Raw genomic sequence first — 144,179 nt, forward strand, 5'->3', positions numbered from 1 at the left:
TTGTTTAAGCACACCAATAGTAACTTTGGCCTCATTGCCATTGAGACCCAGGGAGGCGGAGCTTGCCATTCCCGAGTGAGGAAGCTAAGTGCGGGTGCTCCTCCGCCTGATCAGCCTCTTACAGCAAAATGAGCCAAAATACCATGTCCAGACAGACCAGGAAGACACAAGATCAATATATTCTACTAAAACCCAGTCATCAGACATTAACTAAACACCTAAAGAGGAACGAAGCCACGCAGACCCCAGCCAAGATGGTCAATGCCACGCCATCTTTCAGCAGGGCCACGATGGGGAATGAAGCTAAAGCCACCACTACAGCCAGATCCCTCAATGAGACCTGAGGCTACCTACATAACCTCCCCACTAAAGAAGACCTATAAGAGCTTGCAGACTGCATGAGCTCCAAGGTATACATTCAGAGATAGCAGACCATGGTGGGAGACTGGCTGCACTAGAGGCAGACTCGGCAGCCATGAAAACAAATACACAACGACTGCAGTCTCAACACAAGCAACAGGTGGCCATGAACGCACTGCTAAGGTCAGGGCTGGAAGACTTACAAAACCGCAGCTGGCGGGGGAAAATGTGGCCACTTATGTCTTAGTTATGTAACCTTAGTGTATTATCTTGGCTCTGATATTCAAAATGAGCTAATTTCTCTCATGGCTGAGAAACTCTGTCTGACAATCTTTGAAAGCCAGATACCACAAAAATACTATTCGATTATTCTGGACTGCACATCAGGTCAAAGCGGCACAAAGCACTGTTTTATGTTTCTTTGCACCGGAGACTCAGTCTGTTCAGATTTGTGAACATTTTGGTGGATTTTTGAACATCTCAAATATTTTACTTTTACAATACTATTACTTTTACAAGACTTTGTAAAACTGTTTTTTTCTACTTAAAACTTTGCGCTGTCTCACAGTCCACGTCCTTTTACCGTCCTCAGGGGACTAGGATTGTACCATGATGTGAAAGAAGAAAGGAGGGCAGATGCTCCAAAGACAGCGAGTGTTGGTACAGGCCAGGTACACAGAGCGGCAGGATGAGGAGCCAGAAATAAATGCAAGCACATTGTGAAGAAAAAAGAGAAGTGAAAAATGAGTGAAAGCCGAAAAACAATCAGCATCTGGCTGCATTTAGGTGATATTGAAGACTGCAAAGCTAAGCGCAGAATTTGTAATATGGAAATATCCGTTAGAGCACCAACAAACCTGCACAGAGATACAAGAACCGCCCACCCATCTGTGCAACTGGAGGAGAGCATGGCCTCTCTCCTGCCATCCACTGACCCTGAGAAATAGCCAAGTACTTCTGCTGCAGCATCTACTGTCTAACCGAAAACTGCAGGTATAACACAATCTTCAGTTAAAACCAATATAAGCACATTCATGCCAAAACAAATGCCAGACAAAAAACTTAAAGGGGCAGTATTGCAAAAAATTGTAAAATGTAAAATATGTGCAAACAAACAAATAAGAAGTATGTTTTTTTCCAGAGTAAAATGAGCCATAAATTACTTTTCTCCTATGTTGCTGTCACTTACAGTAGGTAGTAGAAATCTGACATAAAGATATTCCCTACAAAGGATTTATACAATGATGCTGGCCAGCTTCCCTGCTCGCTACACAGTGTTTTGGCAGTTGGACAGAGCAACAGCCATTCACTAAGTGCTTTTGAAAATAAATAAATCCCTGAGAATCCCCCCATGAAGAGATGGACTAGTCCAAAACCTGTCGCTTCTGTCATATTTCTACTACCTACTGTAAGTGACAGCAACATAGGAGAAAAGTGATGGCTCATTTTACTCTGGAAAAAATGTACTTCTTATTTGTATATGTTTGCACATATTTTACATTTTACAGTTTTTCGCTGTAGTGCCCCTTTAAGTGTCGATGAGGAGCTGGTGAAAATGATAGCTAGCGGTTTTCAAACATTTTCCATTGTGGTGGACAGAGGATTTACAACTTTTGTACAGGCCTTAAACCCCATGTATGTTCTCCCTTGCAGCAGAACTTTGTCCCAAACAATTATTCCACAACTATATAACAAGGAGCGTGCATTATGGCAAGACAGAGTCAAAAAAGCTTCAGCAGTTTGCCTTACAACTGATTGCTGGACATCCAGATCGACATGCTCATACATGTCTGTCACTTTATTGAAAACTTTAAGATGACATACAGCCATCTTGACTGTTTTGAGTTTGCTGAGAGACACAGTACAGAAAACCTCGTAGGAGGCGGAGCTACTAAGAGTGGCAAGAGAATGGCAAATGACAAAGTGGAGTGCTGTGTTACTGATAATGCAGCAAACATAACAAAAGCCATAAAACATTTGCAGTGGACTCACAACCCATGCCTTGCATACACAATAAACCTGATAGTTAAAGAGACACTGAAGCGAAAAAAAATATAGGATATAATGAATTGGTTGTATACTATGAATAATTATTAGAAGATTAGCAGCAAAGAAAATATTCTCATATTTTTATTTTCAGGTATATGGTGTTTTTTCTAACATTGCATTATTCTATAATATGTGCAGATTACACAACACTCAGCATTCAAAATGATTCTTTCAAAGCAGTCTGTGAACTAATGACCTCTCCTCTGCCAGAGGAAAAGTAAACAGTTGAGATAATAAAAGTCAGATAACAGCCCTCTCCATGACTTTTGAAAGTCATAGAAATGAATGGCTTTTTTGCATAGAGATAACAACTGGAGTTTCTTAACTCTTCCTGTACTGGAAACAATTAGACTGATGTATCTGATCTTAAGGTTTTATTTCTTAGCTGTACTACACATACAAATCATAATATCATAATTTTTTTTTCGCTTCAGTGTCTCTTTAAAGATGCGCTGAAGATGGGAAAGGCTACTGTAGAGTTTTCCATAAAAGCACAATTGCCACAGAGAAGCTGACGACGATACAATGCCAGATGGGGATGCCAAAGCTAAGGGCCAAACAAGAGTGTGCTACAAGATGGAACTCAACGTTTTATATGCTGAAACGCAAAATATGCCATCATCTCCACCCTGGCTGTAATCAACACTCCTACTGAAAGAGCAACTGTCGCAAAAATCTTAAAATTTAAAACACATACAAATTAAAAAGTACATTTCCTCCAGTGTAAAATGAGCCATAAATGACTTTTCTCCTATGTTGCTGTCACTTACAGTAAGTAGTAGAAACGTGACATTAGCGACAGGTTTTGGGCTAGTTCATCTCTCCATGGGGGATTCTCAGCATGGCCTTTATTCTTTATAAAGACATTCCCTGAAAAAGATTTATACAAAGATGCTGGCCAGCTTCCCTGCTCGCTGCACACTATTTTGACAGTTGGTCGGAGCAACTGCCATTCACTAAGTGCATTTTAAAAAAAAGAAAACCCTGAGAAACCCCCCCCCCCCCCAAGACAAGATGGGCTAGTCCAAAATCTGTTGGTGGTGACAGATTTCTACTACCTACTGTAAGTGACAGCAACATAGGAGAAAAGTAATTTATGGCTCATTTTACACTGGAGGAAATGTACTTTTTAATTTGTATGTGTTTTAAATTTTAAGATTTTTGCGACAGTTCCTCCTGAAACTTTAAGTCAAGAGAAATGGGAAATAGTGAAAGAGTTCTGCACCATTCTTGGGCCCTTTGTGGAAGTGACTGTGGAAATAAGTACAGAAAGGTGCCTTGAACAATTTAGTTTTTACTTTACTATACAGTTAAAGGAATACTATCGAAGTTGACCAAATTCCAACAGCAGTATGAATCAATATACCAATAAAGGTTAGAGTGAACACAGCATATGATTTTGCTGCGCTGTGTGTCTTTTTTTTTTATCTACCTTTCTGACGGCGTCGGATTTTGGAGCAGGTCATTATGCTAGAGGTGATTCTTCTAGCTGTGTACAATGTGAAATGACCCATTGTGATGTTCCCCCACAGCAGAATGAGTGGTGCAGCGCGCGACCCGCATCTACAAGTTAGGAGCGAGAGGAGAGACAACCGCTCTCGTTCCTAGTCTTTTCAGCCACTCTGAAATAAGTCCTCCTCTTCGGCTCCTGTAACTTCGGAGCAATGACGCTCGCTCCTCCGCCTTATTAGCTTGCCGTCGCGTAGCAACAATCAATGACGCAGCGGCAGCGCTGGAACACGGAAGTCTGCCTCGGAGGCAGGGCAGCCCGGCAGACCAATCAGAGTGGCTGAAAAGACTAGGAACGAGAGCGGTTGTCTCTCCTCTCGCTCCTAACTTGTAGATGCGGGTCGCGCGCTGCACCACTCAATCTGCTGTGGGGGAACATCACAATGGGTCATTCCACATTGTACACAGCTAGAAGAATCACCTCTAGCATAATGACCTGCTCCAAAATCCGACGCCGTCAGTTTGCACAGGGGACGCCGTCAGAAAGCTAGATAAAAAAAAAAGACACACAGCGCAGCAAAATCATATGCTGTATTCACTCTAACCTAACCTTTATTGGTATATTGATTCATACTGCTGTTAGAATTTGGTCATCTTCGATAGTATTCCTTTAAAGATGACAGTAAATAGCAAAATACCATGTATTGCAGACAAATGATGTATTCATTGTAAAAAAAAAAAGCAATGTATATTGCAAAATCTTATTCTCACATTATCTTTTTTTCTCTTTTCCAGCTATGTCACAGCCTTCAAAATGCTTCCTCTCTGCAAGAGTGGGCAGCGGGTAACAGCCCACCACCAATGGAGTGTAACAGTGGGTATCGTAAAGGAGCTGTCCACCGCACTTTCTTCATCCATGGGCAGAACATTTCTGAGGATGGAGTACAATACTGTGCTTTCAGAAACCACTGCTCTGGCCCCCGGTGTACACAGGTAGCATTTAATGACAACAGAGCTGTGGATGAGGGCTTTCAAAGAATAAGTGCAGCAGCAGCAGCAATATGCAACCCTAACAGCCTGTCTGCTCCTCCATCAGAGAGAAAGAAATTGGGGCAGGGGCATGTTAAACAGGAACCTCAAGCTTCTGCTGTGTGAAGGATCTTTGATGAAGAAACAGGAGAAATCACACAGCTGATGCTATGCTGGAGTTCAGGTCCTATCTTGAGAAGCCGATAATCCAAAGAGCTGAAGACCCACTTAGCTGGTGGGAGGCCAAGGCTGCAGTCTACCCACACCTGGTTAAGGTAATAGCAGGAAGACTTTGCATTGTCACTCCATCAGTCCCCTCAGAAAGAGTTTTCTCAAAAACAGGACAAATGATCACGGAGAGGAGAAATCGCATCAGCCCATCTAAGCTGAGGTACCTAGCATTGCTGAATGCCAACCTGGCCTAAAAACTTTTATTCCAAGAGTCATAGTGTTGCGTTGTTGTTGAGTTTGGCCTTTATTTAATTTGTTTGCTGTGGTTTTGTGTTAAGTTGTTCATTTAAACCTTTTATTAAAAATTTTTTGTAATGAAAAAATGCTTAAAAATATGTAATGTCTATAAACAATGAATAAGCAATTGCACAATTGACACAAACCATTCATAATTGCTTAATTAGGCTTTAAAGAGAACCAGAGATGAAGCACCCTCTTGTATTTTACCTTATAAATCAGTGGGAACATGACAGTAAACACCTAATCTGTTCTTAGTTTCATTTTTCTCTGTGTAATCTGACTGTTATCACCTCTGATAAGAATCCCCGACTGAGCATTCAGTCTAGCTTTGCTACGGAAAGATTATAGCTGAGTCTGTCTTTTCTGGTGTCTTTTCAAGCCCAAGCCTGCCCCCTTGTGGCTCTGCTATAATGACTCAGCTATAATTATTCCCTGCAAAGCCAGACGGAATGCTCAGTTGGGGATTCTTATCACAGCTGATAACAGACAATTTTAGCAGTGAGGATGAAACAGAGAGCATGGTGTTTTCTCTAATGTTCTTACTGATATATATGGTAAAATACACAAGGGTGCTTCGTCTCTGGTTCCCTTTAATATAAGCCTCCAAGTGATACTAAGCGAAGAGACATTTGGGAGCCGTCTCTTTAAAGGGAACTGATCCAGAAGAGCCGAAGCTTTGAAAAGAGCCAGAGTTCCCCATCACTACAAGAAACATTGGCAACTTGACTATGAGGGCTGTGACAGTGTGATTGAAAGCTTAGCAGAACGCCTTTAAGTTCAGTTTTTCACTATGCTTATTGACACAGTTATCACATCCTTGGATGAATGTTTTAGGACCTGTTTCCACTTGCACACAGCATGCGTCTTGCGAGACGCGATGCCGGAACAGCTGCTGGTGTCTCGCAGCCGAATCCCTCTAGCTGCACTATGCATGGCTATGGGATTCGGACAAGTTGCGCGATATTACGCTGCAGGGCCTCAGATTTTTCCTCGGCCACGAATTCGGATGCTCTGCATAGACTTCTATAGGCTGCCAAATTCCATCCGAATTTGTGGCCGAGGAATCATCCCGTTTTTTTTCGCACAAGTGGAAACGTAGCCTGAGGGTTATTGCAGAATATTCTGAAAAGTTTGAGGCCGGTTTCAGACTGTGCATTGGCGGCAACGGTGCAGTGTGGCCCAGTGGCCGTACCGCCAAAAACAGGCCTTCAGGAATTTAACATGCGGTGATCCCCTTCTGGCTGACAGCCAAACAGGAAGTGACGGAAGTGACACTCGCTTGCGCTCACTTCCTGTTTGGGAAATACGGAAGCACATTGTAAAAACATGCTTCTGCGCATGCACACCGCAACACTCCCACGTACAGTTTTTAAAAACCCTGCGTTGCCATAGACTTACATGACCTCCGGTCCGCCACATGTCACCGCAGAACCGCACGGTAATGTAGATATGTCCTTGCGTCGGGGATTGTAACGATTGTGGAATTCTCTCCGTGATCAGCGCACAAGACGTGCGCTGACACTGCGGAAATCCTCCACAAGCGTATAATTTGAGGGAACCCAGCAAAAGGTGCAACGCACCTGTAGAGGGAAATTCCTGTCGGCAGATGGAGCTGTGGAGTGCAGAGGAACAGCTCCTCTGCACAGCGACAGATGCCAGATAGGAATTGTACGAAGGGAAGCAATGCAGGGCAAGATAGCCCTGAAAGAGAGAGAGCAAAGCGACAGAGAGTATGTGTGTCCACCAATCTAGTCGCCACCCAGCGACGATGGACACACAACCATGAAGATCAGGTGAGAAGGCAATCGCAGGAGATGGGAACCTTAACTGAGAGGGATATGGATGTTTCCTTTTAACCACTTGCCGACCGCGCACTCATAACGCGCGTCGGCAAAGTGGCAGCTGCAGGACTAGCGACGCAGGACCAGCGACGCCGGCTGCAGGCTAATTAATCAGGAAACAGCCGCTCGCCCCCACCTTTAATACCTTCAAACCAGCTCTCAAGACTCACCTCTTCACGCTCGCATACCCCCCTACACCAGTATCATAATATGTTCTGTTAGACCCCCTCTCAAAAGACGCACCTATTGTCTCCACCCCACCCTTTAGATTGTAAGCCTCTGGCAGGGCCCTCCTCCCTAATGTACCCAGCTTGATTATGCAATCTTACTCACAACCACCCCTCTTGTAGACTCGAACAGTCTCTATTTTGACCTATGACACTGTATTGTTATCAAATCATTTGCATGATCTTGTTTTGTTGTGAGTTTCCGTATGTTCTACCTGTATGTTAACCCATTTATCTATTGTGCAGCGCTGCGTAATATGTTGGCGCTTTATAAATACAATAAATAATAATAATTTAATAGCTTATTTCATAGCTTGTTCTTTTGGTCTAGGAAAGGTCACAAATTATGTGCTGCTTCGGACCACAAAAACCTTAGCAGCACCCTTGACAGCATATAATAAACGTTCTCAAACACTACTAAAGTAATTAGTAAAAATACACCTATAAATGTTATGTTCAACTTTCAGACATCATAATCTATAAATCCCTTAGTGAATCATAGGAAAATTATTTCCACTTTTCCAGCACCCTTCTTGGTATGCTGGTAGGGAACAATAGTTAAAGTGAACCAGAGACAAAGCACCCTTATGTATTTTACCATATATATCAGTGGGAACATTAGAGAAAACACCTACCCTGCTCTCTGTTTCATTCTTCACTGCTCTGCCTGCTTGTTATCAGCGCTGATAAAATCCCCAACTGAGCATTCAGTCTGGCTTTGCAGGGAATAATTATAGCTGAGTCATTATAGCAGAGCCACAAGGGGCAGACTTGGGCTTGAAAAGACACCAGAGAAGACAGACTCAGCTATAATCATTCCTTAGCAAAGCCAGACTGAGTGCTCAGTCGGGGATTCTTATCAGAGGTGATAACAGGCAGATTATACAGAGAACAATGAAACAAAGAGCAGATTAGGTGTTTACTGTCATGTTCCCACTGATTTTTTAAGGTAAAATACAAGAGGGTGCTTCATCTCTGGTTCTCTTTAATTGCGTGCCTTGTCCGCATCAACCAAATATATTTTTTTAAATATAGGAAATACATTTCCCACTTTACTACAAAGAATATAATTAACAATTAGGAGTATGCAGTTTGCATAGTGGGAGTACTAGCAAAACCACTTGCATGAAACATACTAGGTTTTAAAGGCGTTCCAAGTTAAAACAAAAAAAAAGAATCTTTACTCACCTGGAGCTTTTTCCAGATTCTAGAAGTCTGTGTGGTCCCTCGCTGTGCTCCCGATCCCCTCCAAGGCCCCTTAGTCACTTTCGTAGGGCCCTCAACCCTGATCGGGGTCGTGAGCTTCTGCGAACGTGCAAACTCTCCTGGCGTCATGAGCGCAATTGCAGCGGGCCCGCACGTGTGCAGAAGCTCACAACCCGGGCAAGGAATGACAGCCTTCCGAAAAGGACAGTGGGATCATGGTGAGGATTGGGAGGACAGCATGGGGGCTCATGACTTCTATTGGCTGGAAGAAGATTCTTGGTCTGGCTCTAGATTCTGTATCAGTCCCCAGCAGCAAGAATCCATACCAAAAACACTGTCTCCTCCACATTTAGTCGGTCTTGAGGTACGCGCCAGGGCTGCCCCGTCTCCATACCTGTTCACGTTGGCAGCTGAGCCACTTGCTACGGGGATCCAGGCGGAGAAGGACATCAGAGGTCTGAAACTAGGTGAACTAGAGGAAAAAATTGCCCTCTTTGCTGACGACCTCCTTCTCTTTCTGCAGGATGCGGAAGGGTCTCTGCAGGCTACACTTTCTATTTTAGCTTTATTTGGGATGGTTTGGGGGTTAAAAGTTAATTGGGGGAAAGTTATCCATCTTAGTTATAGTTAGAGATGCTGCTAATACAGCTGTTGCTTCTCCGCTTCAGTGGTAGACCAGGCTCAGGTATCTGGGTATAATAGTGGAGCTTCCTTTGTAGACCTCTCTCCTGTGGTTGACTCACCGAAAAGACGGTGTGGTGTTTGGGGATACACTTCCACTCTCTCTAATTGGAAGAGCCAATTTAATTAAAATGCTATATCTACCGCTCTTTCTCAATATTTTCATGCAAACTTCGGGGCATATAGCACAGTTTACCATGCAGTCTCACATCCTCTGATGAGTCACAGACTGTGACAAAACAAGTAGGGAGAAGCCTGACGCAGAAGGGGAAACAATTACACCTGCGGAAGTTTTGAGCAGGCAGCAGTGTGTGGGAAGTACAGGGGAATGCAACGCGATGGTCAGACCGGGAGAATGTGGGGGGTAGAGCCCACTCCAAAACACTCTCAATGCTCTTTAACCTTCCTGGCGGTAAGCCTGAGCTGAGCTTGGGCTATGCCGCGCAGGAGGATTTCTCAGGCCCCGCTGGGCCGATTTGCACAATTTTTTTGTGCCCTCCGATCGCCTCGCCCCCCCCTCCCCAGACCCTGTGCACTGCATGGCCAATCAGTGCCAGGCAGCGCTGAGGGGTGGATCGGGACTCCCAATGACGTCATCCCGCCTGTCGCCATGGCGACGGGGGAAGCCCTCCAGGAAATCCCGTTCTTTGAACGGAATTTCCTGATCAAAGATCGCCGGAGGCGATCGGAGTGGGTGGGGGGATGCCGCTGCACAGCGGCTAACATGTAGCGAGCCCTGGACTCGCTACATGATTTAAAAAAAAAATATAACAAAAAAACTGCTGCACTGCCCCCTGGCGGTTTTTAATAGACCGCCAGGAGGGTTAAAACCTAAACTGAATCAGTAAGTGCAATTTTATAATAAAGGTTTGATTTTAATTACGGTAAGTAAAGTTTTGATTGTCACCAAGGTTAATATTCTTGAATGAAAGCCCCTGGATGGGTACAGATCCAACATCCAATAGAGAGGAAGCCAGAGAAGGCAAGGGGAGCCTACTTACAGTAATGCCCCAACTGCACATTAGAGTACTGTGATTCGTAGCCCAACTTATGTGGTGAGATCGTGATCCTAATCGTGTGTACTGGTGGAGGAATTGTTGGATCGACTCGCTTACTGCACTGCTACTGTGTAACTTGCTCAGAATCACCACAATATATTTACCGGGCCAATAGAAGATAACAGACTACCTCAGTCAAATAATTACAGTGTTCTCCCTAGAATTTTTTGCAGCTGGGCGGCATGAAAAAGTAGCCGGGTGGGTGCGAGGGAGGAATGCTGGGCTGAAGCAACTCTACTTACAGAATAGGAGGAGGTGAGCCAATGACAGCCGGGTGCTGCTCACCGAAAGAGCCTGGGGAGAACACAGAATTATAAGCAACAAGTGGTCTCTCAGCCAGGATGTCTTCCACTCAAATTAGAGTGCAGGAATTAGATTTTATGGCAACACATTTTAACAACAAGTACAAGAGGTTTATTTTCAGGTACCAGACTTAATTGGGAGAGGGGACGGATGCACTAAGAATGGCTTGGAGTTTTAGGCTGGCCTATGTTCTCATTTCCAGAATACATCTTAGACTGACCAGGGAGTACCGGTAAGTATCTCTGATAGCAGTCATCCCATTTTGGCTAAAAAGTCCTTAGTCCTTAGTGTACCCTGCTCTGGCACCTGAAAGTTCATGTTCACCTTCCAACCATTCTAAATCCACTGTCACTGGAACCAATACTCCAACCCACCATGCCAAACTAGAAGTTCCAGTTTGGAAATTGAGAAGAAGAATCTAGAAGCCCTTGGGTGCTCACAGAAGGTCATACAAATTATCCTACAGGCAAGGAAACCTTCCACAAACACCGCTTATCAGAGAATCTGAGAAAGTTTCATAACATTTTCTGAAGACCTTTAGTTTGACTCTCTAGGGCACATTTATCAAGAGTGTTTGAGACAAAATATTAGTAAGTTTTTAGAAATCCATGCAGAATTGTCCCAGACAGCCTAAGAAATCATTAGATTCCTTCTAAAACGGTTGTAAAATAGAAGGAGCTAGGAAGATCTCTCAGACAGTGCAGTGTGTGAGGGGAACTGCTGTTGCTGAGGTAACCAATACACCTGATGTATTGATAGCAGCAGGCTCTGAGGAGGAATTCAGCAGGGGGAGGAGCACATCACAAATCCTGTCTAGCCTGCACTCTGCAATCATGTCTAGCCTGCAGTTCTACATCTGTAGAACTGCTATCAAGCATTTCTTAATCTGCGCCAGTTTAGGGATGGATTTGCCCTTTTCTTAACTGTAGTGCAGCTCTAGAAATTCATGCTAAATTGCCACTATTACCTAGGATTTAAGAAGGTTCTTATTATCATGCAGAACTGTTCTCCCTGCTGGTTAGAACAGATTAAGAAGAAAAAACTGTTGGTAATGCGTTGATAAATCCCCCCCTCTGAAACCAGACATTAACCACATTGTGCAGTTCCTTCAAACTGGTCTTCACAAAGGTCTCCGATATCATTAAGGTGCAGATCTCTGTACTGTCTGCTTTATCAAAGATGGTCCCATTCACCCTTTGGTTATCCAATTCATCAGTTTTGGAGATCAGCGTAGCTCACAGAGCCTTCAGCCAGCAGCAGGAGGATGCAGTACAGAGTAGGAGATTCCTATTTCACCCTTATGTTTAGGGAGTGAAAAATACTGGCCAGAAGAATCGCTGCTACAGTTAATAAGGTGTCAGTAATTTAGCTGGCAATGAGACTCTCACTCTTTGCTGTAAATCATGTCAGTGTACAAATTAGCTCTGATCAGCCAATTTAACTATGTTAAAGCTTGCTCATCTTGCACAATCCATTTATTACATTTACTGAAAAATACTGAATTTGCAATAGTGCCTCGTTAACAGTTTATTGGTGCAGACAGAGGGACGTATTTCACCAAGACGTTGTGTATTAGACAGTGAATGCGGGGAGTAGGGGACATCAGTGGATGAAACTTTAACCAGTGATTGAACTTCATCCCAATCAGTAGCAGATTCCCTTTCCCACGAGAATTTTACATTTTCTCTAATAGATCATCAGGGGGGTGTGTTTGGCTGATATTGTGGTGAAAACCCCTCCCACAGTGTGATGTCACGACCAAGGTCCTGACAGTTTCCTGTCTGGGAACCACTGTAAATTATTGAAAATGTCCTTCTGTTTTAAGAAGGCAACTTTCACCAAGTATTGCTTTTTAGTAGGAGGGCATTTTTATCCCCCTATACATTCCTAGTGGTTTGGGTCACCCTGAGCTGCTTGGTTACTCTGTCGTACTGGTCCAGGCCCCTATCCCATACAGCCATATCAATCCCTGCCATGTACTGATGAGGACCAAAAGCCCCAAACAGGCTGTCTACATGTGGGGTTGGTGTGGCTGTGTAATATTTAAAGCTATAGGCTTGCAATACACCAGCGGTTCTGGATTCTTGCCTGGCGTACAAGGGTGAAAAGAGATAATTTGCATTTTCAGTAGTGGTGCATTGTGGGTAACCACAAATGTTCACTTATAGCTGAATAATTGCAAATTTCCTTCTGTTTTAAGAAGGCAAATTCCACCAAGCATTGCTTGTTAGTAGGAGGGCTTGTTGGTCCCTTTTATCCCCCTATACGTTCCTAGTGGTTTGGGTCACCCTGAGCTGCTTGGTTACTCCGCTGTCTGTGAATCTCATTGCATCAAACAAGCAATACCTCCCTCTGTGCTTAGAACTCTAAGGGCCCGTTTCCACTATCGCGGTTTCCGCTGCGATTCTGCAGTTTCCCCGCACATGAATCGCACGGGGAAACTCTGCCATAGGGGATGACTGGGCCGCGGCGGAATAGCTTGCGGGTGCGATTCGGCCGGAACCCCCCGCAGAATTTGCGGCGGAGGCTGCGAATCCCATAGCCGTGCATGGCACGGCTCATGGGATTCGCCTGCGATCCCGCCCACCCGCTCAGTGCCGGCGTGCATCTGCGAGACGCACGCCGCACTAGTGGAGACGAGCCCTTAGTAACGAACATTCCACACAGATCACCTGGCAGAACTAAAGATGTCACCACCAGTGATAAATTAGGAATATAAATCAGGGAAAGATTTCACAATGGGCAAACACTGACTAAATAATCTATAAATTAATATTGTAAAAAATAAGCTGTTTTATTCATTGCTATTTTCCCTACAGTTCCGCTTTAAGCCTAGTGGTGGCAGTCACGCTGGTTCCTCCACCGTTGTCTGCATGGTCTCTTCACCTTGGTTGTTAGTCTGTTGTATCAATGATCTGCACCGTAATACTGTTTTGTTTTACTTGAGATGTTTGCCAGTTTGAAGGATGTTATCCGTTTGAACAACCTAATCATCTCAGCCAAGAGCACTACTATAGGAATTCGTATCACATTGCGATGTGGTGATATTGTCTGTTGCGATGGAACGTAAAGGGCGTGGTGTAAAAGGACCTTTAGAATTGCCGATCTTTTAACAGTGCCTGCGGAGCTCCAATTAGGCACCATGCCAGTAGGGGGGAGGATGACAATGATGAGGAGGAGGCAACACACATCCAGCCTGTTGAGCTACCACCAGATGCCGACCTAGAGACCCACAATCTTCATGCCAAACACAAGGCAAATGGTTGAGAACATAATCACGGGTTCATATAAATTTTGGCATTGTAATCTATATCTTCTCTCGATCAAGGCATTTTTTTTTTGCCAACTATCAAGTCAACCCTTAGGGCTCGTTTCCACTTGTACAATACGGGAAGGAGACAGACTGGCACCAGATGTGGGTAGATGGTCCCTGGGTTCACCGTGTTACGTACTCCATACTAAAACATGCTCTCAGAACCACACGATTACGATCAGGAAAGGAGAGAGGCAGAGGCACTGTTATAGCAAAGTGAGGTACCTTTAATCCACGGTGTAATGACACGCGGGGTTACAGTGGGGGTGAGGGGATACCTGACAGCTGTTTCGCTAAAAAAGCTTCTTCAGAGGTAAAATTTAAACTTTGCCTCTGCAGAGGCATGGACAAAGCTGGTGACCTGGCCTGCTTCTGGCGCTACGGAGGGGATCCCTGAAGAGTGGCTGAAGGAGTCACTGCGGCGAGGGACACAGAGGCTTCTAGGAGCTGGAGGAAGCCCCAGGTAATTAAATCTGCTATAATTATTTTCACCTCATGTACAGCCGCTGTCAATCCAGCCTGTGCAGTATGCCAGTCAACGTGTGCTGGATTGACAGCGGCGCTTCACGCAGGCGCAGTGGGGACCTCGGGCTGGCGGCTGCTAATGGAGCGTGGGACAGCTAGCTGCGAGGGGCTGGAGAAAACCCCAGGTAAGTAAATCAGATATATGTTATCATTGCCTTATGATTTATTGTATTTATAAAGCGCCAACATATTACGCAGCGCTGGACATTAGTTTAGGTTACAGACAATATTTAGGGGTGACATACAGCAATATGACAATACACGAATTGTAGGAGGAGGAGGACCCTGCCCGAAGGCTTACAATCTAAATTCCTTTAAAGAGGAACTCCAGTGAAAATAACGTAATGAACAAAAAGTGCTTCATTTTTACAATAATGATGTATAAATGATTTAGTCAGTGTTTGCCCATTGTAATATCTTTTAAAGGGAACCAGAGACGTTGGGGGAAGCTTTTATACATACCTGGGGCTTCCTCCAGCCCCATACGCTCCCACGCCGCCGTCCTCCGCTGCCTGGATCCGCCGGTACTGGGTCCCGTCATGGCCGCCAGACGCTGCCAAATGTCCGCATCACACGGGGCTCCCTCCATATACATACGCATGAGGCTGCCTACTGCACAGCCTCATGCGCATGGGTATGGAGGGAGCCCCTGTGATGCGGACAATTGGCCACGTCTGCCGGAAGTGACGGGACCCGCTACCGGCGATCCAGGAAGCGGAGGATGGCGGCGTGGGAGCGATCCAGGCTTATGGGGCTGGAAGAAGCCCCAGGTATGTATAAAAGCTTGTTCTATTTTTTCTTAACGTTCCTCTCTGGTTCCCTTTAAACCCCTGATTTACATTCTGACATTTATCACATGGCGACATTTTTACTGTTGGCAGGTGATGTAGCTGCTGCTTGCTGTTTTGGCATTTGGAAGCCGCTATATCCCACAATGCAACAAGGTTCACAGACAGGAGACTGCCTGGACCATGGTCCTCAGAGTTTCTTGTGGGAGGGGTTTCACCACAATACCATAAAACCCTACAGCGCCCCCTGATGATCCGTTTGTGAAAAGGATTCTCATGGGAAAGGGGGTATCAGCTACTGATTGAGATGAAGTTCAATTCTTGGTCACGGTTTCTCTTTAACATTTATGTTCTATTTTTTTTCTTGCCATAGGCTGGCATCACACACAGAGCCGGGACAAGGTCCTCCAGCACCCAAGGCTGAGACACCAAAGTGCGCCCCTCCATCCCTCCCACTCCAGCTACCACACACTGATTGCTATTGGACAAAGAGGTGCCCCAGGGCCCCTAACCACCGTAATCTCTAGTTATCTGGCTTGAGTTCACTACCATGGCCTCGATTCACAAAAGTGCTGTCGGTAAGGTAAATCCGAGCGGGGAAACACCGCTGTCGGTATTTCAGCCTTCTGGGTGGTCATTCATAAAAATGTTTCTAGTTGTGACAGGCGTGCGGAGATATTCCGCTGTAGGCAGGCGTTAGGCTATCGGTAGGCATGCGGAAACAGGAGAAGCTGGCCGAGTCCCTCCGTGCCGTGTTCTCTGCTGCTGCTTGGGAGGTCTGTCCCATTCACTGCAATGTATTCCGCACGCTTCTCGCCACATCAGAGGTAGCGGTAATCCCCGTCTGCATACCGCTTCCTCTAATCTTTATGAATTGACATTTGTTACTTTTGTTAAGATAATCACCACGCAAGGCGGTGATTTATTGTTCTTCTCAGGAATGTCGGCTTTTCATGAGGTAAAAGGCTTTATGAATACAGATTTTGCTGTGTGGTCGGTAAAGTGAGCTGTTTTTAGCATTTCCGCATGCGGGAATGCTTTATGAATCGAGGCCCATGTCTTAATTTTAAAAAAAACCGATTCAGACCCAAAGGTCTGGTACAATAAGCTGCACAAAGTATATGACCCTATTGGCTAGTATACAACAACTAAACTCAAGAAATTTTTATTCAGGATTTTTTTTTTGCACATGTACCATATTGACAGTTTTTGTAAACCTTGATCACAAAACTATTTTCTGCACTTTTTTTTGCACAATATTGGACTTTGTAGCCTGCTGTGTATGCTTACATGATTGACATTTGATGATACAGCATTTATTTTATGTGCCTGGAATACCAATGCCTATTGCTTTGAATTGGGAGATTTTAATGTGTTTTTATCATGTTTTGTTGGATTGTTGAATAAAATATACTTTTGATTTGTTGCACCACATGTGTGAGAAGTTCTGATTACTTGATATACCTATTTTGAGCTAAATTGGCTCCTTTTCTTGCAGTCACTACCATGTATCCTCTTTTCTTATTTCTCTCTTCTTCAAACAAATCAAATCAAATCTAGCTTTATTGGCATGACCAAGATTCATTACAGGTATTGCCAAAGCAAGGGGAAATAGGGGACATGGGAGGGGGTGGGGTAGGGGAACAATGGCTAAGCAGTCTGTGGACATTTTTTAGGTTTACAGTTCCGTTATGCAAACACAATAGGGAAATGATGGCTGAGTGACTTGTGCGCCCCCTCCTACACTGCACCCTAAGGCTGGAGCCTCTCTCGCCTCTGCCTAGCCCTGCGCCCCCTCCTACACTGCGCCCTAAGGCTGGAGCCTCTCTCGCCTCTGCCTAGCCCTGCACCCCCTCCTACACTGCGCCCTAAGGCTGGAGCCTCTCTCGCCACTACCCTGCGCCCTCTCCTACACTGCGCCCTAAGGCTGGAGCCTCTGCCTCGGCCCCGCGCCCCCTCCTACACTGCACCCTAAGGCTGGAGCCTCTCTCGTCTCTGCCTAGCCCTGCACCCCCTCCTACACTGCGCCCTAAGGCTGGAGCCTCTCTCGCCACTACCCTGCGCCCTAAGGCTGGAGCCTCTGCCTCGGCCCTGCGCCCCCTCCTACACTGCGCCCTGAGGCTGGAGCCTCTCTCGCCTCTGCCCTGCGCCCCCTCCTACACTGCACCCTGAGGATGGAGCCTCTCTCCTCTACCTAGCCCTGCGCCCCCTCCTACACTGCACCCTAAGGCTGGAGCCTCTGCCTCGGCCCTGCGTCCTCTCCTACACTGAGCCCTGAGCCTCTCTCACCTCTGCCCTGCGCCCCCTCCTACACTGCTCCCTAAGGCTGGAGCCTCTGCCTTGGCCCTGCACCCTCTCCTACACTGCGCCGAGGTGTGAGCCTCTCTTGCCTCTGCCCTGTGCCCTCTCCTACACTGCGCCCGAAGCTGGAGCCTCTCTCGCCTCTGCCCTGCACCCCCTCCTACTCTGCACGCTGAGGCTGGAGCCTCTCTCGCCTCTACCTAGCCCTGCGCCCCCTCCTACACTGCACCCTAAGGCTGGAGCCTCTCTCGCCACTGCCCTGCTCCCTCTCCTACACTGCGCCCTGAGGCTGGAGCCTCTCTCACCTCTACCTAGCCCTGCGCCCCCTCCTACACTGCGCCCTAAGGCTGAAGCCTCTGCCTCGGCCCTGTGTCCTCTCCTACACTGAGCCCTGAGCCTCTCTCGCCTCCTACACTGCGCCCTAAGGCTGGAACCTCTCTCGCCTCTGCCCTGTGCCCTCTCCTACACTGTGCCCTAAGGCCGGAGCCTCTGCCTCGCGTCCTCTCCTACACTGAGCCCTGAGCCTCTCTCGCCTCTGCCTAGCCCTGCGCCCCCTCCTACACTGCGCCCTAAGGCTGGAACCTCTCTCGCCTCTGCCCTGCGCCCGCTCCAACACTGCGCCGTAAGGCCGGAGCCTCAGCCCTGCGTCTTCTCCTACACTGAGCCCTGAGCCTCTCTCGACTCTGCCTAGCCCTGCGCCCCCTCCTACACTGCGCCCTAAGGCTGGAGCCTCTGCCCTGTGCCCTCTCCTACACTGCGCCCTGAGGCTGGAGCCTCTCTCACCCCTGCCCTGCGCCCCCTCCTACACTGCGCCCTGAGGCTGGAGCCTCTCTCGCCTCTGCCTAGCCCTGCGCCCCTTCCTACACTGCGCCCTAAGGCTGGAACCTCTCTCGCCTCTGCCCTGCGCCCGCTCCTACACTGCGCCGTAAGGCCGGAGCCTCAGCCCTGCGTCCTCTCCTACACTGAGCCCTGAGCCTCTCTCGCCTCTGCCTAGCCCTGCGCCCCCTCCTACACTGCGCCCTAAGGCTGGAACCTCTCTCGCCTCTGCCCTGCGCCCCCTCCTACACTGCTCCCTAAGGCTGGAGCCTCTGCCCTGTGCCCTCTCCTACACTGCGCCCTGAGGCTGGAGCCTCTCTCACCCCTGCCCTGCGCCCCCTCCTACACTGCGCCCTGAGGCTGGAGCCTCTCTTGCCTCTGCCCTGCGCCCGAAGCTGGAGCCTCTGTCACCTCGGCCCTGATCACACACACCCCTGTGCCATGCCTGCATATACAGCCCCTATGCTCTCCTATATGCGCATCCCACTACACCAGGCATGGGCAAACTTGGCCCTCCAGCTGTTACGGAACTACAAGTCCCACAATGCATTTGCCTATATGAGTCGTGGCTGTAAGACTCCTACATTGCATTGTGAGACTTGTAGTTTCTTAACAGCTGGAGACCTAAGTTTGCCCATGGCTGCTCTAGACTCTCCGAGCATCCCTGCCTGCTGTGATGCCCCCCATCCTCTGCCATAAGCCAATCTGCTTCCCATACACAGAGGGCATCCAGGCGGGCTGAGGAGCCTCATACCCGCATAGAGATCCGCAGCATCACCCATCACACCTCTCTGCACTAACATGGCGCTATCTCTTAGTGTTGTCCGGATCATGAACGATTCGGATCTTTGATCCGAATCTATTTTATGAGTCGATCATCCGAATCATCAAAATGAGTGATTCGGATCGCAAAAGGGGCGGGGTCAGAAGCGACACGCCCCTCTCAGCGGGCAGCGGGATCTTGGAAGCACAGCAGAGATGGATCGCTCTGTTGGATGGGAGGCAGCCTTGCAGGGACAGCAGGTAGATGAGAGAGAGGGGACATGGGTGCCACTGCCAGATATGTGTAGAGCACACATACTGGCTGCAAGGTGCTGCTCATTACAGGCTGGCTGTTCCGTAGTTGTGCACAGTGAACACATTGGAAGCTTTTGGCTCAGCTCAGCTCAGTAACTTTGCAGACAGTGTGATTGAAAGGCAATATAATCCTCCTGCACTCGGCACTAAACAGCTGCACTTCACTTCTGGGAATGCTTTCTTTCACTGTGCGACCTTTTCTTTCAGAGTGTACAGATGAACATATAGGTGAAATATATGTAAAGCATATGATTGCAGCATGTGGGTATTACGTGCAAACATTTCTGCTCTCTGCTCGTCCCTCCTCCCTTCTCTGCCCACTCCCTGCCCTCTGTCCATCTTCTCCCCTTCTCTGTGTGTCCACTCCCTCCCCTTCTCCTGTCCACAGACCTGTCCTGCTGTTCATTATACCCCCGAATGTTTCCGGTAGTAAAATGATCCGAGATTCGGATCAAAGATCCGGATCTCTTCAATGATCCGATTCGAATCATCCGGATCATTGAAAAGATCCGAACTTCCCATCTCTACTATCTCTCTCTCCTTCCTTCCCTCCCGCCAAACCCTGAGCGAAAGGGGGCGTGGCCTGGCCAGCACAGGGGGCGGGGCGGCGCATGCGCACGACTCTCCCGTTACCCGGAGACGGCGCCGGACGGTTTCCCGTGCCGCGGTTGCCGTGCGACTGAGGAGGGGGGGCGAGGCGCGTGCAGACCGGGTGGCAGAGCGATGCCCCGGAGGAAGGTGAGTGGCGTCTGTGGAGGAGGTGGGGGGATGCGGCGGACTCGTGAGGGAAGGCAGCCCGGCTGCGCTCGCCGCTGACCCCGGGCATGCTCGCATGGAGCTCCCCGCTGCATGGCCGTGCAGCTACCGGGCGCCGGGTCACGCACAGCCGCTGCGGGCGGTACAAGCGCAGCCAAAACAGGGCCTGTGTCGGGTCAGCGTGCGGCGGGTTCCGATTGGCTGCGGCCTGGCTGTGCAGCGCGGTGATTGGCTGACGGGCTAGTCACTGCGCCTGTGATTGGCTGAGCCGCACGTCACTCACATGTGGCGCCTCGCGTGTGGCTGGGGTTCTCATTGATACGCGCTGAGGCGGGCTTTCCCTCTCCTCTCACCTGATTGGCTGCTTCGCTCGCTTCGTCGTTTTCATTGGGCGATGTTCTGCACAGGGCATGGAGCGGGGATTTGATTGGCTGTGGGTGGTGTCAGCTTGGTGCAGGAGCCTATAGGAGACTGAGAGGGCGTGGCAATAACAAACATGGTGTAAGAGATCACATGGGCTGGAGAGGAAGCAAGCAGAGGGGAGTTGATGAGCAGAATGTTTTTTAGAATGTAAATGGCTGCTGTTGGCTTTAAAGCGGATCCGAGATGAAAAACTAACTATAACAAGTATCTTGTCTATATATCTTCTCTAAATTTTAGATAGTTTACACTGCAAATCTGGCTGCAAACAGCTGCAGCAGAATATGATTATTTATTCCTGTGATCCAATGAGGGCAGCCATGTTCTGTTTGTCACATTGTCACAGGCTGAGGGCTGGAGATGCTATCAGTTTGCCTGTGTGTAAATTCAGTCCCCTCTCCTCCTCCCCTCTGCCTCTGAAATATCTGGCTAGTATTCTCCTCCTGCCCAGACTGAGCTTCCATAAGGGCTCTTCCACACCAGAGCCCTTTACTGCGTTGTAACCCAAAGGCAGTTCTTTGCGTTAACCAAGGTAAAATGAAAGTCTATAGACTTTCATTCTACCTTTCACACACAACGCTGCGTTTTGGGACGTTGCAGTTCCGACGTATCTGGAGTGTTGAACCGCCGGGAGCTGGTGTTTTCCTGTCGGGATAATTTCTACCACCACTGATTGTGTCGCACTGCAGATACCTGATGACACGCCGCAGGCTATCAACGCGTGCAGGAGAACGGCTCCTGCACTCGTCTGGTGTGAAAGGAGCATAAAGCGGATCCGAGATGAAAAACTAACTATAACAAGTAACTTGTCTATATATCTTATCTAAAGTTTAGTTTACACAGCACATCTAGCTGCATACAGCTTCACCAGTTTATGATTATTTCTTCCTGTGATACAATGACAGCAGCCATGTTGTTTGTAAACATTACTTAGAGGCAGGCTTATCTGTATCTTGAGCCATCAGCCTAATCCCCCCTCCTCCTCCCTCCTCCCCTCTGCCTCTGAAATCAATGGCTAGTAACACCTCCCCATCCTCCTGCCCAGACTGAGCTCCCATAAGTCCTTGCTACTGCCTTGGCTCTCTGAACCTGTGGGCGTGGCTTTTTTAGTCTATAGGGAATGAGGGCCCTTTTCCACTAGCCGTCACAAATGCCAGTGATTGTGATTTTTCATTAATTTAGTTATGTGATTGCAATTTTTCATTTGCTTTGCATTATCCCTCCTAACATTGCTCCAGAAAGCGATTGCAATTTGCAAATCGAATCACTATAGTGGAAAATACTTCTCATGATTTTTATGATAAAGTAGCAACTCTAGCGATTTAAAACTCGCTAGTGATTTGTGATTCAGCTGTGTAGTGGGAAAGGGCCCTTAGAGCATTAAAACAAAATAAAAACAAGTATTTGGCTTGAGGAATGCCCTATAAACTATATGAAAGGAACACAATGATGCAATGAGTGAAAGTTTATCTCGGATTCACTTTAAGCTGATGCGTAATTAACCAGCGTCTGGCTTTGGTTGACTTGTACTTTTTCCTTGTACAGTGGAGATTTGCAGGGCAGGACATGTTTGTTGCTAGTCATTGGTAAAACTATGGGACACGATTATGCCATGGTGGTAGATTGCCCAGCAAGCTTATGGTGAACTAGAAGTCCTGGGAGTGTGTAAGGAGGTAAAAAGGACAAAATGTTCTCTTATTAAAAATGCTATTAAAAAAACAGACGTTTGCCTTCTTAAAACAGACGGTATTTGTGGTTATTCAGGCGGAGTGAGCGTATATGTTGTGCCTAAAACCCAATCGCCTCTCCAGAACTGCTGGAATGCAATGATGTGTAAGCTTGTTAATCGTATAGACTATAGACACACTAATCCAACATGCATACAGACTGTTTTGGACTAGTTGCTCCTCCTCAGTGCATGGCATGGATTAATATGACTCTGTGTGGTAGGACTTGAAACACCTAGAGTTGGGTTCCCTACACATGAGCAACTGACAGGCGTTGAATTCACTACCTGTCAGCTGCTCTCTTGCAGCGGTTGTTAGGACCTGGTACTGGCGCTGGACAGGCAGCGGACGTTCTGCCGACAGTACCATGTGTGTACGTGCTGTCGGCAGACAGATAAGGCTATTTCTGAACGGTCCGCTCAGCCTTATCAGTCCGCCGACAGCGCGTACACACGTGTTACTGTCGGCAGAACGTCCGCCCAGCGGACCCGTCGTTTGCGGAAGTATGGCGAGAGCACGCGCCTTTATAATTGCTAATACATTTTTCTGTAGGCTAGATTTAGGTTATTGTGAGTGAATATAGTGGCTCCTGTAGATCTGCTGATGCCTAAAGGTCCGTACACACGCCAGACTGGAGGCAACGACGGGTCCGTCGTTGCCTCCAGTCCGGCGTGTGTACGGACCTTCAGTTGTAGTGGTGGTTTTCTATGAATGTTTTGACTCTACTGTTGCTCGATGAGGTGAATAAAAGCCAAGTAAGTGAACAATTTGAACGTTGGTTATTCATCCAACAGCGGTGGGTTTGTATTGCTTAGCGCCCCCTGCTGTTTTACTGGATGGGGGTCACATTCACTTCATTATGATTGCTATGTATGGCAGTGGCTGTCCTAACCTCAGCGTGTTCCATAGAGGAATGCTGGAAGCAGTTCAGACGGGACAGAAGATTCAGATTTCTCTACAGACATGGAGCACACAGACAGTTCTGAAAGTGACGGAAATTCTCGAGGACCAGCACGCATCACGCGATCTACGGCACGGCTCAGCCAGAGCTCGCAAGGTAACATCCCACATCCCCTCCTGTCACACACTGAACATTTTATGCCTACACTTTAAATTAGTGCAGTTTGATTGTCTACTTTTTGTATATGAACATACATAGACCCATTCAGAGCTATAATAGAAAAGACAAATACCCAGTATGGGAAGTTGCTAGTCTGACTGTGTAGGCAGCCACGTCGAGCTTCGAGACTATTAAAGGGCAGCTCCGTGAACTGGAGTGGAGTGAGTATGCTGTGTAAGGTACACATCTTCTAAACATGTTTTTTGTTTTCTGTATCCACTTTAGCATTGGCTAGTGAAGCACAGGTGTTTAACCCTTTTTAATTTAAAGTAAAGCATTAAGCAAGATTTGTTTAACGCATCAGTTGGGGTTTCTGCGCATGGGTGGGAGGTCCACTCATGCGCAGAAGACCCCTACTGACCCGGCTAAGTCGGTTACCGGCAGGGCTGTGAAGTCAGTACAAAAATCATCCGACGCCTCAGTTTATGAAACTACCGACTCCAGTAACCCAAAATGGCTCCGACTCCTCGACTCCAACACCTTAGTCTAATACTTACCAGGGCTGTCGATTTGGTACAAAAATCATCCGACGCCTCAGTTTATGAAACTACCGACTCCAGTAACCCAAAATGGCTCAGACTCCTCGACTCCGACTCCTTAGTCTAATACTTACCAGGGCTGTCGATTTGGTACAAAAATCATCCGACTCCTCAGCTTATGAAATCTTCGACTCCAGGTACCCAAAATTGCTCCGACTCAATATAGGAGTAGAGCGTTACCCGGTGGACGGAGGGAGAATTGCAGCACTGGATCCAGGGGAGGTGAGCAATGTGCTGGCTGTTGCAGATCTCTCTAGGGGTATTGTTTTTTTTCTAGACCCTTAAAGAGAACCCTGAAGTGGGTTTGTGAAATCCTATTAGGACACAGATGCATGTTCTGTATACAATCGCCAGCCTCTGTGTCCTTTCAGTGTGCCTCCAGCCCCCCCGGCTCTGCTGTCCCCCATTATAAAAAGCGCTAGGCTAGCGGCACCTAGATTGTCGCTGGCCTGTTATTTACCTCATGCTGCCACTCACTGCTGCTCCCCCACCTCCTCTATAGCGTGGCTCCCCGCCTGTGTCCCTTCCCTCCCCACTTCTGTAAGCTTCCTCCAAACGGATTACAGAGGCGGGGAGGGAAGGGATACAGGCGGGGAGTCGCTCTATACAGGAGGCGGGGGAGCGGCAGTGACTGACAGGCTAAGGTAAATGGCAGGCTAGTGACAATCTGTGTGTCGCTAGCCTGGCGCTTTTTATATTGGGGGGGTAGGAGGCACACTGAAAGGACACAGAGGCTGGTGATTGTATTCACAACTTGCCTCTGTGTCCTAATAGGATTTCACAAACCCACCTCAGGTTCTCTTTAAATCCAGAAATAATCATACTGCCAGGGGGGTTAAAGGGGCACTATGGTGAAAAATTTAAAATACGTGCAAACCTATACAAATAAAAAGTATTTTTTTTTCCAGAGTAAAATGAGCCATAAATTACTTTTCTCCTATGTTGCTGTCACTTACAGTAGGTAGTAGAAATCTGACAGAAGTGACAGGTTTTGGACTAGTCCATCTCTTCATGAGGGGATTCTCAGGGATTTATTTTCAAAAGCACTTAGTGAATGGCAGTTGCTCTGTCCAACTGACAAAAAACTGTGTGGCAAGCAAGGAAGCATCATTGTTTAAAGGGAACCTTAACTGAGGATATGGATTTTTCCTTTCAACATAATACCAGTTGCCTGACTCTCCTGCTGATCCTGTGTTGCCAATACTTTTAGCCACAGCCCCTGAACAAGCATGCAGATCAGGTGCTCTGACTGAAGTCGGACTGGATTAGCTGCATGCTTGTTTCAGCTGTGTGATTCAGCCCTACTTCAGCCAAAGGGATCAGGACTGCCAGGCAACTGGTATTGATTAAAAGGAAACATCCATATCCCTGTCAGTTAAGGTTCCCTTTAAATCCTTTCTAGGGAATATCTTTATAAAGAATAAAAGCCTTGCTGAGAATCCCCTATGAAGATATGGGCTAGTCCAAAACCTGTCACTTCAGATTTCTATTACCTACTGTAAGTGACAGCAACATAGGAGAAAAGTCATTTATGGTTCATTTTATTCTGGAAAAAACATACTTATTTGTCTATGTTTGCACATATTTTACATTTCTACAATTTTTCGCCATAGTGCCCCTTTAAGGAGGTATTAGCCTTTAGCACTTGTAGTTTCCCTACAATGCAAAGGTTCTTAGAAGAGCGACCATCCGGTTCTTGAAGGCCCTGGGGAACTGAGCGGGGACGGTTAATTCCCATAGGCTCATACGGTGGTTGCAAGCCCAATTTAGTATCTCTTACCCACAATTCTGTCACCTATCAAATAACCTATTGCTACTGCACCATTTGGCTCCTGGTTTTTCCCTTAAAGAGAACCCGAGGTGGGTTTGAAGAATATTATCTGGATACAGAGGCCGGATCTGCCTATACAGCCCAGCCTCTGTTGCTATCCCAAACCCCCCTAAGTTCCCCCTGCACTCTGCAATACCTCATAAATCACAGCCACGCTGCTGACAAACAACTTGTCAGAGCTGGCTGTGTTTATCTCTATAGTGTCAGTCTGCTGCTCTCCCCGCCTCCTGCAGAACTACAGTCCCCACCTGCATCCCTTCCCTCCCTGCTGATTGGAGGGAAGGGACGGGGGCAGGGACTGGAGCTCTGCAGGAGGCGGGGGAGCAGCTGAGACTGACACTACAGATGTAAACACAGCCTCACAGCGTGGCTGTGATTTATGAGGGATTGCAGAGTGCAGGGGGACCTTAGGGGGGTTTGGGATAGCAACAGAGGCTGGGCTGTATAGGCAGATCCAGCCTCTGTATGCAGATAACATTCTTTAAACACACCTCGGGTTCTCTTTAATCTATGAGTAACCAGTGTTTCACTGACTAGAGAACCCCAGGAACCTACTACCACATTCCTTTGCAGTCTGGCCGTGGATGGGTGCCAATTGCTAAATGAATGGCAACACATCCACCATCTGGGAAAATGTGCTTGGTTGCATTGTACTGCAGCGCATAAGACAAGAAACATAACATTTATATCACCTTTTTCTCCTGGCGGACTCAAGGCGCTTAAGGGCTGCAGCCACTTAAAGGACCTTTGTCGCAAAATGTTTCTTCCAGAGTAAAATGAGCCATAAACGACTATGTTGCTGTCACTTACAGTAGGTAGTAGAAATCTGACCTTACTGACAGATTTTGGACTAGCCCATCTTCTCATAGGGGGTTCTTGGGGTTTTCTTTATTTTAAAAGCATGTAGTGAATGGCAGTTGCTCTGTCCAACTGCCAAAAATGTGTAGCGAGCAGGGAAGCTGGCCAGCATCATTGTTTAAATCCTTTTTAGGGAATATTTTTATTAAGAATAAAAGCCTTGCTGAGAATCCCCCATGAAGAGATGGACTAGCCCAAAACCTGTCACTTCTGTCCGATTTCTACTACCTACTGTAAGTGACAGCAACATAGGAGAAAAGTCATTTAAGGCTCATTTTACTCTGGGGGGGGGAGTACTTGTCTGTCTGCACATATTTTAAATTTTAAAATGTTTCACCATAGTGCCTATTTAACCTCCCTGGCAGTATGATTTCATCTGGATTTAAAGAGAACCTGAAGTGGGTTTGTGAAATCCTATTAGGACACAGAGGCACGTTCTGTGTACAATCGCCTGCCTCTGTGTCCTTTCAGTGTGCCTGACAGTTCCTCTTTAAAGGGGAACTTCAGCCTAAACAAACATACTGCCATTAAGTTACATTAGTTATGTTAATTAGAATATATAGGTAATATAATCTCTTACCCACCCTGTTTTAAAAGAACAGGCAAATGTTTGTGATTCAAGGGGGCTGCCATCTTTTTGGTTGAAAGGAGGTGACAGGGAACATGAGACACAGTTCCAACTGTCCTGTGTCCTGATTACCCCTCCCAGCTGCACACGCTAGACTTCAAATGTCAAATTCAAAATGTAAAAAAAAATAAAAATTGCACCAAAACAGCAGAACGAGAACAACAACATCAAAAATCCCATCATGATTTGCACAGCATTAGGGGGAAAAAAGCCCGGGCAGTTTTCTTCTGTGCAGCTAAAAATGAGGCTTGTATAAGAGAAACAAAGTTCTGATGCTGTGAAACTGTTAAAGAAACACCAGGCCTTTTCAGTGCTGCTGAGTAGATTTTTAGTCCGGAGATTCACTTTAAGGAAGCCATACATCTAGCAACGATGGGCAGATTCAAGACAAATCTCTCTCTGGTTGAATATGATTAGAGAAAAATCTGTTGATGTCCATACACCGTGGGTGCTGAAATCGATCAGGGATCGACCTTGTGATGCCGCTTCCCCGGCCTGACTCTGTCCCCCCCTAATACTCCCTTTTCATCCTATTGGATAATTATCAAATCCAATGGTCTTTTGGCTGCCAAGCAGGTAGATTTATGACCACCTTTTATGCTGGGAATACACGGTTCGTTTCTGCTGTCCATCGTTTTTGCCGCCCGATTCTGCAGTCAATTCTCTTCCGCTCGTTTTTCTTATCTTTTTCCATTCACTTCTATCAGAAATCGAGCAGCGGAAGAATGGAAGGGAGGTCGAACATGTCGGAAATTCTCTACCAGCTAAAAAACGAACCGTCTATTCCCAGGATTAGGGGGTGCTTTATGGACAACCAGGGTCATCAGGGAGCCTTGCCCATAAGGCGTACGAGAGGAATCGGCGCAGGATACAGCCGGTATATGGCTGATCCTGCTGCTGCACAAGTTCCCGGCGGTGTTAAATACTATTCCCCCTCCAGGCCGCCATGGATGGTGGGAAATGATATAATTCGTCTTCCAGAAATTGCTGGAGGCCGAATTATTGTGTTTTGTGAGTAACTTCAGCTCCGTCTTCTGACGGCGCCGAAGTTACTCACTGCTGCGTCCAAGTCTCCTGCGCTGGAATGAAAGTGTTCGGCCCATAAGACCACAATAGACCTGAAAGGGTCCAAGCGAATCATGGATGGGTTGCACCCTCCTGGTGGCCATTGCGTTACAAGACAGGGCAGTGTGTGCAGTCTGACTCTGGCTCTGACCTCATTATATAACGCTGTACATTATTTCCAGCTAGTTTTCTGTGTCTGAACTCGGGAATGGCTGCCTACACAGCTCCACACTACACCTTTTCCCTTAGATTACCCATGAGCATTTCAGGCAGCAAGCAATATATCATCAGCTGATTAGAGCTTTTTAATTTTAGCTAACATAATGTGCTTTAGAATGAATTGCTTTAGCTTACAGAGTGCGTTTGCTCATATTTTAGTTTTGGCTGAATATGTATTGCACTCATCTGGGGATTCGCCTTGTCGAGCTGCTGTTCATTAGCAAATTAGCAAAGTAGCAGTCTTTTTTTTTTCTTGCCATCCGAAACTGTACCTGGATGAAGCAATTAATTTTAATTAGCGCTTGTGCTTCATCCTGTCAGCTTGTGTGCGGAGCAGCTCTTTAACCTTAAGAAACGCTACAGTCTGTTTTCTTCTGAACTTTCAGCTGTTCTTTTTAACTTTTTCATTTTGCTGGCTCACCGTAATTCTTTTGTGTTCTTTGCAGCTGCTTTGTTTGTTTTTCATGTGAGGAAATTCAGGGCCAGCTATTCAGAGGCCAGTCTTGTGTTTGTGGCAGAGATTGTGGCCTTCTCTCCATAGCCTGGCTGTAGGTTTGCTAGAATAGACCTGTTACCCCATGTGACCCAAATTATGCCATTTTTATTACTACGCGGTTTGACTTTCACTTCTCCCCCCAAAAAAAATTGGTCCTCTTCAACGACCTGTCAAGCTGCCACCTCACTTTCTTCCTTACACAATCAGTCTAGACCACTCCCCCTTTAGTCATGTGGTAGGAAGGATACAGCCAAAACAGTTAATTTGCAGTGTATAAATTGGGCACTGGCTACGTAGCCAAGCTCTTAGCTGATCAAGCTGGTAATTTGGGTGCTGGGGAAGTTTGGGCATCACCATAGATGCCCAAGTTAATAGCTGCGATTAGTCACTATAACTGGAAATACCGGGTATCTCCAAATTTCCAGTTACAGACTCTAATCGCAGCTATTTGGCAATGCCAAAACGTAACCATCGGCTATTAAGGGTCAGATCGGCACATATTGCAGGGAGGGGGGTGTAAGGTTAGGCATCAATTAGGGGGGGTGGTCTGTTAGGGTTAGGCAATTAGCGTCAGAAAGATCGATCAGGGTAAAGCATCAGTAGAGGAGGGGTCATATGATACTAGGTTAAGGTTAGTGGTAAGTATCGGCTAATCTTGCAGCAGGGCAGTCGGTTAGGGTTAGGCATTTTTGAACAGATTGCATTCTGCAGTTGGTCTGGCGTATTTATAAGTGTAATTCTTGGCATGGATGGAGTATAGAATGCATTAGCTGTCTACACTGGAGATAGACCAGCACAATGGGTATTTTGCAGGTGTCTTGTGATTGTGTTAGGAGATGCTATCTTGAAGGGTTCCGTTCTGTATAGTACATGAGTAGCCCATGTATGTCCACCTTCACACTAGAATGTTGGGCTTCCACCAGCACCCTATTCTGTTCTGAGATGTTGGAGAGAAGACAGAATCGCTGAGCTTTGTATTAGCGGAACTGCTTGTGGCTGCCACTAAAGGTCTTGACGTCCTTGGAGGTGACAGACCACTTAAAGGCTTGGCAGTCATGACTGCTCTTTGGCCGTATGAAGCGATAGGTTATGAATTTGTGAAGAGACACTTTTGCACGAGAGCTGCCATGTTTTTTGGCAGAAAATAGAAGACTATGATTTGCTGTAATGGGCAGTGCAGACACTTAGAATGTATGCTTGAGTGACTAGGGGGGCTATCATTGCTTAGTTGCTCGTAGAACTATTATTTTCTGGCAGCGTCGCTGATCTTAAAGGATGCTCGAAGTGACATGAGATAGACATGGGTTTGTACAGTGCCTAGCACACAAATAACTAGGCTGTGTTCCTTTTTTTTCTTTCTTTGCATAAGTGAGTTAAATATCAGGTATGTAAGTGACTGACTCAGTCCTGATTCAGACAGGACGTGACTACAGTGTGACCCTCACTGATGAGAAATAGCCATTTTTATCTTTCTTGCTCTCAGAAGCCATTTTCTGCAAGGAATGTGTTTTTATAGTTGGAATTTCTTATCAGAGAGGGTCACACTGTAGTCACTTCCTGTCTGAGTCAGGACTGAGTCAGCCACTTAAATACCTGATATTTAAGGTTTGAATAAGGACAACAACTTTCTATATTGGTATGAGATTGATGATATATGAACTGTCTCAGCCACTCTAGCTGAACTTGTGAACTAAGAATTTACGATACCTCTGGGTCAATCCTAATACCAGGTCTGTGAGCAATGGAGTAAACAAGGATCCTTATCTTACCCCATTTAGATGGTCTGTTTGTATTAAGGCATCTTAATGACGTATTTATGCTTGAAAAAAATATCTGTTTTCCCTTTTGATGTTGCATGTATATCAGCTGTCTGTACCACCAGCTTGCAAACTAACAGGATGTAACCCTGACGAAGGCTGCAAGGCCGAAAGCTTGTTTATTCTTATTCATTTGTAGTTAGCCAATAAATGGTATCATCCTGATTTAAAACTTCTTGCTTTAACTCTCTCAGACAGAGAAAGAAAAAAAAGGAACACAGCCTAGTTATTTGTGTGCTCGGCACTGTACATACCCATGTCTATCTCATCATGTCACATGTCACTTCAGGTATCCTTTAAGAACTTACTTTGAGTCACTGAGCAGCTTAGATGTTCTTGCTCCATTGGCTACATGCTTGTTCCACATATGATTGGTCTATCAGATACCCCAGTAGTTCTGGCCATTGTCCAGCTGCTTATGCTATCTTGCTACCTCCTTCTCCTCTCTAGGTAACTGAAATATGTAGTATTTAGCCTTGTGCAGATACTGCAGTACTCTCACTCTGCTTTGCATGTTTCTGGCTTTGCTTGTTTCTGCTTCTGCCCTTCATCCTAGTACAGTAAGGATGCGAGTATAAAGATCAGGTAATGTGTTTAGTGTTCTCAGATGACCACACATGCTTCAAATTTCCATTTATGTTCATTCTGCCCTTACGGCTCAGACAGTGGACCTGGTTTACTGCATGTTCTTCCATGCTGGACATCACTGAACAACTGAACTGAACTCTCAGACCTGGCCTGGAAGTTATATGCAGGTTCTCACCCCAGGCACAGGTGTGACTGAATGAAATGAAACAAGTGCCCACTCCCTGACTTTCCAGGACCCTGACTGTTATCCAGTAGGTAGGGAAACTGGAAAGGTTTTTTTTTATTTTGCCGCCTAAATAAATTTCCATTATGTCTGGGTCACGTTTGCTAGAGAACGTTTTGGAATTGGCAGAATTGTAGTAAATCAGACCTGTTACAGAGTTTATGACAACACCCCTCCCCCCCTCTCAAACACTTAGGGCTGGTGCACACCAGAGCGGTTCTGAAGCGTTTTTTTAAATGCTTGCAGAGGGAAAACCGCTTGGCTAATGAAAGTGAATGGGATGGTGCGCACCAGAGCGAGTCGTTTTTTCCCACAAACGCAAACTCGGGGGCTGCAGCATTTTTTAGATTTCTGAGGCGTCTCTGCCTCAATGTTAAAGTATAGGAAAGTGGAAAACCGCTCTGAAAAACGCTAGATCAGAGCGGTTTTCCAGGCGTTTTTGTTACAGAAGCTGTTCAGTAACAGCTTTACTGTAACTATTTGTAATCTGCTACACAAAGCACTGCAAAAAACACGCTAGGCATGTTTAGAAAATCTCTCTGCACATGCCTAGAATCGCTCTGAAATCTGCTACAAAAACCGCTAGCGTTTTGCGGATCTGCTGGAGGTTTCTGGTGTGCACTGGGCCTTATACCACACAGAACTGAATATTGGCTCAGTTCTGTGAAGTTTCTGAGAGAGTGATAAGCTATTTAAAACTGGCCTCAAGCCACATTTCAGCTATGCTTTAATGAACAAATGTGTGTGAAGCTGGATGGGAAGGGGTCTTTTAAAGGGTTGTAAATTTAAAGGGGCACTATGGCGAAAAATTTAAAATATGTGCAAGCATAGAAAAATAAGAAGTATGTTTTTTCCAGAGTAAAATGAGCCATAAATTACTCTTCTCCTATGTTGCTGTCACTTACAGTAGGTAGTAGAATTCTGACAGAAGCGACAGGTTTTGGACTAGTCCATCTCTTCATGGGGGGATTCTCATGGGGTTTATTTATTTTCAAAAGCACTAAGTGAATGGCAGTTGCTCCTTTCATCTGCCAAAACACTGTGTAGCGAGCAGGGAAGATGGCCAGCATCATTGTTTAAATCCTTTTTAGGGAATCTCTTTATAAAGAATAAAAGCCTTGCTGAGAATCCCCTATGGAGAGATGGACTAGTCCAAAACCTGTCGGTAATGTCAGATTTCTACTGCCTACTGTAAGTGACAGCAACATAGGAGAAAAGTAATTTATGGCTCATTTTACGCTGGAAAAAACGTACTTCTTATTTGTCTATGTTTGCACATGTTATATTTTTCGCCATAGTGCCCCATTAAACATAGGAGAAACGCCTACATGCAACAGTATCACTAGTAGTACCAACCCATGCAGTGGCCACACATCCGGAAGTGCCTGGTGACTGAGGCCCCTTTCACACTTGCGCGTTTTCGTTGCGTTACCCGTTTTTAAAGGAATTAGTCTGTGGGATACATATTTCATACCTGACGCGGTGCATGCGGTGGAAGTATCGCATCTTAAGCGAACAGCGCTTTACTGGGCAACATTCACGTTGACCGGAAGTCATGTAAGTCAATGGCAATACACATTTTAAAAATGTTCACCGGGTGCATGCACACAAGCGTATGTTTCCAGTACACTTCCATGCAATTCTTATTTCGGCCCCAGAAAGTGAGCGCTAGAAAACCTCAATTATAGTTTTGTACTGATGAAATAACGTCGTATTAACGTCTGGTGTATTGGATAAATCTTATAATAAGAATATACTCCTTGAGGTAGTGGTCGTGGCTCCTGAAAAATCCGTATCACAAGACTTGCGAAGCGAAACCCCACAAAGTAGGGTATAAGTGTAAGGTATACTAAACTGATGCAGGAGGCGCCCCAAAAGATGCTGATAGGATGTTAAATTTGTATAAAAATAACTCAAAGGAGTCAGAATTGGTAAAAAAAAATATTTCTCATTTATTTGAAACTAAGACATAGTGCACGGTGACAACGCGTTTCTCGGCGTAAGCCGCTTCTTCAGGTCAAGTATGTGCCGGCCTGAATGGGGCAAACCGTCACATATATAAGTAGATAAATACTTGATCTACTTACATAACACATGTATTGTACTGGCCACGTTTTGATTTCAGTGAATTTTATATAGTAAATGAAGAGAATTCTGTTCGTAGTGGGAACCATGTCTTTTGCCCATAGCTGAGGCTAAATGCTGATGTCATTTCTGCCCTTTACTTTTCTTTTCTCCTCCAATCACTGAGTCACCTCAGCCTTGCTTGTAAACACAAGTGAAAAGAGGATCGGGCTTCTGATAAGCAGCTAGGCAGGGAAATAAATGGAAGGGGAGGAATATATTATAGATAAAAAGAATTCCCAGCATGCAACTGTTTGGCAATGGCACTTAAAGGTCCAGTGCTCCTAAGATATATAACTCCAAACCATAACAGCAGAAACAGTTTTGAACGCAGGATTAGCATCTTTATCACTTAATACACTCAGACCAGTTGTAGTTGAAATTGAAATTTTGATGGTGACAATACCGCTTTAAGGTGACCGATAACGACCGCCTCTGCTAATAATCTGGTGTGTGTACAGCAGCTCCCTAGGCCGCCTAGCCAACGGTCCACTAAGAAGATCAATTCGGCAGCACGATGGCTGATAGCTTAGTTCTACCCGCCCGTCATGTGACATTACATCTGCACTGCTCTGTTGCCCCTCCGCTCCGAAGCATTCCAACAGAACATGTTGTCAGCCTGCAGGCTTACTTCCTGTCTGTACAGCCTCAACCCATCCCTTCAGGCGACATCCATCTAGCTTGTGTGCGGGCCTTAGGAAAACAATAGGTATGTGTTCATCCATTTAGCACCATTTTGACACAGGTTCGCTTTAATAGTAGGTTGTTTCACATTCTGCATCCATCTCTAGCTATTTAACCACTTAAGTCTATCTGGACAGACACATCCGTTCAGATAGACTCTGCTGCTGCCACTGTGCCGTGCACACGAGTGCGCGTGCTCCCGCCGCCTGCCGTTAGCCCGAGATCAATGAATGGGAATATAGTTCCCATTCATTGATCTAAGTCCCCCGCAAAAAAAATGACGGCCTCTTATCAGAGGCCGCGGTCTTTCTGCGGGGAAAAAAGTTTCCCGTCCTCCTAATGCTTCCTGGAAGCGAGATTGGTCGCTTCCAGGGCTTCTTGATCTAGTAAAACTACACCCACATACATTTTTTATTAAATAAATATATTATATTACATTTAAAAATAGCTGTTTACCTCCCACACCAAAAATTACCCAAATAAAATGTGTAAAAAAAATTACAATTAAAAAAACAAAACAAAAAACAACATAAATAGTTACCTAAGGGTCTGAACTTTTTGAATATGCATGTCAAGAGAGTATATTAATATATATTTTTTTTAAATTATAAGCTTGTAAATAGTAATGGACGCAAATTGAAAAAATGCACTTTTATTTCCAAATAAAATATTGGCGCCATAAATTGTGATAGGGACACAATTTAAACAGTGTAATGACCAGGACAAATGGGCACTAAAATGAGTTTTAATTACAGTAACCTGTATTAATTTCAAACTCTAATGGCCAAAAACTGAGAAATAATGAATTTTTTCCATTTCTTTCTTAATCTTTTTGTTAAAATTGATTTAGAATAAAATAATTATTAGCAAAATGTACCACCCAAAGAAAGCATAAATGGTGACGGGAAAAACAAGATCTAGATCAATTCATTGTGATAAAGTTATTGGCGAATGAATGGGAGGTGAAAGTTGCTCGGATGCATAAGGTGAACAACACTGTAGGCTGAAGTGGTTAAACAGTTTTTCACACATTTGTTCATTAACAAGGACCTCAACCCAGAAAAGGACATGCTCTGTTGTTGTGTTTCTACTTATGAATTCTGTAGGTGACAAGGAGATGAGCATTACGTTCACATCCAGTGGTGGCTTCATGCTTTGGTATTGTGGAGTGTTTCTGGTCTGCTGTGCTATTTGTACTTGCAGACTCCTCCCATCACTTGCCTAACCCTAAACTTAACTTCACAAGTAGATGTGGGATCGCACACCATTAGCGAGGTCCTGGGCCCAGTAGTGCCGCACACTCCAGGAATCAAATTCCAGACTTTTATTCAGCCAGTGTGACACAATTTCATTCCATTACACCGAGTCGTTTCGGGGCCCCGTGGGGTCCCCTTTGTCAAGGCAATACATTCTGTCTGTATTGCCTTGACAAAGGGGACCCCACGGGGCCCCGGAACGACTCGTTGGTGTAATGGAAGGGGATTGTGTCACATTGGCTGAATAAAAGTCTGGAATTTGATTCCTGGAGTGTGTGGACCTTTTTGGATTTTTGCTAAACTTAACTTCCTCCATTCATGAACACTCCCTTTTTTGATGATCTCCATCTGGAGGCCTGACCTTAATTTCCCCCTTCCACGAACACCTGCTTCCTGACATTTAACTTTAACCTTCTCAGCTTACCGGTAACTAACAAAACGAACTGCTCATTATGCTATTCCCCGAATTCTCCTAATAGACTCATCATCCCAACATACCTGGTGGTATCCTTTATTGTCTTTGTCCACCACCCTTCCACATTCCTGGTGCCGCCTACATAACTTAAGTAGTTTTGGAACTGGCACCAAGCACTTAAAGGGAACCTTAACTGAACGGGGGGTAAAGTTTCAATAACCTGGGGCTATTACCAGCCCCCTGCAGCAGTCCTGTGCCCTCAGAGCCGCTCTGGAACCCCCCCCGGTCCCCCGCTGTCACTTAGTTTCGTTTTTGACGACTCACCAGTCGGCCGTCCGCCATGCGTATTATTGGACGCATTCCCTACTGCAATTAGCGCTGTTGCGGACCGCAACGCATACAAAAATACACGTTGCCGCATATCTACGCGTGCGAAATGCGGCAATGCGTATTTTTGTACGCATTGGGGTCCGCAACAGCGCTTATTGCAGTAGGGAATGCGTCCAATAATACGCATGGTGGCCGGCCGACTGGTGAGTCGTCAAAAACGAAACTAAGTGACAGCGGGCGACCGGGGGATTCCAGAGCGGCTCCGAGGGCACAGGACTGCTGCAGGGGGCTGGTAATAGCCCCAGGTAAGTGAAACTCTTTACCCCTGTTCAGTTAGGGTTCCCTTTAACCATTACTTCTCAATTGAAGATCTGGTCTAGGCCAGTGGTGCCCAACCTTATTTTGCCCGAGGGCCGCACTTCATATCAAGATAAACTTCGCGGGCTGGAACACATACATAGAAAATTTAAATATAAATCTTTAACATTTTTCCAGTAACAGTTAACATGGTGTTGGAATAGGAAAGAGAACGGCAAACCAAGAATTGTTGTACTAACCATTTGATGCCCATTTTCTGGGGTACCTGGGTGTATGTGCAGAGGCTTTCTGGGTGATTTCCCCGCCCAGTACAAGTGCTCTGTGAGCTGAGGGTAGATGAGGCCTACTATTCAACAGAAGCGGGGGTCTCAATCAGTTGTTTTTTTTTTTCAGCTTCACCGGCTGGTCGGGTGTGATGTCACACTGTCCGCTGAGATGAGAGGCCGGAGCAGTGTCAAATCATCAGGGAAAGGAGTCAGAGCACGTGAGGAGAGCCGAAGCAGGAATCCGTGCCGTAGAGGATCGGGGATTGCGTCATAGGTTTACACAGCGTACTCGTGCTCTCTGCAGTAGCACTGTGATAGTTAGACTCTTGCATATTGGTTGCTGGAGGAACCTCCCTCCAATAGGAATAAGGCTGATTCCTATTGTAGGGTGGTTCCTGCAGCAACCAATGGATGAGGGTCTCTAACTATCACAGCGCTACTGCAGAGAATGTGACTACGCTGTGTAAACCTATGACATAGTATGACACAATCCCCGATCCTCCTCCTCCTCAGGACACTTCCACGGGCCACAAAAGTTGGCTGTGGCCTGTGGGCCTTAGGTTGGGCATAGCTGGTCTAGGCAAACCCCTTTCTTAAAAGTGGGGTGGTGGTGCTAGGGAGGGGCTGGGCTGCCTTGCCAGGGCTCAGGAAAAAAGTATATTTTATATAATGTCCAATGTATCAGCGCACCAATTTTTGAAAGTGGCTAAAGCACGCTCTTTTATTGAGCCATATGTTCCACATGGAATAAGCCGACAATTGTTTCGGGTTCCGCACAGGGTCCCCTTCCTCAAGGCTTGCGGTATATTTTATCTAGGCTTCACCATACCATGAAAGACCAGCCTTACCTTTACTTTTGTTTTTGATTGTCAGAGCTCAGGTCTGGTTTAAACCTTTGTCCGCCACATTTTATTATTCTTTTGAGGCATAAGGCCTCTTAATGATAGCTGGAATGTCTTGCGTGTGTGGTCATCTGGTACCTCCAACATAACATTATGGCAAATTTCAGGAATTCTGTTCAAAAGGCATAGGGTTAGAATATGCTAGCACTGTTCCCAGGTTCAGGTGTGCAGTGTAGCGTACTTAGGTTGCACTGTCCTGTATTGACTCTTATGCCAAACCTATGTAATGGCTCTAGCACCTAGTAAAGATAGATGTTGCTTCTAGGACCTAGCCACATCCACCCGTCAGTTCCACTGATGTAGAAGTCTCTCGACTATTTTGGGTCTACAGTACAGCTGCTGTGTTAGGATGAATGGAAGGTTGTACCAGCTTGCTCTCTCTACCGTGTTGAGGTGAGAGAATTTGTAAACCTCCCAGTCTTGCTATGTGCAGTTGGGCACACAGTCCTAAGAGTAACATCATCTTCCACCATGTGCCGTGGCTGTCTCAGGTGTTTGAGCATACGCAGTTTAGGGATAGTATCACAGAAGTAAAGTTCTTTTTCCAAGCCCAGGTACATGCGACATTCCAGCTGACCATCAGCATCTCTTATTAAAGGATACCCGAAGTGACATGATGAGATAGACATGTGTATGTACAGTGCCTAGCACACATATAACTGGGCTGTGTTCCTTTTTTCTTTTTCTGCCTGAAAGAGTTAAATATCAGGTATGTAAGTGGCTGACTCAGTCCTGACTCAGACAGGAAGTGACTGCAGTGTGACCCTCCCTGATAAGAAATTCCCCTTTTTATCTCTTTCTTGCTCTCAGAAGCCATTTTCTGCTAGGAAAGTGTTTTATAGTTGGAATTTCTTATCAGTGAGGGTCACACTGTAGTCACTTCCTGTCGGAGTCAGGACTGAGTCAGCCACTTACATACATGATACTTAACTTTTTCAGGCAGAGAAAGAAAAAAGGAACACAGCCTAGTTATTTGTGTGCTAGGCACAGTACATACCCATGTCTATCTCATCATGTCACCTACGGGTATACTTTAAGTTTTGTAAACCCTAAATGGTTTGCCTGTCCCTGGGCTGGACTCTTCCAGTATTCAGCTAATAGGTGGTATTTCTGCAGTTAGCAGTGGAACACAAGGCAGGGCACGATAAGTTTGGCCTTGTCGGCAAGTGAAATTGTGGTTTGTATTGAACTAGATTCCAGCCCGGTTAGCAATCTGCAATCGTTTGGTGCAGAGGAGCCGGCCTACTCCACTCGGAGGGTGACCCGCAGCCAACAGCAGCCGCCCACCCCCGTGACTCCGAAAAAATACCCGCTCCGACAGACCCGCTCATCGGGATCGGAAACCGAGCAAGCGGTGGACTTTTGTGACAGAGGTACGGGGGTGCAGCCGAGCTGTAAGCACTGCCGGAGGCGCTCTCTCTCTCTCGCTCTTGTCAAAGTAGATGCACGCTGGCTGTCTGTTTAGCTGTGGCCCAGTAGACTAGCTTTCTCTGTGTGCTTCTTTTCCTGGTGTGTTCATCAGCAAACGTTAACCTTCCATTCTGTCTGCCGCAGATGCTAAAAATACCGGGGATCACGACGAATCCCCGCCTCGTACTCCCACTGGAAACGCTCCATCATCGGAGTCTGATATAGACATTTCAAGCCCCAATGCCTCTCACGATGAAAGCATCGCTAAGGACTTGTCCATGAAGGATTCTGGGAGTGACCTCTCTCACAGACCCAAGAGAAGACGATTTCACGAAAGCTACAACTTCAATATGAAATGCCCCACTCCTGGCTGTAACTCATTAGGTAAGACCATTATTCTGTCGTTTGGAATATTAGTAACACGAAATTGGATTTGACGTTGCACATGATTGTACAAAGTATACTTAAAGAATTTATGAGTAACCTAAGGCAGAGGTTACCAACCCTGTCCTCAAGGCCCACCAACAGTGCATGTTTTGTGGAAATCCACAGAGGTAGATAATCAGCTCTGCTGAGACACTAATTACCCCACCTGTGCATGTTTGTGGTTTTCTGCAAAACATGTACTGTTGGTGGGCCTTGAGGACAGGGTTGGGGAACTGTGACCTAAGGTATATGGGAAATGTTACACTTGTAACAGCTATCATTTATCGTAAAGGAGCAGATTGAACTTGCAGATGTGTGTGATGTACGGTATGTTTTACGTCTGACTGATGCTTCCTCATCCTCCCTGATTAGGAATTACAACCATAAAACGCTTTCCTTGCAGAGATCCAACTTCTGAGGGAAGGGGATGGATAAAAAAAAAGTCAATAGTTCATAGATTTGAGCTCTGGCCTACTTCAAAGACTGTGTCATTGAGCAGAGACAATGAAACATTAAAAAATGAAATAGGAAACACAGAGAGCCCAATATAGTGTAGTGTGTATTGGAAACCGTGGATAAATGTAAGTGTGTGATGAATATACTCACAAACATGGGTTACCTCTTAGGCAACCACTGTAGATGCAGGTGAGGAGATGACTCAAAATACTGTCTGAATTAAACAAATTTATTATTGGTACCCCAAAAGATGTTTTGGGGTACCAATAATACATTTGTTTAATTCAGACAGTATTTTGAGTCTGCTTTCTGGAGGTAAGTCCACCACTGCCACCCAGCAAATTTTAAAATTTGTATTACCTTTTATCCTGCTGGCACCTCTGTTTTCTTACGATATTAAAAGATTAAAGTAGATGTATGCATAAAATTGTCAGATTTTTTTTTTTTTTTTTTTTTTTTTAGGATTAGACATGTAGATAAAATAGCTTTCTTTTTCACCTCGGCATTCCTTTAATTTTAGTAGGTACCGTAGCCCTTTTAATTGTGAAGTAATAGCTCGCTCTTGAAACACAATGGCGTGTTTCTGGGCATTTCCCATAAAAACGAGCAGTGGCTGGATGGTGTAATGGTTAAGGGCTCTGGCTCTGACACAGGAGATCAGGGTTCGAATCTCGGCTCTGCCTGTTCAGTAAGCCAGCACCTATTCAGTAGGAGACCTTAGGCAAGTCTCCCTAACACTGCTGCTGCCTATAGAGCGCATCCTAGTGGCTGCAGCTCTGGCCTAACACTGCTACTGCCTATAGAGCAGGTCCAAGTGGCTGCAGCTCTGGCGCTTTGAGTCCGCCAGGAGAAAAGCGCAATATAAATGTTCTGTGTTTGTTGTTTGTTGTGTGTAACCTATTTTCTTTATTCCTTAGGGCACCTTACTGGGAAACACGAGAGGCATTTCTCGATCTCTGGCTGCCCGTTATACCACAACCTGTCCGCTGACGAGTGCAAGGTAACTGTCTGCTTTATTCAGCACCCCATTAGTCACAGCACTGAGTGCAAGGTGAAGGGGTTCATCGTCTTATACTTTGTGCATGTTCCTCAAGAAGGCTGGCCTGACCCATCCATGATTGCTTACATTTACAGAATTGTGATGAATTTCAGGTAAGAGCACAGAGTCGTGACAAACAAGTGGAAGAGCGGATGCTGTCCCACAGGCAAGACGACAATAACCGCCACGCCACGCGCCACCAAGTGAGTTCCACCTCACTTCAGTCTGCTGCTTTCTGAAGCTAGAATACAAGTCGGGGAAAGGAGGCAGAGCAACATTATAGCAAAGTTACTGTGATAATAGTTGGAGGAGTCTTGCATTCCAAATGACGTTTCCTCATCCGTATGTGTGTTGAGTTTTAACTTCCTATTCTCCAATAGAACGGGGGGGGGGGGGGGGCAGGAAGTAAACACTACTTTGGTAGTAGGTGACTGATTAAGTCAGGTAAATGGAATATAACCAAGCTGAAAGTACTAGTTTCAGGTATTTAGTCAGTTTCTTCATCCACTAAAATCCTGTGCCTTTTGACTATTTTCCACAACTTAGTCATCCCAAGGATTTATTAGACACAGGTGAAATCTGAACTAGGGCTTTTATAATGTACAGCCCTCTAGGTGGGGTATTTGTCCTTTAAAAACAAAGAAACAGAGTTTAAAAGTTAGAGTAAACCAGAGACCTCGGAAACTAAAGATTTGATACTTACCTGCGGCTGCCACCCTCCCCATATGCTTGTCTGAGTCCCACGCCTTCCTCCCGCGGTCTGCCATTCAGACGCAATCAGTCCCGGTAACTGGCTCAGTTGGGACCAGTCTGGTGGGGGGGGGATTTATCAACGCATTACCAACAGTTTTTTCTTCCTTATCTGTTCTAACCAGCAGGGAGAACAGTTCTGCAAGATAAGAACCTTAGCATGAATTTCTAGAGCTGCACTACATTTAAAGAGGATCTGTAACATAAAAAGATCCCCTGGGGGGTACTCACCTCGGGTGGGGGAAGCCTCCGGATCCTAATGAGGCTTCCCACGCCGTCCTCCATCCGTCAGGGGTCTCGCTGCAGCCCTCCGTGGAGTCCGGGCAGCGGTGACGTCATTATTTACCTTCCTGGCTCCAGCGCAGGCGCTCTGACGGCTGTCGGCTCCGAACTACACGGAAATACCCGATCGCCGTCGGGTCTGCTCTACTGCGCAGGCGCAAGTTTCCGGCGCCTGCGCAGTAGAGCGGACCCGACTGAGATCGGGTATTTCCGTGTAGTTCGGAACGGAAAGCCTCCACAGCGCCCCCCGCTGGAGCCAGCAAAGGTAAATATTAAACTAACAGTCGGCACAGTCGCCGGCTGTTCGGAGGGCTGCGGAGAGACCCCCGTGGGACAGAGGACGGCGTGGGAAGCCTCATTAGGATCCGGAGGCTTCCCCCACCCGAGGTGAGTACCCCCCAGGGGATCTTTTTAATGTTACAGAGTCTCTTTAAGAAAAGGGCAAATCCATCCCTAAACTAGCGCAGATTAAGAAGTGCTTGATAGCCGTTCTACAGATGCAGATCTGCAGGCTAGACCTGATTTGTGAGGTGCTCCTCCCCCATGCTGAATTTCTCCTCAGAGCCTGCTGCTATCAATACAGCAGGTGTGTTGGTTACCTCAGCAACAGCAATTCCCCCTCACACACTGCACTGTCTGAGAGACCTTCCTAGCTCCTCCTATTTTACAACCGTTTTAGAAGGAATCTGCACTATCTAATGATTTCTTAAGATGCCTGAGCCAGTTCTGCATGGATTTCTAAAAACCTACCAATATTTTGTCTCAGACGCTCTTGATAAATCTGGCCCAGGGTCTTTTGCGGGAGGGCCACACATGCACAGTAGACCTGGACTGCCATGACTGAGCCTGTTATCGGGGTTGAACAGGAGACTGGGGGAGGACTGAGTGGGACGGGATGATGCCCCAGGTAACTAGCTATCAAATCTTTAGTTTCCGAGGTCTCTGGTTTACTCTAAAGCACCCGTCTTCTCGGTTGCCGCCGCAGGCAACACATGTATAGTTCACCTCCATCACAGGCATTAGATTGCCACTTAAATTCTGACCACAGGCAGAAGTGAGGAAGCAGTGTTGGGTGGCCGATGGCCAGATAGAAGTGAAGCCGGTTTTTGTCATTTCTAGGCTCCCACAGAAAGGCAGCTGCGCTACAAAGAGAAAGTCACAGAAATGAGGAAAAAGAGGAACTCCGGCTTAACCAAAGAACAGAAGGAAAAGTATATGGTAAGCTCGCTGGTTTGCAGGTACCTGTTGTAATCTGGGTGTGCCTATTGATGGTGCGCACATTTGCATTGCAAAGCCGCCACCACCACGATGAAATGGCTCGGGTTTCATATCTATATTCCAGTTCGTTAAAGAAAACCTGTAACGAGGAAAAGTTTCCCTGGGGGGTACTCCCCTCGGGTGGGGGAAGCCTCCGGATCCTATCGAGGCTTCCCCCGTTCTCCTGTGTCCCACGGCGGCGGCAAAAAAGCTCCCAGAATGGCGGGGATGTAAATATTTACCTTCCCGGCTCCAGTGCAGGCACAGTTTCTGCTCTCTACCCTAGCCAGTAGTAGCCAATCGCAAGTCTCCTGTGCCTGCGGAGTAGAGCGGACCCGACGGAGATCGTCTATTTCAGCCTATCTCTGTGCTGAGAGCTGCAACAGCACCCCCGCTGGAGCCAGGGAAGGTAAATAAATGTATCCTGGATTGGTGGAGACTTCGGGGGAGCCAGCGCTGGACTGCCTGCAGCTACAGGGATGGGGGAAGCCTCACTCCCGAGGTGAGTACCCCCCAGGGGAACTTTTTTTTGTTACAGAGTCTCTTTAACCCGAGTGAAGTTTGGACAGATTTGAAAGTAGCTAAGCTGTGAGGACAGAGCTTGGCTCCATACGGCAGTATGGCTTACAGCACACCATGGCCTTTCTTTACAGGAACATAGACAGACCTATGGCAACACCAGAGAGCCGCTACTGGAGAACCTGACCAGCGAGTACGATCTGGAACTCTTCCGAAGGGCCCAGGCCAGAGCCTCTGAAGACTTGGTAAGGAACCACAATGTTAAGGGTTATATTCACTTACTAAGGCTAAGTTCACAGTAGCCAATTGCAAAACGCACACGTAATGAAGACCGGTTAAAACAAAGCCTGCATGCAGCGAGTTAAAATTACGTGATCAGTTACAACGCAGTGCTGTGAACAGGCCCATAGCATTGTATGAGCAGCGAGTTGACATGCAGAATTATTCTGCAACGCAACTGACCACTGTGAACTCGGCCTCACAAAAACAAATAGCCCTCACCAGATAACTTATGATACATAACAGATTTAATTGCTGTGATTACGGTGTAATGTACTGCAGCGATCACAAAATGTTGTAAGATTTAAAGGAACACTGTAGGGGTGTCGGGGGAAAAGGAGTTGAACTTACCCGGGGCTTCTAATGGTCCCCCCACAGATGTCCTGTGCCCGCCCAGCCACTCCCCAATGCTCCGGCCCCGCCTCTGGTTCACTTCTGGAATTTCAGACTTTAAAGTCTGAAAACCACTGCGCCTGTGTTGCCGTGTCCTCGCTCCTGCTGATGTCACCAGGAGTGTATAGCAGAAGCTTAGTATGGTCTGTCCCTGCGCAGTACGCTCCTGGTGACGTCAGGGGGAGCGAGGACGCGGCAATGCAGGCGCAATGGTTTTCAGACTTTAAATTCCAGAAGTTAACCGGAGGGGGGCCGGAGCATCGGTGAGCGGCTGCGCGGGCACCGGACATCTGCGGGGGACCATTAGAAGCCTCTGGTAAGTTCGACTCATTTCCCCCCGACCCCCTACAGTATTCCTTTAAAATAAGTGTATGCATATGTATAGAATATGAAAAATACAAACAATAGCGCAGATATGGATAATGTCTGTTGCTGGAGATAGGGCTGGCTTAAAGCCCCATCTACACGATACGATTGTGCGATTCGATTACGATTCGATTACGATTCTATTTACGATCCGATTAAATCCAACATGTCCGATCGGGATTCAATTTGCCATTGTTTTGTTATGGCAAATCTAATTGAATTGAATCCCGATTGGACATGTTGGATTTAATCGGATCGTAAATAGAATCATAATCGAATCGCACAAAGAATCTTATCGTGTAGATGGGGCTTAAAAGAAAGGATTGCAATTGCTGTACCTCAGCGCAAAATAACCACTTGCAGCTACTTTAGCAGCAAGGCTCCATTCTGCGAGCTGTAGGCAAAACACCAACTGCCTGGACTCCCCGATCAGGTGATCTCTCCAACTTCCTGCTTCTGCCCGTTGTGAGTTCCACGGTGGTTTCTTCCTCTCTGTTAAAGCAGACCCAAACCAAACATTTTTTTGATTCAAATTTATTTAGTTGCACCACTCTGACACATACAAAGATAAACACTCCTTCAAGCCTATGAGCATTTCAGCGCATGCTTTTCACCCTTCTCTTTTCATAACTAGGGTTATACAGGTGGCAGCCATTACTTCTGAGCTTAGTAGGAGGTTTTAGATCATGGGTGTGTTTGTCATCAGCTACCCTCCCTCACAGGGGCGTCGTCTATGTGAAATCTCACACAAGCTGAGATCACCTCCCCTGTGACATCATCAGTAGCAGCCTGTGTTTTGTTTTTTATCTCCTCCACCAGTCTGCCGGATTCTGTCCCGGCAATATGAAAGGAAGGGAGGGGTTTCTCCAATAAATGTAAAATATTTTATATTTGTCAACATGCAGCTAAAAAAAAGGCTGCTATTTATTATTATAAGTTAGAAAATAGATTTTATTTCTGAAATCTTGTACTTTTAATTTGGGTCCACTTTTAATGGGACTCCGAGCTCAAAATAAAAACGAAATCGGTACTCACCTGGGGCTTTCTGCAGCCCAGTGTAGGTAAAGAGGTCCCTCGGCGTCCATCTGGCTCCTCTCCCAGGGCCTGGCCAGAAATGGCTCCCCGGCGTCTCCCGGCGACACTGGGCCCGTGTGTCGGGCTCCTTCTTCCTGAAACGTCACGTCTGTCGTCACCATGCCGGCTGCCTGGCGTCATCACTGCAGCCGGCGTTACAGTACTGCAACACTCGGGCCCAGTGTCGCCGGGAGCCGCCGGGCAGTAATTTCTGGCCAGGCCCTGGGAGAAGAGCCAGATGGACGCCGTGGGACCTCCCGACCTACACTGGGCTACAGAAAGCCCCAGGTGAGTACCGATTTCGTTTTTATTTTGAGCTCCGGGGCCCTTTAAACCAGTGAAAGCCCGGCTGTTGCTTCCTGGCTGGAGGAGATAAAATGGGACAATAGTGCACTCTGCTGGAAGAAAGGGGCTGCACACGCGTATCCACTTACTAGAAAACTTCTTGTTTATTTGCACATAACAAAAGTAACAAGGAAGTGAAGGCTACTTTAGTTATGTGCAAATAAACAAGAACTGCATACATTTGCTTAAGTGGCTGACTCATACAGGAAGTGACTACAGTGTGACCCTCACTGATAAGAAATTCCCCTTTTTACCTCTTTCTTGCACTCAGAAGCCATTTTCTGCTAGGAAAGTGTTTTATAGTTGGAATTTCTTATCAGTGAGGGGTCACCCTGTAGTCACTTCCTGTCTGAGTCAGCCACTTACATACCTGATATTTAACTCTTTCAGGCAGAGAAAAAAAAAAGGAACACCGCATAGTTATTTGTGTGCAGCTAGGCACTGTACATACACATGTCTATCTCCTCATGTCACTTTGGGTATCCTTTAAAGCCAGCTTGATAGAGCAACACACAGATGCTTCTTTGAGGTTTACGAGTTCTGTACTCAACAGTAGTAGTTGTTATACTTTGAGTTTCTCTGATTCTTATTATAAAGCCCAGCTCCAGTCAGGTTTGTAATTTTGGGTGGATCATGAGAATTTAGAACCAGGGCTGTGGAGTCGGTACAAAAATCCACAGACTCCGACTCATCAGGTTAGGATTCCACCGACTCCGACTCCTCGACTCCGACTCCTCTAATTTGCATATTGCAATCTTGTTGATTTGAAAGTATGTAACATGAAATGCATCTCTTAAAGGGACTCCGAGCAGTGCAGAAACTATGGAAAGATGCACATCATTTTAAAGCTCTCTTTCTCCTCTTTCCAATGATATATAAACTGCCACCCTACGCCTTTTAGTTTTCGCTATTTTCGCGATTGAAATTGCTGCGGCCGCGATTTCGATCGCGAAAATAGAGAAAACTAAAAGGCGTAGGGCAACGATGTAGGTGTCGTCAGAAAGAGGAGAAAGAGAGCTTTAAAATGATATCCATCAAGCCATAGTTATATTGTATTACACAGGGCGACTTTTTGTCAAAGTCAGCAGCTGCATTCAGCAGAATGGAGCTGCTGACACTGGGGAAAGTGTCGTCCTGTGTAATACAATATAACTATGGCTTGATGGATATCATTTTAAAGCTCTCTTTCTCCTCTTTCTGACGACACCTAAATCGTTGCCCTACACCTTTTAGTTTTCTCTATTTTCGCGATCGAAATCGCGGTCGCGGCAATTTCAATCGCGAAAATAGCGAAAACTAAAAGACGTAGGGTGGTGGTTTATATATCATTGGAAAGAGGAGAAAGAGAGCTTTAAAATTATATGCATCTTTCCATAGTTTCTGCACTGCTCGGAGTCCCTTTAACTGCCAATGCTTAGGAATTTTACAAGACAACTGAAGTGAGAAGGATATATAGGCTGCCATATTTATTCCCTTTTAAACAGTACCAGTTACCTGGCTAACCGGCTGATCTTCTGCCTCTAGACTAAAACTAGTCCTTGGTAAGAGTACTTGTAGAAGACAGGAACAAAGAACATCTATCAGGCCCCAGGCAATGTAACTGTGGGTACATGTAAGAGTGATGTGCAGGTACTCTGCAGGGGAATGAGGAGATTCTTCCTCTATTACGCATTCTTCATGCACAATCTGAACAAGGTTTATGGGTGACAGACAACACCTCTGTGTTCAATGTGCACAGCATTCTCAGTGGATTCCCTGCAGCTCTGTGGGGAGTGCATATGTAGAGTATAGTACTACTGTGTAACAAAGTAAACCTGAGACAGATGAAATTAAAGTTTTATACATACCTGGGGCTTCCTCCAGCCCCCTTCAGGCTAATCAGTCCCTCGCTGTCCTCCTACGCCACCTGGATCTTCTGCTATGAGTCCAGGTACTTGAGCCAGTCTGGCGTAGTGCGCATGCACACACTCCGCCGCCGGGAGCATACTACACCTGTGCAGCACTATTGCGCAGGTGCAGAATGTTCCTGGCTGTGGGAGCGGCACGTGGCTGGACAGCGCTGACTGGCTGAATTACCAGGACCCATAGCAGAAGATCTAGGTGGCGGAGGACAGCGAGGGACTGATTAGCCTGAAGGGGGCTGGAAGAAGCCCCAGGTATGTATAAAACTTTTCTTTTCATCCTTCTCAGGTACCCTTTAATTTGTAGTCACCAAACCAAATTTTAACAACATATCAAATTTGATTTCATCAGCAAAGGGAGTGCATACATTTTGCAAAAATCTGAATCAACACAGAATTATTTCCATCTCATTGACCATCTCTATTAGTGACACGGCTACACATCAGGCTTTATACTTACAGCATAGATGTTATTTAGTATATATAAGAGATTCCTGTGTACACATCATATATACAGTCACAATCAGATATGTATATCTGACTTCAAAAATTCGGGGACTGCTTTATTGAAGCAGCACGAGTAACTAATTTTGATTGGTTTATTTCATTTTTGAGGACTAAGCACAGCTATTACTGTATATATAAATTATTTATGATGACTATTATCTGAGAAATAGAACATTTTCATATTTTCTATTTTAATTGCAGTTTAAATTCATTAGGAGTCGGAGTTGGTGTATTTTCTCCCGACTCCGACTCCAGGCACCCAAAAATTACTGCGACTCCACAGCCCTGATTAGAACATTCATCTCAGTCACTGCAGCAGTGTAGGAGTACTGTGTGGTCGGGTCACAGACAGAGATAGAAGCAGTGGGCCAGATTTATCAAGAGTGTCTGAGACAAAATATTGGTAGGTTTTTAGAAATCCGTGCAGAACTGTCTCAGACATCTTAAGAAATCATTAGACAGTGCAGATTCCTTCTAAGACTGTTGTAAAATAGGAGGAGTTAGGAAAGTCTCTCAGGCAGTGCAGTGTGTGAGGGGAATTGCTGTTGCTGAGGCAACCAACACACTTGCTGTATTGATAGCAGCAGGCTTTGAGGAGGAATTCAGCAGGGGGAGGAGCACATCACAAGTCATGTCTAGCCTGCACTCTGCAATCATATCTAGCCTGCAGTTCTACATCTGTAGAACTGCTATCAAGCACTTCTTATTCTGCGCCAGTTTAGGGGTGGATTTGCAATTTTCTTAACTGTAGTGCAGCTCTAGAAATCCATGCTAAATTGCCACTATTACCTAGGATTTAGGAAGGTTCTTATTATCATGCACAACTGTTCTCCTTGCTGGTTAGAACAGATTAAGAAGAAAAAACTGTCGGTAGTGCGTTGATAAATCTCCCCCTATGTTTATAGTGTTGAAAAGTGTTACAATGTTTGTCAGCATTCTTGTTCTGTTTCTATAAGCAGACTGGTTACCAGCAGATAAAATGGAGATGTGTTCTGTGAGAAATCGCCCTCTACCGTAATGTTGTATAATGTGATTGCTGTGTTCTGTCTTATCAGGAAAAGCTGCGCTTGCAAGGTCAGATCACGGAAGGGAGTAACATGATTAAGACAATCATATTTGGCCGGTATGAGCTGGACACGTGGTATCACTCTCCTTATCCTGAGGAGTACGCTCGCCTGGGGAGGCTCTACATGTGTGAGTTCTGTCTGAAGTACATGAAGAGTCAGACCATCCTGCGACGGCACATGGTGAGCTGCAACGCTATGGACTCGAATCATAAAGCATTCCCGCATGCAGAATGCAGAAAATAGCTGACTATACCGAGCACTTAGCAAAATGTCAATTCATAAAAGCTTATACTGCATGAAAAGCTGACATTCCCGAGCAGTGAGGTAAATTACCAACTTGTGCGGTAATTACCTCAACACGTCAGTAAATGTCAATTCATAAAGATCAGAGCAGGCAGGTAATGGCAGGAGAATACCGCCCGCTATGAAGAGGTGAGAAGACAGCAATAAGTGCAGGTATTAATGGAGACTCAGCAGAAGCAGTGAGACACAGGCAGCAGCAGAACGATCGGAAGAAATGAGGCTTCCCTGAATACCCTAGGCTGTGCTTTTAACCTCTTGGGTACCTTTTTTTCAGATGTATATTTGCTGGAGGTGAATATCAAGCCTGGCATGTGTAAAGTTTCTTGACGTTCTTCTGCGCTATGGCAACTAAGGAGTGTTTAGAAAGCCTAATGGACAGATACAGAGCAGATTCAGGGCAAGCAGAGGCAGTATAACTAAACATGCACATGTAAAGGGAAGTTGGGGATGCCTCTTTGCACGGAGAACAAGAATGTAACAACTCAGCCAGCTACATCCCTCATGTTTCGGACAGCTATACTTCGGGAAAATACCGCATTTCTATCGCAGCTGTGAATATGTTTATGAATTAGCACACACAAGTCTAAAATACCGAATGCGGTATTTTCCCTCCCAGATTTTTCTTACCGCAAAGCCTTTTATGAATCAAGGCCCATGCCTCTCTCAGCAGGCTCTCGGGTTATGGGGAAAATGTAACCGATCCATATTGAAAAGCTGCTTCTGGTCATTGTAGAAGACTTGTTATCACCTCCTGTGGGGGGGGGGGGGGGGGGGGGGGGGGGAAGAAAGTAGGTTTGATCTACAGCTGTGGAAAGTGCACTTTTCATTGGTTCCCTCCTCCAGATAAGCAGTTTGAAAGTGCTTACTCATAAACAATGATCAAGTAAGGAATGTTAAAGCAGTATAAAACCCTGACATAATATTCAATAACATGTTTTCCTACTTTTTATATGCCATACGGTTATCATATTTGCTTTTGTGCATAAGTATTATTATTCATTTAGAAATTATACGTTCCCAAAAGTACAGTTTTTTTTTTGCTTTGAGAGCTGCCTTTGCATTTTATCCATAACTGGTTTTATTCATCTTGTATTGAAGGCAGAAATGCTTTGACTCTGTCTGTTGAGCAGCTTCTGCACAGTCAGAGATTGTGTCACATTCCTCACTTGATACATTTAAGTAAACACAAGATAACATTATCTCCACTTCGGATGCGTCCAGATTTCTCTGCACTGAACTTTCCTGTGTGTAAACCTTTGAATGCTGTTCTAGTAAAAAAAAAATGCTGGTTGTATATAATATGCTGTAAATAATTTTTTTTAGAGCAAAGAAGAAATGCTGGATTTCATTCCGCGGTGGCTCCCCCAGGACCACCTAGCGCCGATCGGCATACAGTCCTGGGGGAGTGTTTAGCAGGAGCATCTCCGCTTGGAGCTCCGCCTTCAGTCTCCCCGATCGCCGCTCGGAGACTTACCACCGTCTACTTACTTAGTACAACGCTGCGATCTATGGCAGCGCTTTACTGGGGACAGCCGTGTGACAAGGCTGCCCCCCTGGCAGGCTCAGGGGTAATCCGCTGTCATAGGCTGAAGCCTATGACAGCCGATCACAGTGATTCGCTGGCAGAGGGAGGGAGAGAGGGAAAATTAAAAAAACAAACAAAAAAAAAAATCCTGGAGCGATCCTTGCCTTCCAACAGAGAGCTCTGTTACATAGTTGCATAGTTATTTGGGTTGAAAAGACATACGTCCATCGAGTTCAACCAGAGAACAAAGTACAACACCAGCCCGTCCCCCACATATCCGTGTTGATCCAGAGGGAGGCGAAAAACCCTTACAAGGCATGGTCCAATTAGCCCCAAAAGGGAAAAAAATCCTTCCCAACTCCAGATGGCAATTGGATAAAATCCCTGGATCAACATCACTGGGCATTACCTAGTAATTGAAGCCATGGATGTCTTTTAACGCAAGGAAAGCATCTAAGCCCCCTTTAAATGCAGGTATAGAGTTTGCCAAAACGACTTCTTGTGGCAATGCATTCCACATCTTAATCACTCTTACTGTAAAGAACCCTTTCCTAAATAAATGGCTAAAACGTTTTTCCTCCATGCGCAGATCATGTCATCTAGTCCTTTGAGAAGGCCTAGGGACAAAAAGCTTATCCGCCAAGCTATTATATTGCCCTCTGATGTATTTATACATGTTAATTAGATCCCCTCTAAGGCGTCTTTTCTCTAGACTAAATAAACCCAGTTTATCTAAGCTTCCTTGGTAAGCGAGACCTTCCATCCCACGTATCAATTTTGTAGCTCATCTCTGCACCTGCTCTAAAACTGCAATATCTTTCCTGTAATGTGATGCCCAGAACTGAATGGGGGGGGGGGGGGGTAAACAGTTGTGCTGAGTTGTGCAGCCCTGCAGCGAGGCCTTGAAGCTGCAGTGGCCCAATTTGTGAAAAATGGCCCAGTCTTTAGGGGGGTTTAAGCCTGTGGTCCTTAAGTGGTTAAAATGAAGCACCTCATACCTCCAGAGGATCTTCCAGCTGTAGTTCATGCCTTCATCACATCACAGCTAGCCAATTGTAATTCACTCTATGTAGGCCTCCCAAATAAAGACCTGCAGCCAGTACAGAATGCTGCCGCTAGTCTGTCAACAAACCGACCTGGCCAGTACCACATAACGCTGATTCTCACTCCACTGCTTACCCATAAAATGGAAATTCCAACATTAATATACTAACAGTCAACTCCTTGCATGTTTTAGGCCCTGGGTACCACAAAGGATATGTTGTAATGGCATCACACCTCCCACGTCATGCTGCTCCTACCCTCTGGAACGCTCTACCACACTCAAAACCGCTCTAAAAATGGAGGTGTTTAAATCCAAACTAAACAGCCACCTGCTTAGTCTGGCATTCATGGACACACATCTTTTTCCTCTATAGCACAACCGCAACTATGCATTAATCTGAGAACCACTGTATCTACAGTAGAATCCCTTTATAGTAAACTTCAAGGGGACCTGGCCAAATAGTTTACTATACCAGATGTTTACTGTTTCAGAGTTTGTCATGCATTGTATAGGACTACAGATGCATTTGCTGGGACCTGGGAAAGAGTCTACTATAGCTAGAGGTTTACTATATCAACGCTAACTAAAACGAGGTGCTACCCATATATGCTTTGAGCACAGTTGGAGATGTACTTTGTAAACATCACTAGGTATTCAGCTATCCCTTCAAAGACCTCTGTCATGAAAATCTTAAAATTTAAAATACATGTTAACATATACAAATGTTTTTTTCAGAGTAAAATGAGCCATAAATTACTTTTCTCCTATGTTGCTGTCACTTACAGTAGGTAGTAGAAAGCTGACATTACCGACAGATTTTGGACTAGCTCATCTTCTCATAGGGGGTTCTTAGGGTTTTCTTTATTTTTAAAAGCACTTAGTGAATGGCAGTTGCTCCGTTCAACTGCCAAAATAGTGTGCAGTGTGCAGGGAGGCTGGCCAGCATCTTTGTATAAATCCTTTTCAGGGAATGTCTTTATAAAGGATAGAGGCCATGCTGAGAATCCCCCATGAAGAGATGGACTAGTCCAAAACCTGTCACTTCTGTCAGATTTCTACTACCTACTGTAAGTGACAGCAACATAGGAGAAAAGTCATTTATGGCTCATTTTACTCTGGGAAAAATGTACTTATTTGTATGTTTTACATTTTAATATTTTCACCACAGTTCCTCTTTAAGTATCGGACGCTAGGGCTATGACTCGACCCCAGGGTGCACAGGCGCATGCGTGCGCCCGGCCGCACTCCACGCCGCGTCCAACAACGGCCACCCGCTCCCTGGCCCTGTCCTCCTGTCCCAACGGCGATACAAGCGCAGTAGCCAAAACACACGGACAGGAGGATGACGCAGGGACACGTGGGTGGGGTTTTATTATATAGGATAGGATTGTAGAACCAACACACATCCCTTTGCTTACTGCTGCTTGTTTAGAAGTTTGTGACTTTTTGTATTTGTTTGGTTTATATTTGTCTGCTGGGCTTTGCAAGTACGGTAGCAAGACAAGGCACTCATAAAAGCTGCAGTCATACTGTGTCTGTACTGTTTTATATGTTGCATAAATGTTTCCTATTAATTGATGTTCTCCTAGTTGTTAAAGTCAGACTAATGCCTCCTGCGTATAACTCTTCCCTTTCTTCAGGCAAAGTGTGTGTGGAAGCACCCTCCTGGGGACGAGATTTATCGCAAGGGATCCATCTCTGTTTTTGAAGTAGATGGGAAGAAGAACAAGGTTAGCATTGCAATTTATAGGCTTTCTGTCTTCCTGAGCCCTCATTAAGCATTGCTTGTCATTAACGCAGCATTGTACAGAAAAGCTCATTAGCACTAAATGATTAAACGTTGTTATCCTTCTGCTTTTTAGATTTATTGCCAAAACCTGTGCCTTCTCGCAAAGCTTTTCCTGGACCACAAAACACTGTACTACGACGTGGAGCCATTCCTATTCTACGTCATGACCGAGGCAGACAACACCGGCTGCCATCTTATAGGCTACTTCTCAAAGGTAGGTCATGCATCCAGATTGACGGCCTGGAGTTGGACGAGATGGCTGAAGAGGTGTAGACCTGCTTGTCCCCTCCGCCAACCATAGAAAAAAAATAATTGCCACCTGGATGTAAAGTGGGTCCGAGATAAACGTTTACTTATTGCACAATTGTGTTCCTTTCATATAGTTTATAGGGCATTCCTCAAGCCAAATACTTGTTTTGTTTTAATACTCTAATTCCCTATAAACTAAACAAGCCTCACCCACAGCTTTTCAGAGAGCCTTGGCATTTTCAGACAGTAGCAAGGGCTCATGGGAGCTCAGTCTGGGCAGGAGGAGGGGGAGGTGTTACTAGCCAGAGATTTCATAGGCAGAGGGGAGGAGAGAGGACGAATTAGGTTTTCACAGGCTGAGGGCTGGAGATGCACATCAGCTTGCCTGTGTGTGATGTTTACCAACAACTTGGCAGCCCTCATTGTATCAGAGGAATAAATAATCATATTCCGTTGAAGCTGTTTGCAGCTAGATTTGCTGTGTAAACTATCTAAATTTTAGATAAGCTATATAGACAAGTTACTTGTTATAGTTAGTTTTTTTATCTCGGATCCTCTTTAACAAGGCAAATGGGCTGGGGTTGCTTGAAGTTGGTCAGGTCTAGGTTCAGCAACGTTATATATCCAAAGAATAAGGTCAGCCAAATACCCAGGTTATTCCATGAGTACATTTGGGGAGCGTGCGGAATGGTATTTGAAATTTACGGCCTGGCAGGCATAACAGGTCTCAAGAAGAAAGCTTATAAAACGGAGACAGGCAGCAGTAAAGAGGGAATTCAGGAGGTTCTAATTCTTTCCTGCTGTAGTCTTGACTGAGGTGACATTTACCTCAGTGTTATACATACATTCATTCACAGGATTTATACTGGATGGATTTTGCAGGAATTATGTGCATGGGAGGAGGGTGCTAAATGATTATTGATCAGCATGATTGCTTTAAAGATCAGTTTTTACTTTACTTTTTTTTTTGTTTTTGTTTTTTGTTGTTTTTTTTGTTTTGTTTTCACTTTTGTTGGACTGTAGAAGCGTTGTTGTAAAATGTAATCAAGCCTCTTCTTCCAAAGCAGATGTTTGCTTCAGAATGGCAGTAAACTCCGTATGGGATGCCCATGCCAAGTACTGGCCGATAAGTCACATGCTCACCCTCCTGATTACTGCTTGAGAAAATGTTATAACCGGTTCTCTTTTACTTGCAGGAGAAAAACTCCTTCCTAAACTACAACGTGTCGTGTATCCTGACAATGCCGCAGTATATGAGACAGGGCTTTGGCAAGATGCTCATAGATTTCAGTAAGTCCTTTGCTTTTGTTTTCATACATTGCATGATATTTTATTTTCGCTTAATGTGAAGTTTCTGTCTCCTAGAGAGAAAAAAACCTGAATGCGCCCTTTAGTCTCCTCTGATTAGATTCTCCTAAAAAATGAGTAAACCTCCCTGACGTTCTGGGTAATGCATACATAAGAACGCATTACCCTTTTTGTTAAATAATTTTTTTCCCGCTTGCTGTTTCCGTGACTTCCTATCGTCGCTTCTCCCGTCGCCATGGTGATGATCGGTCATGACATCATGGGGAGCTCCGATCCTTCCCAATGCGCAGCCTGGCGGTGAAGTCGTTTCGGGGGAGGACACCGCCCCTTTAGCAGCGCATCGCGGCGGATCGGCGGGTTGCGGCAGCGATTTAACAGAACATATAGCTAGCAAAGTGGTAGCTACATGTTCTGAGAAAAAAAAAAGTAAGTAAAAAGACTCTCCAGGGGCTGAGCAATCCTCCTTGGCGTACATGGACGAGCTGAGCCAAGGGGATTAAAATAGCGCTGCATAATATGTTGGCGCTTTATAAATACAATAAATAAATAAATAAAAGTTTTAAAGAGTAACTTAGTGGGACTTCGAGGAGTGCCCAAATTGAAAAGAATACATTTAACTGGGGCTACTTCCAGCTCAGGGTAGGCGGCGAGGTTCCACGGCGTCCTCTTGGCTCGTCTCCTTCAGCCTCCACCGGCCCTCGGTTTTCAGCGACACCCGGGCCTGGTGTTGGCCGGCTCTTCCTGATGACGCAATGCGTCATCACGCCGGCTGCTTTACGTCATCACGGCGGCCAGCGTGACAGGTCTGCGCATGCGTGGGTTTTCTGTGCATGCGCAGACTTGTCACGCCGGCCGGCGTGATGACGCTTTGCGTCGTTAATCAGGAAGAGTTGGCCGACAACAGGCCCGGGTGTCCCGGAAACCGAGGGCCGGTGGAGGCTGAAGGAGATAAGCCAGGAGGACGCCGCGGGACCTCGCCACCTACCCTGAGCTGGAAGAAGCCCCAGGTAAGTGTATTCTTTTCAATTTGGGCACTCCTCGGAGTCCCTTTAAGCGAAAACGGGGGAAAAAAAATAAATCGATGCATTGCAAAGTGAGGGAACAGAAGAGAGATCAAGAAATGATTGATATTCTCCATGTAATTTCTTCATGTTTTTTTTGACTTGCAATTAGCCTGCACATCATCCTCTTTACTGCTGACAGACATGAAAAAAGACAGCACCAACTGCCATTATTTATAACCACACACACTACCAATGCAATAGGTTAAAAAAATTGTGTTTTTATAGATATACATATGCACTGGTTGCTTGGCAGTTGGAAATAGCCATTATTTCCCACAATGCAACAAGGCTCACAGACAGGAAACTGTCAGGACCTAGGTCCTGACATCACACTGTGGGAGGGGTTTGATCGCAATATCAGCCATACAAACTCCCTGACTGTTTGAAAAAAGGTAAAGATTTCTCATGGGAAATTCGGTTTTGGTTATTAATTCAGATAAAGTTCAATCCTTCGTTACAGTTCCTCTTTAAGACCGGAAAAGGTATAGCAAGTTCTTAATTTATTGTTGTACATGGCAGCATACGACTTGTCTTTTTTCAGTTTGCTCCTATTTCCTCACTTTGATGTAAATAACGTAATTTTAAACACAACTTATATTTTTTACAATATTCATTTTGAAATGAATTAGCAAGTGTTTACTCGTTGTAAAATCTTACCTTGCCCTGATTTACATTCCTAAATGCATCACAGGAGCTGACATATTTACTCCTGGCAAGGTTTATAACTGCTAATTGTTATTCCCCCCTCTTCCCCCCCATTTGTTGGGCAGAAGAAACAGTTTATTTCCCAGAGTCCTCTGGGATGAAGGGCAAATTACATCACTATCATGGCAAAACATCACCAGTATCTCGTATTTAAGTAAAAGAAGCATTTTTCATCCTGAAACTGGGATGACCAAGGTACAAATCTGTATCCTGAATAATTTAGTACGATCTGCTATAAGTTATCAATGTTTTCCTTTAACCACTTAAGCCAATCTGGACGGATATATTTGTCCAAAAATCGCCACTCAAAGGCAATCTGGACGAAAATATCCGTCCAGCAGTGTTGCTGCCCTTGTGCACGCGTATCTGCATGCAGGCGGCTCCTTCCCTGACACTATTACAGGGGATCGATTGCTGAAGAGGAACCAGTGTTCCCCGAAGCAAACTATTCCCTGCAAATGAATCAAGATGCCTCCAATCAGGAGGTATTTGATTCATGAACCAAAATGTTAAATAAAGATCTAGCACTCCCTATCTTCCAGGAGATTGCTTAGTGGCCAAAAAGTAAAATTAAAGTAGAAATGGAAAAAAATTACACACTAAATAAAAACTGATCGACTCCCCACCCTGCCCATTAACAAAAAAAATAAACACACGTTTAAAAAATAATTAAATAAAAAAAGTGTTTAAAAAAAAAATACATAAGTAGTTACCTTAGAGACTAAACTTTTTAATATGTATGTTGTGAAGGTATATCACTATATACCTTATTACCTTTAGCCTATATGGGCTTGTAATTAGTGATGGACGCAAAACTGAAAAAATGCTCCTTTGGGCCCTTTTCCACTAGCGGCGTTTGCGATGCTGAATCGCAAAAACGCAAACCGCTAGCGATTTTACAATCGCTACGGTTTGCTTTTTAACATGGGAATCGCGGTAGGTCATTTCCACTACCGCGATTCGTTTTTGCGGGGAACGCGAACGCGCGGCGGAGCGATAATTGCCGCGATTTTGCTATGCAGTGCATAGCATAGCAAAATCGCGGCCGCAAACGTCGGGGGAATCGCCGGTTTTGCGATTCAGCAATCGCTAGCGTTCAGCGTGAACGCTAGCGATTGCAGGTGGAAAAGGGCCCTTTATGTCTGAATAAAATATTTGCGCCATTCATTGTACTAGGGAAATATTTTGAACGTTGCAATAACCGGGACAAATGGGCAAATAAAACGTGTGGATTTTATCTACAGCAGAACGTTTTATTTTAAAACAACAATTGCGAAAACTGAGAAATAATAATTTAACTTTTTTTTTTTTTTTACTTATTATTGCTGGTAAAATGCATTAAGAATAAAATAATTCTTTGCAAAATGTACCACCCAAAGAAAGCCTAATTGGTGGCAAAATAACAAGATCATATATGGTGTGATAAGTAGTGATAAAATGATTGGAGAATGAATGGGAGGAGCGCTAACAGGGGAAAATTGCCTTCATCCTGAAGGTGAAAACACCTGCGGGCTGAAGTGGTTAATGTACAACTGAGATGTTTTTGCATCGGTGTACAGTAGAAGGGGTACAGCCCCAGCCTTTTACTGCCCTCTGGTGATGGAGACGATTTAGAAGAGGAAGCTCACCGATGACGTCTACAAGGAAACCTAATGTGGGTTTCCCAGTGGCAGACAACTAAGGAGGACCGAACCAGACAACAATCCACAGTGCCAGTCTGGCCCGATAGCTCTGATTCTTGGTTAATTTCTACTGAATTGGGGTAACAGTTGCATCTTGACTTTCATTGAACAGACACACAGCATATTTCTTTTGGCTTTGTGCAGGTTATTTACTTTCCAAGGTGGAGGAGAAGGTGGGCTCCCCGGAGCGTCCTCTCTCTGACCTGGGCCTCATAAGCTATCGGAGTTACTGGAAGGAAGTCTTGTTACGCTATCTTCACACCTTCCAGGGCAAAGAGATCTCCATCAAAGGTACAGATTGGCCTCAAAATGTGAAACTTTTCGGTTGAAAAACCTGCCTCTTCTACTAAGCTAAGCAGGAGTTGGTGCTCCAATATACACTGTTCTCTGGATTAATGTTCATGCAAGCCTTACATCTGTTGCTGAAAGTCCAAAGGTGTAGAATTTAAAGAAAACCTGTAACGAGAAAACGTTCCCCTGGGGGGTACTCGCCTCAGGTGGGGGAAGCCTCCGGATCCTATTGAGGCTTCCCCCGCCCTCCTCGGTCCCACGGCAGCGGCCAAAAAGCTCCTGGAACGGCCGGGATGTAAATATTTACCTTCCCGGCTCCAGTGCAGGCGCAGTATCGGCTCTCCGCTCGGAGATGGGCGGAAATAGCCGATCGCTGTCGGGCCGCTTTACTGCGCAGGCGCAAGTCTCCTGTACCTACGCAGTAGAGGGGACCCGACGGAGATCGGCTATTTTCGCTTATCTCCGTGCTGACAGCTGCAACAGCGCCCCCCCAGGGAAGGTAAATAAGTGTAGCTTGTCAGGCTTGTGGAGCCAGGATTGCCGGACACTTCGGGGGAGCCAGAGCTGGATTGCCTGCAGCTACAGCGGAGGGGGAAGCATCATTGGGACCCTGAGGTTTCCCCCTAGCGAGGTAAGTACCACCCAGGGGAGGTTTTTTTTTTGTTACAGGTTCTCTTTAAGGCTGGGCCTCTTGTGTCTTCTCTGTGGCTGTCTAGTTACAGGGTGTCTTGTACAGGATGTTGGAGCGGATTGTAGTGTTTAGTGAGTCAGGAGTGGCTCTGTGGCCACAAAGAAGCCATATGGAATCTAACTTCTATAAACTGAAGTGTCCAAAACTCCAGGCTTTAGCCCCATCTTAGTCTTGCCTTGACCGATAGTAGGTGCAGATTACAGGCAGACTGCTGAATGTTTAGGAGGCCAGTGCAACACCTGTCGCTACCTTTTTGTTCTCTTTGAGTGGGGGCAAAGCCTATGCTACCACGCTTTGCTTTCTGTCCTGCTCTTCTCATTCTGAGCAGAGCTAGAATGGACTGCCATATACCTTCCCTCCTGTAGTGGATTTAGTCAGTGGGCTATTACTGACCCTTCCTCCACTCTTGGTCTGTGGAGGGAGGTGGTGGCCTTGGGAGGAGCATCCAGACTCGCGGGAAGTGCAGATGGGTACCTGGCAGTCCTCTTGGAGGTCTTCTCATACACGTTCTTCAGACCTCAAGGTAGGGTTACAGCAGGGGTTGTTTTTTTGTATCCATTGCGGACGAACACTGCTATTCCAGTGCAGGAGATTTGGGCGCAGCCGGCGCCACCATAGGCCGTAATAGGAATTACCGCTATAGCGGTGTACAGGGAGTAACTCCAGCGCCATCAGAAGACGGAGCTGAAATTACTTTTAAAATGCTGTAATTCGGCCGCCAGCAATAGCTGGAAGCCGAATTATGTCATTCCCCACCATCCATGGCGGCCTGGAGGGGGAATAGTATTTAACGCTGCCGGGAACTTGTGCAGCAGCAGGATCAGCCATATACCGGCTGTATCCTGCGCCCAAGTCTCCTGGGGCTGATTCCTCTGGTACGCGGTTGCACAGGCATACAGACACCATCCTAATACTGTGAGGAGAAAAGTGCTAATGAAGCAAAGAGAAGACTAAACACTTCCAATATTCTGACATGAGCTGCTGTGACTAGTGAGAGCATTTCTACCTTGTGTAGAATTCCTAACTTGCCTAATTGTGTGTTCTGTGTTACAGAAATCAGCCAGGAGACGGCGGTGAATCCTGTGGACATCGTCAGCACTCTGCAGGCTTTACAGATGCTCAAGTATTGGAAGGGGAAACATCTCGTACTAAAGAGACAGGTAATGACTGTGTGCAGATGCTACATCATCGTGTCTCCATGGCTATCTGTTCTGTGACTGTATAGAATACCAGTAGTAAGCCTGGCCATTTAAAAACCGCGACCCCACCCCCCTCTCCCCCCTGCAATGGCCGCACCCTCTCCGACGCGCACACGCCTGCCTCCCTGCTCTCGGAATCCTGCTGTCCGCATGCACGCTAGGCTAAGCGCAGGGACACATCAGTTTTATTATATAGGATTATTAAGCTTTGGCTTTACAGAATAACTTTTGTTTTAAAGGAGTTGTCAGGGCAATTTTAATAAAATAAACGCTACTTACCGGGGGCTTCCTCCAGCCCCAAGCTCCCAGGACCTCCCTCACCGCAGCTCTCCTATCAGCCGTTAGCCGCAGCTCTGTCCCGCTCCCCAGCGATGACGTCAGGGCGACCTCCAGACCGATCCGGGCCACATGGCGGTGATTGACCGCGCCGATCGCGCAGGAGCAGTACAGAGCGACCTCCAGGTCGCTCTGACGTCATCGCCGGGGCCCGGGTCGGAGCTCCGGCAAACAGCTGTGGGCAGAGCTGCGGCGAGGGAGGTCCTGGGAGCTTGGGGCTGGAGGAAGCCCCCGGTAAGTACCACTCATTTTACTATATTTCCCCTGACAACTCCTTTAAGTAGGAGCTAAACTGAAGACCCATCTAAGGGGCTAAAGTGACCATCCCTCCAAATGCTCTGTCCTGTCCTCACTACCACGTGTACCCCTGGGGCGTGTATGGAGCTTAGCAGGCAGATAAACACCCTCCTACTACTCAATAAATTGAGACCAGGTATGATCTGTAGCTTTAATGAGCTGAAGTAAGTTGGTGTGAAACTGTGAACAAATAACAGAAATGATGCAATAAGTACATGAACTGCATATAAACATATCACATATCAGCATACAGTAGATAGACTAGTGCACACAGCAACATGGCTGCATGGATAGCTGACTAGGCCTCACTATACAGTTGAACTACTAACTAGCTGCCTACACAGAAATAACACACAATACATGTCTACAGCTAGTACTAGTCATGCAGATTCATAGAAAACAGTAAGAAAGAATGCCTTACCGGCTATGCAGCCTTTAGTGGAAGCACGGAGAAGATTCCTCAGCAGAGAGCATGTGAAAATGGCAGCTTCTAGAAGGCTACTCCCTTCTTGTCTGGTGCATGAGGTCACAGAGGAGGAGGAGTAACAGAAAGGCTGAACTTAACTGAGAACAATGTAATGCAGTGGTCAATAGGTGGCGCTGTCCTACCTCATTCTAACACAGGATAAATCCTGTATGGATTAGCACCCATTTTAATGAAAGATGTCTGCAAGACATGACACTCCCCGTCTGGTATCAACAGATACCACCATCATTCAGTAGGGGATAATAGGAGAATGAGTTCACACACTGGTCTGAGAAACAACTTGGTCTCTTGCTGTCTGCAGACCTTTACTTCTACTTTGCGGACATTTCCGTCCTCACTTGGAAACGTCTTGGTGACAAGTCCTAGAGGCCACTCATTTCTCTGCAATTGGCAGTCCTTTAGAAGTACAACATCTCCGGGTTTCAGGTTGGGCCTTGCAGTCTGCCACTTGTTCCGTGGTTGCAAAGTAGAGATGTATTGTTTCTTCCATCTGTCCCAGAATGTGTCAGCAAGGCACTGCACTTGTTTCCATTGACGTTTGTACATGTCTTTAGTGCTGAACTCACCAGGAGGAGGACTCACTTTCCCAGTCTTTTGGGTAAGGAGGGTTGCAGGAGTGAGAAGAAATGGTTCTTCTGGATCACTAAGAACTGGAGTCAGAGGTCTAGCATTGATGATAGCTGTGACTTCAGCCATGAAGGTTACCAGGCTCTCGTGAGTGAGTCTTGCAGTTCCTGCTTGTAGAAAGATGGAATCCAAGATTCTTCGGGCTATGCCGATCATCCTTTCCCAAGCTCCACCCATGTGAGAGGAGTGAGGTGGGTTGAAAGTCCAAGTGCAGTCCTGATCACTCAGGTATCTTTCCACAGCCTTGGCATCAATATTGGAAGAGATCTGTAGTTCTTTAGCAGCTCCAATGAAATTGGTGCCTCTGTCAGATCGAATGTGCTTCACAGGACCTCTGATTGCAATAAAACGTCTAAGGGCGTTGATAAAGCTTGAAGTATCCATAGATTCAATGACTTCAATGTGAACAGCTCTGATGGTCATACAGGTGAATATGACTGCCCAGCGTTTACTGTTTGCTTGACCGCCTCTAGTTTGACGTGCTGTGACGGACCAAGGCCCAAATACGTCAAGTCCAACATTGGTGAAAGGAGGATCCATACTGAGTCTATCAGCAGGCAGATTAGCCATCTTCTGTGTTTGTAGCATACCACGAAGTTTACGGCATGTGATGCAACTGAAGATGATGCTACTCACACATCTCTTTGCCCCAACTATCCACAATCCAGCAGTATGTAAAGCTCCTTCTGTAAACAGTCTTCCTTGGTGCTTGACTTGGATGTGGTAGTGTTGTACAATCAATCTTGTAACATGATGATGACCGGGAATTATCAGAGGATTCCTTTCATCAGGCTCTAGACTTGCTTGCTTAAGACGACCTCCTACTCTCAGGAGACCGTATTTGTCAAGGAATGGGTCAAGTTTCTTTAAAGAGCTGTCTTTAGGGATAGACTTGCTGTTAGTGATACAGGTAATCTCTTTGGTGTAGATTTCCTGCTGTACAGTGCGAATGATGAAGTTCTTGGAGTGTTGGAGTTCTGCTATGGTGTATACCTCTTGACAGTGGTGCCAACCTTTACACTTCTTAGCATCATTCGAATTGGTTCTTTGAAAAGATCGGGCTATGTGAGCTAGACAGGTAATGGCTCTAACAAGTGATTTCCAGGTAGAGAATCTCTTGAAGCGATGAGATTCAAAGGACTTGAAGAGTGTCACTGTGTGAAGTGCAGACACTTGTGGACGGATCTCAGTGTCTGAGTCTTCATCCACTAGTTCAAACATGTTGTTCTGGTGAACTGCTGGAGTGGAATTACACAAGAATGCAGGACCTGTGAACCAAGTTGTATTTTTGAGATGACTTGCTGCAACAGCTCTTGTAGCGTGGTCCGCAGGATTGTTGTCAGTGGACACATAATGCCACTGTTCTGGACTGGTGGATTTCCTAATCCGCAGCACCCTGTTGTTGACATAAACATAGAATCGTCTGGACTCGTTGTTGATGTAGCCTAAGACTACTTTGCTGTCTGTGTAGAATTCAGCCTTTTTAAGGTCAATGTCAATCTCAGATGTGATTAGCTCAGCCATTTCAACAGCTAGGACTGCTGCACAAAGTTCAAGTCTGGGTATCGTGTGCTCAGGCTGTGGTGCAAGTTTTGCTTTGCCCATAACAAAGCCAATGTGGCATTGTCCTTTAATGTCTATGGTTCTAAGATAAGCGACAGCAGATATGGCTTTAACTGAAGCATCAGAAAAGACACAAAGTGTATGATCTTGGACATCTGTAGATGGCACAGGAGCATATGTGCGTGCAACTTTAAGGCTAGACAGAGCTGCTAGAGAGTTTCTCCATTCCACCCACAGATTCTTCTTGTCAGGAGGCAATGGAACATCCCAGTCAGTAGTTTCACGGGTTAAATCTCTGAGCAAGGCCTTACCCTGGATAGTGACAGGAGCCGCAAATCCCAAAGGGTCATATAGGCTGTTGATTGCAGATAGGACACCTCTGCGAGTAAAAGGTTTTTCTTCCTTGCTAACTTGAAAGGTGAAGGTGTCAGATTTTAAGTCCCAGAGAAGTCCAAGGCTACGTTGGACTGGTAAAGTTTCTGACCCCAGATCCAAGTCCCTTAGGTCATTAGAATGATCTTCAGAAGGGAAGGCTTCCATAACTTCTTTGCTGTTTGAAGCAATCTTGTGAAGTCTCAAGTTGGAGCAGGCAAGCATGTCTTGGGCTCTTTTGAGGAGACTGATTGCAGAGTCATTAGAAGGTAATGATTTCAAACAGTCATCTACATAGAAGTCTCTTTCTACAAACTGTCTTGTGTCCAACCCATATTCTCTCTCTCCTTCTTGAGCAGAACGTCTGAGTCCATATATAGCAACTGCAGGTGAGGGGCTGTTCCCAAAGATGTGCACTCTCATGCGATACTCTATGATGTCCTTTGAAGGATCATTGTCTTTAAACCAGAGGAATCTGAGGAAGTTTCTATCCTTCTCCTTAACAAGGAAGCAATGAAACATCTGTTGGATGTCGGCAATCAGAGCGACAGTGTCCTTGCGGAAACGGAGAAGTACCCCCAGTAGCTTGTTATTCAGGTCAGGGCCTGTCAGCAGCACATCGTTTAGGGAGATGCCTTCAAATTTGGCGCTAGAGTCAAACACTACTCTGATCTGACCTGGCTTCTTTGGATGATATACTCCAAAAATTGGCAGGTACCAGCATTCTTCAGGACCTTTAAGGGGTGGGGCAATCTCTGCATGATTGTTCTCAAATATTTTCTGCATGAAAGAAAAGAAGGGTTCTCTCATTTCTGGCTTTCTTTGGAAGTTACGTCTGAGAGAAGAGAAACGTTTAAGCACTTGTACTTTGTTGTTAGGTAGGCGTCTTCTCTGAGTTCTGAAAGGAAGGGGTGCAACCCAACTGTTAGTGCTGTCCTTCACAAAGTCTTGTTCCATTATTTCAAAACACAGAACCTGACTGGCTAATAATACACAAAAAATATCCCTAACTTGGGACTAAAATGTAACTTTTAATAATTCTCATAAAATTGGTATTTATAAACCAAATAAAAAGAGACCAGATGTCTGAATAAAGAATTGCTAAGGAGACCAATATAATGAAGTAGGCAAGAGAGCTCAAAATTATGAGGCCTCAAAAGTCTCCCTAGCAAATCTAAAGTACATATAAAACACTACCCCCACCAAAAACCCGACATGTTTCACTTCCCGAGGGAAGCTTTTTCAAGGGAACTATACATAAGTGCTGAGTGCAAAACGTGCTAAGGTGCAAATATATACAATCATAACATTTCAGTACATCAAAAATAGCAGCATGGCTATATGATAGCAGCCAAACGAACAACTCCTCAGACTGGTCCTTTTATACCATCACTAGGACCTAAGGGAGGAGCTAAGTCACCTGACATACCTGCCTACCTTTAAAAGAATACCTATTGGTCCACTTTACCATCAATCATTCAACTCGCCAATGAGAAGCCATTACTATACCTAACATGTAAAGGTTTTCTCCTTTAGACATACCTTTTTCCACTTCAGAAAGACCATTAAACCTAAGCGCACAATAACACCATTTAGGCTATCCCATTCGCGCTATAGCCAGCTCACCAGAAAGTACATTACAGCCAAGATCGTATTTTAGCCCTTCTGATTGGTCTAAACTGGGTCACATGGGTAGACACTCCCTAGTGACCAGAGGGGAGTAAACAGGATGATATCACATGGAGAAAACTCGTGGATCCATTGGTTAGAAAAGTAACAGGAAGTCCAGTCGCATCCCCATTCGCACTGCGCCCGGTGAGGGGCGTGAACGGAGCGCCATGACAACGTAGGCACAGAGTAAACATACGGAAGTCCTCCGCACAGCATGCCCACAACGCCCACTGTTGATACGTTACTAGGCAACCCCGCCGAGCCACCATAATTATATACAACAAAAGAATGCGCTGTTCATAATTTAAGCCTAGGCTTTCCCAACAATAAGAAACTTTGGTAATGCGCATATAATCCAATAGAGGCAGGTGTAAATCATAACTATATCTATTAATGTATACCCGCATTTTTGTACAGGGGAGAGCATACTACATAGGTATATAAGTCTAGACAAACACTGCTTATATCAAGCAACTTGCTTGATATAAGCAGTGTTTGTCTAGACTTATATACCTATGTAGTATGCTCTCCCCTGTACAAAAATGCGGGTATACATTAATAGATATAGTTATGATTTACACCTGCCTCTATTGGATTATATGCGCATTACCAAAGTTTCTTATTGTTGGGAAAGCCTAGGCTTAAATTATGAACAGCGCATTCTTTTGTTGTATATAATTATGGTGGCTCGGCGGGGTTGCCTAGTAACGTATCAACAGTGGGCGTTGTGGGCATGCTGTGCGGAGGACTTCCGTATGTTTACTCTGTGCCTACGTTGTCATGGCGCTCCGTTCACGCCCCTCACCGGGCGCAGTGCGAATGGGGATGCGACTGGACTTCCTGTTACTTTTCTAACCAATGGATCCACGAGTTTTCTCCATGTGATATCATCCTGTTTACTCCCCTCTGGTCACTAGGGAGTGTCTACCCATGTGACCCAGTTTAGACCAATCAGAAGGGCTAAAATACGATCTTGGCTGTAATGTACTTTCTGGTGAGCTGGCTATAGCGCGAATGGGATAGCCTAAATGGTGTTATTGTGCGCTTAGGTTTAATGGTCTTTCTGAAGTGGAAAAAGGTATGTCTAAAGGAGAAAACCTTTACATGTTAGGTATAGTAATGGCTTCTCATTGGCGAGTTGAATGATTGATGGTAAAGTGGACCAATAGGTATTCTTTTAAAGGTAGGCAGGTATGTCAGGTGACTTAGCTCCTCCCTTAGGTCCTAGTGATGGTATAAAAGGACCAGTCTGAGGAGTTGTTCGTTTGGCTGCTATCATATAGCCATGCTGCTATTTTTGATGTACTGAAATGTTATGATTGTATATATTTGCACCTTAGCACGTTTTGCACTCAGCACTTATGTATAGTTCCCTTGAAAAAGCTTCCCTCGGGAAGTGAAACATGTCGGGTTTTTGGTGGGGGTAGTGTTTTATATGTACTTTAGATTTGCTAGGGAGACTTTTGAGGCCTCATAATTTTGAGCTCTCTTGCCTACTTCATTATATTGGTCTCCTTAGCAATTCTTTATTCAGACATCTGGTCTCTTTTTTTTTGGTTTATAAATACCAATTTTATGAGAATTATTAAAAGTTACATTTTAGTCCCAAGTTAGGGATATTTTTTGTGTATTATTAGCCAGTCAGGTTCTGTGTTTTGCTCTATTGTGTATTAATATTGGCGTTTTTCCCTGACGCCTATATCCCTTGTGTTGGGACTTCTTTATAGTCACCCATATTGTCAATTATGGCAGGCTTTCTGGACTCTATACCAGATATTAATAGCCTTTTGGCTGAGGCAAAGGAGGTTTTTTCATGTGAAGAGACTGTTCCACCAATCACCCTAAATGTTGTACCAGAACATTCAGAAATAAATGAGGCTTTTAAAAAGATTTTTGAAACATACAAGGAACATAATAAAAGTTGGTGGGAAATCTCCAGTTTCAATACTTACCTTAAAGAGAAAATTACTGTACGGGGATTGAGAAATCTTGTGATTCCACATAAACACACAGAGAATAACGATTTTATGTCTGGTTGGAATAAATTGAAAACAAAACAATCCTTAGAATTGATGGCTTACCTGAGGGATTTCGAGTTGAAGATTATGGAGGGAATTAACCAGAAACTCTCAGATGAACATAAAAAAGTCATGTCTTTCAAGACACACCCAGCATTCAGGGACTTGGAAGACAAACTTCAAAAAAAGGTCCAAAATCATAAAGAAACAATTAAGATAAAAAAACATAAAAAGTATACCCGTGATGTTAGAGATTTTAAAACTGGAAAAATTTATGACTGGAAAAAACCACCAAAAAATAATAACCCACCCTCTGATAATGTGACAACTGAAACTGAAACTGAAACTGGTACTGAATCTGAGGGTGACACTCCGTCTAAGTCAGGGGAGGATACAAGACCAAACAGACCCAAAGAACGTCCCAAAAAACCCCCTCCCCAAGGTCCGGGAAATCCTCGCAAACTGAGGAACCGAGAAAAATGGGGATACAAACCCCATTACAAGAAGCAGAGGGAGGAGGATTGGTAGAGATAGATAATTCTATTGAGTGTATGAAGGTCATAAATCTTACTGAATACACTCTGAATAGAAATGAAATCTCAGTTCTATCTAAAGGTCTTTCGTTTGTTCCTACCCCTGATTTTGATTTATTTGAAACCATAAAAGAACCTTTTTGCGAGGAAGCTGGCCATTCACAAATACATGAGCACTCCCAGTGTTTTGGGTAGACGAGAAGAGGCAAGGGATGAGGAGGCATTAACAACCTTAAATTGTTTATTGGAGGAAAATATTACAGGTATAATACAGACAGGTGCGCCTATTAGTAATCTCTGCACCAAGAGTAAGTTCTGTCCACCTATCAGTGCGTATCCATCTATACAATGTTTTGTGGATGTTGTAACAAGAGATTTAGAGGATTTGGCTAAAAATACCAGAAAGGAAACCTTGAGAACGGAAACTAATCTTACCAAAGATGAACACTGTGCCCTAATAGGTCTAATGAAAAATGACAATTTAGTCATTAAGAAATCTGACAAGGGGGGCAATATTGTAGTCATGTCTAGGGAAAATTACATTATCATGTGTAAGAGACTCCTGGAGGACAAATGTATATATAGAAAACTACCTAACAATCCGACTGTGGTTTTTTATGGTGAATTGGAAGCCCTCCTCAATAATGCACGTGCTAAAAATATCTTGGATAAAAAGGATTACGATTGTATACTCCAAAAACACCCTACCACCCCTACTTTCTATGCGTTACCAAAGATACACAAAAATATCACCCAACCACCAGGACGCCCCATAGTTTCTGGCAACAACTGTTTATCTGAAGGTGCAAGTAAATATATTGATTATTTTTTAAGACCCTTTGTGGAGAGTCTCCCTTCATATCTGCGTGACACTATGGACCTGCTTAACAGAATACAGGACGTCAAGGTGACTAAGAACGTCATTATGGCTAGCCTTGATGTTGAGGCCCTATATAATAATATACGTCATGATTTGGGCCTAAAGGCAGTTGACTATTTTTTAAGAACTCGCAGCACACATGTAAGAGGACACTCGGAGTTCCTGCTACAATTACTTGAATTCATCCTGACTAGAAATTATTTTCTGTTCCAGAATCAGTATTATCTACAACTTAAAGGCTGTGCCATGGGGACAGCTTGTGCGCCCTCTTTCGCCAACCTTTTTTTGGGGTGGTGGGAGGATACGGTGGTTTTTGGTGAGGAGTTGGTGGTATATGCCTCTCACATCCTTTTCTGGGGCCGCTTCATAGATGATATCTTCATACTGTGGGACGGCCCCAGGGAACTCTTTGAGGATTTTGTGGACCGGTTGAATCACAATGAGATAGGTATGATGTTTACTGTTGAAATTGGCCAAGATTCTTTGAACTTCCTTGATGTTCATATAGAGAAAAATAGTGAGGGTGGGCTTGACACCAAGATATATAGAAAACCAACGGCAACAAATTCCTTGTTAAGCTGGGAAAGTTACCATCCTGAACCCCTAAAAAGGGGTATCCCAAAAGGTCAATTTTTAAGAGCAAGGAGAAACTGCTCTAACCCAATGGAATTTGAAAAGGAGTGCCGTATTTTGGAAAAAAGGTTTTTAGTAAGAGGCTACCCCCAAAAAATTATTGATCAGGCCAAACACAAGGCCGAATCAACTCAAAGAACTGACTTGCTGAAACCTAAGATCAGGGAAAGGAATATGAATATGGCCAAAACTCGAGTGATAAATACCTTCACGAACCAATCAAACAGAATAAGACAGATCTTGAAACGACACTGGGGGATTTTACAGCTTGACCCGCAGTTAAGAGACCACCTCCCAACGACCCCAGGACTTACTTATCGCAGAGGAAAAAATCTGGGTGATACATTAACACATTCCTACCTTCCAGTGAAGAGCAGTGGATCAGGGGGCTTTAGGAAAACCTGGTTAGATTCTAATCTTAAAGGCATGCACAGATGTGCTAGATGTAAGGCCTGTACACATGTTGAAAAATGTAAAAACTTTGTATCACCCAAAAATGGTAGGATTTATGACCTTTTTGATTTTTTTAACTGTGAGACAGAGGGTGTGATTTATGCCATCAAATGTTCTTGTCCATTGCTATATATTGGAGAAACCACACGTGCTGTTAAAACACGAATTATGGAACACTTAGGTGACATTAAGCACAAAAGGAATACGTCAGTGGCCAGGCATTTTCTGGAAAAACATGAGGGGGACCCTTCCACTCTGCGTTTCTGGGTTATACAACAGTGGGTGATGGGCCCACGAGGGGGTAATCTTGATCTTAAACTGCGACAACTGGAAGCCCAGTGGATCTATAGACTGGGTACTCTTAATCCAGAAGGTCTAAATGAGGGTTTTACCTATGCCCCCTTTGTCTGATTGGGATGTTGCTGTCCTGGGAGATTTCTAGAGCTGGGTCTACCGTCCTCATTGATATTTGATTTGCAGGGGCGTTCCCCTTTAATTTGCTCTGTATATATGTTTTTGGTACTAAATGTCCTGATGTTAATGTTCTGTTTTTGTTCAAGTGAATCTGCCCCATTGTATTTTCAATGGTGACATTGTCCTGCTGATACCTACCTTTTACCTTGATGGTCCACCTGCCGGAGGGGGACCTCAGTATTATCCTTCTAGACATCTGTTGTACCTGGATCTTATAGATGTATGACTTGCTTGATATAAGCAGTGTTTGTCTAGACTTATATACCTATGTAGTATGCTCTCCCCTGTACAAAAATGCGGGTATACATTAATAGATATAGTTATGATTTACACCTGCCTCTATTGGATTATATGCGCATTACCAAAGTTTCTTATTGTTGGGAAAGCCTAGGCTTAAATTATGAACAGCGCATTCTTTTGTTGTATATAATTATGGTGGCTCGGCGGGGTTGCCTAGTAACGTATCAACAGTGGGCGTTGTGGGCATGCTGTGCGGAGGACTTCCGTATGTTTACTCTGTGCCTACGTTGTCATGGCGCTCCGTTCACGCCCCTCACCGGGCGCAGTGCGAATGGGGATGCGACTGGACTTCCTGTTACTTTTCTAACCAATGGATCCACGAGTTTTCTCCATGTGATCTCATCCTGTTTACTCCCCTCTGGTCACTAGGGAGTGTCTACCCATGTGACCCAGTTTAGACCAATCAGAAGGGCTAAAATACGATCTTGGCTGTAATGTACTTTCTGGTGAGCTGGCTATAGCGCGAATGGGATAGCCTAAATGGTGTTATTGTGCGCTTAGGTTTAATGGTCTTTCTGAAGTGGAAAAAGGTATGTCTAAAGGAGAAAACCTTTACATGTTAGGTATAGTAATGGCTTCTCATTGGCGAGTTGAATGATTGATGGTAAAGTGGACCAATAGGTATTCTTTTAAAGGTAGGCAGGTATGTCAGGTGACTTAGCTCCTCCCTTAGGTCCTAGTGATGGTATAAAAGGACCAGTCTGAGGAGTTGTTCGTTTGGCTGCTATCATATAGCCATGCTGCTATTTTTGATGTACTGAAATGTTATGATTGTATATATTTGCACCTTAGCACGTTTTGCACTCAGCACTTATGTATAGTTCCCTTGAAAAAGCTTCCCTCGGGAAGTGAAACATGTCGGGTTTTTGGTGGGGGTAGTGTTTTATATGTACTTTAGATTTGCTAGGGAGACTTTTGAGGCCTCATAATTTTGAGCTCTCTTGCCTACTTCATTATATTGGTCTCCTTAGCAATTCTTTATTCAGACATCTGGTCTCTTTTTATTTGGTTTATAAATACCAATTTTATGAGAATTATTAAAAGTTACATTTTAGTCCCAAGTTAGGGATATTTTTTGTGTATTATTGTTCCATTATTTCCAAGAACTGCTTGTCTTCAATAGATAATGCTACCCGATTATCATCTTTTGACCTCTGGAAGACTGTGCACCCTAAGTGGTCTTGGTCACTGTCACAGGCATCATTGTCACTAGAGACATCTGTGAAGGGACAAGGTAGATGGGAGGCACATGGTAGCTCCTTTATGAGAAAGTTGTTGACACATGGTTGGAAAAGTGAGGGGCGCCCACTTGCTAGTGTGCTTGTGAACATACTATGAACTGTATCTGGCTTGTGCACACGCCCTAGGCAGACCTCACCTATTATGACCCATCCTAGGTCTAGCTTCTGAGCATAAGGAGCATCATGGGAACCATCTATTTGTTTTCTCACTTTATGGATTCGTAGGATATCCCTCCCGAGTAGCAAGATTATCTTAGCCTGTGGATCAAGTTCTGGGATCAGGTGGGCTATACGCTTCAAGTGTGCATGATGTAATGCGACATCTGGAGTAGGAATTTCAGATCTATGATCAGGAATCTGGTTGCACTCTATTAGAGTTGGTAAGGGCAAGCAGATGCTTCCATCTATAGCTTCGATCTGGAAGCCAGATGCTCTTCTCCCCGCCGTCTCCACAATTCCTGCACAAGTCCTTAGTGAGTATGGAGAGCTGGGGCCTTTAACATTGAACATATCAAAGAAGGTTGGGTGGGCTAGAGACCCATTGCTTTGATCGTCTAGGATGGCATACATTTTTACTGCTTTGTCCCTTTGTTCTGCTGGGTAGACTCGGACTAGACACATTTTGGAGCAGGATCTTCCACCTGTGGTTCCTTTGCAGACCTCTGTGCACTGTGGAGTGACCTCTAATGTAACTGTAGGAGTGTCACCCTCCTCCCCGCCATGCTCGGTTGTGCTGTGAGTATGTTGTAAAGTCCATGGAGCTGGTCCAGGATGTAGTGCTGTGTTGTGATCTGTGCTATCACATTCTTTACAATTTTCACTAACCTTGCAGTTCTTGGCAAAGTGAGTGGTGGATGAGCAGCACTTGTAACAGATGCTATTCTCTTTAAGAAAGGCTTTACGTTCCTCAATGGGTTTCTCTCTAAAGCCTCTACATTTCAGCAGAGAATGTGGCCTTCGGTGTATAGGACACTGCTTACCAGGGTCTCTAACTTTATTTGCTGCATGAGGGGAGGCAGCAAACCTGTGGGGAGAGTCTGGGGAAGACAGTTCAGTCTTGTGAACTGCCACTAAAGCTTTGTGTGAAGGCAGACCTGGAACAGAAGTACATGTTAGTGCAAAATCAAAACTAGGATCATTTCTTATCTTAGCCTGATCATGTATAAAGTCTACAAACACAGAAAATGGAGGAAATGAAACATGGTATTTTTTCTTATAGTTAGAACCACATTTAACCCACTCATTTTGTAAGCCAGGGGTTAACTTTTGTACTATGAGGTTAACACCTCTGGCAGTGTCAAAATATGCAAGGCCTGACAGATCACCTTCAGATTTGGCTACCTGAAGTTCCATTAACAAGTCACTAAGTTCCCTGAGTTTCTGCAAGCCTTTGGAAGCTATTTTAGGGAAATCTTCTATCCTTTTAAACAAAGAGTTTTCTATAGCCTCCACTGAACCATAACATTCATCAAGTCTGTCCCAAACCATTTTTAGTCCAGCTGCTGGGTTTCTTATGTTAATGGACCTGATTCTTTTTACATGCTCAGCAGATGCAGTCCCTAGCCACTTAGCTAAGAGGTCCATCTCCTCACTAGGGGACAGTTCAACATCTTTAATTGTGTTCTTAAAGGAGGACCGCCAGGCCCTATAACTCTCAGGGTGATCATCAAACTTCACAAGTCCCTTGGCAACCAGCTCACGCCGTGTGAGGAACTTAACAATGTCCATGCTGGTTTGAGCAGGAGCAGGGAAAGATGGTGGTGTGTTGCCATAGTGAGAAAGTGGTGTGTAATCATACCTGTCAGTAGTCTCTCGTTTTGGTCGAAATGTCTCATACCTATTTGGCGTGTAAGGAGAAGTTCCTGGAACGTTATGTGCCGGTTGAAGTTCCGGACGTGGTGGCAGGTGCTCTGAAATCAGTTCATTTTCTATATTGACTTCTGGCTTGCTGGCTGGAGGCTTATTCTGGTTTTCTGTCTGGGCTGTGAATTGAGTTTGATGAGATCTGTCGATGAGGTCCCGTTGAGCATCTTCCATTGACAGGAAAGAGTCGATCATTCTGGAATGTCGATGGACATAATCTGAAGTGCGCTGCAGGGGATCCTGATGGGCGAGATCAAGGCTGGCTGGCCTGCTGTGTCTTTCGTCGTCTGGGTGGATGAGTGCTTCTAAGGCTTCTGCTTTGGCAATAGCTGCAGCAGCTTCCCTCTGTGCTGAGAGCTTCTCTAGTGCTGCTTGCTGTTTTGCCCTTTCAGTTTCAAGTGTCGCTTGTTGCAGCTTTAGCTGCATCTCTTGCTCTGCGAAGGCAGCACGTGCTTTTGCAGCTTCAGCTTCTGCGCGAGCAATGGCGGCCGCATTGCTGACTGATGAGGATCTTGTAGAGCGACTGACTTTAGACCTTGTCTTGTAAGAAGAAGTTTGGCTTTCTGACATGATGCTGCTGTGAAGGATCTTGACTGTGTAGAGACTGCTGCGTACTGATATGCACGTAGCTGCGTGGTAGTATAGCTGTCTCTGTAGTCAGTATCTTATTTTCCACTCACTGGGTAGCAGCGTTTCACTGGCTGGGAAGCTAGCCGGTCTGGTTCCACTCGCGGGTAGCAGCCGTTTCACTGTCCTGTCCTCACTACCACGTGTACCCCTGGGGCGTGTATGGAGCTTAGCAGGCAGATAAACACCCTCCTACTACTCAATAAATTGAGACCAGGTATGATCTGTAGCTTTAATGAGCTGAAGTAAGTTGGTGTGAAACTGTGAACAAATAACAGAAATGATGCAATAAGTACATGAACTGCATATAAACATATCACATATCAGCATACAGTAGATAGACTAGTGCACACAGCAACATGGCTGCATGGATAGCTGACTAGGCCTCACTATACAGTTGAACTACTAACTAGCTGCCTACACAGAAATAACACACAATACATGTCTACAGCTAGTACTAGTCATGCAGATTCATAGAAAACAGTAAGAAAGAATGCCTTACCGGCTATGCAGCCTTTAGTGGAAGCACGGAGAAGATTCCTCAGCAGAGAGCATGTGAAAATGGCAGCTTCTAGAAGGCTACTCCCTTCTTGTCTGATGCATGAGGTCACAGAGGAGCAGGAGTAACAGAAAGGCTGAACTTAACTGAGAACAATGTAATGCAGTGGTCAATAGGTGGCGCTGTCCTACCTCATTCTAACACAGGATAAATCCTGTATGGATTAGCACCCATTTTAATGAAAGATGTCTGCAAGACATGACATGCTCCTTCCTATCGCCACCCCTTCACCACCACTTCCTGTATTAAAGAGAACCTGAGCTGGGTTTTAAGAATGCCAATAGGGCACAGAGGCTGGTTGTGCATACTATCACCAGCCTCTGTTACTATACCGTGCCCCCCTGCACTCTGCTGTGCCCCCCCCCCCCCCCCAAAAAAAACCCCACCATGCTGGTGAAATGCATCGTGTTGCTAGCAGGCTGTTTACATCCAGGCTGTCATTTACCGCTGCTCCCCCGCCTCCTCTATATCGCCACTCTCCACCTGCGTCCCTTCCCTCCAAACAGTATGTAATAGAGTAAGTGCCTCAACCTTCAGCAAGAAGTCGTAGCGCTCTGCCCCCAGGGCCGGTCCAAGCAAGAAGGGGCCGGTCCAAGCAAGAAGTAGCGCCCTGCCCCCAGGGGCGGTCCTACACTTGGCGCCGAGCTGGAGGGGGTAGCTGGCAGGAAGAGGGTATTGGGCACAGCGGCAGGGAGGGGGGTGGACCCCCCCCCCTCACCTGGGTCCCCCATCTGCGCTCCCCCTCTAACTTCAGTTAAGCAGCAGCCACCGCCACCATTAGTAAGAGGCATCGGGCGGGGATGACTCGCCTCTTCCGCGTTCCAGCGTGCGTTCCACTGTCATCACTTCCTGCAATGCCGCCCACTGTATTGTAAGTGGACGGCATTGCAGGAAGTGACGACAGTGGAACGCACGCTGGAACGCGGAAGAGGTGAGTCATCCCCGCCCGCTGACTTTTACTAATAGCAGCGGCTGCTGCTGAGCTTAAGCTAGAGGGGGAGCGCAGAAGGGGGACCCAGGTGAGAGGGGGGGGGGGGGGGCGACCCTCCCCGCCGCTGTGGAAATGTGGGAATGCATTGCCACAGGAAGTAGTTATGGCAAATTCTATATTTAAAGGGGGCTTAGATACTTTCCTTGCATTGAAAGAACCTCCATGGCTACAATTACTAGGTAATGCCCAATGATGTTGATCCAGGGATTTTATCTGATTGCCATCTGGAGTCCGGAAGGATTTGTTTCCCTTTTGGGGCTAATTGGAACATGCCTTGTAAGGGTTTTTCGCCTTTCTCTGGATCAGCAGGGATATGTGAGGGAGCAGGCTGGTGTTGTACTTTGTTCTCTGGTTGAACTCGATGGACGTATGTCTTTTTTTCAACCCAAATAACTATGCAACTATGTCTTCGTTCTTTCAAGAAGTTTGCTTTAACTTTTGGAATAGAACTTTATAAACAAGCAGTTGGTAGGAATCCTGGCAGCCTGGAAATGATCTGCGACTGTACTAGACATGAGTTTAGCTGAGGTTTGCTGGAATAATGCAGAGAAAGGGTTATTTAGGGCTTTTTATTCAGGTTCTGTTGAAGCTTTTAAAGTGTTAGATGTCCTACTGAGTTTTTGTTTGTTTATGATTTGCAGGATCTTATTGATGAATGGGCAGCTAAAGAAGCAAAGAGAAGTAACAGCAATAAGATAATGGACCCCACCTGCCTAAAATGGACACCACCTAAAGGGACATGAGCATTGGCTCTCCCGGCCAAATTGTCTGCAGTCTCCTGTCCATGTTCTTCTAGCCTGGACCAGCTAATTCCACCCAGAATTCTGCTACACGAGCCTCCTATTTCCAGTGTAACCTATATCGTCTGGATGACCTGCTATCCATGACCTTCCCATATAAGAGCACGTTGTGGTTGCTTCCCATGTAGTGTGACTTAACAAGCTGCCAAAGATGGTCCCGTGCCCGGCCACTGCTGGGTGTCCAGAGGTCTGAAGCTCCGAAATACCTGCAGTCCCACCGATTTCTCCACTCATTTCTCAACTACTCACAGAAGTGCCCTGTATGCTTTCGTTGACTGACCTACACTTCAATGTATGACTCTGATTGAGCCAATGTCCCCAGGTAGTGAATAGCCAGTTTTCCAGAAAGCGGTACAGGCTGTAGGAATATCTCTATATGAATGTAAGTCTAAGCTCAGAAGGAAGCTGTCGGGGCAGAACCAGTAGAGCTGCCATTGTTGACTTCTTTTTGAAGGTACAAGCTCTGGAGGCTCTCGTCCTTGTTTTCCTGATTAGTTGTTCACCGATTTTTAGATCAAGCATGCAGCTGGTGATTGTTGGGTCGTTGCTTACTGTGTGCTTATTGCAGCAAATTCCCGCCCTGAAGGTAAACCTAAAAAAAATGTCAGCCCTCATCTTGACACCTCACAGGTTTTTTCCTATTGTCTTAAAGTGAATGGGAACCGCATTAAAAGAAAAAATTGAGAGGGAAGGCTCTGGGTCGTATAGAGCCTTCCGTCTCCTATCTCGGTGCTCTCTGTCCTGTGCTGGCTCCCCCCGTTTCAATTCCCCACCGAAAGGGTATTTGGAAGTCTTCGGGAGCCGTGTCCTCCTGAAGACGTGCAGCTCCATACTGCACAGGCGTGAGCGGGCAAGAGAGCGTGCTTGCGCAGGTGCAGTACAGGGCCGCCCTTCTTCAGGAGCACTCGGGCTCTCTGAAGACTTCTGAAGCCTCCTTCGGCCGGGTAAAGCAGTATTTGTTTAATTTAGTCAAATACTGCTACCGGGCGAGCCAGCACTGGAACGTCGGGACCAGGAGAGGAGCCGGAAGGCTCTATAGGATCTGTCTCATTTTTTTAACTGCGGTTCCCATTCACGTTAATCAATACAGGAAAGAGTGATGGTCAATTAGATGTTAATTTTTGTAACTTGCTTGCAGAGTGTTAGTAGCTTGAAATTGGGCCAATCCCATGCACTTCCTGGTGGATTTGATTGGTCCAATTCCAAGCTGTATACAATCTGCAATAAATGTGCAGGTGAATCAGTAAATGGCATTTCATTAACCATTTCTAGTGATAAAGGTCAATAAACGATTAACTGTTTAGGAATGGATTATTAAGGACCATCTCAGTGAAAATATTGACTTCCTGCTGCCCCAGTCGTCGTCCGTGTAATAGCGTGATAAAATCCCCAATATACCTTGTGTTTTTTATCGAACAGCTCCTCGTCAGTCAGCAGCAGTTCTTACAGAAACAGACATTCCCTGCTTCTCTTTCATCTGACAAGACTACCGACCTGTCATTTACTACAGAGAAATAATGACTGTTAGAAGTCTTATCAGATGGAAGAGAACAAGTTGCGAAGGGGAGTCTGGGCAACAGGTAAGGAGCTGTCAGACAGTTTTGATACCAGGTGTATTGAGAAATCTATCCTGCTGCCTTGTATGAATAACTATGGAGGGATAAGAATGTCAGATTTTTGCCTATAGTGATCTATTGGGAGTTGTCCACATGCAACAGCACAACAGAATTCCACTGCAGCAATCTCTGTCATATTCAAACCCGCTTTACTCTCTTATGGTACCCTGCACGTTGGGTAATCTTGGCCCATTTTCAGTAGGATTTTGGGGCTCCTGGGAAACGTATCATCCACGTTTTTTTCCCTTTTTTATTTTTTCTTCCGCGGTGCCCAAATACAAAGACTTGCACATTTTCATGATATAAGTCTGCGCACATATGCAGTTATTTAGCACCAATCCAGTTGGGGTACCTGGATTAAGCATTTCTGTCATCGTTACCATCTGTTTGTCTGTTGTCTGCTGACTGAAGCTGTGAATAAATAACAGGACGACGTTCCCACTGCTGCCTGTATAGGAGGAAGTGGCAGAGCTGGGAATTACTTTTGACTTGGTGGTCTGTCCCTTGTTTAAAGAGGCACTGAAGCAGAAAAATATATGATATAGTGAATTGGTTGTGTACTATGAATAATTTCTAGAAGATTAGCAGCAAAGAAAATATTCTCATACTTTTATTTTCAGGTATATAGTGTTTTTTCTAACATTGCATCATTCTATAATATGTGCAGATTACACAACACTCAGCATTCAAAATGATTCTTTCAGAGCAGTCTGTGAAGTAATGACCTCTCCTCTGCCAGAGGAAAAGTAAACAGTTCACTTACAGTTGAGATAATAAAAGTCAGAAGACAGCCCTCTCCACGACTAACTTAGTCGGAGAGCTTAATGGCTTGTTTGCATAGAGCTAACAACTGGAGTTTCTCAACTCTTCCTGTACTGGAAACAATTACACTGATGTATCTGATCTTAATGTTTTATTTCTTAGCTGTACTACACATACAAATCATAATATCATCATTTTTTTTTTTGCTTCAGTGTCTCTTTAAGCTACTTTATTTTAATATACACTCTCAGCTGAACTCTGCTGATCAGCTGCTAAAACTGCCTCAAGTGAGAATATAAAGCGTGTACAGCGACTCGACGCGTCAGCGAGTGATCCAGCAATGCTGGATTTCCTTTTAAAATGAAACAGCCTCACTTCAGGTTCCCTTTTAAACCTGCAGATATTTGGGTACAGCGGAGTTCCTCTTTAACCCTGCCATTAGCTGAAGCACCTTAATCCATGAACGGTTCCTTAAGGTGGAGAACCTTTTAAGCACCTCCTTGGATTCTTTCCTTATTGCGATTTAATTTGGCCGCCCGCTGCTAGCGTGAAATAATTGTAAAGCTTGCGGATCCTCATGCTTTCTGATGAACTCTTCCCTACTGCAGTGCAGCCTTGAGAATAGCATTGAAAGTCTCTATTTCATGTCTTTGAACCCGCTCATTGGTATGCGGCCTTTCAAGGACTCAGTTCTCGGCAAGCCTGAAGATTGTAGAGGCGGTCTTCTCAGCAAGCTGTTTGCATACCTTGACATTGCCGCTATTTGTTTTAATGTAGGCCCGTCCTTCCCAGTGAGACCTGTTAGAGAGTTGTGTATGGCTCTCAGCTGTAATATCTATACATAGATCTGCAAATAAAGCACAATAGCATTAATGTAAATCACAGCCTATTTGCCCAGCGCTCTGTGCCTGATTTCCATGTGGCTAGCGGTGTGTGTCAGTAGGACTCCCGAGCCCCTGTTATTTGCAGCCAGCCAAGCGTCGCAGCTATAAAAAGAGATTAACATCGATCTGAAGCAGTGTATTAAAATGACATGAGCCTCCAGCTGAGGAAACGTCAAGGCAGTTTAATCTCTTTCTTCCCCTGCGTATCCGAACAATGTTTCCTTAATAAGATGATAATCTTAATTAGGTTTTTCTTTTTTTCTTATAAGTCTGCTGTTACCAATTTATTCCATTTTAATCAGTTTTATTTTGCTTTTTTTGGAGATTGATATTAGCGTCGTCTGTTGGCCTGCATCTTCTGTTAGGCTGGGTTCCCACTTGAGCCAGACCTCAAAGTGTTGTGTCTGGACAGTTTTGTGTCCACTCTGATGGTCCATTTGTGGTCCAGTTGGAGCCTGAGGTGGATGCAGTTCAACCACAGGCTATATTGGCAACTGGTCCACTCTTCAAGAGTCGGGTACAGCTCAAGAGCCCGCTGACTGTCAGTTTTTCGGTGCTGTAAAATAGACCAAAAAAGTCCAGTTTTCCTCTACTGTGGGAACCAAGCCTTAAAGAGGAACTCCAGTGAAAATAATGTAATAAAAAAGTACTTCATTTTTACAATTATGTGTAAATGATTTAGTCAGTGTTTACCCATTGTAAAATCTTTTAAATCCCTGATTTACATTCTGACATTTATTACATGGTGACATTTTTACTGTTGGCAGGTGATGTAGCTGCTGCATGCTTTTTTGGCAGTTGGAAACAGCTGTAAACAGCTATTTCCCACAATGCAACAAGGTTCCCAGACAGGAAACTGCCAGGAGTACGTACTCAAGAGTTTCTTGTGGGAGGGGTTTCACCACAGTATCAGTCATACAGCGCCCCCTGATGGTCTGTTTGTGAAAAGGAATAGATTTCTCATGTAAAAGGGGGTATCTGCTACTGATTGGGATAAAGTTCAATTCTTGGTCGGAGTTTCTTTTTAAGCAAGCCTTAATGGTACGACAACGAATGATCGCTCTATTGATCTTTCCGGCGATTTTTTTTTTTAGTCTGTTCGGGTTGCTTCTCATTTTCCCTTGCAGTGGTGGGACCGTCGATCGTTCAGGAAATTGAATAGGTAATAGGCACCTTTACAAGCGACGTACAGTAAGGCCGAGAGCAGCGCAGAAAACGTAGCGACCCATAATGTTCAAAATGAATGTTAAAGTGCCCATACACTAATCGATCTATGCCCCAGCATGACTGCAAAATCGTAATATCGTTCGATTTCCAGACAAAATGAATCAAATTTGCCGATCAGTCTGGATGGAAGGTCTTGAAAGCAGCGGTGTGTAATTGGCTGGGGTGCCAGTGACAAGTCCCTCAGGTCTCACCCAATTATTAGTACCGCCGGGTCATGGAGAAAGAGGTACCAGTAAGATGAAGACGGAAAGGGGGGGGGGGGCATGCCAGCTGAACAGGTTACTGGTGAGTATGCTCTGCTGCCAGTACTCTGCACGGACCCCAGGGGAGCACTAATTATTAGGGGGAGACCTGGAGGGGGGGGGCTCATCATCCAGCTCTGGGGCTACTGGGGGGAGCGGCGGTCCTATAGTTTTTTTTTTTTTTAAATAGGTTTCATGCTGAAATCTATTAAAATCTATTTGTGATGTTTGGCAGTAAGGGTACGGTTCCACTAGTACGGTGTGGAATCGCCGCGGATTCCCCGCAGACGAATTCGCATGCAGGAGCGAAATCGCATGCAGTTGTATGCAAATTTTACAGCGAGTTCACATACGATTTCACATGGATGACGCTGTGTGCGAATTTAACCATGGCAGTGCCTGTGTGCTTTTTCATTGATTCCATGCGAAATCGTATGCGAATTCGCATGAAAATTCGCATACAAAAACGCCCTGCGATTTCCCTATTAAATACATTGTATGCGAATCGCATGCGGTGTGTGCGGTGTCCGAATTCGGATAGCTCTGCTGTGCAGATTTTCCCTGCACAAGAAAACGCAACGTTTTCCTGACAAGTGGACACAAGCTCCTTCACTTTTATTGGTTATGCGAATTTGCATGCGAATTCGCGTTAGTGGAAACGCACCCTAAGGGCTGGTTTACTCTGACACCTTTCGGCGCTTTGCTGATCGCCAGTGATCAGCAAATCGCTGTTGCTAATGTATCCCTATGGGATCATTCACACTGAAGCGTTTGCGATTTGCATAAATTGCAAACATGCAACATTTGGGGGTGATTGTGATGTGAATCTCATGCTATCGAATGGGAATCACAAAATCGTGTAATTTTACAATGCACCATTGCGATTTGCGTTCCGAGTGTGAAGCAGCCCTTATAGCGCCCTCTCTGATCAGATTTGTATCAGAGAGGGGATCTAACATTTGGCAATTGATTACTGCATTGGCCACCTTTACACTGATGGGTCAGCTGTGAGAATTTGGGCATTTAGTAATGAATCTGAATATAAAATGAACGTAAAGTGGAGCATTTCCAGGTGGCCTCTTTAATTGAATGATTAGCGCTTGAAAGTAAGCATTTCATTGTTTGCTGTGGACAACTCCCTCATTTTTTTACAGCTTATTTTGCGTGCAGTTATGCTGTGTAATTTAAAGGAAACCTGTAATGACTTTAGGAAAAGTGTTTCACTTGCCTGGGGCTTACGCCAGCCCCCTGTGCCCGCGGCGTCACGGAATGACCCTCCGGTGCCCCGCCACCACTGCACCTGCGGGTCCTCGTTCCTCTTGCCAGGAGTGTCCTGCGCAGACGCAGTACAAGAAAACCACAGTGCAGCCAGACATCGACTTGCAAGTTGACGGACGATAACGAAACTTGGCAGGGGACCGAAGGATTGTTCCAGAATGGCGCGGGCACTGGGTGGCTGCAGGGGGCTTACAGAAGACCCAGGAAAGTGCTTTTAGACAACGGCATCTTTTAACTGCAATCAGTCTCATCATTTGCATATTTGGTTATAATGTGCTTCTAGTATGAAATGTAGTCATGTCAGCACTACAACACGCTGGGGCTTTCTGCTCCTACTTGTGTACACCTTGATGGTGTAATACCATTGTTGGACACCAGAGGGTATGAATTGTGTTCAGTCCATTCTTTGGCTTTCAGCATGTGCAGAGATGAGCTCTCTGGATTGAGGTTTGAAGTGAATGCAGTGAAACTTTGCATTAAATATCTCCCTTTGTAAAATAACAAATTAAAGATAAGTCTTCCCAGATTTCCAACGGATGAATATTGCAGTCCTAATCCATCCCTGACTTCTCTGCCCTGCAGAGGACCCCCGGCTGCCTGGTTTTCTGCCAGCATTCTCCCTCTGCTCTCCACTGCGTTTCTAAGGATTAATTAGTCTGAATCCCATATCCATGATTGCCTATCTAAAGTCATGTACACATGCTATACAAAAGCCGCTGGAAATGTCCTATCTGTTGGGCAGATATTGTGCAGTTGGCCAGGTGTGTGATATGTCATTCTACAGAATGTGCACTACAGTGCGAAATGAAGATTGCACACACAGTACTTAAATGACTTGGCCGTTTGCGATATTGGTGTGCGGACAACACCGTTGGCAAGTTTCTTGTTTTTGTTTTTTTGGGGGTATAGAAGTTTATGCAATGTTGCTAAGCTTTGTAGCGACTCACAAAGGTGGGCTGCAGTTCCTGTGACTATCGTATAGGCCTGCAGGGAATTAACCGTCCCTGCTCGGTACTCCAGCTCCTGCTGGATACTGGATGGTCGCACTCCTGTAGTACGATAGACTTGCCTGAAAAACTGCAAAGCTGTTACCTCCAAAGGAGGTCTGACTGGTAGTGGTAGGATGGAGGCGCCCAATTTGTGTTCTATTTTAGTATTTTATAATACAAATTAAAAAATATATATAATAAAGAGAGGTAATTGCTCACCTCTCCAGAAGATATAGACACCAGTTCAAATGGGAAAAAGTTTGTATTCAAAAAGCAATCTGACAACTCGTTTCATGGGTCATGGCCCGCTTCCTCAAGTCAATACAAAATGCCTTGCTAGCATAGGGGATAGAGTGTAGGCGCCTCTAAATACCACTGCTCAGGAAAGCTTGAAGAGAACAAGCTTCCCTGAGCTGTGACATTAGAGGTGCCTACATTCTATCCCCTATGCTAGCAAGGCATTTTGTATTGACCTGAGGAAGTGGGCCATGACCTGTGAAATGTGTTAAATTTCTTTTTGAATAAAAACTTTTTTCCCAGTTGAACTGGTGTCGTATAATAAAAAGAGAGGCAATCGCTTACCTCTACAGAAGATTTTAGTATTTTAAAATACAAATTAAAAAAAAAGTATAACACACATTGGGTGCCTCCATCCTACCCATTACCATTAACAGGGAAGTAAGTGGATTACAGAAGGAACTGTCCGGACTGAAAACAGATCCCAGATCTGGTCAATCCTAGATTAATAATTAATGCTTAAAACACAGTGGATAAGAGTTTGGAGAGGAGAAGGGAGAACATGGAAACCTGATGGCAACAACAGCATTGCTAGCAGCAAGTAAGGTCCTATTCAGAGCGCACAAGGGTTTGATTTGGTTTTGTTGAATTAAAGAATTTTCCTGTCACAAAAGCATTTTTATTATGCTGTAGTTTTTAGGCAGACGTGTATGTAACACCTTTAAACACATCAGAAACAGTGAGCAGAAACCTGTTTATATGTGTGATGAAGGCCTAGGTGTTTGTAAGCAGACAGCCAAGGGGTCCTCTGAAGAAGGGATGGTCAGTGACATTCAATTTAAGTTAATGCAGCATTATGCACATTTTGTGTGCAGATTATGCAGCTTGAAAACGGACTGATCAACTCCTGCTGAAGTAAAATCGGATTGGTCCATTTTTAAGCTGCATAAATTTGCTTACAAAATGTGCATAGTCCTGCATCAACTTGAAATTATTTTCATCTTATTGACCATCCCTACTTGGGAGTAAATTCAGTAATGCGTTATAATTGCAATATTGATCACGAGCAGTTCAAGGTTAATTCATCATCTTTATTATTATTTTATTTTACAGTTGTTTGTAAGTGCTATTACAGAGCATATTTCACCTCTTTCTGTGGGTAACATCATCTCAGATACCCCTTCTCATGCATACAGTGTATTTTTGTTTTAGTAGTGCGCCATAACTACGTACAAATGCTTTCCAAACATTCCCTTATGCTTGCATTGACTAAAACTTGTCTCATAAGTTTCTATTTAAAAACGTATTATAATGAATTGGCTGTGAAAGGCTCAAGTAAGATTGCCACATGTTTAAAACTTCTGCTTTAAAGGAAAACTGAGACAACAAAGTAAATGCATTTATACTTGCCTGGCGCTTCCTCCACCCCCATGTGGTCCGAGGGTTCCCTCTCCATCCTCCCCGACCGCTCTGTTGTTCCAAGACACTTTCTTCACCCGGGTTTTTCTGCACATGCTCGGCCATGCATGCTCTGTTGCGCAGCTGGGAGAAATCTGCGCCTGCACAGTACCACTGCACATGCCCGGCCATGCATGCTCTGTTGCGCTCCCGCGGCCGGGAGAAATCTGCGTCTGCACAGTGCTACTGCACAGGCGCAGAACATTCACAAGTGCAAGAGGGCGCACGTGCGACTCGCAAGCATAGCAGAGCATGACTGGCCCTGGCTGATGAACATACTGGAGGCTACCACAGGACAAGGGAGTGGCTTGGGAGGACAGTGATGAGGCTGGAGGAAGCCCCAGGTACATATAAATACAGCAGTATTTACCATCTCTATGGAGCCAGTGATAGTGGTACTGGCCAAGGCTGTGGAATATGTAGTCTGTGGTAGAGAATGGGACTATTCCTTCACAAATATGCAATGGCTGTCATCAGGTTTTAATACACTTTTATTTTACAATGGTTATAACATTAAAGCGGAACTGTAGAGTGAAAATAAACACAATGGGCCTGATTCACAAAGCGGTGATAACTCAGTTATCACGCCTAAAAGACTTTAGGCGTGATAACCTTTGCACCGCTGAGTTAGCACCGCTTTGTGCTGTTGATCAAGCGCAAAGTTTTGCGCGTGCAATCGCGCAATTCTGCGCGCAGCGCCCATAGCGTTTAATGGGTGCATCGCGCGCTTTGCACCGTGCGATTAAGTTCGCGCGAGTTTCATTTTATCACGCCTAAACTGAGTTTAGGACAGGATGGCTGCTGGAGGCTTGGGGGGGGAGTGAAACAAGGTGTGTTTATTTTCACTCTACAGTTCTGCTTTAAAGACAGGTATTGCCAATAAGATGCTAATATTTGCTAATTTTATGCAAATATATGCAGCTTTGAAATGGACTAATCCAATGCAGCTGCTGCTTTGATTGGTTCATTTTTGAGTACTGTAAAATGTGTATCTGGAGTTATGATCATTTCATTTAACTTTAAGTGAGAAGTGGACATAAAAGTTCACTATTCTATGCTGCTGTGTGGTAGATTGTTTAATATAAGCATGTCTCAGTACCTGTATGGAGAAATACTGCTGCTGCAGCCCTGAATTCTATAGATGCTTGCTTCCTCCTCCTGTCACTAGAGGTCGCTGTTTGGTGCATTGGAGACACTCTGCTCATTCAGCATGATAGAGAAACCTTCTTTTGCACAGCGACAGTGAGGAAGAGTTATCAGAACTGGTGCAATGGAAACCAGCGAAGGCAAAGCATCTGCCCTGAGCAGTTATTAGTTTCAGCTTTTAAACGGAGTAAAGAATTTGATAACGTTTTCATCTAGCTGCTGCTTTTACTAGTACAGACCTCTTTGCCTCTGTCTTCATAAATCTTATTCACTAACTTCTAAAAGTGCGTACACAAACAATGACTATAGTTTATGGGGATCGGAACTCTATCTTTAGGCAGCCTGTCAAGGCTGAGTACACTACAGATGCATCACTAGGCTGCTGTTAAACGACACATTCTTAAAGAGGAACTCCAGTGAAAATAATGTAATACAAAAGTGCTTCATTTTTACAATAATTATGTATAAATGATTTAGTCAGTGTTTGCCCATTGTAAAATCTTTTAAATCCCTGATTTACATTCTGACATTTATCACATGGTGACATTTTTACTGCTGGCAGGTGATGTAGCTGCTGCTTGCTTTTTTGGCAGTTGGAGACAGCTGTAAACAGCTATTTCCCACAATGCAGCAAGGTTCACAGACAGGAAACTGCCCAGACCATGGTTCTCAGTTTCTTGTGGGAGGGGTTTCACCACAATATCAGCCATACAGCGCCCCCTGATGGTCTGTTTGTGAAAAGATTTCTCATGTAAAAGGGGGTATCAGCTACTGATTGGGATAAAGTTAAATTCTTAGTCGGAGTTTCTCTTTAAGCTGGGGTGTCTGCTGATGGAGCAGCTTTTTGTGGGTGGGGCTAGGAGGAGAACAATACTCTTGCCTGAGATAATCTGGCACATTGGATCTTTAGGGGACGTATTGGGGCGGCTGCGCACACGCTAGATATTAATCAGAGGTGGGCCTCGACTGGCTGTGAGATGCAAATCATTCTAAAATGCAGGATTATGCAAATTCTGTATGCAAACATATGCAGCTTGAACCAAAATGGACTTGATTGGGCCACTTTCAAGCAGCATAAATTTAAAGTAAAAAATGTACACAATCCTGCATCGATCAGTAATTCTATGCATCTCACTGACCATCCCTACTGGCTGCCTCTGCTGTGTTTAGTCTAGTGTATGAACAAGGCATAAAGGTGGCCATATATTTGGCGGCCGATCGACCATTGCTATAATCAAATTGCTGCCAAGTGCATGCCCTAGGTCGGGCGAAAGCGACCGATTTCGGGACAAAAATTGGTCGCATGGTGGATGGCGCATGCTGCAAGATGTCGGGCTGAGGTTGGTGTGCCAGGTGTGTGGCAGTACGGCGGGCCGATTCCAAATCTGCAGTGTTCTCCCCAGAAATTTTTTTCCAGCCGGGTGGCATGAAAAGGTAGCCGGGTGGAGCGAGATGAGAATGCAGGGCCAGTGCTTCTGTGTGCAACTCTGCTTACAGAATAGGAGGAGGTGAGCCGATAACAGCCGGGTGCTCACCAAAACTAGCCAGGTGGAGCACCCAGCTAAAAGAGCCTGGGAAGAATACTAACCAGTCCTGTTGCAGCCTCCGCGCAGTGTCAATCCATCTCGCCGGGTTCCGCATACAATCATACACACTAGCGGCGCATATCGCCTTGACGTCAGACGCTGTGCGACGCCAACTGTTAGAACCCGGCGAGATGGACGGTCAGCACACGGAGGCTGCTACAGGACTGGTGATGTATAAATACAACCAGTGGGCTTACATTTATACATTTGGGGGGAGCGGCGGGATCAGCCGATTCCCTGAAGATTGCATGCTGAAATCGGACGGTCATCGGTCTGCAGTATATGGGCAGCTTCAATTTGATTAGAGATAAATTTGTCTCTGTCGAATCTGCCCATAGTCTTCAGGTGTATGGCTACCTGTTGTACGCATGCAAGATGACCATTGGCCAAAGATTTTATTTAACAGCTGAAGGGAAACCATCCAACATGATGGGACACCGGTACATACATATATACGGTCACATGACACAAATTATGCTTCCAGAAGACAAAATCTGTGAGCTCCTAACTGTGAGCTATATACCTGGTTTCCCTGGTGAGCCGGAGTGAGAGGAATCTCCACACTGCTAATCAATCACTTCTAGTGACAGCATGGAGAGCAAGTGCAGATGACCAGCGCTCCCGGCAGCTGCTGCTCCTGAATGTCTCCTTTACAGGTAGCAGGACATAATCCCACTAGGACACCTTAGCCGGTGTGTACTTCTGATGATACTTGGCTCCTGATTCAGTTATCTCTTCCTCCTGTTTTTTTTCCTCAGCAGAAGTCTCCTCCACTATAAAATACATTTCCAGCACCGAGCAAATAAAAAAAGACTAAACAGTTTAAAAAGGGATATGAAACTTAAAGTGGATCTGAGATGAACTTTTACTCATTGCATAGTTGTGTTCCTTTCATATAGTTTATAGGGCATTCCTCAAGCCAAATATTTTTTTTGTTTTGTTGTAATACTCTAATTCCCTATAAACTAAACAAGCCTCGCCCACAGCTTTTCAGAGAGCCTTGGCAGTAGCAAGGGCTTATGGGAGCTCAGTCTGGGCAGGAGGAGGAGGAGGTTACTAGCCAGAGATTTCAGAGGGGAGGAGGAGGGGGATTAGGTTTTTTTCACAGAAGATGCAGAGCAACTTGCCTGTTTGTAATGTTTACAAACAGCATGGCAGCTGTCGTATCACAGGAAGAAATAATCATATTCTATTGAAGATGTTTGCAGCTAGATTTGCTGTGTAAACTATCTAAAGTTTAGATAAGATATATAGACAACTTGTTATAGGTAGTTTTTCATCTGGGACCCGCTTTAAAGCGGACCCAAACCAAACATTTTTTTTAATTCAAAATATTTAGTTGCACCACTCTGACACATACAAAAATAAACACTCCTTCAGGCCTATGAGCATTTCAGTGCATGCTTATCACCCTTCTCTTTCCATAACTAGGGTTATACAGTTGGCAGTCATTACTTCTGAGCTTAGTAGGAGGTTTTAGATCATGGGTGGGTTTGTCATCAGCTACCCTCCCTCACAGGGGCGTCGTCTGTGTGACATCTCACACAAGCTGAGATCACCTCCCCTGTGACATCATCAGTAGCAGCCTGTGTTTTGTTTTTTATCTCCTCCACCAGTCTGCCAGATTCTGTCCAGGTAATATGAAAGGCAGGGAGGGGTTCCTCCAATAAATGTAAAATATTTTATATTTGTCATCAGGCAGCTGAAAAAGGCTGCTATTTATTATTATAAGTTAAAAAATAGATTTTATTTCTGAAATCTTGTATTTTTCATTTGGGTCCACTTTAAGTATGTTTCAGACAACCTATTTTAGTACTTTTTTACTTGCTGGTGGCTGAAAAGTTATATTGAAAAGATGCTAACATTTCTGAGAGAAAAATCACGAAAAACGATAAAATCAGGGCCTCAGTCTTTAAAGGGCATTTGAAGGGAGGTTAATATGGAGGCTGCCATATTTATTTCCTTTTAAACGATGCCAGTTGCCTGGCATCCTGCTGATCTCTTCGGCTGCAGTAGTGTCTGAATCGTACACTTGAATCAAGCATGTGACTAATCCAGTGAGACGTCAGTTAGAAACACCTGTTCTGCATGCTTGTTCAGGGTCTGTGGCTAAAAGCATTGTAAGCAGAGGGTCAGCAGGACAGCCAGGCAATGTGTATTAAAAAGGAAGTAAATGTAAGCCTCCGTATCCTCCGACTTGTGCTTTATGACGATTGTTTGCAATTACTTATACCAGTGATCTGCAAACTTGTCTCTCCGGCTGTTAAGGAATTAAAAGTCCCACAATGCATTGCCATAGTCATGATTCATAAAGGCAAATGCATTGTGGGACTTGTAGTTCCTTAGCTGGAGGGCCAAGTTTGCAGATCACTGACCTATACAATTAATCTTGCTATTGGAACTTCTGAAGCCTGGAACTTTTTACACCTGTCTCTGTATTCCTTCTCAGCTGTCCTGTTTTTAACCAGCAGTCTTGTCACCGCTACCCCCGGACAGCCTTTACAGAACAGCTTTACAACAGTAGTGTACTTTTATATCTTTCCTATACCTGTCGTGTGTTTGTATGCTAAATCCCGCTGTGCCCCAAGCTGTACGCTGCCTCCCAACCCGCGGAGCGCCCAGGTCCGAGCATTTCAATGCACTCACGTCAAGTGATAGTAAATTAGTGCTGCCATAAACATTGCCTTGGCTTCAATAGGTTGACCCTCTGTCTGATTGCTCCCTTCTCAAAGTGCACCTGTGGTTTACAGTGTGGCCAGGAGACTGCGTCCCTCACCTCCCCATCTGCCGGAAGCAGGAACAGTCCTGTCATTTAGAGCAAAGACCTTACATGTGCAGTTTTGCGGATTATTTGCACTGGATAAAATAGTTTTTATTTATGTTTTCTGCTGTAGGCTGTTACGTGACCTTCTCCTTGTTAATATCAGAGTTAATATCTTGCCTACTCAATAAAGCATGTACTCTTCTTTCAGAAAACAACCGTGTTTGTGTTTTCTTTTCTTCTTTTACATTTGTTCTAATGAGAATGTCTTGGTTTTAGTTGTACTTCAAGGGAACCTGAACTGAGAGAGATATGGAGGCTGCCATATGCATTTCCTTTTAAACAATACCAGTTGCCTGGCTGTCCTGCTGATCTCTTTGGTTGCAGTAGTGGCTGAAACAAACTCCCGAAAGAAGAATGTGGATAATCTTGTCAGATTTTTGTCAGAAACATCTGATCTGCTGCATGCTTGTTCAGGGTCTGTGGCTAAACCTGTGAGAGGCAGAGGATCAGCAGGCCAGCTAGGTAACTGGTATTGTTTAAAAGGAAATGGTCTCTGTACTCTTCTCACTTCAGGTGTCCTCTAAAGCTCTACCTCATGGATTTTTATTTTATTGATTTTTGTTTTGATTTTTTTTTTGGGGGGGGGGGGGGGGGGGCTGTACCACTGCTCAGTTACCTTTGGAGACGTTAGTCATGTTACCCAAACACCCTCTAGAAGGCATGGAGCTGGTAGCAGACTGGGTTTTACTTAGTCCCAAGCTGGAAAGCAGCATTTTTCAAATTATCAGCACAATTTGTTGGGCTGCAGTGCTGTCCACAAAGAGTTGCTATCAAATTCCTTAAAGGAAACCCAATATGAGAGGGCTTTGGGGGCTGCCATGTGTTTCTTTTAAATAATGCACATTCCCTGGCTGTCCTGCTCATCCTCTGCTTCTAATACTTTGTTATAGAACCAGAACAACCATATAGAACAGATGTCTATGCTAAATTGACAAGATTAGCTGCATGCTTGTTTCAGGTTTGTGAGTCAGACACTACTAACCAGAAAGATCAGCAGGACAGCCAGGAAACTGGTATTGTTTAAAAGGAAATAAATATGGCAGCCTCCAAATCCCTCTCACTTTAAAGGGTTTAACTAAGACAGTGGGCCTGCCCAGTGAAACCTTGGCTTAAAGAGACCCTGTACAAAAAAAAAAAGTTCCCCTGGGGGGTTCTCACCTCGGGAGAGGGAAGTCTCAGGGTCCCTCCCCGTAGCTGCAGGCAATCCAGCGCTGGCTCCCCTGGAGTGTCCTGGAATCCTCCCTCGACAAGGCTGACAAGCACTGATTTATTTACCTTTCTTTGCTCCAGCGTGGGCGCTGTTGTGGCTCTCAGCATGGAGATAGGCGAAAGTTGCCGATCTCCGTCTGGTCCGCTCTACTGCACAGGAGACTTGCGCCTGCGCAGTAGAGCGGCCCGACAGCGATCGGCTATTTCCGCCTATCTCCGAGGCAGAGAGCCGATACTGCGCCTGCGCTGGAGCCGGGAAGGTAAATATTTACAGCCCCGCTGTTCGGAGAACTTAATTTCCGCCACCGTGGGACCGAGGAGGACGGAAGAAACCTCAATAGGATCCGGAGGGTTTTCCTACCCCAGGTGCATACTCCCCAGGGGAGGTTTTTTTCAGTACAGGTTTTCTTTAAGTGCCCTCTCATTGAGTGATTAACTACTTTCACCTCCTGGACGTAGAAACTACGTTTAGGAGGCTATGTGCGCTTCCCCGCGCTCCCATGGCCGCTCGCATGTGTGCACGCGCGCTCCCAGCCCGCGGTTTGTTAGCCAGGGAATCAGTGAATCGGTCTATGGTGCCTGATCACTGATTCCTCTCCCACGCAGAAAAAGCGACAGCTTCTCTCAGAAGCCTAGCTTTTTCTGCCTCCTATGTCGCCCCTACGTCCCTCTATCCTATGTCGCCCCTACGTCCCTCTAAGTGTACGTTACGCTTAGTGACGTCATGTAAACAAACCTAAGGTTGCCATCTTGTGGCCAAAAAGTAAAACAATCTACATTAAAAAAAAATAAACATATTTACATTACAAATTACTATTTACATCCCACCCTCTCAAAAATACCCAAATAAAATGTTTAATAATAATAAAAAAATTACAATAAAAAACAACAAATATTTACCTAAGGGTCTAAACTTTTTAAATATCTATGTTAAGATGAAATATTTTTTTTTTTTATTATAAGCTTGTAAATAGTGATAGATGCAAAACGGAAAATAAACCCTTTTATTTCCAAATAAAATATTGTCGCCATACATTGTGATAGGGACATAATTTAAACAGTGTTATAACCGGGACATATGGGCACATACAATACGTGGGTTTTAATAATGGAGGCATGTATTATTTTAAAACTATAATGGCTGAAAACTGAGAAATAATGAATTTTTTCAGTTTTTCTTATTCTTACTGTTAAAATGCATTTACAGTAAAGTAGCTCTTAGCAAAATGTACCACGCAAAGAAAGCCTAATTGGTGGTGGAAAAAACAAGATATAGATCAGTTCATTGTGATAAGTAGTGATAAAGTTATAGGCTAATGAATGGGAGGTGAACATTGCTCGGATGCATAAAGTGAAAACGACTGAAGGCTGAATTTGTTAAGGAACTTTTTTTTTTAACATATTTGCTTTTGGAAGATTCCACAGCACCAGATTTGCCTCTGGCTAAAGGAGGAACTTTGTATGCCTGTGCAGGTGTAAGAGGCAGGCTTGGTAAAGAATCCTGCTACAAAGTTTATTACTCTACACTACAACATGTGGGGACCACGCTTACATATGCACATGTGCGCTCGTTTTGTATTATCCATGGGTGGGCGGGGAGTGGGTAATGTTTTGGCTGATCACTGTATAGCACTGACCTGTTACAGAGAGCATAGGTCAAGATACATCACTGACTTCCCCGTGGGGCCTGCAGTCTGTGGGCGTGTTCATACTGAGGGCGCTTTTGGCTTTTTTTTTTTTTGTTAGCACCGGCGATTTTCAAAATCGCCTTAAAAGCGCTTGTGCAATGATTCCCTATGAGAGTGTTCACACCTAAGCGGTTCAATTCCGATCCGCTCAGCAAATTGCTGCCTGTACCATTTTTGGGGCATTTTGCATCAATGGAAGGTATAGGAAAATCGTAAAATGCTTGAAAAAGCGCTTTATATAGCGATTTCCCCACCCCTTTTAAGAACTAATACACTGTATTCTTTTCTGGGTCAAAGATTTCACCTCCTGACTTGCGTCAGGAAGTAGAAAGAACAAATCACTCTGCAAAAGCGCTGTACAAAATATCGCAACTTACAATCGCAAAACGCTGGTGTCGGCGATTGCGATTTTAGATGTGAACAAGGCCTGAGGCTCGGTTTACATTGGGCAATAAAGCCAAACTCATACGGTTTAGACTTCACCGGATCCGTAAGGCTTGGTTCACTGATTTGATCTTGGTTCACGCTGGAAAACTGATCCGTGAAAACTGATTTAATCACCGGTCGTTTGGATCCGTTGTCTCTCAGATTGCTGCAGCAGCAGCCGGACAGGCCGGTGAGGGAGGGAGGGAGGGTGCAGCAGCCGGTAGAGGCCGGTGAGGGAGGGAGGGTGCAGCAGCCAAACAGGCCGGTGAGGGAGGGAGGGTGCAGCAGCCGGACAGGCCGGTGAGGGAGGGAGGGTGCAGCAGCCGGACAGGCCGGTGAGGGAGGGAGGGTGCAGCAGCCGGACAGGCCGGTGAGGGAGGGAGGGTGCAGCAGCCGGACAAGCCAGTAAGGGAGGGAGGGTGCAGCAGCCAAACAGGCCGGTGGGGGAGGGAGGGAGGGTGCAGCAGCCAAACAGGCCGGTGAGGGAGGGAGGGTGCAGCAGGCGCAGCAGCGGGCGGGTGAGTGAGAGGGTACAGCAGCCGGACGGGCCAGTGAGGGGAGGGTGCAGCAGCCGGGCTTCCATCTTCAATTGCATCCGGGCGGTAGTTCTTCCAGGCTTCCATTGGCTTCCACCTTCAATTGTGTCTGTCGTGCCATGTGATTGCCGCGCTCCAGGTTGAAGGAGGAAGCATAGTTACGTGATGTGGGACGCAATTGAAGGCAGAAGACGAAAGCCTGGAAGAACTAATTGAAGATGGAAGCCTGGGTAAGTTTTAACCATCCCTCACCCACCCGGCTGCTCCTCCCTCACCCGCCCGGCTGCTCCTCCCTCACCTGCCCAGGTGCTCCTTCCTCACCTGCCCAGCTGCTCCTCCCTCACCCACCCGGCTGCTCCTCCCTCACCCACCCGGCTGCTGCACCCTCCCTCACCTGCCCGGCTGCTCCTCCCTCACCCACCCAGCTGCTGCACCCTCCCCTCACCCGCCCGGCTGCTCCTCCCTCACCTGCCCGGGTGCTCAGTACACTAGGCTCAGTTCCCGTCCCCACATTCCCCTAGACCACCACCTCCTGTGGATTTTGCCCCTTGACTAGTGTGACTGTGAAGAAACGTTCTGTTCTCTCATTCCCCCAATACAGTTCTTAAAGGGGAACTGAAGTATGAGGTATACAGAGGCTGCCATGTTTATTTCCTTTTAATCAATACCAGTTGCCTGGCAGCCCTGCTGGTCTATTTCTCTGCAGTAGTATCTGAATAACACCAGAAACAAGCATGCAGCTAATCTTATCAGATCTGACTTTAAAGTCTGAAACACCTGATCTGTTGCATGCTTGTTCAGGGGCTAATAGTATTAGAGGCAGAGGATCAGCAGGGCTGCCAGGCAACTGGTATTGCTTAAAAGCAAATAAACATGGCAGCCTCCATATACCTCTCTCTTCAGTTCCCCTTTAACCAGCTGAGCGGTTTGGACGAGCTCAGCTCGTCCAACACCGCCAGCGGCTGCCGCTCAGGCCCTGCTGGGCCGATTTTAATGAAATAAAAAGCAGCACACGCAGCCGGCACTTTGCCAGCTGCGTGTGCTGCCTGATCGCCGCCGCTCTGCGGCGATTCGCCGCGAGCAGCGGCGAAAGAGGGTCCCCCCAGCCGCCTGAGCCCAGCGTAGCCGGAACAAAAAGTTCCGGCCAGCGCTAAGGGCTGGATCGGAGGCGGCTGACGTCAGGACGTCGGCTGACGTCGATGACGTCACTCCGCTCGTCGCTATGGCGACGATATAAGCAAAACAAGGAAGGCCGCTCATTGCGGCCTTCCTTGTTTATTCTGGGCGCCGGAGGCGATCGGAAGATCGCCTCCGGAGCGCCCTCTAGTGGGCTTTCATGCAGCCAACTTTCAGTTGGCTGCATGAAATAGTTTTTTTTTTATTTAAAAAAAACCCTCCCGCAGCCACCCTGGCGATTTAATCAGAACGCCAGGGTGGTTAAAGGAAACTGGAGCTGAGGGATATTAAGTTTTTTATACATTTGTGGCTTCCTCCAGCCCCATGCGTGCCGCAGGAGGAAGTGCATAGTAGTGAGTCGTGGAACGGGTCCCATTGGACGTGTGCAAGCGTTTGATACGCATAGAAGCGCCCGGCCCTTTGGGTAATTATCCCCCTGTCACCCATGCACACACCCGAGGCAATTAAGCCTCATTAGAATCGTGAGCCCATCACTAGTACAAAACAAATAGTAATGAGCATAGATACACGAGTTGCTGAAAACTCTTGTGTGTCATCAATACTGGTACATATTCATATGATCAATTACATCCGAATAAGAACCACTAGAAGGAGGTCCCTGCCCTTGGGAGCTTACAATCTAGAGGGCAGTGGGTTAGAGATATTAGGGCAGGGATTAGCAGAAGAGGCAGTAAGCCTTCAAAGCTACCTATGGCAAATTATTGGCTTGTCTGGACAGATGTGTTTTAAGAGTACATTTGAAGGTTTCTAAGTTTGGAGCATAAAGGATAGGCTATGGGAGAGAGTTCCAAAGGAGAGGTGCAGCTTATGAGAAGTCCTGGGAGTGAGAGGAGGGGACTAAGCTAGATGACAATATTAGACCACCTCACTCTGCCTGTCTCCTCCCTCTGATGAGAGAGATGATGATGCTACTGCTTTCGACATGCACAGAAGCTTGCGAATACCTGAAAATACTATAACAGATCTAAGAGCGTGGTCCTAATGATGGCAGGTCCAGAGGAACAGTATTACTGTAGGGCAAAGTGGGTTTGCCCATTTCTCAGTTGCTACCTGGCATCCCTTAGGGTTCGCTCACATTTGCTTTAAAAACGTATCCGTGAGACACGTTTTTAACGCCCCTCGAAAATGCAGGAAGTGGATCCGATTGTTAAAAATAGGACCCACTTCCATTTGCTAAAAACACGGATCCGTGTACGATCCATGTGCCACGGAACATAGAGTCCGGATTGTGCACTTTTTCCCGGAGTAGACGAGCATCCCTGGTGGAAAACGCATGTGCAATTCTGCAAATACTTTAGGGGTTTTAAACTCAATTTACCTGGGGGCCGCAGGAGGCAAAGTCAGGATGAGGCTGAGCCACATAAGGAATTTCACAATCGCGGCGCATCGCTGCCTCTGCCCGCCCCTCTCACTCTTCCTTCACAGAGAGGGGCGGGCAGAGGCGGCGATGTGCCGCGATTGACGTCAGGAGGAGCAGAGCTGAAGCTGAAAGCTCTGCCCCTTCCAGGAAATGCCGGCAGATTGCCCCCCCCCCCCGGGCGATTTGGGGGCTCTGCAGCCCTCGTTTAGCAGCGGGGATGCAACAGATTACTTGGGAGCACTGAAGCGAACTATAAGGAAGCTTTTGCCGGCGAGGGCCACAAAATATTGTATCGAGGGCCGCAAATGGCCCGCGGGCCGGGAGTTTGAGACCCCTGCTTTAAGGCCTCCTTTCCATGAACTGTTGAGCTGTGTGCTCAGCAAGCAGTTGCCAGGCAGCAGTGAGCAGTTATCATGCAGCAACAAGCAGTTACCAGGCAGCAGTGAGCAGTTGAGAGAGTTTGAGAGGCATTTCACTGCCTATCGACAGTTTGTGGAAAGGAGGCCTGACACACACGCGTCAACTACGGATTAGCTACTGGCAGCTGAGCTGGGTTTAGGGTAATTGCACACAGTAATTTTTTTTTGTTTGTAATAATTTTTTTATTGGAGAATAAACAAAAAAAAGATTCAAGATCAATATACAACACATCCATCAATACATTGGGCAATCACATGTACAAAATATTCTCCATTTGTTTTCACTTTTCTGTTACGATTTTAACCTGCTGGGCGGTCTGGACGAGCTCAGCTCGTCCATCACCGCCGGAGGCTGCCGCTCAGGCCCTACTGGGCCGATTTTCTTCAAATAAAGAGCAGCACACGCAGCCGGCACTTTGCCAGCCGCGTGTGCTGCCTGATCGCCGATCCGCCGCGAGCAGTGGCGAAAGAGGGTCCCCCCAGCCGCCTGAGCCCAGCGTAGCCGGAACAAAAAGTTCCGGCCAGCGCTAAGGGCTGGATCGGAGGCGGCTGACGTCAGGACGTCGGCTGACGTCCATGACGTCACTCCGCTCGTCGCTATGGCGACGATGTAAGCAAAACAAGGAAGGCTGCTCATTGCGGCCTTCCTTGTTTATTCTGGGCGCCGGAGGCGATCGGAAGAACGCCTCCGGAGCGCCCTCTAGTGGGCTTTCATGCAGCCAACTTTCAGTTGGCTGCATGAAATAGTTTTTTTTTTATTAAAAAAAAACCCTCCCGCAGCCTCCCTGGCGATCTTAATAGAATGCCAGGCAGGTTAATAATTGACAAACTTGGCACGTGCCTCCACTTTCTTCAGCCCATGATGGAGCACAGATATGTGTAAGGGCTCATTTCCACTATAGCGAACCCGCATGCGTTGTCCGCATGCGGATTCGCACAGCCAATACAAGTGGATGGGCCTGTTTCCACTTGTGCGTTGTGCGGAGCGTTTTTGTGTGCGGGGAAAATCTGCACGGCAGAGCCGTCAGAATTCGCTCCCAGCACACCGCTAAGCGAATCACATACAATGTATCTAATAGGGAAATCGCATGTGCTTTTGGCATGCGTTTTTCCCCGCGATTTCGCATGCGATTTCGCATAGGAGGTAATGTTAATTTACACAGGCAGTGACATGGTTAAAATCGTTCACCTACTACCCTATGCGAAATTGCATGCGAAATCGCGGGAAAAAACGCATGCAAAATCGCACCCGCATGCGATTTCGTCTGCGGTGATTTCCCGGCGATTCCGCACCGCACAAGTGGAAATGCAGCCTAATAACGTCAGTCCATAACCCCAGAAGACTGAATTGCACACAGTAGTAAGTGCAGAAATCACAAAGCATGCACACATCCATAGAAAGAATTGCGTACAATATTGCTAAGGCTCAAGTAGTGTTTTATTGTTGTGGGGTTTTTTTTGTGTTTTTTTTTTTTTTTTTTAGTCCATTTGTTTCAATGTTTTCATCACGTTGTAGATGTATAATCTATTAAAAAAAATAATTCATGGTGGTTCCTTTTAAAGCGGACCTGATCTCAGAACTTCCTCTCTCCTCTTAAAGATAAGCAACAACATAATAACCTTTAAAGAAAAACATTTCTTTGTTACAGCTGATACAAATCCTGCAATAAATCTGCAGAGTGGCTTCTTCCTGCTTTTATGGAAGCAGACATAGGGTTAACATCCCATGTTTACCAATTATTTCTCTGCCGAGGCAGCCAGCTGGCACAGCTGTGGGGTCAAATTGCAACTAGTGATTAGTCACAGATGAGGGGGAATTAGGATAAACTCTCTAAATACATACAGGGTGCGTTTCTATGTGTTTTCCTTCTGTCCTGTGCAAGCGTTCAGGTCCACTTGAAATAAAATTGGTTCATCAGCAGTACCCAGTAATGACCACTAGATGGAAGTTTAGCTCCATATATATTGGTATGTTGACACTGTGCAGATTGCATTTCTTAGTTCAGGTGTTTATTATAAACTTCTCAAAGAAAAACGGGTCATTCTGAATTGTAACATGATTAAGCAGTTTATTTGAAGAATTGAATACAGGTACTTTTTAAAACCAAATCATGAGGTACGGGTCACACTTGTGTCCATGGAAAATGGAGTTAACATGCGCTAAAATGCACACAAAATCGAGCAGCAAGGTGTGCAGGGAATTGTCCACGGTTCCCACAGACACTAGTGTGATCACTCCCATTGTTCCAGATACCTTCTCAAACTGTGTACAGGTTTCCCTCTAGGCCTGCAACTACTTCTTAGGCCTGGAACCCACCACAAAACGCTATCGCTAATCGCAATCGCTAGCACTTTGTATGAGCGGTTTGCAGGCGATTTCATCAGGGTTTCGGTAGCGATTTTAAAAAGTGTCATCAATTTGCCAGTGGTTGTGTAGCGGTGAGCGTTTTTAATTCTGATTGGTCCTTTCAATTAATTTTCATTTTGTTACAGTGTGTGCAGTAATGTAAAAACGCTAGCAAAATCGCTTTGTGTAAGTTTTGATAAGCGATTACGCCAGCGTTTATATACTTTACATTGCAGAAATGCTGACGCTAATCGCTAAAAATGCTGCATGTCCTGAGTTTGCGATCTGGTAATTGCTCCAGTGGAATTTGGCGCTTCCATTAACAGCTGAGCGTTTAGGGAAAGCGCTAGCGTTTTGCATCGCTCCCTAAAAGCTCAGAAAATCGTTCTAGTGGATTCCAGCCCTTAGTGATGGAGCTCACAGAAAAGCCTTGCTTGATCACTACTGTTTCTACCCACCAATGGGTAAAATGGGCCAATCAAGCCCCACCCAGGTTTAAATTGATTGGTCCGTTTTCAAGCTGTGTATATTTGCATAAAATGTACATAAATCTGCATAAACCTGGAAATATTTGCATATCATTAATCACCCCCCTAGCGCTGGTAACTCACTCCTACATATCCTTCCTGGAATAGAACACACGGATCGGGTTTCCAAGCATCATTTCTAAAGGAGCAGATTGCCTGAAATGCTGAACAATGAATGGTTTGGATGACTGTTAATGAAAACATTCTAGGAGCAACATGCAAGGTACAATTTCAATAGCAACCAGTCAGAATTTAGTTGGTACTCCTTTTTATTCGGAGCAGTGCTTTTCAGCGCAGGACGATTTTGGCACAGCCGGCGCCACCATAGGCTGTAATAGGAATTACAGCTATGTCAGTGGTCAGCGAGTAACGGCGGTGTCGTCAGAAGGCGGAGCTGAAGTTACTTATAAAACACAATAATTCGGCCACCAGCAATTTCTGGAAGCCGAATTCTTTCATTCCCCACCATCCATGGCGGCCTGGAGGGGGAAAAGTAATTAACACAGCCGGGAACTTGTGCAGCAGCAACAGGATCAGTCATACCAGCTGTATCCTGCGCCCAAGTCTCCCGCGCCGATTTTAAATGTATGCTTTTTATTGGTTTAGGTTACCATGTTTGGCATCACTGTACTGTGTGTGTGTGTCATGATCTCAATTGGGACATCTTCTGTTTGTTTCCGCTGAGCTGCAGCCAGACTGCTGAATTCCCTGCATGCACGTTGCTGCAAAATGTTGCATGCATTTGAAATGGGTGTCCTATCCATCTGCAGTCTTCAATCAGCGTAGCACAGGATTGAGCGATTACCATTCAGCGGTGTTGGAATCTGCATGCCTGCTCTCATTGGTGGATGTCCACATTAAGGGCTTACTTCACTAAGACAAATAACATGCCTTATCAGAGTAGCATAGCGAACTTATGCCTGCTAATTGGCAATGACGAGAACTCCCCTCGTCCTGCCCTGAACTCCTGCAGGTTCATAGCGCTTGCTGTGCTACTCTGATAAGGTGTGCTAACTTTGATAAGGCATGCTATTTTGTCTTGGTGAATCATGCCCAAAATCTCTTCCTGCTGCATTGCTTTGCATGTCCTAGTTTTCAGCTTTGCCATAACTGTTGGTGGGGTCCTGCATCTCGGTTGTGTTATTTAGCTTGTCTTGCTTCATTGTGGATGGTTGCTGTTCCTGCGTGGGCAATCAGTAAAGTCCTGCTAGCCTGGACTTCGCCATCACTGCAGTAGTGACTGGCTATCACTCCTGCTAGTCCTGATCCTGTGGACAGAACTATAGCAGCGGTTGCTATTAGTTTCCCACCTGTTCTGTCTTGTCGTCGCTGCGGTAGCCATTAGATTGGCAAACATTTCTTCCTGTTGGTCTGTCCTTGTCTTATTCATTGAAGTGGACAACAGAAGCTCAGAGTTGTGGTCGCTCTGAGAAATCATCCTGGTTTTGTTTAGAGATTACGCGAATAGTTCGCCGGCAAGCACTATTCGGCGAAGATTGTATATTCGCGCTTGCCGTGAGCGACAAGCAAGTGGCGCTATTCGGCCCACCCTCATGCATCATTATTGGGCTAAACTTTTACCCTTTACATCACAGTCAGCAGGCACATGGCAGCCAATCAGCCTGCACTCCCTCACCGACCAACCCGCCCCCTATAAAAATGCAGCAGCATCAGCCATGTTCCAGTCTGTCTTCGGCTGCAATAGTGAGAGGAAGGGACACAGCTTGCTGGAGATAGGGAAAGCGTTAGCTCGGCCTGTTTATTTTGATCCTCGCTGGCTGATAGCTCTTTAACCCCCCCTGGCGGTATGATGGCTGCGCGGCTGCCAGGGTTTTTTTTTTTTTTTAACCCTTTTTTTTTTTTTTTTTTTTTTTTTTTTTTTAGCATGTAGCTAGCCTAGCGCTAGCTACATGCTTCCCCCCTCCCTGCGGCGTCCCCCGCCACCTCCGATCGCCGCCGGCGCCGCTTGCCCATAAGGAAATCCCGTTCTGAACGGGATTTCCTTGAGGGCTTCCCCCGTCGCCATGGTGACGACCGGAGTGACGTCATCGACGTCGTGATGTCACACGGAGTCCCGATCCACCCCATAGTACAGCCTGGTGGCGATTGGCCAGGCTGCGCAAGAGGTATGCGGGGGGGGGCCTGTTTAGCGGCGCATCTGCGGCGGGCGGCGGCGATCGGACCAAACACGCAGCTAGCAAAGTGCTAGCTGCGCGTTTGAAAAAAAGTTATGCAAATCGGCCCAGCAGGGCCTGAGCGGCACCCTCCGGCGGCTTACCCCGTGTCCAGCACGGGGTTACCGCTAAGGAGGTTAATCACCCCAAACAGCCCTTCTGATGGCTACTTCATCCTCCTGCTATGGTGGGGTGTTTTTTTTTTTTTTTTTTGTGCGTTACTCCACAGCCCACAGGCACCCACCATTGTGCCCAGTGCCCACCACAAGCAAAATAGTGCTCCAGGACCTCTGTTATCACTAAGTTGTGTTTGAACTGTTGCAGCATATTCTCAGTGTCTGTCTGATAGTACACAGACAGAGCACAGTGGCACTGAGCCACGTCTAGTGTGATATTATGTGTTCCGCACATTTCATCTGTCAGAGTGAAGCAGGCATAACACTTACATTACCACTCTGGACATATAAATATAGAAATATATTTTTTAAATTTTACAATTTTTTTTTTTTTTTTTTTTTTTTTTTAATTGAGCAATAGCCGCCCCTAAAGGACCTCTGTTGCAAAAATCTTAAAAGTTAAAATACATGTTAACATATACAAATAAGAAGTACATTTCTTCCGGAGTTAAATGAGCCATAAATGACTTTTCTCCTATGTTGCTGTCACTCACAGTAAGTAATAGAAATCGGACAGAAGTGACAGATTTTGAACTAGCCCATCTTCTCATAGGGGGGTTTTCTTTATTTTTAAAAGCACTTAGTGAATGGCAGTTGCTCCGTCCAACTGCCAAAGAAGTGTGCAGGGAGGCTGGCTAGCATTTCTGTATAAATTATTTTCAGGGAATGTCTTAATAAAGGCCATGCTGAGAATCCCCCTATGAAGAGATGGACTAGCCCAAAACCCGTCGGTAATGTCAGATTTCTACTACTTACTGTAAGTGACAGCAACATAGGAGAAAAGTCATTTATGGCTCATTTTACACTGGAAAAAATGTACTTCTTATTTGTATGTGTTTTTTTTTAAATTGTAAGATTTTTTTTTTTTTTTTTTAAAGCAGCCCTTTTATTCCTCAAATGTAGGAATGTACTGGGATTTCTGCACTTTAGAGATTAAAACCCAACTCTGCGTCAACTCTGTAATTTTTGGTGGGACTTTTGGCATGGATCCCACTCCGCCATGCCTCTGTCCAGGTGTTAGACCCCTTAAAACAAGTTTTCCATCACTTTTGTGGCCAGAAACAGTCGGTTTCTAAATTCGCCTGCCCACTGAAGTCTATGGAGACTTGCCTGTTTGCGAACATTTGCGGAAGTTTCCATTCGTGAACAGAAAATTTGATGATCGCGACATCTCTAGTCTTGTTTATTGTGCCGTTTATCGGAAGCTCAGAGCTGCGGTCACTCCACAATGCGTCCTGCACTATTTCCTGATATCATCCAGTTAAGTTTATCTTGTGTAGTGGGTTCTGGTAGTACTCTTGTCTTCCCAGCCTCAGCCTCTATACCTTGCATGCTGAATTCCTGCGGGGTAACCCTAGTCAGGTAGGTGTACTAGTTTCCTGTTCACGCAGGGGCTTTGGCGATAGGTGAAGAGTTTGGAATTAGATCGGAATATAGAGGCAGAAGCAGGGCTGGCTTAAGGGGCTCTGGGGCAAATTGAATGGGGGGCCCCCTACTCGAACACCCCTTTCCTGGCGATCACCTCTGCTCCCTGGGGCACTTGCTAACAAGCTGCAGCAGCAATTACTCACCTCTTCCGGCAGACGGCACAGTCCGGGCACTCTTGCCGTGTTGTCCTCCACCCCCTCTATGATCCGACACGCGTTATTTCTAAACACGTGCCGGGTCATAGAAGAGGTGGAGGACAACATGGCAAGAGTGCCCGGACTGTGCCGTCTGCCGGAAGAGGTGAGTAATTGCTGCTGCAGCTTGTAAGCAAGGGCCCCGGGGAGCAGGCAGTATTCAGCTGGGTCGGCGGCGCCAGCGAGGGGCCTCTTTAGAGGTCGGGGGCCCCAGGGCAAATGCCCCCTTTGCCTCTATGGGAGCGCCGGCCCTGGGCAGAATGAAGGCGAGAGATCTGTCAGCCCTTAGGGCGCATTCACACTTGCAAAGCGCTAGTGCTTAACGATTAACGGAAAAAAATTACCATTCACACTTGTGATTGCAGAAAATCGCTCCGATTAGCGCTTCTATACCACTAAACGCGATCGCCGGAAAATTGCCTGAAAATGGTGCAGGATACAAATTTGCATTTGCCGTTTTGCGTTAATTGCCGGCAATTAACGCAAATCGCCCAAGTGAGAACGGGCCCATAGGGTATTACAGCGCTAGCGCTTGAGCGGTTTGCTGAAATCGCCGGCAAAACGCTCAGATGTGAACGGGGCCTTTAGTGTGTTAAACAAACTTAGAGAACCTGGACTGAAAATAAAAAGTCAAAATAACCATACACAGATCATACTTACCTCCTGTGTAGTCTTCTACTCATCTCTCTCTCCTCTCCTGCGTCCTGTTTATCCACTGTGATCAATGGGATTCTCCGCCCTCCATTTTGAAAATGGCCATTACCCCATAACAGCTTCCTTCCTGGTCAGCATATTGTTAAACTGTAATATCGCCCACTTGAGCCATAGGGAAACATGGACATTACCTTGCACATTCAGTTGTAACTGACAGCTGCTGATATATAACTGACAGCAACGGGTATATTTCAGTTCTGACAAAATATTGTCAGAACTGGGAGGGATCACTGTAAGAAGAAAATGGCGAGCTTCTGAGAGGAACTGACGGTGAGGTTAGTTAGTATATAATAATCATTTGCAGCTACGTTCTGTTTATTTTAAATAATTTTCTTTACTTCAGGTTCCCTTTTAATGATATACGTTTGAGCATTTTCAGCTGCCAGTGTTCAGGTCATATTTTCAGGTATGACGGGCCTTTTTTCCCATTAAACATTGCAAGTTGCCCTCCAAGGTCCTTTTATAAGGCTGACTGGTTCTAATTAGGTTGGTTCCAATGGGATGACTCCTGTGGATTTAGTGACACTACAGTCTCCATAAGCTGCCAGGAGCTGTCTGACCCAGCTGGATTTTACGACTGTCCGTACTGTCTGTAGGGGGAATCTTGAAAAGATTAAGCTCTTGTTAAAGATTTTAAAGGCGGAGGTATCTAAAATGCGTCATCCTATCTCTGATTCCCATCCAGTGCTTTCTGCTCACTCATCTCGGCATCAGCAGGACTGTTTGGTGAAATCCTAGGCTTTCTTCCTGTTCATGTATTGGCAGCAGTCACCAGGAAATAGACCACAGGGACAAAATAATCATTTGCATTCATGTATAATGGGACATGCAAGTGTTAGCTTATTGGATTGGGTAATAAGGACATTGGCCTCTATTCACAACCACACATGTGTTAGGCCCAGTGCACACCAATACCCTCTAGCAGATCCGCAAAACTCTAGAGGTTTTTGAAGCAGATTTCAGAGCGATTGTAGGCATCTTAAGGGCCCGTTCACACTTAAAACCGCAGAACGCTGGCGATTACCACCGGCGTTTTGCGGGAGTGATTTTCCCGTGATTATCGCGGAAAAATCACTGGACACTGCGGCGGTTTTAGAGCGATCGCGATTAGCGTGCTATGCACGCTAATCACGATCGCAAATCGCGGAACGCTTGTCGCCGGCACAGCGCTGCATGCAGCGCGGTTGCGGTTATCGCTAACCGCGGCAGTGAGAACACTGCCACTCGCTTGCAGAAGCGATAACCGCAACCGCGCTGCATGCAGCGGTTTGCCGGCGACGGGCGTTCCGCGATTTGCGATCGTGATTAGCGTGCATAGCTCCAAAACCGCCGCAGTGTCCAGTGATTTTTCCGCGATAATCGTGGGAAAATCTCTCCCGCAAAACGCCGGCGGTAATCTCCGGCGTTCTGCGGTTTTAAGTGTGAACGGGCCTGTACAGAGGTTTTCTAAACATGCCTTCCTAGCGTTTTTTTTGGTGCGTTTTTGTGTAGCAGATTTCATATATTGTTACAGTAAAGCTGTTACTGAACAGCTTCTGTAACAAAGACGCCTGGAAAACTGCTCTGATCTAGCGTTTTGCAGAGCGGTTTGAGCTTTTCCTATACTTTACATTGAGGCAGAAACGCTTCTGCAAACCGCAGAAATGCTGCAGGAGCCACATTTGCTGATTGCTAAAAACCTCAAACCGCTGGTGGGCACCATCCCATAGAGATACATTAGCCAAGCGTTTTCACAGGCAACAGCGGTTTGCGGAACGCTCCTAAAACCACTCGGTGTGCACCAGGCCTTAGAGATTTTTACCGCTATATTACCACCAATGATGATTTCCGCATTTTTTTTAATCCACATTCACTAAGGGCTGGTGCACACCGGGCGGCTTTTTGGGCGTTTTCAGATCCGCTTGCGGCTGCGGATCTGCTTGGTCAATGTATCTCAATGGGGTGGTGCACACCAGAGCGGCAGGCGTTTTGCAGAAACGAAAAATGCCTGGGTGAGGCATTTTTTGGATTGCGGATGCGTTTCTGCCTCAATGTTAAGTATAGGAAAAACGCAAACCGCTCTGAAAAACGGCACTTCAGAGCGGTTTGCCAGGCGTTTTTTGTTACAGTAGCTGTTCAGTAACAGCTTTACTGTAACAATACAGGAAATCTACTATACCAAAACCGCTAGACAAAACCGCAAAACGCCAGCTGAAACGCTACAGAAAAAGAAGAAAAAGCGTTTCAAAATCTGCTAGCATTTTGCGGATCTGCTAGCGGGTTTTGGTGTGCACCAGCCCTCAAAATGTTCCGCATGTTTCCCGCATGCGGGAACATTGCATAAAAAAAATTGGGAAACATGCATAATCACATAGTAAACATGCGGAAACCATGCAATGGAAAAAAAGTGGCATAAAAAAACTTATCTCCTCCCCCCCCCCCCTCCAAAAAAAATGAAAGTTCAGCAAGCACAGCAATCAAGGCTCCAGACTCCACTTAAAGAGACCCTGAACTGAAAATAAAAAGTCAAAATAACCATACGCAGGTCATACTTACCTCCTGTGTAGTCTACTCCTCAATCTCTTCCTCCTCTCCTGTGTCCCATTTGTCCACTGTGATCAATGCAATTCTCCGTCCTCCTAAATTTTAAAAAATGGCCATTACACCATAACAGCCTCCTGGTCAGCACACTGTTTAACTGTAATATCACCCACTTGAGCCATAGGGAAACATGGACATTACCTTGCACCTTCAGTTGTAACTGACAGCAGCTAATATATAACTGACAGCAACTGGCATATTTCAGTTTTAACAAAATATTGTCAGACCTGGAAGGGATCACTGTAAAAAGAAAATGGTGAGCTTCTGGGAGGAACCGACGGTGAGGTAAGTATATAATCTTCATTTGCAGCTACGTCATGTGTTTATTTTAAATCATTTTACTCGCTTCAGGTTCCCTTTAAGTCAATGGGAAGCGAAATATATCACCAACTACTAGTAGGTGATAAAAAATCAATAGTTAAGTCAGAAATAAGGCGCCCCATTTTTTGTGAATTTAAATAATTTTTTTTTGTGCGGGAATTACCGACTTTTGCGGACTTTTACCGCATTTTTTATGCATGCGGGTAAACGATGCATACAATTTTACGCATGCAGTTAATAATCATGCGTAAAAATTTGTGAATGTCAAGATGGTTTCTTTTTCAGTCGGGAATTTACCGCAAGTGCATTTCCGCGTGCGGAAAATTACTCTGAATAGAGCCCATTATCTGTAATGCAAGCTTATAAAACCCTAGTTGGTTTTTTTTTATAACTTAAAGTACTGTGTGAAATATGCGAAATATTTTGCATGACATTATTTTTTCATTACCTGGATGGCTGCGACTTCCTGCGTAAATGTCAGATGCTGCTTGTTTAGCCTGAACAGCAGTCTATGTATGGGCATACCAATAGCCCCTGTGGCCCCTGCCACCACGGGGGGGGGGGGGGGGGGGGGGGGGGGCTGGGAGCTAAGGGGGCCCAACTGCGGTGAGATGCAGAGCATGGCAGCGGAAGCATCCTACATTACAATAGCAGAATATTAAAGAACAGCGCACATCCATCATGATCTTATGTATACAAATGCAAGTCCATTTATCCTTCCTCTGGCACTCTGTTCCTTATATCATCAATGCCTTTGCTGTCGGATATACAGTATATCAGCATTCCACACCATTAAAGGATACCGGAAGTGACCTGTGACATGAGATAGACCTGTGTATGTACAGTGCCTAGCACACAAATAACTATGCTGTGCTCCTTTTTTTTCTTTCTCTGCCTGAAAGAGTTAAATATCAGGTGTGTAAGTGGCTGACTCAGACAGGAAGTGACTACAGTGTGACCCTCCCACAGCAATGCCCACAGCCTCTGAGCTAACTACCAGGACCCTTCCCACCACACTGCCAGCCATACAGAATCATTACAAGTCCCCAGAAGCATTGTTGGGAACCCCATTATTCCCCTCCCCCTTTCCCTTACAAAATCCAGAGTGTACACTCATTGGGTTATTACCTAATCCAGTCAGGACACAGGAGGCAGCCCCATGCTCTACACTTCAGACTCCTCCCCAAGGCACCTCCCTTCCTCATTACTTGCAGGTATGCATAGCTCCCAACTGTCCCTCTTTGGGAGCCCTGTCCCTTTGTCTCTCTTTCCTCCTTATTTGTCCCTCTTTCAGGACTTTGTCCCTTCTTTCTATGTAAATATATATTTCTCTACTAAAAATTTTTTTTTTTACTCTATACTTTATTCCCATCCTTTAAATCGATATATATTACTAATTTTAAAATGTTAATATGAAGGAAAATGAACCAGGATAGAAAGGACCAGTGTGGTTTGAATTATAAAACATATTTTTCTTATTAAATCTTTATGGTGTGTGTGACAGGGGCGAGATCAGGGGTGGGGCTTAAGTGTCCCTCTTTCTCATCTCAAAGTTGGGAGGTATGGCTATGTATGGGCGGGGTCACCATAGCTGGAGGGGGGAGACACACCTTGGGGGACCCTGGGACAAATCCCTTTTTGCCTCTATTAAAAGCGCAAGCCCTGCAGGGCTCTGTCCCTGACACCAGGGTTCAAATCTCAGCTTTTCCTGTTCATTGGTTCAAATCTCAGCTCTTCCTGTTCAGTAAGCTAGCACCTATTCAATAAGGAGTCCTTGGGCTAGACTGCCTAACACTGCTGCTGCCTACTGAGCATGTCCTACTGGCTGCAGCTCAAGTGCTTTGAGTCAGCCAGGAGAAAAGCGCAATAGAAATGTTATTTGTCTTGTGAACACAGTGGCAAAGTAGAGTAATATACACTCACCTAAAGAATTATTAGGAACACCATGCTAATAATTGCAGGATTTGTATAGCGCCTTTCTCCTGTCGGACTCAAAGCGCTTGCGAGGCAGCCACCAGAGCTCATTCACTAGGCAGTAGCATTGTTAAAGCAGTAGGATCAGGCATACTATGCCAGGAAAAAAAACACATATATAAGTAGATAAATACTTGATCTACTTACATAACACATGTATTGTACTGTCCACGTTTTGATTTCAGTGAATGTTATAATAGTAAATGACAAGAATTCTGTTCCTAGTGGGGGCCATGTCTTTTTTGCCCACAGTTAAGGCTAACTCGTGATGTCATTTCTGCCCTTTACTTTTTTCTTGTCTCCTCCAATCACTGAGTCGCCTCAGCCTTGCTTGTAAACACAAATGAGTAGAGGATTAGTAGAGGATTAGGTTTCAGATAAGCAGCTGGCAGGGAAATAAAGGGAAGAGGAGGAATATATTATAGATAAAAAGAACCCCCAGCATGCAATTCTTTGGCAATGACTACTAAAGAGCCAGTGCTCCCTAAGTATGTGATAACTCCAAATCATAACAGCAGAAAAAGTTTTGAATGCAGGATTAGCATCTTTATCACTTAATACACTCAGTTGCTGTTGAAATTAGATTTTTATGGTGACGATACCGCTTTAAGGAGACTTGCCCAAGAAACTCCTTACTGAAATAGCTGCTGGCTTACTGAACAGGCAGAGCTGAGATTTGAACCCAGGTCGCCTGTGTCAGAGGCAGAGCCCTTAACCATTACACTATCCAACCACTACTAATACGGTGTTTGACCCCTTTTCACCTTCAGAACTGCCTTAATTCTACGTGGCATTGATTCAACAAGGTGCTGAAAGCATTCTTTAGAAATGTTGGCCCATATTGATAGGATAGCATCTTGCAGTTGATGGAGACTTGTGGGATGCACATCCAGGGCACGAAGCTCCCGTTCCATCACATCCCAAAGATGCTCTATTGGGGTGAGATCTGGTGACTGTGGGGGCCATTTTAGTACAGTGACCTCATTGTCATGTTCAAGAAGCCAATTTAATAGGATTCGAGCTTTGTGACATGGTGCATTATCCTGCTGGAAGTAGCCATCAGAGGATGGGTACATGGTGGTCATGAAGGGATGGACATGGTCAGAAACAATGCTCAGGTAGCCTGTGGCATTTAAACTATGCCCAGTTGGCACTAAGGGGCCTAAAGTGTGCCAAGAAAACATCCCCCACACCATTACACCACCACCACCAGCCTGCACAGTGGTAACAAGGCATGATGGATCCATGTTCTCATTCTGTTTAAACCAAATTCTCATTCTATCGAGACTCATCAGACCAGGCAACATTTTTCTTCAACTGTCCAATATTGGTGAGCTCGTGCAAATTGTAGCCTCTTTTTCCTATTTGTAGTGGAAATGAGTGGTACCCGGTGGGGTCTTCTGCTGTTGTAGCCCATCCGCCTCAAGGTTGTGCGTGTTGTGGCTTCACAAATGCTTTGCTGCATACCTCGGTTGTAACGAGTGGTTATTTCAGTCAACGTTGCTCTTCTATCAGCTTGAATCAGTCGGCCCATTCTCCTCTGACCTCTAGCATCAACAAGGCATTTTCGCCCACAGGACTGCCGCATACTGGATGTTTTTCCCTTTTCACACCATTCTTAGTAAACCCTAGAAATGGTTGTGCATGAAAATCCCAGTAACTGAGCAGAGTTTGAAATACTCAGACCGGCCCATCTGGCACCAACAACCATGCCACGCTCAGAATTGCTTAAATCACCTTTCTTTCCCATTCTGACATTCAGTTTGGAGTTCAGGAGATTGTCTTGACCAGGACCACACCCCTAAATGCATTGAAGCAACTGCCATGTGATTGGTTGATTAGATAATTGCATTAATGAGAATTGAACAGGTGTTCCTAATCCTTTAGGTGAGTGTACAGTATATGAGAGACAGATGCTGTTATACATGAATGTTAAACATGGAAGAGGGGGATGCATTTGGAATCATGGTGTAGGAGGGCAGTTGCTGCGCCTGGAAGGGGAACCACAAGAATACTGACCCAGGGTGGAAAAATATATAAATCTGATTGAAACTATGGCTCGCGTAGACTGGAGAGATCTAACTGGAAAGGGCAGTCGAGTGCATGGCCGCAGAGCCAGTGGATTTCGGAGCCCCCCCCCCCCATCTAAAATGTCCCCCTGGACCTGCAAGGCTTACACTCACCTGTCCAGCGTGCGCTCCTCCTCTGCCCTGTGTCCTCTCTCCATGGCATGTACATGGTCACATAACATGCCACAGGGTACAGGCCCCCTGGTAGGGATGGAGAGTAGACACAGGAAGAGCGCCAGCAGACAGGTAAGCATACGCTCCTCTGCTAACACTCTGCAGAATCTGGGGGGAGCACATTATATGGGAGTTATTTCTCCTTTAAGCATTTATCCTATTTTTAAACAAGATTTTCAATCACTTGGCTTTAGTATTAATCAAGGGATGGGGGTGGGGCTTCATGTTAATGCTGCTGAACCCTTGAATACAGACAGGACTGCTGCTTCCATGGGGTTAAACTGGGCAGCTGCCCAGGGCTCCATGCTTCTTAGGGGCTCCACAAGTCATAGACTGCAGAAGTTAGACATTTACTTTCAGTACTCTATGAAAATGTACGGGGGCCCACATTCATCTTTGTCCAGGTCCCCATCCCTGAATACAGAAGAAATCTGATGCGGCAGCTGAGGGGAAGCAGAGCTATGCCTGTAGTATGAACAGCACTGAGATGACGTTCTGGTCTGGCCTGGCCTGGCCCCATTCATCCCGATGCAGCCATCAGCCCCTTCACTCATTCTATTGAACAGCCATGTCAGAAAACAGAGACCGCCAACTGAATAGATCTGCTTGTCACTATTCATCACAAATCCTAATATTTCCTCAATTCTAATATGGCATATTTTAAAGGGAAATTCCACTTTCAATATTAAATTGCACTCCACATAGATCAGAGCTGCAAAGATCAATAATAATCTACTATTGTCTTCCCTAACCTATACCTCACACTAACCTCCCCTTCCCTATGCCCAACACCAACTCCACCTACCTACTCCTAACTCTGTTTTCCTCTATCTATGCCTAAAACTAACCCCCCCACCTACGCCTAACACTAATCCTTTACCCACTCCTAACACACACCTCCCTACACCTAACACTAACCCTTTATCTACGCCTAACATTTGCCTCCCCCTCTTCTATGCCTAACCCGAAACCCTCCTCCTCAGCTTAACACTAACCCATTACCTATTCCTAACACTCAACACCCCTTCTCTACACCTAACACTAACCTCCCCTTTCCTTGCCCAGCACTAACCCTCCTTTCCTTGCCTAACACCCTCCTCTCCTTCACCTAACACTAACCCTCTCTGCCTAACACTAACCCTCCTCTCCTTTGCCCAGCACTAACCCTCCTTTCCTTGCCTAACACTTACCCCCCCCCCCCCCCCTCTCATTCGCCTAACACTAGCCCTCCTTTCCTTCACTGAACACTAACCAGGGGCGTAACTATGACCCACCGGGCCCCCCTGCAGAAATTCTGACGCCCCCCCCCTGGGGCCCACTCAGGGCCGTTTTGGGGGGCTGGAGGGGTCGCAGCATGAGGGGAGAGCTTGGCCACACATCGGTGAGGAGGGGAGCGGCCCTTCCTCCCTCCCTCCCTCACCTCTGGCTCTCCCCTCTGTGCTCCCCTCCAGCTTAAATCAGTGTCTGTGCAGCAGCGGGCATATACACATACTGTACCTTCCTTGTGTTCCACCGCGGATGCTTCTCGATCTAGTGTCTGACGCTACTTCCTGTTTTATACAGGAAGTAGCGTCAGACGCTAAAAAGAGGAGCATCCGCGGTGGATGGGTTAGTGTTAAACAGCCCCCCCTCCGCGGGTGCAGAGGCTGCATACCCTATTGTTCAGCCACTGACACTAACCCTCCTTTCTTTTGCCTAACACTAGCCCTACTCTCCTTTGCCTATCACTAACTCGCATCTCCTACACCTAACAGGAACAGCATGCACTGTTACGGGGCTCAGCTACATGATGGCCAAACTCTGTATGTCGCTTACTGGCCCCGTTGCCAATATTGCTGCTTACAAACCTGCAAGGCTATACTAGAATTGGGTACATGGTTGCCAAAGTTGTTGCACTTCTGCCGCTATTTCTGCTGCTGTTACCGTCCACTGCTGCTGGCCTCGGTTATATATCTGAATTAGGCTTCTTTTCCACGAACTGTTGAGCTGTGTGCTCAGCGAGCAGTTGCCAGGCAGCAGCGAGCAGTTGCCAGGCAGCAGCGAGCAGTTGCCAGGCAGCAGCGAGCAGTTGCCAGGCAGCAGCGAGCAGTTGCCAGGCAGCAGCGAGCAGTTGCCAGGCAGCAGCGAGCAGTTGCCAGGCAGCAGCGAGCAGTTGCCAGGCAGCAGCGAGCAGTTGCCAGGCAGCAGCGAGCAGTTGTGAGAGTTTGGGAGGCATTTCACTGCCTAGAAACAGTTTGTGGAAAAGAGGCCTAACTCAGTACTGCCATAGCCGCAGTTAACCTCGTTACAAGTTGGGCTGTGCGGCCAAATGAACTGATTCGTTATAAATCCGTTTTCCAGCATGAAACCATAAGATCTTCAGCGGTCGTGGTGCTGCGGCTTAAATATAGTTGTAATTGTGACTAAATTCCTCATTTTTCATGTTACTATGGATGCTATTTTTAGCGTATTGTCCTGGAAGTGGCATCACCATGGCGGAATTTTCTGAATGATTCAGCTCTGCTTGAGTTAAAATAATAAAATAAAGGCATTTGGATGGTGGATCTGCTGTAAAACGTAAGAAAGAGAACAAACCCTTTAATTACTGGTATTTTTAGGCTTCTGAAAGCTGGCTTGGCTTTCGAGGCTGAGTGGAGATGTGAGTGGGTGACAGGAAGCCGCAGAGGAGAAAACTGGCTGGTGGGGGGAACTGGGAGGGAAGGGGGAGATGCGTATGCAGGAAAGGGAGAATTCAGCTGTAAGGAGACACTGTAAGGGTTAGGAGGCTATATTGGCACTCATAAAATACCTAAAACCTAATATTTACATTTACATATTTCTGTATAACAATTCCCAGTTATCATTCTGAATATAAATCCATGATGATGCCTATTTCACTCCACTCTGTTTTCCACTTTCTCAGCTTATGGACTTAGGGAAAAGACAGTGCTAAAAGCACCAGAGCTGGATCATCCTCAAGGCAAACCTAGGCAGTTGCCTAGGGCCTGGAGAGAGAGTCTAGGGGCCTGATGGGTGCTAGGAGCCCCACCAAATCTTACTAAAAAAGTAGGTCATCGGCTGTGGGCAAAAACTGTTATCTTGCCGAGGGCTCCATTTCATGTAATCCTTTTCTGGAAAGCACCCATAGATTTAAAAATAAAATAAAACTGGGACCCTGCAGCTCTGTCGCACACCTCGGCTACATTATTCTGCACCATAATAATAATAATAATAATAATAATAATAATAATAATAATAATAATAATAATAATAACAAAAGCATTTGTATAGCGCTTTTTTTCCTGTCTGACTCAAAGTGCTTGAGAGCTGCGTGCTCAATAGGTCACCCTGCAGTGTTACTGAACAGGAACAGCCAAGATTTGAACCCTTATGCAGGAGAACAGAGGTGCCAAAAGGATAAAAAGAAGCTAAATGAGCTTAAAAAAAACTAATTCTTGGTAAATAGAGGAGGTAGTGGTGGACTTACCTCCTTCAAGTAGACACACAACGACTGTAGTAAAGACAGTCAATATATTTTATTTATGAACTCCCAATATGCAACGCGTTTCGCAGGTTTGATCCCGCTTCATCTGACAGAGGTGCCTGGCTCTTCTACTGACCACTTATGCTATTGCTCCGTTGTTGTTGCCTGATGAAGCGGGATCAAACCTGCGAAATGCATTGCATATTTGGAGTTCATAAATAAAATAATGACTGACTGATTTTACTATAGTCGTTGTATGTATACTTGGAGGAGGTAAGTCCACCACTGCCTCCTCTTTTTACCAAGAATTTGGTTTTTAAGCTCATTTTAGCTTCCTTTTATCCTTTTGGCGCCTCTGTTCTCCTGCAGAATATTGAGTTTACCCTGGCTGGAGGGTTGAACCCTTTTTTTTTCTCATCTATAGAGAGCGGCTTCTTATTCCTGAGTGGGGTCAGGAAAATCTCCCCACCTGCCCTTACAGTGGTTGCCTAATGGTAACCCTGGTTTGTGAGTATTAATATTTACTCTATCTAGTAACCATTTACCAGTACATAGTACACTATTGGGGCTCTTGGTGTTCCTTGTTTTAACTACTTTGGCCTCCTGGACGTACTAGCTACGCCCAGGAGGCCATGTGCGCGTCCGCGCGCTCCCGCGACCGATCGTGCACGCGTGCTCCCAGCCGCGGTTCGTTAGCCTGGCAATCAGTGAATTGGGCTATGGTGACCGATCACTGATTCCTCTCCCCCTCTGTAAAAGCGACAGCTTCTCTCGGAAGCTGCGCTTTTTCTGGCTGTAACGTCCCCCATACGTCGCTCTAAGCGTACGTTACGCTTAGAGTGACGTCATGTAAACAAACTCATGGCCGCCATCTTGTGGCCAAAAAGTAAAACTACAACTAAAAGTGAAAAAAATAAAACTCAAGACACATTTACATTATAAAACTATGGCTTACATCCCAACCTCCCAAAAATACTCAAAAAACATGTAAATATTTACCTAAGGGTCTAAACTTTTTAAATATCAATGTAAAGATGAAATATTTCTTTCTTTTTTTTTTTTTTTTATTTTAAACTTGTAAATAGTGATAGATGCAAAATGGAAAAAATGCACCTTTTTATTTCCAAATAAAATATTGTCACCGTACATTGTGATAGGGACATAATTTTAACGGTGTAATAACCGGGACATATGGGCAAATACAATACATGAGTTTTAATTATGGAGGCATGTATTATTTTAAACTATAATGGCTGAGAAGAAATGATTTTTTTCCGTCTTTTTTCTTATTCTTCCTGTTAAAATGCATTTACAGTAAAGTGGCTCTTAGCAAAATGTGCCCCCCAAAGAAAGCCTAATTGGTGGTGGAAAAAACAAGATCAGTTCATTGTGATAAGTAGTAATAAAGTTATAGGCTAATGAATAGGAGGTGAAAATTGCTTGGATGCATAAAGTGAAAACGACTGAAGGCTGAAGTGGTTAATCTCGTTGCAAGATTTGAACCCTGATCTTGTATATTAGAAGACATTGCCATTGATCAATACACCATCCAGCCACTAATGTACAGTTAAAGGGGCTACTAGGCCTCCCACTCATGGGCAGATTCCTAGCCAAGCTTTAGAACAGTTGATCTTTCCCAATCAGAAGAGAATGCCAAAATAATGTGGACTCCTATACATTGGCTCACAAAAGTGATATCTCAACATGATGATGACCCAAAACACACCTCCAAGACCACCCCTGCCTCGCTAAAGAATCGGAGGGTATTCAGTGCATCCGGAAAGTATCCACAGTTATAGCCTTAGAATTCTACACACAACACCGCCCCATAATGATAATGTGAAAACGTTTATTTGAGATTATGGCAAATTTATTACAAAAAAAAATAAATTTAGAAAGCACATGTACGTAAGTATTCACAGCCTTTGCCATGAAGATCAAAATTAAGCTCAGGTGCATTCTGTTTCCCCTGATCATCCTTGAAATGTTTCGGCAGTTTAAAGGGAGTCCACCTGTGGTAAATTCAGATGATTGGACATGATTTGGAAAGGCACAAACCTGTCTATATAAGGTCCCACTGTTGACAGTTCATCCAACCATGCTGAACCAAGCATGACGTCAAGGGAATTGTCTGTAGACCTCCGAGACAGGATTGTGTCCAGGCACAAATCTGGGGAAAGTTACAGACAAACTTCTGCTGCTGCCACCCTTCTGCTCCATATACACTAGATTAGAGTGTCTCCCACCTGGTCTTTGCCTGGATCGCCTGGGCTCTGAAACAGCCCTGCTAAACTAACTATAACTAGCATTGTACTTACAGGTTATCTTTATTTATGGCTTAGCTGAGAATATTGGAGGTGTTCCCCTGAGGTGGCTTAAATATCCAGCATGCTGGATCTTTAAGTAACAGCAAGAAGTGAGGGTATTGATCCCCTTCTTAGGAAGAAGGAAAAATAGGTGGAGCCTAGGAAAAGATTTACTCAGGTAATAATAGCCAGCTACAAAATCTCCACTAGCCACTAGGGGCGTAACTAGACGGGAGCAGCCCCCCCACCTGTGATCGCAGAGGGCCAGAGCTTTAGGGGGGGGGCCTAATTACTAACCCCCCCCCCCTTTCCTCCAATACAGGGGAGTGTACTTCTGGTCTGGTGTTTTTGTGGCTACACTTGTTATGGGCGTGAAAAACATGAAGGCCAACCTTGTTTATGAACCTTATGAGATGGGCCCCAAGGCTGTGAAGGGCAACATGGGAAGGGAAGGGGTGTGGACATTGGGGGGGGGGGGGGGCCATTAAAATTTCGCTGGGGCCCCCATGAATTGTAGTTATGCCCCTGCTACACTGTGGATCTCAACTCTGGAGGAGGTATTTCACACCAATTCATCTCTTCAAGTGGCTGGAGAAACTATGGGGAACTATGGGTAGCATTAAAGAGACTCCGTAACAAAAATTGCATCCTGATTTTTATCATCCTACAAGTTCCAAAAGCTATTCTAATGTGTTCTGGCTTACTGCAGCACGTTCTACTATCACCATCTCTGTAATAAATCAACTTATCTCTCTCTTGTCAGACTTGTCAGCCTGTGTCTGGAAGGCTGCCAAGTTCTTCAGTGTTGTGGTTCTGTGATGCATCTCCCCCCTCCAGGCCCCTCTCTGCACACTGCCTGTGTATTATTTAGATTAGGGCAGCTTCTCTCTTCTCTCATCTTTTACAAGCTGGATAAATCCTCCTCTGAGCTGGCTGGGCTTTCACATACTGAGGAATTACATACAGGCAGAGCTGTCTGCACTCTGCAGGAAGAAACAGCCTGACACTTCAGTGGAAGATAGCTGCAGGGGGAAAGAAACACACAAATTATCTCTTGAGATTCAAAAGAAAGGGTGTATACAGCCTGCTTGTGTATGGATGTATTTTCTATGTGTGGACATACTGTACATCAACATACTTCCTGTTTTGGTGGCCATTTTGTTTGTTTATAAACAAACTTTTAAAAACTGTTTTTAACCACTTTTAATGCGGCGAGGAGCGGCGAAATTGTGACAGAGGGTAATAGATGTCCCCTAATGCACTGGTATGTTTACTTTTGTGCAATTTTAACAATACAGATTCTCTTTAAAAAAAAAAAAAAAAAAAAAAAGATAAATATATACTACTATTGCAATGCCCTGCTGTCTGGTCTCCCTATGACCCGAACAGCCCCGCTGCAGTCCATCATGAATGCGGCAGCCAGAATTATCCACTCCTCCCATCGCTCCACCACGGCGGATCCCCTCTGTGAATCCCTCCACTGGCTTCCTATCCAGTCCAGAATCAGATTCAAGATATTGTGTCTGACCTACAAAACCTGTCCAACCTACATTTCCGATCTTACTCAGAGATGCACACCTAGCCGCTCACTCCGCTCTTCCAATGAACTTCGCCTAACCCCCCCGCATCTCCCAGTCCCATGCACGCCTCCAGGACTTCTCAAGAGCTGCTCCAACACTATGGAACTCCCTACCTCCACCCATTAGGGCAGCCCCCTCCTTCAACATCTTCAAGAAGGCCCTCAAAACTCACCTTTTCCCTTTGGCCTACTACCCCTCACAAGTGCTCTAAACCCACAGCTGAACTCTGGTCCCCTACCATTCGTGTCCTTACCTCTCCCTCTAGATTGTAAGCCTTTGGGCAGAGTCCTCCTCCTTTTGTGTCCTACCTGATCATGCGCCTCCATTACTGTGCCCCCGTGCTATGCATTTGAGTGAACCTAACTTGCCTAATCTCCCTGCTCCCCTCCAGTGACTGACTAAGCATTACATGTACTCATACTGTGCTGTGTGATCTCCATGCTCCCATCCAGTGACTAAGCATTACCTTGTACTCATACTGTGCTGTGTGATCTCCATGCTCCCCTCCAGTGACTAAGCATTACCTTGTACTCATACTGTGCTGTGTGATCTCCATGCTCCCATCCAGTGACTAAGCATTACCTTGTACTCATACTGTGCTGTGTGATCTCCATGCTCCATCCAGTGACTAAGCATTACCTTGTACTCACACTGTGCTGTGTGATCTCCATGCTCCATCCAGTGACTAAGCATTACCTTGTACTCATACTGTGCTGTGTGATCTCCATGCTCCCATCCAGTGACTAAGCATTACCTTGTACTCATACTGTGCTGTGTGATCTCCATGCCCCATCCAGCGACTAAGCATTACCTTGTACTCATACTGTGCTGTGTGATCTCCATGCTCCCCTCCAGTGACTAAGCATTACCTTGTATTCATACTGTGCTGTGTGATCTCCATGCTCCCCTCCAGTGACTAAGCATTACCTTGTACTCACACTGTGCTGTGTGATCTCCATGCTCCCCTCCAGTGACTGACTAAGCATTACCTTGTACTCATACTGTGCTGTGTGATCTCCATGCCCCATCCAGTGACTAAGCATTACCTTGTACTCATACTGTACTGTGTAATCTCCATGCTCCATCCAGTGACTAAGCATTACCTTGTACTCATACTGTGCTGTGTGATCTCCATGCTCCCCTCCAGTGACTGACTAAGCATTACCTTGTACTCATACTGTGCTGTGTGATCTCCATGCTCCCATCCAATGACTAAGCATTACCTTGTACTTATACTGTGCTGTGTGATCTGGTTTTCTTGTATTCCTGCATTGTCATATTGCTGTATGTCACCCCTAAATATTGTCTGTAACCTAAACTAATGTCCAGCGCTGCGTAATATGTTGGCGCTTTATGAATACAATTAATAATATTAATAATAATAATAATATATTAACCACGCCTGATATTTACATTCAATGCTTCGTCCAGCGAACTATTATAGAGTTCTCCTTCAAAGGACTGATCCCAATTCAGCCCGGATGCTCCTCTAGCCTCTGGGCGAAAATGTGTAACATCTCCTTCCATTTAAAAAACGTGTAAAACATCCCCGTCCACAAGACGTCTTTCTATGAATCCTGGAGACCAACCGACCAGGAGTGTTTAGCAGGACGCCTTCCTGTCTGTACATGAGATAGTGCCATGAGCAATGAGAGCGCCCTACTACTGTAAAAACGCCACTACTAAGACATTCTGAGCACAGATGGTTCTGGTTACAGCCAGAAGATGAGTGCAGGGAAGAATTTTCAGTAGAGGAAAAAGACTTTTATCCTATGGAGTGGGAGCCATGCCTTGAGGTGACAGTAAAACTGCAAATAACCCTCAACTCAACCACCATAAAACCACAAGACTGCGCAGGCACCACTTAAAACCTAGGCTGGGTAGGAAAGAGGCGGAGGCTAAACGAATGATCCCACAAAGCCAGCGCAGAGTTAAGGAGGGCCGCCTGTTTCATGTGTGACAGTATAGGAAGGGGGTTACATGGGAAGATTCTTGGAAAAGCACAATCGCGGTAGGCAGACCAATATCACACATTTATGTTATTCCATTTCTTGCGTGTCAGCATGGCTTAGGATTGCTGAACGCCGGAGCAGTGATGTAAGGCATTTTCACAATGCTTAAAGTGAACCTGTCAATAAAAAAGGGGAAATGTTAAATACAGGGTTGGTTCTATTAACAATGGGGCAAGATGAACCCTGGAGCACCCCAACAGACCTCCGCCCCCCAGAGCCGGATTAAGGCTAAATGGGGCCCTAAGCACACACATGCGCAGAGAGTGCCCGGCAACGGGAGCGCGATCTAGGACGCGCTCCGCCGGGCCAGTGCAGACGTACTACTCCGGGTCATTGCGACCCGGAAGTAGTAAGAGCCACAGATAAATGACCGCTTGGGCAGCCGAACAGTTCGGCTGCAGTTCGGCTAACACAGCCGAACTGTTCGCCCAACTCTACACTAGGACGCGCCCTATAGGCAGTAGCAGCGTTAGAGAGACTTGCCTAAGGTCTCCTACTGAATAGGTGCTGGCTTACTGAACAGGCAGAGACGAGATTTGAACCCTGGTCTCCTGTGTCAGAGGCAGAGCCCTTAAAGGGACTCCGAGCAGTGCCTGTGGGTATGCCTTTAAGCATACCCACAACTAATTAATTACATCCTCACACCGACCAGCATGATGTTTGTAATTATATCCCCCTGGGTTCCTTATATTTCATTGCATTGTGCTGAATCGAGCTGCCGACATTGGAGAAAAGTCGTCCTGTGTTATACAATGTAACTGTCACGGACGGTTGCGTCCTGTAACCGCCCGTGAAGGAAAGCGATCACACTCGATTCTCTGCATCGATTGCGCTTCAAATCGATACAATCTGGGTTGAGTGTGTAGGGGCAGCTGCAGTCTCTTCTCAACAGAGAGAGAGCACCAGCATGCTGGATGGCTCTTTTGATATGCTAATGAGCCTGAGCCTAATCTGCACTGGAGAGTCCCTGGCTTCAAGCTGTGCTGATGGCCCATCCATCAGGTATAAGGTGACAAGCAGCTGGCAGGAAGACTGGCCCTGTGACTGCTGATCAAGCCAGAGGTGTAAACTCAAAGTTGTCTAAGCAGATTTCACATTCAGATGTTAATTGAAGGAGCCAACAGGGCCTTTCATAGACAAGAAGCAAACACAGCTGGACTCCAGTCAGGCTGACTCCGGCCTTAGCAGGAAGAAATGAATGTACAATATAATCGTTTGCCCATTTACAGAATACAATAAATAGGGTGGTTATGAGAGCGGTATCATTGGATCCGTAGGGTCATGCTGGATCTCTTGATACCAGTCGAGAGGGGCCCGGGGCCCCTACAACCCAGGTATGAATCTACTCAGGACCCTGATCTGATGCACTAGCCATGTCGGATATCATATTAATCTGTATTTTCCTCCAAGTATGAAGCTGTTACCCCCCTAAATGTAACGTGTATGGTTCAGGAGTTACAGCAATTCATAAGTTTAGCTCTAAAATCTCTGAGAGGGAATGAACTGTCATTTGCTGGTAGTTCAGAGGGGGCCGGCATGGCCACACCCCCAAACCAGCTTCATCAAAAGCACAGAGCCAGCAGCCGGGCTGTGTCCTCCACTCTGAAACATCTTGCACTCATCAGATGCCAGCTTGAGGATATGCGTCCACAGCCACTTAGCCGGAGAACCCTGCATGGGCTGGCTGTTGACCTAACCAACCCACTGCCCGTTGTCAGCAGTCCCGGCAGACACCACGTCCGACTGCAGTGGCGCAAACGCCCTGTCCAGAACGGTCCATGTCGGGTCCACCCTGGGGGTAGCAGACCGCGACCGGTCCAGGGGAACCGAGCCACAGGCTCCACTAGGTTTTTCCGCCGCACCGGCAATCCGAGACCCGTCGGCCAGGTTGGCCGATACGCAGCGGGCAGCCGACACCAGAACGCCAACAGGGAACTAGATCAGATCTCGCAGGTTAGCGGCAACGACACACATCTTGCTGATGCATGTCTATCTGCCTTCTCCCCAGGGAGGGCTGTCACGGACGGTTGCGTCCTGTAACCGCCCGTGAAGGAAAGCGATCGCACTCGATTCTCTGCATCGATTGCGCTTCAAATCGATACAATCTGGGTTGAGTGTGTAGGGGCAGCTGCAGTCTCTTCTCAACAGAGAGAGAGCACCAGCATGCTGGATGGCTCTTTTGATATGCTAATGAGCCTGAGCCTAATCTGCACTGGAGAGTCCCTGGCTTCAAGCTGTGCTGATGGCCCATCCATCAGGTATAAGGTGACAAGCAGCTGGCAGGAAGACTGGCCCTGTGACTGCTGATCAAGCCAGAGGTGTAAACTCAAAGTTGTCTAAGCAGATTTCACATTCAGATGTTAATTGAAGGAGCCAACAGGGCCTTTCATAGACAAGAAGCAGACACAGCTGGACTCCAGTCAGGCTGACTCCGGCCTTAGCAGGAAGAAATGAATGTACAATATAATCTTTTGCCCATTTACAGAATACAATAAATAGGGTGGTTATGAGAGCGGTATCATTGGATCCGTAGGGTCATGCTGGATCTCTTGATACCAGTCGAGAGGAGCCCGGGGCCCCTACAACCCAGGTATGAATCTACTCAGGACCCTGATCTGATGCACTAGCCATGTCGGATATCATATTAATCTGTATTTTCCTCCAAGTATGAAGCTGTTACCCCCCCTAAATGTAACGTGTATGGTTCAGGAGTTACAGCAATTCATAAGTTTAGCTCTAAAATCTCTGAGAGGGAATGAACTGTCATTTGCTGGTAGTTCAGAGGGGGCCGGCATTGCCACACCCCCAAACCAGCTTCATCAAAAGCACAGAGCCAGCAGCCGGGCTGTGTCCTCCACTCTGAAACATCTTGAACTCTTCAGGTGCCAGCTTGAGGATATGCTGGCATCCACCTGGTCTGAACTCTGAACTCTGGACTTTGAAACCAAGGACTTTATGATTCTTCCCACAATAAGGACATCTTTCCAGGAACTAAGTATTTTTCTCCCTTCTTTTATTTTTCATACTGGCTATTACTGTTTTACTAATTGGTGATTTTCATAATTGTCTGTATATATTAATTATTTATATTGCGTGAATAAACGACTTTTCCCAAGTCATTCACTGTTTCGCTACCCTGCTTATCAGCACACACAGAAATGATCCCGGGTCTCTGAAGATACGCTACTGTTTGTTTGTTGTTGGCTAGACAGAATATCGTGTGTTTAACCATTTTATTCGCAGGATTAGTCAGTCAGTTAGTGGGCCCCACGGTCCCATAGTAACCGCGGTGGTGGCAGTTTACTCTGAACCAGTGGGTGAAGTTGTAATCACCCGTGTCTCACAGGCTCCCTTCTGAGTTGTCTGCGGCTAATTCTTAACGGTTCCTGCGCATTGACTGCGACCAGAGTTCGCACGATCTGTGCGCTGGCACCGTTTAGAAGGCTAAGTGCGGTCAGCCACGGAGGGCTCCTGTGACAGTAACTATGGAAAGATGCATATCATTTTAAAGCTCTCTTTCTCCTCTTTCCAATGATATATAAACCGCCACCCTATGCCTTTTAGTTTTCACAATTTTTGCGATCAAAATTGCAGCGGCTGCGATTTCGATCGCGAATATAACGAAAACTAAAAGGCATAGGGCGGCGGTTTATATATCATTGGAAAGAGGAGAAAGAGAGCTTTAAAATGATATGCATCTTTCCATAGTTACTGCACTGCTCGGAGTCCCTTTAACCATTATACCATCCAGCCACCGCTGACAGGATGGCGAGGACTGGTTTATGTGCTGATGGGGCCCCTTTGACTCTGAATGGGGCCCCAAGCGACTGCTTTTGTTGCCTGGTCGGTAATCTGGCCCTGCCCCCCCCCCCCCCCCCCTATTGTTGCTGCCCAATTCACCCCAAGGGTTTGAGCTGCTGCCCCCCCAAGGTCACCTTCAAACTTAAACAACTTAAAGGAATACCGTAAGGGGGGGGGGGCGGAGAAAAGGAGTTGAACTTACCCGGGGCTTCTAATGGTCCCCCGCAGACATCCTGTGCCTGCGCAGCCACTCACCGATGCTCCGGCCCCGCCTCCAGTTCACTTCTGGAATTTCAGACTTTAAAGTCTGAAAACCACTGCGCCTGCGTTGCCGTGTCCTCGCTCCCGCTGATGTCACCAGGAGCGCACGGCGCAGGCGCAAACTGTACTGGGACTGCACAGTACGCTCCTGGTGACATCAGCGGGAGCGAGGACGCGGCTGTGCAGGTGCAGTGGTTTTCCCTGAACAAGCATGCAGATCAGGTGCTCTGACTGAAGTCAGACTGGATGCTTGTTTCAGGTGTGTGTTTCAGCCACTACTGCAGCCAAAGAGATCAGCAGGACTGCCAGGCAACTGGTATTGTTTAAAAGGAAAACATCCATATCCCTCTCAGTTTAGGTTCCCTTTAATCCATCTCTGGGGATAAGAGTGTATACTGTATAAATATTCTAAATGGACCCAAAACTGCCCTAACAAATCAATTGATGATGATCCAGAACTGATTTTCTCCCTCTCCTCTCTGTTTAATGTTTGTAAAAACATCCCTATTAAAAGCAGTCTATACACATACACCAAGGTACACTTGCGCTTCTTTACTGGTCTGATTCACACTACAAAGCAGCAAAACGGTAGTGTTTTGCGCAGGTAAAATCACTGTACACTCTCGCTATTTCCGACGATCGCGATCAGCGCTTGTTTAAGCACTGTACCGCGATCGCTTGAGAATCGCAGCAAAAAGCTGAAGGTAACACGTTTTGCGATTGCCGTTAATCAACACTGGCGTTTCGCAGCAATCGTGGTAGTGAGATCACTGCCATAGGGTTATAATTGAATCGCCCACTAATCGCTGTAGAGTGAATGGGCCCTAGGGCTGCCCCTGCCTGTTCCCTACAAACCCTCCACTGCAATGCCCCGCTCTGTGTGCATACTCAGATCATTGAACAAGAGACCTTAGGAAGGATCACAGATATATTAGCAATGCTGTTAGACACAATTGTAGTGTGAGGGTGGGGGGAACTAAGTTGATCTTCAGACTTTATGCCTAGATAACAGATCACAGATGTATTAGCAAAACTGTTACACACAGTTATGGTTCGGGAGAAGTGGAACAGGATAACCAAAGTGACATGATGAGATAGAGATGTGTATGTACAGTGCCTAGCACTGTACATACACATCCTCCTTTTTCTGCCTGAAAGAGTTAAATATCAGGTATGTAAGTGGCTGACTCAGTCCTGACCCAGATAGGAAGTGACTACAGTGTGACCCTTACTGATAAGAAATTCCCCTTTTTACCTCTTTCTTGCTCTCAGAAGCCATTTTCTGCTAGGAAAGTGTTTTATAGTTGGAATTTCTTATCAGTGAAGGTCACACTGTAGTCACTTCCAGTCTGAGTCAGGACTGAGTCAGCCACTTACATACCTGATATTTAACTCTTTCAGACAGAGAAAGGATAAAAAGGAACACAGCATAGTTATTTGGGTGCTAGGCACTGTACTTACACATGTTTATCTCATCATGTTACTTCGGGTATCCTTTAAACAGTTACGTGTACAAGCAGGGGCAGTGACAGTATCAGTACAGATCAGTGGCGGACACAGCCAGCAGTGGGCCCCTGTGCAAAATTGCAATTGTGGGCCCCTATGACCTGCGGCGCGCGATGCGTGCCGCGACAAAAAATGTGTGGCCATAGGCCAAAAACAGGTGGGGATAGAACTGGCAAAAAAATGAGCGTGGCAATGACCGGATGAGGGCGGAGCTAACTGTAATTTAAAGCGAACCCGGGGTAAGGGTTTATTTCCTTTTAAACAATACTAGTTGCCTGGCGGCCCTGCTGATCTATTTGGCTGCAGTAATAAACTGAATTACACCAGCAACAAGCATGCAGCTAATCTTCTCAGTTCTGACAATATTGTCAGAAACCCCTGACCTGCTGCATGCTTGTTCAGGGTCTATGGTTGAAAGAATAAGAGGCAGAGGACCAGCACGGCAGCCAGGCAACTGGTATTGCTTAAAAGGAGAGAGATATGGCAGCCTCAAGATTATTCGCACCTCATGTTCCCTTGTAAAGTGCAACGCAAAGACAGTGGGCCCAAGTTTTGGTGACCCTTTCCCCAGAAAATTCACATAATTGTGCAGGTTTTCTCAAGAAAATACACATGTCGGCAGATATGCCCAGAAAATACGTGCAATCAAGTCAGCAGATTTGCGCATAAAATACATTCAATCATGTCGGCAGATATGCCCAGAAAATACGTGCAATTATGTCGGCAGATATGCCCAGAAAATACGTGCAATCATGTTGGCAGATTTGCGCAGAAAATACATGCAATCATGTCGGCAGACCTGCCCAGAACATACACCTGCTAATGTAAATAAAAAAACAAAAAAAACATTTACTCACCTGCAGCAGCAGACCTCCTGTCACAGCCTCCATCCAGCGCGCAGCTCCCATGGGTGGTTGGGTGGATAGGTAGCCTGGTGGGTGGGTGGGTGGGTAGGTAGGCAGCCTGGTGGGTGGGTAGGTAGGTAGCCCTTAGCCGGGTGGGTAGGTAGCCTGGTGGGTGGGTAGGTACCCGGGTGGGTGGCTGGTTAGCTGGGTGTGTAGGTAGCTGGGTGGGTGGGTAGGTAGCCCTTAGCCGGGTGGGTAGGTAGCCAGGTGGGTGGCTGGGTAGGTAGGTAGCCTGGTGGGTAGGTAGCCTGGTGGGTGGGCTGGTAACTAGCCCGGTAGGTAGCCTGGTGGGTGGGTAGCCGGGTGGGTAGGTAGCCTGGTGGGTGGGTTGGTAACTAGCCCGGAAGGTAGGTAGGTAGCCGGGTGGGTGGGTAGGTAGGTAGCCAGGTGGGTAGGTAGCCGGGTGGGTGGGTAGGTAGCCTGGTGGGTGGGTAGGTAACTAGCCTGGTAGGTAGGTAGCCGGGTGGGTGGTTAGGTAGGTAGCCGGGTGGGTAGGTAGGTAGCCTGGTGGGTAGGTAGCCTGGTGGGTGGTTAGGTAATCGGGTGGGTGGTTAGGTAGGAAGCCTGGTGGGTGGGTAGGTAGCTGGGTGGGTAGGTGGTTAGGTAGCCGGGTGGGTAGGAAGCCTGGTGGGTGGTTAGGTAGCCAGGTAGGTAGGTAGCCGGGTGGGTAGCTATCCGGGTGGGTAGGTAGGAAGCCTGGTGGGTGGGTAGGTAGCCGGGTGGGTAGGTGGTTAGGTAGCCGGGTGGGTAGGTAGGTAGCCGGGTGGGTGGGTGGGTAGCTATCCAGGTAGGTAGGTAGGAAGCATGGTGGGTAGGTGGTTAGGTAGCCGGGTGGGTGGGTAGCTATCCGGGTGGGGGGCCCCGACTCCTATCCTCCCTCCCTCACCTCGGGGGGGCCCCCCTCCCGGTATGCGCGGCGGGAGAGCGGCAAATATAGGAAGTCTCCGGGGCTCCAGGCAGGCACTAGAGGCTCAGCCGCCGCTTAGAGTCTGATGTCTCCACTCCTTTGTATACTGCTCGCTACTTCCTGGTTTAGTAGCGAGCAGTATATAGAGGAGTGGAGACATCGGAGTCCAAGCGGCGGCTGAGCCTCTAGTGCCTGCCTGGAGCCCCGGAGACTTCCTGTATTTGCCGTTCTCCTGCCGCGCATACCGGGAGGGGGGCCCCCGAGGGGAGGGAGGATAGGAGTCGGGGGCCCCCCCGGGAAAAAAAAAATACTTAATGGGCCCTTGAAGCAATGGAACTTCAGGGGCCCTCGTGCGCCTGCACGGCCGTATGTCCGCTACTGGTACAGATCCATTACACTAGATCAGCACAACCTTTGTAGACATTTTTTGGAAGCTTCTTGTCACTAAAAGCTATATTGCCTCCGTTTGGCAGAAACAATCTCAGGTAAATGTTTCTCAGAACTTCACCTAGTACATGAAATGGACTGGGAGAATGTTTTCAGCTGTGTGATGGGCCAATGGTTTCCTGCATTTACCTCATTTCAATTCACTCCACAGCATCCGGAATTAGATCCAGACTTTCGCGTGACCGTTCCAGAGTCTTCCATTTCTTTTTCTCAGCCGTTCCTTGGTGCGTTACTTGCACATTTAGGGTCATTTTCATATAGGACCTTCGGATGAGCTTCAGTCTTCTGAGAATGGTCTCGTGTTATCCTCAAACACCCTCTAGTGCAATAAGGAATAAATGTCTGATTCCATTGTAGTGAGATCCCCAGGCCACCATGACACAAGCGTGCTCCACAACATATGCATTACATTGCGTGCATGAAAAAAGGGCACCGTGAAAAAGGGCCCGACTTATTAACGAATTTGGTGCCAGGTATTAACGAAATTTGCTAACGAGAACCATGGTTGTTAAGCTTTATTAACGATAATTACTGTTGCAAAAAACAAATAAGAAATAACCAATATTAACGTTAAATGTCGTTATGTTTTTCTTCAATACTGCTTAACACAACCCAACCCTTTGGGCAAATTTACATGAACTTAACAGGGGTCTGAGTAGGCCTGCCGAGCAAAATGATGATGAATTCATACAAAAAAAATGCAGCATATCACATAAATAGGCAGTGTCACTTAAACAAACACAACTAGGCAGAGTTACCTGGCTTCTGTGCTGGCTGGTCTGGCTTTCTGCTGGGCGGGCTCCCCTGCCACAAGGTTATCTGACTGTTCCCCCCCCCCAAATAGCATTCCCTGATCTTCTAGTGGACCCCCTCCCATGCTTCCATGTGCCTCCCATTGAGGCACCACAGCTCCCTGCATGCCCCCATAGAAGAACAGCTCCCTGCACGCCCCATAAAGGCATCCCTGTGCCCTGCATGGCATCACAGCACCCGATATTTCCACAGAAGCACCATAGCACCCAGCATACCCCCATTGCTGTATGCTGTGGTGCCATGCTGGGTGCTATGGTGCTTCTATGGGGCACTCTGGGTACTGTAATGCCATGCTGGGTGCTGTGGTGCCGTATTAGGTGCTGTGTAGTGCCATGCTGGGTGCTGTGGTGCCGTATTAGGTGCTGTGTAGTGCCATGCTGGGTGCTGTGGTGCTTCTATGGGGCACTCTGGGTACTGTAATGCCATGCTGGGTGCTGTGGTGTCGTATTAGGTGCTGTGTAGTGCCATGCTGGGTCCTGTGGTGCACCTGTGGGGGCATGCTGGGTACTGTGTGGTGCCATGCTGGGTGCTGTGTGGTGCCATGCTGGGTGCTGTGGTGCCACTACTCTGCCTGGGAAACATCTGGGGCACCCCAGAATAAATCCGGGGCACGTGCCACTGATCTTTGGGTCTAGCGACGCCCCTGTCAGCAGACTGTCTAGCATGTGTGTGACGCTAAACAGAGCGTCACTAGGGAGGTGCAGCCCCTGCATCTGCAGGGAGGCCCAGAGGTGTGGGGGACCCAACTACTACCATTCCCTATCTCTGATACACCAGATCAGGTGGTTTTGTGGCAACACATGTTATGGGTGTGAAGAACCCGATGACCACACTTGCTTTATGAGCCCTGTAAGATGGGCCCTCATGTTGTGATGGTCACCAAAAAGAGGCAATGGAAGGGTTGTGAACGTTAAAGGACACCCGAAGTGACATGATGAGATAGACATGTGTATGCATAGTGCCAAGCACACTAATAACTAGGCTGTGTTCCTTTTTTTCTTTCTCTGCCTGAAAGAGTTAAATATCCGCTATGTAAGTGGCTGACTCAGTCCTGACAGGAAGTGACTACAGTGGGACCCTGACTGATAAGAAATTCCCCTTTTTATCTCTTTCTTGCTCTCAGAAGCCATTTTCTGTTAGGAAAGTGTTTTTTATAGTTGGAATTTCTTATCAGTGAGGGTCACACTAGTCACTTCCTGTCTGAGTCAGGACTGAGTCAGCCACTTACATACCTGATATTTAACTCTTTCAGGCAGAGAAAGAAAAAAAGGAATACACCCTAGTTATTTGTGCTTGGCACTGTACATACACATGTCTATCATCATGTCACATGCCACTTCGGGTATCCTTTAAGGTGCCCCATCAAAGTTTTTTTTGCTGGTGGGACCCATGAGTTGTAGTTACGCCACTGGGTATAACCCTTTTGAATGGTATAAATGACAAATCTCAATCTTGTTTTATCCATTCATGAAGTTTCCCTCTAAAGGACAACTATCACAATTTTTTTTTAAAATGGACAGAGACACTTTGCTTTGTACTAGACCTGCATACGTTTTATGCTCTGTTCATAGCCTGAGGAAGTGGGGCTGCGAAACGCGTTGCACTTTCTGGAGTATGTAAATAAATATTTGGTTGAAGTCTATTAAAGTGGACCCAAATTAAAAAAACAAGATTTCAGAAATCAAATCTATTTTCTAAATTATAATACTAAATGGCAGCCTTTTTTCCGCTTCATGATGACAAATATAAAATATTTTACATTTATTGGAGGAACCCCTCCCTTCCTTTCATATTGCCAGGACAGAATCCGGCAGACTGGTGGAGGAGATAAAAAAACAAAACACAGGCTGCTACTGATGATGTCACAGGGGAGGTGATCTCAACTTGTGTGAGATTTCACATAGACGACGCCCCTGGGAGGGAGGGTAGCTGATGACAAACACACCCATGATTTAAAACCTCCTATTAAGCTCAGAAGTAATGGCTGCCACCTGTATAACCCTAATTATGAAAAGAGAAGGGTAAAAAGCATGCACTGAAATGCTCATAGGCTTGAAGGAGTGTTTATTGATCTTTGTATGTGTCAGAGTGGTGCAACTACATATTTTGAATTAAAAAAAATGTTTGGTTTGGGTCTGCTTTAATTATTTTTTCTTGTGTTGCAATCACTTACAGTGCAGTTCACAGAGATCCACAACATTTGGATAAACTGAGATTGGAGCACATTTTATCTTCCTGTCTCAGCCCCGGTCTCTAGCCCTGAAGGATGGCCCCACACGACACCGGCTCTGTGCAATGTACATAAAGGGCCAGCACAGAGCAGGGGGGCTGTGCACACAAGGAGGGAACTCAATAGCATAGTTGAGAATAAGAACTTTGTGAAGTTTCCTGATGTTTGTTTAGCGGGAACAAAAGCCTGTGATTTAGTGAATTCAGGAAACTTCTCGGATGATTAAAGAATAAAAACGTAGCGGGCACACCGCAGTTACTGCGTCTGGACGAACTCAAGTCCTTCATTTTACCTTTTCTTTTATTTCTGTGGGGTCTCCACTACGGACCACTACGGACCACCCAATGTAGGCACCAGGTTAGAATGTTTTCACTGCTGCCGCATTGTAGCAATAGCAGAGATGGACACACACCTACACACATTAAATAAGGGCGCCAGGAAGAAAAGGTGCAAGGTAAACCATTTATAACAATTTTTTTTTCATTTCTTTATCTCCATTAGAATACATAAGAATAATAAATGTCAAGATAACAGCCTTAACCATTTGTCGCATCCTGACTTATTAAAACGTCCTGATGAAGCCTGTTAACGGCAACAGGACATTTTATTAAGTCGCGCATTCCTGCCGCCGCTCCGCACGTGTGCGTGCTGCTCCTGTCGCCGTTTCCGTCGGGACTCCGTGTTCAGCGATTTGGGGAAGAGGACCGAGTGGTCCTCTACCCAACCACAATGCCTGGAATGAATGGACGTGACCTTGATCATCAGCCACGTTCATTCATAAAACAGGAAACGGTCACAGCTGGTTAAATGTGAAAAAAAAAAAACTCGGGAAAGTGTTCACTATCCATGTCTAAGTCTACGTAGGCATTCAGTAAACCAAGGGTACCTTGTAGATGAGGCTTTAGGCTGGTTTCACAGTGGGACGTTACAGGCGCACGTTAGAACAGCCTGTAACGCAGCCCACCGCACAGTAATGAAAAATCAATGGGGCTGTTCACAGTGCGGACGTTGCGTTACATTGTAACGCTGCGTCACAAGACAACGTACTGCATGCAGTACTTTGGACGTTAGACTGCTTGCACATGCTCAGTAATGTTGGGGAGGAGCGGAGAGCAGCCAGGCACATGGCTAATTAATATTCACTGCACTCAGTGACGTGCATTGTTTACTTCCTGGAGCAGCCGATCTGTGCGGCGATTGGCCGGCGGGACCACGTGATGCCGCATGCGTCCAAGAGTGCGCATCACGGCATCACTGACGCCAGAGTGAGCTGCACAACGCGGCTCACTCTGACGTCCAGATCCAGCACCACCAGGCGTTGAGTTAGGGGGACGTTATGCGACCTTAACGCCCCCTCTAACGCAACGTCCTGGTGTGAAATTAGCCTTAAAGTGGTCTGAAAGCCAGCATTTGTACTTTGCTCTAAAAGATTCCTCACAACTTGAAAGCTACTATCCCATATTTTTTTTTTTTTTTTTTTTTTTTTTTTTTTTTTTAGCAGAACATCACTGAAATGGTTAAACAAAAGCACTTTGTCCTTCTTCTTCTATTCAGCTTCAATCCGCATCCAAACTGTAGATAACAGTATCATTGTTTACATTCCAATGTTGTTACAATGTGTGTAAACACAGTCTAACAAGTGAAAAGGAGCTCTCTGTGCTTCACACACACACACAGTTCAGAAAAGCTCCTTAGAAGATGTTAATATTTAATAACCAGTTCGGCCTATCTGGACGAGCTTCCTCGTCCAGATAGGTGCTGCTGCCGCCGGTTGGTGCGCGCGATCGGGCGAGCTCCCGCTGCCCGCCGCTAGCCCCCCGATCATTGAATGGGAATATAATTCCCATTCACCGATCTAACTTCCTTGCAGAAATACCGACGCTTTCTCTCCAGAGAGCGCGGTATTTCTGCCCCCAGGAAACATCCCCCCAGCATTTTAGTTCCTGGATGAGAGATCGTTCGCATCCAGGACTTTTTTTTTTCACTGTGGCCAAATAGTAAACTGCACCAACACACATTTTTAATTTTAAAAAAATTATTATTTTACATTTAAAATTAGCAGTTTCCCTCCCACACCAAAAATTACCCACATACACTTTTATAAAATAAAAAAAAATAAAAAATACAATTAAAAAAAAAAGTTACCCAAGGGTCTGAACTTTTTAAATATGCATGTCAAGAGAAAGTTATTATAATATTTAAAATTATAAGCTTATAAATAGTAATGGACGCAAATTGAAAAAATGCACCTTTATTTCTAAATGAAATATCGGCACCATAAATTGTGATAGGGACATCGTTTAAACGGTGTAATAACCGGGACAGATGGGCAAATAAAATGCATGAGTTAATTACGGTAGCGTATATTAATTTCAAACTATAATGGTCAAAAACTGAGAAATAATGAATTTTTTTCATTTCTTTCTTAATCTTCCTGTTAAAATAGATTTAGAAAAAAATAATTCTTAGCAAAATGTACTACCCAAAGAAAGCCTAATTAGTGACGGAAAAAACAAGATATAGATCAATTCATTGTGATAAGTAGCAATAAAGTTATAGGCGAATGAATGGGAGGTGAACGTTGCTCGGATGCATGAGATTTTCGGACTGCGGTGCTGAACCGGTTAAAAAGCAGTTAAAATCAAATGCAATGCCAGCTTTCAGGGCAAGATAAACTTGTAATTTGTAAACCGACACTATTACATATGCACAAAAGCAAATACAACTGTATGAGTAGGAAAACACATTTTTATTGAATGCTACGTTGGAGTTTAAGACCACTTTAAGCTCACCATACACACCGATTTTGATCACCGAAATGGGCCCACCAACCAGCCATCATGCCCCCTTTGCCCCCCCCCGCAAAAAAAAACAACAAAAAAAACAAATTTGGAGCTGCCTCTGAGTCGTAGCAACTTAGAGGCAGAAGTAATTCAGAGTCCAAAACCCCAAATTACTCATGCACAGGTCAGACGCTACCCCGACCGGCACTGTGCGCCATAAGCAGCTGCTTCGTCTGTGCTGACATTTCTACAGGAACAGAGCTGCACCTCTGGGCGGTAAAATGGCTTGGAACAGGGGCCTTGCTAGGATCCCAAGAGATTAGGGGCACTGGCACTCCAGCCAGAAAAAAGGGTGTCCATGCACCAGAATGTGGGTGTGGTCATGGGTGGAGCCAAATTAACATGAACCTAACAGCGGTCTAAGTAGGCCCGCTTAGAAAAAATTAGAAAAATTTTGGATGAAGTCCCCTCTCCAATAATACAAAAAAAACCCAAACATATAATGCTCCCACGGGCCTCCCACTAAGGCACCACAACTCCCAGCATGCTCCCTTAGAAGAACCACAGCTTTCTACATGCCCCATTAAGGCATCACAGCACCCAGCATAGCACTACAGCACCCAGTATGTACACAGAGGCACCCAGCAAACCCCTGATTGCTGCACCACAGCTCCCAGCATGCCTGCCATTGAGGCACCACAGCTGACTCTGCCTGGGGGACATCCAGGGCACTTCAGCATAGATCCGGGGCACGGGCCAGTGATCTTTGGGGCCAGCAACGCCCCTGGCTTGGAGTCTCTCTTACTAGCATTACAGCCATAAATAAAAGATCGCACTATTCATAGTTTTTGGGGTAGCCTATTAGAAAAAGTAAATTCCCAGAGGGGTTTTCTCCTCATTGCGGGTTACCTCTTGGGCATGGTAAACTGCTGCTCTGTGATTCTTAGTTATGGGTGAGTGTTTCCGTCTTATGGTGCACTTACATGGTACAATAAAAACGTAAAATGAACAATTTTTTTTTTATTTTTTTTTTAATAAAAATCCGATCGGACATGTTGGAAAAATATTTATACTTGATCTAACGCAATAATCGAATTAAATTGTCAGTACAAATTTACAATTTTTTGTTCAATCTATGGGCACCAATAGGTACACATCTTTTTTATCAGCACTGGCTGGAATTCTGCTCTGGTGTCTGTGTGTGTGCGCTAGTCTGCGTGTGCATCTCTGTGTGGGATTACCACCCTATAGGCACCATTGTCTTTTCTGGAGTGGGCACTGGTGTGTGTGTGTGCCTGACTGTGTGTGCACCTGTCTGTGTGGGATTACCACCCTAAAGGCACCATTGTCTTGTCTGGGGTGGGCACGTGTGTGTGTGTGTGTGTGTGTGTGTGTGTGTGTGTGTGTGTGCCTGCCTGACTGTGTGTGTATCTGTGCCTGACTGTGTGTGTGTGTGCCTGTCTGTATGGGATTACCACCCTAAAGGCACCATTGTCTTGTCTGGGGTGGGCACTGGTGTGTGTGTGCGTGCGCCTGTCTGTGTGGGATTACCACCCTAAAGGCACCATTGTCTTTTCTGGGGTGGGCACTGGTGTGTGTGTGTGTGTGTGTGTTTGTTTGTGTGACTACCTGTGTGTCTGTCTGTGTATGTGTCTGTCTGTGTGCGCCTGTCTGTGCGGGATTACCACCCTAAAGGCACCATTGTCTTGTCTGGGGTGGGCACTGGAGACAGGTGAGGAGGAGTGGAGGAGGCTCTGGAATACCGAAATCACCAGTCTAACCACAGCTTTCCCACTCTGGGACGTGTCTGAACACTCCCTGAACACGGCATGCTCAACTGCTGGAGACCTTTGGCGGGTTAACCCTTCCTATGCTGCAGCCAGAGAGACACAACTAAAGGCTGGTGGTGCAAAGCAAACAGGACAATACGGAAGCAAAGCAGGTGTCACATCTGATGAGCGCTGACAGAATTAGAGCAGAACCAAATAAATAAAATATTCCATTATTTAATTTTTATGGACACTTTTTGTTTACACAACATCTATCACGACTGATTTAAAGTATTAGTGGAGTTATATTTAAGTGTGATGATTTAGCTATTGCAAAACCGTGTTAGATTTTAAAATGCATATATTTAAATTGTACATTTCTTTTCCCAGAGAAAAATGCTGTATAAATGACCTTTTTGCTATTTGCTGTCACAGTAGTATAAATCTGACATATCTAATCAGTCCATCTCCTCATGGGGGATTCTCCGGGTTTTCTTTATTTTCAAAAGAAATTACTGTTTGACAGCTGCTCTCATTTCAACTGTCAAAATAGTATGCCAGCAGGTAGGGAGGCCAGTGTTGTGATTTTATGCTGACTTCATGTGAGTTTGTGTCAAGACCCCTTTAAGTTTTGATTGCGAGGACTACCATTTAGTTGCAATGTATCTCCACTCCCCCATGAAAAAAAATCTCTAAATATTTCAGGTATTTTGCAAGTTTAATTCCCAAGCTAGTCCTCTTCATGTTTCACTGTGAAAGTTGCCTTCCATTGCTCTCAGCTGTTACTGAGAAGGGAGTGACTATAGACAACTGTGCATTTGCAGAGCAAGCATCCCTATGGATAGGTAGGCTCACACTTCACTGTGGTGGCGTGAATACATCATATGATTGCAGTAAACCTAGCAAAGTTCTATGGTCAAGTGAAGGAAATACATTTTACTTTCTACTTTATTCAAGCTTTTAATACTCTGTCCCTATAAACTAAACAAGCCTTGCCCACAGCTTTTCACAGTACCTTGGCACAGTAGCAAGGGCTTATGGGAGCTCAGTCTGGGCAGGAGGTGGAGGAGGTTCCTAGCCAGAAATTTCAGAGGCAGAGGGAAGGAAGAGAGGAGTGAATTTGTCACATTACACACAGGCAAGCTGATAGCATCTCCAGCCCTCAGACTGTGACAAACAGAACATGGCTGCCCTCATTTTATCACAGGAATAAATAATCATAAACTTTTGAAGCTGTTTGCAGCTAGATTTACTGTGTAAACTATCTAAACTTTAAACTATGTAAACTCCCTCTATCTATCTATAGATAGATAGATAGATAGATAGATAGATAGATAGATAGATAGATAGATAGACCCAATTAATCTCTCTACATTTTGGGGATGTGGGAGTAGAGCGGAGTACCCGGTGTACATAATCGTCTATATTTTAAGGTACCTCATGTTTGCTTTTACTTTCTACAGTGCCACAGAATATGTTGGCATTCAATAGATCAATAATAATAATTCTTACATACATGCATGGGAAGAACATAAAAGTTCTATGCATATAGTGTCTAGATTTGGACCGGGGACTATTGCTACAAAGCGAGCGTGTTATCCACTATGGAGTTAGGTTTGCTCTTTTTTATTGGGCTATTGCTGAGCATGGAGCTTTGTTGATTTATTATGAAAACAGCATAGCTCCCAACTGTCCCTTTTTTGGAAGAACAGTCCCTCTTTGGAAACCAAACACCTCTGTCCCTCTTTTTCCTCATTTGTCAGGACTGATGTATAGATCTGTATCAATCTACATCTTTCTCTCCTGAAAGAGGTTTTAACTTCACTCTAAACTAAAAATTCTCTTGCTTTAAATTAATTTCTTAGTTTTAAATGTTATTATGAAATAAACTAGTGATGATAGATTAGGCCAGTGGGGTTTACATGATAAAACAACATCTTTTGCTCTTGAATTCTTTGTGATATGTGTGACTAGTGGCTGGGTGTGGTTAGAGGTGTGGCAGGGGGTGTGTCTTAAAGAGGAACTGTCGCGAAAATCTTAAAATTTAAAACAGATACAAATAAGAAGTACATTTCTTCCAGAGTAAAATGAGCCATAAATTACTTTTCTCCTATGTTGCTGTCACTTACAGTAGGTAGTAGAAATCTGAGAGAAGCGACAGGTTTTGGGTTAGTCCATCTCTTCATAGGGGATTCTTAGATTGGCCTTTTATTCTTTATAAATACATTCCCTGAAAAAGATTTATACAGTGATGCTGGCCAGCCTCCCTGCTCACTGTACACTGTTTTGGCAGTTGGACGGAGCAACTGCCCTTCACTAAGTGCTTTTAAAAATAAGGAGAAAACCCTGAGAACCCCCCCCCCCCCCCACGAGGATGGGCTAGTCCAAAATCTGTTGGTAATGTTAGATTTCTATTACTTACTTACATTACTTTTCTCCTATTACTACACAGTATGGCTGATTTTGCTCTGGAAAAACCTACTTCTTACTTGTATATTTTTACATGTATTGAAAATTTTAAGATTTTTCGCGACAGAGGTCCTTTAAAGTGACCACACACTCACACACACTCACTCGTCGTCTCTTTTGGAGAGATTCTATTACAGAATGGCCTTTATAGGATGACCTGTTATTTTTCTTTATATGTAAATGGAGACTTCTCATTCACATTACATCATCAAGAACCTCATTCGCATATAATGCATTTTTGAATTCGAGTAAAAAAAAAATGAGGCATAGATTCTAACTACCATATTCCCAAGCTGATTAAAGCAGATCCGAGGTGAAAAACTAACTATAACAAGTGACTTGTCTATATATCTTATCTAAAATGTAGATAGTTTACACAGCAAATCTAGCTGCAAACAGCTTCAAAAGTTTATGATTATTTCTTCCTGTGATACAATGAGGGCAGCCATGTTCTGTTTGTCACATTGTCACAGGCTGAGGATTGGAGATACTATCAGCTTGCCTGTGTGTAAATTCAGTCCCCTCTCCTCCTCCCTCCTCCCCTCCTCTGCCTCTGAAATCTCTGGCTAGTAACCTCCTCCCCCTCCTCCTGCCCAGACTGAGCTCCCATAAGCCCTTGCTACAGTGCCAAGGCACTCTAAAAAGCTGTGGGCGGGGGTTATTTAGTTTATAGGGAATTAGAGTATTAAAACAAAAACAAAAAAAGTATTGGGCTTGAGGAATGCCCTATAAACTATATGAAAGGATCACAATTATGCAATGAGTTAAAGTTTATCTCGGATCCACTTTAAATAAAGGTTTGCTATAAAGTCCAACTGGGGGCGTAACTACAGGGGACCCAGAGGTTTGTGGAGGGCCCCAGCTCCTAACCTACCCTACCTCTGATACTCCAGATCAGGTGTCTGTGGCAGCTACACATTATGGGTGTGAAGACCCTGATGGCCACATTTGTTTTTGAGCCGTGCATGTTGGGCCCCCGGCCCCCGGGCTGTGGCCGTGCATGTTGGGCCCCCGGGCTGTGGCCGTGCATGTTGGGCCCCCGGGCTGTGGCCGTGCATGTTGGGCCCCCGGGCTGTGGCCGTGCATGTTGGGCCCCATGAGCTGTGACTGTGCATGTTGGACCCCCCGGGCTGTGGCCGTGCATGTTGGGCCCCCGGGCTGTGGCCGTGCATGTTGGGCCCCCGGGCTGTGGCCGTGCATGTTGGGCCCCCGGGCTGTGGCCGTGCATGTTGGGCCCCACGAGCTGTGACCGTGCATGTTGGACCCCCCGGGCTGTGGCCGTGCATGTTGGGCCCCCCGAGCTGTGACCGCGCATGTTGTGCTGCCCAGGCTGTGACCGTGCATGTTGGGCCCCCCGGGCTGTGACCGTGCATGTTGGGCCCCCCGGGCTGTGACCGTGCATGTTGGGCCCCCGGGCTGTGACCGTGCATGTTGGGCCCCCGGGCTGTGACCATGCATGTTGGGCCCCCGGGCTGTGACCGTGCATGTTGGGCCCCCCGGGCTGTGACCGTGCATGTTGGGCCCCCCGGGCTGTGACCGTGCATGTTGGGCCCCCGGGCTGTGACCATGCATGTTGGGCCCCCGGGCTGTGACCATGCATGTTGGGCCCCCCGGGCTGTGACCGTGCATGTTGGGCCCCCGGGCTGTGACCGTGCCTGTTGGGCCCCCGGGCTGTGAGGGTTACCAAGGGGAGAGAACAGCTGTGAACATTAAGGTGCCCCGTCAAACTTTTTCTGGTGGGGCCCATGAGTTGTAGTTACGCTCCTGGGTACAATCTTTTTGAATGGTATAAATGACAAATCTCAATCTTGTTTTATCCAAAAGGTAGCCATACACTGGTCGATTTGCCATTAGATCGACCAGCTGACAGATCCCTATCTGATCGAATCTGATCAGAGAGGGATCGTATGGCTGCCTTTACTGCAAACAGATTGTGAATCGATTTCAGCCTGAAACCGATCACAATCTGTTGAGCTGCTCCTGCCGCCTGTGCCCCCTCCCCTATACATTACCTGACGCTGGCTCCCGGGCGTCTTCTCCGCGCTGCACCGCACCGCTCTGTTCTTGCTCCATCCCGGCGCTTCCTGTGTTACTCCGTGACCAGGAAGTTCAAATAGAGCGCCCTCTATTTGAACTTCCTGGTCACTGCAGCCGGAACAGAGCGGTGCAGCGCTGAGAAGACGCCCGGGAGCCAGCGTCAGGTAATGTATACCGGATCGGCCGCCGCTAGCGATGCGCACCCTACCCGCGGGCGATCGAGGGTAATTTCCCGCACGGCGCGATCGACGGACCGATCCGATTTCGGGAGGAAATCGGAGCGGCGGGTGTGTTTAGCGCGAACGATTGGCAGCAGATTCGATCCCAGGATCGAATCTGCATTCGAAACGGCCGCAAATCGGGCCAGTGTATGGCCACCTAAAGACATTCATGAAGTTCCCCTAT

General features: G+C 45.8%; 2 protein-coding genes and 1 long non-coding RNA gene across 6 annotated transcripts in view; 2 read left to right on the plus strand and 1 right to left on the minus strand.

Annotated features, from left to right (window-relative positions):
• The window catches only part of LOC137542116 (uncharacterized), an 88,218-nt gene extending 82,842 nt beyond the window's left edge, over positions 1-5,376 (plus strand). Inside the window, exon 4 of the long non-coding RNA XR_011025361.1 lies at positions 4,654-5,376. This is a non-coding gene — a long non-coding RNA (uncharacterized lncRNA). The remainder of the gene's footprint in view (positions 1-4,653) is intronic.
• Positions 5,377-20,116: 14,740 nt separating this feature from the next.
• Positions 20,117-83,478, plus strand: KAT7 (lysine acetyltransferase 7). 4 transcript variants are annotated; one of them, XM_068264084.1, is made up of 15 exons: positions 20,117-20,232; positions 23,307-23,454; positions 39,270-39,449; positions 39,631-39,870; positions 41,286-41,368; positions 41,503-41,610; positions 43,559-43,657; positions 44,350-44,460; positions 50,136-50,327; positions 54,661-54,750; positions 54,883-55,023; positions 56,255-56,348; positions 59,962-60,108; positions 61,853-61,959; positions 78,565-83,478. In XM_068264084.1, the coding sequence occupies exons 1-15, from the start codon at positions 20,218-20,220 to the stop codon at positions 78,664-78,666; spliced, it is 1,857 nt and encodes a 618-aa protein (XP_068120185.1). In that variant the 5' UTR covers positions 20,117-20,217; the 3' UTR covers positions 78,667-83,478. The 4 variants fall into 4 exon arrangements, with proteins under 4 accessions (XP_068120185.1, XP_068120186.1, XP_068120187.1 ...); XM_068264085.1 differs by having other exon boundaries at positions 41,521-41,610; XM_068264086.1 differs by lacking the exon at positions 39,270-39,449.
• On the minus strand, positions 73,725-76,959 carry LOC137541909 (uncharacterized). Its single transcript, XM_068263484.1, has 2 exons — positions 76,876-76,959; positions 73,725-76,634 (listed from the first exon to the last, which is right to left on the minus strand). The coding sequence occupies exon 2, from the start codon at positions 76,314-76,316 to the stop codon at positions 73,725-73,727; it is 2,592 nt and encodes an 863-aa protein (XP_068119585.1). The 5' UTR covers positions 76,317-76,634; positions 76,876-76,959.
• Positions 83,479-144,179: the final 60,701 nt, after the last annotated feature.

The sequence above is a fragment of the Hyperolius riggenbachi genome, chromosome 12 (genome assembly GCF_040937935.1).
Source record: "Hyperolius riggenbachi isolate aHypRig1 chromosome 12, aHypRig1.pri, whole genome shotgun sequence".
NCBI lineage: Eukaryota > Metazoa > Chordata > Amphibia > Anura > Hyperoliidae > Hyperolius > Hyperolius riggenbachi.

Bases quoted from the DNA above. Each gene is read 5' to 3' on its own strand.
- KAT7 (XM_068264084.1), top strand. The intron at 50,328-54,660 runs GTGAGCTGCAAC...CCCTTTCTTCAG, and splicing joins CCATCCTGCGACGGCACATG to GCAAAGTGTGTGTGGAAGCA. The intron at 55,024-56,254 runs GTAGGTCATGCA...TTTTACTTGCAG, and splicing joins TTATAGGCTACTTCTCAAAG to GAGAAAAACTCCTTCCTAAA.
- LOC137541909 (XM_068263484.1), bottom strand. From the start codon at position 76,316: ATGTCAGAAAGCCAAACTTCTTCTTACAAGACAAGGTCTAAAGTCAGT.